The sequence below is a fragment of the Furipterus horrens genome, unplaced genomic scaffold, assembly GCF_987537825.1.
Source record: "Furipterus horrens unplaced genomic scaffold, mFurHor1.1.pri manual_scaffold_6, whole genome shotgun sequence".
Classification (NCBI taxonomy): domain Eukaryota; kingdom Metazoa; phylum Chordata; class Mammalia; order Chiroptera; family Furipteridae; genus Furipterus; species Furipterus horrens.
In genome coordinates, this window is record NW_028327176.1 from 83041878 (window position 1) to 83186056 (window position 144179).

The 144179-nt window shown below is 41.8% G+C and overlaps 3 protein-coding genes, 2 long non-coding RNA genes and 1 pseudogene across 8 annotated transcripts; 3 read left to right on the forward strand and 3 right to left on the reverse strand.

Moving 5' to 3' along the window:
* Positions 1–32625: 32625 nt before the first annotated feature.
* LOC150006646 (uncharacterized) lies at positions 32626–42504 on the reverse strand. Its single transcript, XR_016511965.1, has 3 exons — positions 42331–42504; positions 40000–40090; positions 32626–32689 (listed from the first exon to the last, which is right to left on the reverse strand). It is a non-coding gene; the product is annotated as an uncharacterized LOC150006646 (long non-coding RNA).
* On the forward strand, positions 37734–40606 carry POLR1H (RNA polymerase I subunit H). Of its 2 annotated transcripts, none has more exons than XM_090281950.1 (5): positions 37734–37872; positions 38056–38211; positions 38421–38539; positions 38733–38842; positions 40569–40606. In XM_090281950.1, the coding sequence occupies exons 2-5, from the start codon at positions 38076–38078 to the stop codon at positions 40591–40593; spliced, it is 390 nt and encodes a 129-aa protein (XP_090138076.1). In that variant the 5' UTR covers positions 37734–37872; positions 38056–38075; the 3' UTR covers positions 40594–40606. The 2 variants fall into 2 exon arrangements, with proteins under 2 accessions (XP_090138076.1, XP_090138077.1); XM_090281951.1 differs by having other exon boundaries at positions 38439–38539.
* A 101-nt stretch (positions 42505–42605) lies between the features above and the next one.
* PPP1R11 (protein phosphatase 1 regulatory inhibitor subunit 11) lies at positions 42606–44737 on the forward strand. Its single transcript, XM_090281952.1, has 3 exons — positions 42606–42895; positions 43962–44070; positions 44517–44737. Exons 1-3 carry the CDS (start codon positions 42827–42829, stop codon positions 44717–44719), a joined length of 381 nt encoding a protein of 126 aa, XP_090138078.1. The 5' UTR covers positions 42606–42826; the 3' UTR covers positions 44720–44737.
* A 961-nt stretch (positions 44738–45698) lies between these two features.
* Positions 45699–51734, reverse strand: RNF39 (ring finger protein 39). The gene is made up of 4 exons (XM_090281948.1): positions 50936–51734; positions 48797–48819; positions 48490–48581; positions 45699–47064 (listed from the first exon to the last, which is right to left on the reverse strand). The coding sequence occupies exons 1-4, from the start codon at positions 51296–51298 to the stop codon at positions 46487–46489; spliced, it is 1056 nt and encodes a 351-aa protein (XP_090138074.1). The 5' UTR covers positions 51299–51734; the 3' UTR covers positions 45699–46486.
* A 2739-nt stretch (positions 51735–54473) lies between these two features.
* LOC150006650 (uncharacterized) lies at positions 54474–106714 on the forward strand. Of its 3 annotated transcripts, none has more exons than XR_016511963.1 (3): positions 54474–54602; positions 98266–98422; positions 106485–106714. It is a non-coding gene; the product is annotated as an uncharacterized LOC150006650 (long non-coding RNA). The 3 variants fall into 3 exon arrangements; XR_016511964.1 differs by lacking the exon at positions 54474–54602 and adding an exon at positions 65107–65409; XR_016511962.1 differs by lacking the exon at positions 54474–54602 and adding an exon at positions 86742–86912.
* LOC150006651 (small ribosomal subunit protein uS2 pseudogene) lies at positions 57186–57977 on the reverse strand (annotated as a pseudogene).
* Positions 106715–144179: the final 37465 nt, after the last annotated feature.

Sequence of the window (144179 nt, forward strand, 5' to 3'; positions counted from 1 at the left end):
GTAAAGTAATAGGAGAGAGCCTAAGCAGTGCTGCTTTGGCTCCCTAGAAATGTTATAGGAAAGGAGTGAGCCAAGGTAGGGCTGTTAGTTCACTGGGAAGTGAAGATTACAGTGACAGAAGTGAGCAAGACGGGGTTGCTTTTAGCCCATTGGGAAGTGAGAAAAAAAAAAAAGAATAGGGCCTTGGAGACAGGATCAGGGGGTAAGCCTGGTTTGAGCTGCCACTGCCCTCAGCTCACCTGGCTGCAAGTCTTGTGGGAACCCTTAGGATTTAAGAGGAAGTAAAAAGTTCATGCCCTGTAAGGGGCATGGGCATGCTCTAGAGCAGCAGTTCTCAACTTGTGGGTCGTGACCCCTTTGGGAAACACATATATAATTACATATTGTTTTTGTGATTAATTATTATGTTTTAGTTATGGTTGGGGGTCACCACAACATGAGGAACTGTATTAAAAGGTCACGGCATTAGGAAGGTTGAGAACCACTGCTCTAGAGCAAGCCTGCACTGCATCTTTGTCCTGAGGGCTTTTCCTCTTTCTTCTGCAGGTGAGAATATTAGAGAGGGTTTCAGCCAAATATTTATAAGCTTTCCAGGTGCATTTTTAATATGGTGATGAGTCCAAATAAGCATATGAGGGGGGGATTGGGATTATTCTTTGATCTGCTATACTGTTTTACATTTATCTGGCTCTAATGGAGTTTTTGTTATTTGTTGCCCTGACTTCATCTGCCCTTGGTTTTAGCTGGCACAAATGGCATTAATTTGGTCTCTGTTCTCTATTTCCCAGACCAGGTCAATTTAAGCTATGTGTTCTTTGGTTAGGGAGGAGAGGTATAAACCATTTGCTCTCAAGTGTCCTTGGTAAGGGGAGACAAGGTCTTGCGATTAATCAGCTGGCTGTAAGTTGTTCAAATTGTTTGACCTTATTTCATTTTGTCTGTTTCTCCATTCCACTTGCCCAGGAATTTTCCTAGCTTTTTACTATTCTGTCACAAGGGGCATTGTCCACATCTGCTCCAGGCAGATGAACTGCAATGGATCTTTGACCACCTCTCAGAAATACCAGTGGTGCCTCACCACTGTTGACATTTTTGTAGGGGCACAGTGCTATTATTTTAGTTCAATAAGCCTACTACAGAAACTAATCTGCATCATGTTCTTGGCTCTCCAGACTTTTTGTTCTGACAATGATGACCCTTTTATTGCAAAGCCTCTTGACAATGGGCTGATAAGGTATCAATAGCTCTTTCATTCTTCCTACTATCATTCACAGGCTGAAAAAGCCTTCTTAAAAGTTGACTAGAAAGGATTTTTAACTCTTTCTCACCTCCTCCGAGCCCAGCTTAGTCACTGAATGCTGCCGTTTACCCCCACCCTTGCCCCCAGCAAAGGATCATCTCTTTGTCACTTCCTGTGTAATACGTAATTAGGATGAAAGGGATGAGAGGTTATATAAACTTATTTAGGACTTTCCCGGATATGAAACTCCTTTTTTTCCCTAAAAGCCTAACAATCCCCAGCAGGCCTGGCTGGTACATCCTCTGGGTGGGATAGCCCAACCAAAAGGGGGTGCCTAAGAAATTCAAACTTAATTCTGGCCCAGCTACGTGGACGTTCTTGTTGGATTTACTTGGTCCTAGATTATAATCACTTGATTGAGTAGTGTCGTGTCAGGGTGACCATAGCCAGGATCCCAATCTCCACATGCATATATCTTCCTAGATCATCCTTATCTAAGAGAATTTCTTAGGGCATAAATGTTACACTATCTCACAATTCTGGTTGGCCAGGTGCTACTTTCCAATTTCATATGTACAAGCGAGTCCATTGTTCAGGTGGCACGGATGCCTTGGCCCCTGTCCTCACTCACTGCCACGAGACTGAATATAGATCCTGTTGTTCCTGTCCCCACCCGCTGCCAAGAGACTGAAGGCAGATTCGATTCCTGTTCTCACCCACTGCCACAAGAATAAATTGGTATGAATTTCCTCTCCAATGCTGTACTGTAATTTTTGATTTCGCCAAATCCAGAGTAAAGCTGCTTGGAGCTGGGTTCCTGTGCTACAGTTGGCGTCACAAACAGGATTTGCCAGACCGAAACTATGGAGCAGAGGTCGGCTACAGCCATGGATGTGTGGCTCATAGTGGCGACTGTGTTGGAAGCTTGAGTGCCCACACAAGATTGGGAGGGTGTAGAATGACAACTGAGGCAATAGAGGAGGCTCTGCTGAAGCTAGGGGGCTCTCTAGAGAAGAGAAGTGTGGAGAGAGAGCAAGCATTGCAGACTGGCTATTTCTCACTGTGTTGCATGAGGCAGTTTGGGAGTCACTTGTATTGAGAGGACGGGTCCAAGAGTTGAAAGAGGACCTGAGACGGGCCAGAGTTGAGAGCTTCCTGGAAGGCATGAGAGTTATTGAGGCAGAAGAGGCCACCCTGAGTCCCCAGAATGGGTGATTCCATAAAGGGATCAGATATACAGGTCATAGAGAATGAGGAAAATAGGGACATCCAGACCCCAACCCTGTTTCAGGGATGACCTGTGGTAATGCAGAAGAATAAGACTGGGTGTTCCCAAATGGCCACATGCCAAGCCCAGCCCCCTCCACAAGTCACAGAGTACTGCACAATGCATCTGTACTTGCAAGCGGAGCTGGTGGATTTCAGGAGCTGATTCCAGCAAAAGGCGCTGGAGTCCTTAGCAGCTTGGTTGCTAAGATAATGGGATTAAAGGGTGGATGGCATTTTGCTTTCCAGCCAGGAAATGAGTAAGCTTGCATCTGTCACCACACAGCTGCACTGAGACAATGGCTCCAATGCACACCAGACTCCAGGTAATCATTTCGTGTTAGATTGGATCATGGTGGCTGCTCCATTATGTGGCCAAACCCAGATTTGCCATCCACGACCAGTAGGTGGTAGTCACGTACTGAGTTACAGTAGATGTTGTGAAAGCTGGGAACTTGTCATGATATTGATGTCATGCTGGCTTCTGACTTTCTACAGGTTTAGAAACTGCTGCACCTGTCTTGCTGAAGCATTTGCAGCAGTGAAGATGGGCAGTAAACATGAACAAGATACAAGGACCTGGTTTACTTGTGAAATTCTTGGGGGTTGTCTGGTTGGGTAAGATGAAGATAGTGCCAGAGGCAGTAATTGATCAAGTATAGACATTTCCAACCCCCAAAACAGTTAAGCAGTTACAGGAATTCTTGGGTGTGTTGGGCTATTAAAGGGTGTTTATTTCACATTTGGCACAGATTCTGAAACCTTTGTACCCCTTGGTACAGAAAGGAGTCAGGTGGGACTGGGAACAGAAGCATGAGATGGCTTTTGCTGCAGCTAAATGAACCATAAAAACAGTACAGGTCTTGAGTGTTTTAGACCCAACATGACCCGGTGAGTTGGACGTCCATATCACCCCCAAAGAGTATGGTTGGAGTCTATAGCAAACAGCAAGAATGGGTCTTGGTCACAACTTTGAAAGGACCAAATGTTCATTACTCCCTAAATGAAAAGCAGCTGGCTGTCATCTATCATGTCTTAGTAGGTACAGAGCCTATTACAGGCATTGCCCCATAAATGTGACCACAACCTATCCAATAGTAGGCTAGGTGCATGACTGGACATAATAGCCCAAAAGTGGGGTGGCACAAACACTTATATTAGCAAAGTGGGGTGCATATTTGCAACAGAAAAGTACCCTGTCTTTGAGCCCCTGAAGTGGGGAGCTGCAACAAGTCCTGGGACCTGTAGAATACCTTGAGACACAGGAGACTGAAGGACCAATGCCTGAGCTGACTGCCCTTTTGAGTCCCTATAAAGAAGGCCGACCCCCGATATCAAAGGATGAATGGTATACAGATAGGTCGAGGCAGGGACAGCCTACCAGATGGAAAGCCTTGGACTTCCATCCTAATACAGAAACTACATGGATGAAATATGGAACAGGAAACAGGACAGAGTAGTCAATGGGCAGAGTTATGAGCTGTGTGGATGCTTGTTACCAATGAACCCTCCCTTCTTATCATTTGCACTGACAGCTGGGCTGTGTCATGGTTTGACTCTCGGGTTGCTCTTGTGGCTAGAACTGGATGGATGGTGGCTTATAGGCCCTAGTGGGGCCAAACCATGTGGCAAGGCCTGTAGACATCAGGGCAGCAGAAACAGGTAACCCTGTACCATGTTACTGGACATGCTCCACTGGCCTCACCTGGAAATGTTGCAGCAGATACCCTTGCTAGAAGCTCTGGAGTCAGATGTAGCTGCCTGACTCCATAAGCTACCCTTCATGGAGGTCAATGCACTCTGTGGATGGTGGTGAAACAACGGGGATTGCCCCTGACCTTTGATGCAGTGGTACAGGCATGCCAAAAGTGTATGGTTTGCTCCAAGCGCCAACTATGGTGGGTTCCCAAGAAGGAGGTCACATAGCCCAGGGTGCGTTGCCACTGGTAAGATAGCAAGAGGATTACATTGGTCCCTTACCAATTTCAGAAGGTTTCTGATATGCTTTTACCTGTGTGGATACTGCCATAGGTTTGTTGGTGGCATTCCCCACCAGGCATGCTGATCAGCAGACCACCAAGAAGCACTTAGAAAAACTGTTTGACATCTATGGCTGCCCCCTAATTATAGAGAGCAACCAAGGAACTCATTTTACTGTAAAAAGCGGTTATAGGCCTGGATATCCAGTGGAAGTTTCACATACCATATAATACACAGGGGGCTGGCATCATTGAAAGGTATTTAACAGTCTGTTAAAAAAGGGACTTACGGCAAACAGGCTCTATGGAGGGGTGGGCCTTGCAGTTATGGACCGTGTTACACATCCTCAATAAGCAACCAAAGGAAGGAGCACTCTCCCCTATTGACTCTTTGCTCCAACTAGCTGCAGCCCCCATGCAACTGCAAGTACACACCAAAGATGATATATTGAAGGATGGTTTTGGAAGACAGAATGACTTTCTCTTGCTTACGCTGACAGTCTTGAATCCGGGTGACATGGTGCAATGGACCCTGGAATTTCACCATGTGGATCAACAATGGTTAGCATTAGTGGCCCCATGGGGCTAAGGTATTCAAGCCAATTTGATGTGTATAGCCCAGTAATAGCCACATGGCCTTGGTCATGGTGGTATACCCAAAGGGTGCAGAGGTCATGAGCATCATGCAGGGCAATTTCGTTCTTTCATTATAGCCAATGCATGCCCCTCTGATAGCCTTACATATTGACCCAACAGTAGCCCCCCTTGGGAGGGGAGTAAAAGTGTGGCATACAAAACAGGGGAGGGACTCTATAACTGCTACTGTGTTATCTCAAGATTCCTCCTTAGCATGTATCCTACTGGACAGGCAAGACTTGCCCTTGTTAGTACCACTAAAACATATTTCTATCACCCTTAAGGTTGGTCTACAGAAATGTATACATGAACTGGGCATAACCTTCACCGATGTGACAAATGTCTTGGCATGCTGGGTCTACACAGAGATACCAAGCAGCACTGTCACTTGCTTACCACAGAGAGTACAACCTGCCAACAACTCTGCATGGCAGTGGCTGTGCCACTGTGGGCCCACTGACCCTCCCTAGCCTCTGGGTTGTGTACAGTTTTAATTATAGCTCTATGCATTGTAGTTAGTATTTCCTTCTGTTGTTATAGCTTATATTGCTACCGCGAGACTTGGATACAGTACTCCAGTTTTCTTGCACAGGATCCCATGCGGAAGAATCCTGTTGCATAGATTGTAAGGTAAGAATCCTGGAGGGGTGGAGTGTTATGTCAGGGTGACCATAACCAAGATCGTCACCTCCACATGCATGTATCTTCTAGGTCACCTTTATCTAAGAGAATTTCTGAGTGTGTGTTACACTATCTCACAGTTCTGGTTGGCTGTGTGACACTTTCCAATTTCATGTATATAAGGGAGCTCCTGTTGTTCAGCTGGCACGGATGCTTTGGCCCCTGTCCTTGCCCACCACTATGAGACTGAAAGCAGATTTGATTCTTGTTCTTACTTGCTGCCATGAGAATTGAAAGGCAGATTGGATTCCTGTTCTCGCCTGCTGTCACAAGAACAAATTGGTATTAACTCCCACTCCAATGCTCCACTGCCATTTTTCAGTCTCATTGAATCCAAAGTAAACCTGCCTGGAGGTAGGCTCCTGTGCTACAAGTACACTGCTACAAGTCCCAAGACCCACACAGACCAAAGTCCAGGGTATAATGTACATTTTATAAAAATGTTCTTGGTCCCTCCTGTTGAAACAGGGAAGAACTCTAATTGTGCCATTAGGGTCACATCTTAATGATGCCAATCATTATAGCCAAGTAAATGGGGTATTAAGATTGGCTGGGGCCCTGGCTGGTGTGGTTCAGTGGATTGAGCACCGGCCTGGGAACCAAAGAGTCACCAGTTCGATTCCCGGTCAGAGCACATGCCTGGGTTGGGGGCCAGGTTCCCAGTTGGGGTAGTGTGAGAGGCAACCACACATTGATGTTTCTGTCCTTCTCTTTCTCCCTCCCTTCCCCTCTCTCTGAAAATAGATTAAATATTTAAAATAAAAATAAAAATAAAAAGATTGGCCGGGAATTGGCAAGGGGGAGTTCTCTGAAAGGAGGGCAGGATTTTGTTTACCAGAAAAAGGGACATTGGACAAGAACTACAAAAAGCAAAAAACAAAAACAAAAACATACTTACAGAACAGAGCTAAGTCTATAAAGTATAAAAGAATATCTAGACTCCCACCAATAATGTACTAAGGTTCCGTTTTCTCAATATCCTTGCCAGGACTTGTTGTTTGCTGATTTGTTAATGATGGCCTTTCTGACAAGTGTGAGGTGGTATCTCATTGCAGTTTTTTTTTTTTTTGTATGTTCTATTGATTATGCTGTTACAATTGTCTTAATTTCCTTTCCCTTTGCTCCCCTCCACCCAACAACCCCCCTCTCCTGCAGTCCCACCCCCCTAGTCCACGTCCATGGGTCGTGCATATAAGCTCTTCTCAACATTCCCTTGTTCATTCTGCACCCTCCTACTATGCTTCTTAATTCCTGCATCATTTTCCTTCCTCTGCCCCTTCCCCCCTACCAGCTGACCTTCCCCCACATGCTCTCTGTACCTATGATTCTGTTCCCACTCTGGTTGTCTGCTTAGTTTACCTTTGTTTCCATTCCCTAACTTCTATTGTTGATACTTGTGATACTGTTGTCATTTTACTGTTCATAGTTTTGATCTTCTTTTTCTTAAATAAGTCCCTTTAATATTTCATATAATAATGGCTTGGTGATGATGAACTCCTTCAGCTTTACCTTGTTTGGGAAGCACTTTCTCTGCCCTTCCATTCTAAATGATAACATTGCTGGATAGAGTAATCTTGGTTGTAGGTCCTTGCTTTTTATCACTTTGAATATTTCCTGCCAGTCCCTTCTTGCCTGGAAAGTTTCTTTTGAGAAATCAGCTGACAGTCTTATAGGTACTCCTTTGAATATAATTCTCTTCTCTCTTGCTGCTTTTAAGATTCTCTTTTTATTCTTAACCTTTGGTATTTTGATTATGATGTGTCTTGGTGTGGTCCTCCCTGCGTCTAGTTTGTTTGGGGTTCTCTGTGCTTCCTGGACCCATAATGTCCATATCTTTTCCCAAATTAGGAAAGTTTTCCTTCATTATTTTTTCACATAATTTTTAAATTTCTTGCTCCCCCTCTTCACCTTCTGGCAACCATGATTTGGATGTTGGCACATTTAAAGCTATCCCAGAGGTTTCTCAGCCTCTCTTCATTTTTTCCAATTCTCATTTCCTCCTTTTGTACTGGTTGACTAATTATTTCTTCCTTGTGTTCCAATTTGTTGATTTGAACCCTAGTTTCCTTTCCTTCACTTGTTTCACGTGGGTTTTCCTTCATTTCACCCAAAATAGCCTTCATTCTTTCCCAGTCCTGTTTAATCTTTTCTGTCAAGTCTGTGAGCATCTTTACCACCAATACCTTAAACTGTGCATCTGTTAGATTTGCTCTCTCCTCATCTATTAACTTCACTATCTGCTTGTTGCTTAGTTGTGTCACTAGGACCTTGATCTGCCTGCTGTTCTGGGCCATACTTTTCTGTCTCCTCATCTTGACAGCTTTCTGTGTTTACCTCTGTGATTTGGGTAGGGCCGTTGCACCTGTTACATTATAGGGGGCAAAGCCTTAGGTTCTCATTAGTGCTGGCGACCCATTTCACTATGTTTTGGTGCTGTATGTGGGGGAGGGGTCTGAAAGGGCACAGTGCCAGTTGCTGCCACTTTTCCAGGCACTTGTCCCCCTTCCCATACTAAGCAAGCTGCCACCTTTTCGAGTCTGGTAGCTTCTTCCTCTGCCCCAACCTCCTTTACAATCAGAAGCAATGCAGCTCTATTTTTCCTGTCGCTGGAACCACAAACTACATGGTCTGGTCTGGGGATGGGATCCATCTGGTTTGGGGCTAGGATCACTTCGCTGGTTTAAACTTTATGACTGTGTTTTTCATTATGGCTACAGTCGCTGTACTGTAGCCATGCCTTGCGCTCCCGCCAGTCACCGCTGCCTCTAGCAACACTGCCTGCCAAGTACCGCTCCCCGCAGCTGCTGCTCTGCTCCTCTTTCTCTCCATCCTGGCTCCGCCCCTCCTACCTTTCTGGATGATTATTTCTTCTTTATTTCTTTGTTGAACTTCCCTGTAGTTTCAATTTTCTGGGATTTTTTTTTTTTTTTTTTTTTTTTTTAGTTTTGAAGTGGTTGTAAATTCCTTCTTAGTTGTGAAGAGACACAGTGTGTGTATTTATGCCTCCTCTTGGCCAGGAGTGTCTCATTGCAGTTTTAATTTGCATCTCTCTGATGGCTAGTGATGTTGAGCATCCCTTCATGTCTATGGACCTTCTGTATGTCCTCCTTGGAGAAGTGTCTGTTCAGGTCCTTTGCCCATTCTTTTTAAAGTATATTTTATTGAGTATGTTGTTATAGTAGTCCCAATTTTTTCTTCCCTTTGCTCCCTCTGCCCAGTACCCCCTTCCCCCCAGCAATCCCACCCTCCTTACTTCACGTCCATGGGTCATGCATATAAGTTCTTTGGCTTCCCCCTTTCCTATATAATTCTTAACTTCACCCTGTCTATTTTGTACCAAGAAATTTTGCTTCTTAATCCCTGAACCATTTCCCCATTTCTCCCCCTTCCCCCTCCCAGCTGATAACCCTGCGAATGATTGCCATACCTATGATTCTGTTCCTATTCTGGTTTGTTTAATTGGATTTTGTTTATTTCTTAGATTCAGTTGTTGATAGTTGTGAGTTTGTTGTCATTTTAATGTTCATAACTTTGATCTTCTTTTTCTTAAGTAACTCCCTGTGACATTTTATATAATAATAGCTTGGTGATGATGAGCTTCTTTAGCTTTCCCTTGTCTGGGAAGCACTTTATCTGCCCTTCCATTCTAAATGATAGCTTTGCTGGATAGAGTAATCTTGGCTGTATAAGTCCTTGCTTTTCATCACCTTGAATACTTCTTGCCAGTTCCCTCTTGCCTGAAAAGTTTCTTTTGAGAAATCAGATGATAGTCTTATAGGCACTCCTTTGTAGGTAACTCTCTGCTTTTCTCTTGTTGCTTTTAAGATTATCTCTTTATCTTTAACCTTTGGCACTTTAATTATGATGTGCCTTGATGTGGTCCTTCTTAGGTTTAGCTTGTTTGGAAGTCTCTGTGCTTCCTGGACTTGTATGTCTATTTTCTTCACCAAATATGGGAAGTTTTTCTTCATTATTTTCTCACATAAGTTTTCAATTTCTTGCTCTTACTCTTCTCTTTCTGGCATCCCTATGGTTTGGATGTTGGCATGTTTAAAGTTGTCTCAGAGGTTTCTAAGCCTCCCCTCATTTTTTTCAATTCTTGTTTCCTCATTCTGTACTAGTTGACTGTTGCTTTCCTCCTTGTGTTACAAATCATTGATTTGAACCCTGGTTTCCTTCTCTTTACCGTTAGTTTTGTGTGGATTTTCTTTCATTTCATTTAGCATAGCCTTCACTTCTTCCCTTATGCATTTGCCATACTTAAGCATATCTGTCAAGCCTGTGAGCATCTTTATCACCGGTGTTTTGAACTCTACATCTGTTAGGTTGGCTCTCTCCTCATTTGTTAGGTTGGCTATCTCCTCATCGCTTAGTTGTCCCACTGGAACCTTGATCCATTTCCTCTTTTGGGTCATACTTCTCTGTCTCCTCATCTTGACAGGTTCCTGTGTTTGTTTGCTTCTGTGTCTTAGGTAGAGTTGTCATAGTTGTTACATTGTAAGGGGTGGAGCCTTAGGTTTCTTGTCAGTATAGGGCGACCTGTTTCACCATGTTGTGCTGCTGTATGTGGGGGAGAGGTCTGGGAGGGAACAACGTTGCTTGCTCAGCACTTGTCCCTTTTCCAGGTACTTCTCCCACTTTATATGGGACTGGCACCTCTCTAGTTGTTGCCCTGCCTGTTGTTTCCAAAGTGGGTGGGTCTGTGGATGTTCTAGGACTGTGGGGGCCCTTTAATCAAATGGATTCTGCTGAGAGACCAGCAGTTTCTTCATCTGCCCAAATCCCCACTGGTTTGCACAGTCAGAAGCAACGAGGCTTTATTTTCCCTGGCGCTGGGATTATGAGCTGTGTGGTTTGGTCTGGTGCTGAGAGTGCTCCCCAGGTGTCCTTCCCAACTTTTTAAAATGTGTGACTGCACTTTCTGTCAGCCTGCTGCTGCCACCACTGCTGCCGCCACCACACTGGGTCTTCTCCACTCCAGCTCCGCCCCTCCTCCCTGTCTGGATGAGTATTTCTTCTTTATATCTTTGTTTGTTGGACTTCCATGCAGCTCGATTTTCTGGAACTTCTGGTTGTCTCTAGTTTTTAGGTAGTTGAATTCTTTCTTAGTTGTGGAAGGAGATGCAGCATGTCTGTCTAGGCCTCCATCTTGGCCAGAAGTCTCCTTTGCCCATTTTTAATTGTATTATTCGTCTCCTTCGTGTTGAGTCATATGAGTTATTTACATATTTTGGAGGTCAAACCCTTGCCTGAGGTATCATTGGTGAATATGTTTTCCCATGTGGTTGGTTCCCTTTTCATTTTGCAGTGCAGAAGCTTTTAAATTTGACGTAGTTTCATTTCTTCATTCTTCCCTTTATATCCCTTGCCTTAGAAGATATATCAGTGAAAATATTACTGCATGGGATATCTAAAACTATTTTTCTCAGCCACTGTGGAAAACAGTATGGAATTTCCTCAAAAAACTAAAAATGGAACTGCCTTTTGATCCAGTGATCCCACTACTGGGATTATACCCTAAGAATCCTGAAACAGCAATTCAAATGTTCATAGCAGTGTTATTTACAATAGTCAAGTGCTGGAAACAGCCTAAGTACTTATCAGTAAATGAGTGGATCCAAAAGCTATTGTACATTTACACAATGGAGTACAACACAGCAGAAGGAAAGAAGGAATTCCTATCCTTTGCGACAGCATGGAAAGAACTGGAGAGTATTATATTAAGTGAAATAAGCTGGGCAGCGAAAGACAAATACCATATGATCTCACCTATAGGTGGAACCTAATGAAAAAATAAGCAAAATAGAACCAGATACATTGAAATAAGGAACAAACTAACACTGACCAGAGGGGAGAGGGGAAGGGGATAATGGGGGAAAGAAGGGGAAGGGTCTAGTCAAGGAACAAGTATAAAGGATCCATGGATATGCACAACAGTGTAGGGATTGATTGTGGGTGGGAAGGGCAGGGGAGGGCAATGGGGGAAAAATTGGGATGTGTAATTGAACAGCAATAATTTTTTTCTAATGGAGAAAGAAAGAGTATCTGGATATGTCACATTCGCATCCCAGAAAACTGTGAAATTCATGGCTAATTTTTTTTTAATCCTTCCAATAGAATTTTATGTCATATGGGAGTCCCTGGACAGTTTATTCTCAACTAAGTGAGGATATATTAATTCCCCTGGAACAAAATGTGGTGATAATTAAATGAGAAAATAAATGGTGTTTTGACACATGGCAGACACTTCCATTTTATTTTCTCCCTCTATACCTTCTTTGTGCTCTTTATTGGGTTATCAACAGAAAATATGAGTCATGACACACGAGGTACAGTTTATTCACTATATTGACAGTAGGTAACAGGTAAATTTATTTATTAATTTTAAATTATTTTAAATTTATTTTAGAAAGGGATAAACATTGATTTGTTATATCACTTATTGATGCATTCACTGATTGATTTTTTATGTTCCCTGACTGGAGATTGAACTCACAACCTTAGCATTTGGAGACAATGCTCTAACCAAGTGAGCTACACAGCCAGGGTTGGTAACAGGTGAATTTTATAAAGCCTATGCTATTATGGCAATGCCGACCTGCTCGCCGCCACCTGTCTTCAGGAATAAAATGTACTCTTGTTCAGCCTTATTATCATTTGTGATGCTAATCCAATAAAAGACTATAATTAGGTCTATTTAAAACAAAACACCAATCTTGTACACTTTATATGCTGAGGCTCAGTTTTCAAGCATTTCAACTTTCATGGCTAAAGATAATATCAGGCAGGTTTTAATGAGTTCATTCTTATATCATATACCTGATTTAGTATAAGGGTTATAGTAAGTATCTTTTGTCTCCTGTCCTTGTAACCTAATAAATGTTTCTATTTTGGGCTTTCTTAACCCTCAATAATTGGTTTAGCTCAGCCTAAGACTAAGACTTGTCCTATCCCTAGTAGAACCCAATTCAATAGTTCTATGGGCTGCTTTTATCAGCATTTCTATTCCTATTCCAGCCTTTCATCCTGAGTCCTATAATTGCTTTCTTATCTTGTTCCCTTTTTCCAGCTCCTTAAATGGGTTCCACTGGTCCCCTGCCTGATCTCCAGGCCCTCTGGACTTGATTTCCTTGCCTTCTTGTTTTCTAAGGACTGAATTCCTACCCTTGAATGTTGATCCCTCTCCCATGTTGCCTTTGCTGCCAAATGCCTGTCAAGTCTTCCGCCTGTCCTTTCTTTTTCCAGCCCACCTTAACTGTACATTGAATTTACTACATGGAACTTTCAGATGACTCAGTGAAAGGGGATTTGGTGGACAGATGAGCACTGAAGCCAGAATGCAGGCAGCTAGTACTGACTTTCTAAGATACATGACTTAAACTTGAGCATATTTATAGGTCAGTAGGAAAGATCCAGTTGAAGGGGCAGGGGGAGTTAGATACAGAAAGAGAAAGAATAGACAATAGCATGAGGTAATGAGAAAACAGAAAGGCTCCCATCTTCTCATATGAGAACAAAGAGACATAGAAAATAAGTGAGCAGAAAAAGAGAATGAGCAGATGCAAGAATAGATGCAGAAACAAGAGTTGGCAGGAGTACTCACTGCCTGGGTTCCAATCTCCCGTGAGGCACAATAATGTGAAATACCTTAAAATACTGCATACTGATTTTCCCTTTTCTTTATACTAGCCCAGGCAAGTTTCTAAGGCTTGCAAACCAGAAATTTTGACCGTAATGTTACTGCATTTCTACTCATCAAACTTTTCAACATTATATATATATATATATATATATAAAGGATTTTATTTATTTATTTTTTTAGAGACTTGGGAAGAGATGGAGAGAGAGGGAGAGAAACATTGATCAGTTGCCTCTCGTGAGCCCTGACCAGGGACAAAACCTGGCATGTGCCCTAACTGGAAATCAAACCAGTGATCTTTTGCTTTGCAGTACAACACCCAATCAGTCCGGGCTCAATGTTATTTTTAAAGGGCAGGCTCTTGAGTATATTATAAGAAATCCCAGCATTTCCAGTACATTTGGAACTCACTACTCAAGACTTGTTTTTCCTCTATCTCACCTCCTTCTTCACAAAGAAAATAAGAATCCACATGAATGAAACTCCTTCCTTCATTTTCTTAATCTTCTTAAGTTATAACCTATCAATCCATTTGATAGTTTGTAAAGCATCTTTCATTTTGGATAGGGGTTATCACTGTAAAAACACATTCAAATGGAAAATCCCAACAGTTTGCAACTACATTGTTTTTGCGCACAACCACCAAGTTTACTGCTTGGGATAGTTACCAAAATATTTGAAAATGCCAGTAATCACAAATTATTTAGCAGTGCTCTGTGCAATCACTTATAAAATCAGAAACCATTAAGCATAGGCTGCCTCAATATTTAAGCCCACCACCCTTCCTTGTTCCTCAGACAAAATATTTTAATTGAAATAAAGTTCAAATGTATGTTAAAGTTATCTCTAAGATAGCACCTCACAATGACACCAGGGTGGGGCATGTGAAGGGGACTGAATAGGCTTCTCAATTGTTGCACTTTAGATCCAGGTGAGGTGGGTTAGTGTAAGAGATATTTTGGTATATATCCCTATAACCTTTTTTTTTTTTTTTTAAGGGGGAGGGTTGTTTTAATTTTTTAAAAACTCAACTTTTTAGAACTCAATTTCCAAAAGTATTTTAATAAAGGGTTGATGTTAGTTGTATAATTACAAACACTAAATTTTGAACAAAATGGAAGATTTTCAATGCTGTGTTATTAATTCAGTAATTTTCACTTCCTTTTTTACCCACCAGTCTTGTACTCTGCACTCCCAATTGTCTGAGTCAAACTGCTGCCACAGATGACCCCATTTGTTCTGACACTGACAACTGTGTTGAGCTTCAACTACTGCCACTTCCCTAGCCCTTACTTACCCTCTGACCCAGTCACTTGAAGGTCATTTGTACCTGCTGTTCCCTGGCCTACTTCCTTTCTCATCTGCTTATCCAAAGCTTCATCCTTCAGTTCAAAAAGATGCCCACTTCTTCTTCAAAGCTTTTCCAAGAGGTTCTTTAGCTCTATTACAAAGGACTCAGCAGTCTTTCCCCATTGTTTTTGAAGCACTTAGATGTTTCCATTAATTTTTCCTTACTGTAATATATGTATCTATCTCTACTACTAGATTTTGTTCTCACAGTGAAGGGATCCTGCCTTACCTATCCTTATATTGCTGGCAATCAGCAGATTGCCTAACAGGATTTTCTATCTATGGAATAAATGAATAAATGTGCTTTATATCTAAATACAACATGTTTTCACTTCCTGGGTAATCACCTGCCATGGTCTCTATCATGCCTTCTCATCCCAGATTTTGCCTACATGGCATCCTATGCCCAGAGTTATTTCAAAACAAGTTTATATAATAAACACTTGGCAAAACTTGCTTTATTATCAGACTAAATTTTCCACTCTGCTGTTTTTCTCTGTCTACAAACTGGCCTGTTTTCATTCATATCATTTTAAATATATATATATATTTTAATAATTTCTCTTTAAGAAAGGGAAAGGGAGAGAGAAAGAGAGGGAGAGAAATATCAATGTGTTGCCTCTAGTAGGTGCCTCACAGGGGACCAAACCCACCACCCAGACATGTGCCTTGACCAGGAATCAAACTGGCAACCTTTTGCTTTGCAGGAAGACACCATACCAATGAAGCCAAACTTCTCAGGGCTCATGTCTTTCTATTTGTTTATTTATTTACTTTTAAATTTTATTAAATTTGTTGGGGTAACATTATTTTTAAAGATTATATAAGCTTCAAGTGTATAATTCCATAACACATCATCTGTGTATTGCACTATATTGCACCACCCAAGGTCTAGTCTCCTCCCATCATCATACATTTAATCTGAAACAATAAATTACATAGAAAAAAAAATAGTCCTAAACCTATGGACCTTGGTCTTAGAGAGACTTTTCTGAACTTGACACCAAAGCAAGGTAAGTAAAAGCAAAAATAAATGATGAGACTATATGAAACTAAAATGATGCTGCATGGCCAAAGAAACCATCAATAAAACAAAATGGCAACCAACTGAATGGGAGAAGACACTGGCAAACAATGCCTCCAATAAGGGGCTAATATCCAATATATATAAAGAACTCATACAACTCAACAACAACAACAACAACAACAACAAAAACAAACGAACATTCATCTTTGTTTAGTATTTAAACTATGGAGTTTCCATGCTTCTGTTTGAGTAGAAATTTATAGCACAGCATAAAAGCAGGGGTAGCAAACCAACAGCCAGACAATAATTGCGGCATTTTATGCTTTTAAAGCACTTTATTTCTTTTCTGACAGAAACAACTGGGTGAGAAAGGTTTTGTTATCCTAATTGTGATCCTAAGGGTAAGGGCTTCCTCACACCAACCAGCCAATATATGACTGTTAAAATCCAAAACAAACCTCCATATTCCAAACTCAATATTCTTTGGGGCTAAGTCATAGAATGCTTCAGCGCTGAAGCTAAGAAATTTATAGACTTTTGGTCCTGGCTGGTGTGGCTTAGTGGATTGAGTGCTGGCCTGCGAACTGGAAGGTCACTGGTTTGATTAGCAGTCAGGGCACACGCCTGGGGTTGCAGGCAAAGTTCCACAGTTGGGGGTGTGCAAGAGGCACACAATCAATGTATCTCTCACACACTGATGTTTCTCTCCTTTTCTCTCTCTCTTCCCCTCTCTCTAAAATAAATAAATAAATAAAATCTTTGAAAAAAGAAACTTAGACTTTTCTCCAGCATACATCAAGGAACTGTTACAGAGTCCTTGAATCTCCAGGGACTTTAGCATACCGCTATTAAAAGGGGACTCCCAGTACTCCTTCTCTAGGAACCCTTTTGTTAAGACTTCCGTGAAACTTTATGATGCTGCTGGGTGTCATAAGAGGACATGTGGGTGACCTTGTCAAGAAAGCAGTGAAGAAAGAGTTCTGGGCCCTGCGGGGTGGCCATTTGGTTGGGGCATCATCCCGTTCACCAAAAGGTTCTATTCCCAGTCAGGGCACATACCTAGGTTGAGGGTTTTGTCCTGTCGGGGTGCATGTGGGAGGCAACTGATCAATGTTTCTCCCTCTCTCCCTTCCTCTCTAAAATCAATAAACATATCCTCAGGTGAGAATTTAAAAAATTAAGAGAGTTCTAGACTTCTGGCCAAGATGGAGGCCTAGATAGACATGCTACATATCCCTCCATAACTAAGAAGGATACAACTACCTCAGAACTAGAGACAACCAAAAGTTCCAGAAAACTGAGCTGCATGGAAGTCCAACAAACAAAGATATAAAGAAGAAATACTCATCCAGACAGGTACTGTAACTGGTGTCACTTTTTTGAACTTATTGCAGGAATCAGCCATGCCACATATTCATGAAGAATTTCCATGATCAGGACCTTTATTTCTAACAAGATGGAGCGCCTCCACATTACCATCATGATGTGAGGGCCTATTTTAATGAGAACCTACCAAACAGAGGGGTCAGGTGAAGAGGTCCAGTAGATCACCCTGCCCATCCACCAGACCTCACACCACTACACTTTTTCCTTTAGGGTTTTCTCAAGAACAATGTTTATGCTAAAAAACCTGAAACCATTGATGAATTATGAGTAGCCATTGAAAGAGAATGTGCCCAAATACAAATGAAATGATTCTTGATGTTTGTGACTACATTGCTTCGTGTTGCCAGCAATGTCTAGATCAGAATGGTCATCAGTTTGGAAACAGGCGCTAAGTATAAAAAAGTACATTTATGTAGTTTATTGTGAACATTAAAAGGGAACTGTGTGCTAATAAATACAGACTTTATAATCATTAAAAAAAATAAGAGAGTTCTAGAGTTCTGGGAAAGAGGATAGAAAAAAAAAAACAAATCCTGAATTTATTGGAAGGGTATTAAAAAACAAATAAAATAAATATATTTTAGTACCTCAACTGAAATATAAAATAAAAAAAGACTGACTATGATTGTGCACAGACAGAAAGGTATAGTGGTATGTTATCAGCAGTTTTTGTATTTTGGTCCTGGGTCTCTTGGACACAGTCCTGTTTCCAGCAGTTAAAAAATGTTCTCCCCTGACCCCCGCCAACAAACATTTACTAAGTATAGTATGAGTGAGACTCTACAGAATAGATCTATGGGTATAAAACCATAATGGAATAAAAATTTAACAAACTCTAGGACCAAGCTCATAATAATGGATGTACCAGAACTTACATATTGAGGCTGACCTGCACCATGTTTGGGTGCCGATGAGGCGGAGTTGCCTCCAACGCCCTAGGCTCAGTTGGAAACTACTCTGTCCAGCAGAGGTTTCACAACCACAGCAGAAAAAATCTATCCAGGACACTGTATTTTGTCTAGGAGGTAAAGGAGATGGCTGTTCCCTCTAGTGGAGAAAGTGCAAGACTTCCATTCCTCATGCTTTTTATTGAGAAGGGTATACATGGGAGATACAAGGTCAAAATTTATGAATCATCATAGCTTTTAGGCGCTTGGATTAGAGTTGAAAATAACAGATTACAAGTACCAGTACAGAGGGCACAGTGACCAGTCTGTGTCAGGATCTACTAAAGATCTTAAAAAAAAAAAAAAAAAAAAAATATATATATATATATATATATATGTATATATATATATGTTTGATTATGCTGTTACAGTTGTCCCAATTTCTTTTCCCTCTGCTCCCCTCCACTCAGTGACCCCTTCCCACCCTCCAGTTGTCCCCCACCCCTTAGTCCATGCCCATTGGTTATGCATATAGTTCTTCTCAACCTCTTCCTGTCTACTCCACTCCCTCCTACTATGCTTCTTAATTCCTGTACCACCTCCCTCCCTTTCCCGCTCTCTGCTGACCTCCCCACTATATGTTTCCCATACCTATAATTCTTTTTCCACTCTTGTTGCCTACTTAGTTGGCTTTTGTTTCAATTCCCTAGCTTCTGTTGTTGGTTGTCGTGATACAGTTTTCATTTTAATGTTCATAGTTTTGATCCTCTTTCTCCTAAATAAGTCCCTTTAACATCTCATATAACAATGGTTTGGATCTAATGAACCCTGTCAGTTTTACTTTGTCCTGGAAGCACTTTCTTTGCCCTTCTATTCGGAATGACAGCTCCACTGGATAGAGTAATCATGGCTGTAAGTTTTTACTTTTCATAACTTTGAATATTTCTTGCCAGTCCCTTCTTGCCTGCAGGGTCTCCTTTGAGAAATCAGCTGATAGTCTAATTGGGACCCCTTTGTACACAATTCTCTTCTTCTCTCTTGTTGCTTTTAAGATTCTCTCTTTATCTTTAATTTTTGACATTTTGATTATAATGTGTCTTGTTCTGGTTCTCCCTGGGTCCAGTTTATTTTGAACTCTTTGTGCTTCCTGGACCTGTAAGTCTATTTCCTTCCCCAAGTTAGGGAAGTTCTGCTTCATTATTTTTTCACATAATCTTTCAATTTCTAGTTCTCCTTCATCTTCTGGCAACCCTATAATTCAGATGTTCGCTCTCTTATAGTTGTCCCAGAGGTTTCTGAGCTTCTCCTCATTTTCCTCACTTTTCATTTCCTCTTTCTGCACTGGTTGACTGTTTGTTCCTTCCCTATGTTCCAATTTGTTGATTTGATCCCTGGTTTTCCTACCCTCACCACTTGTTTCGTATGTGTTTTCATTCATTTCAGCAGGACGAGCCTTCATTCCTTCCCCATCTTGATTAAGTCCCGCTGTTATTTCTGTAAGCTGTCTTATAACTATAGCTCTGAACTGAGCCTCAAAAAGGTTATCTATCTGTTCATCCATTAATTCATTTATTTGCTTTCTGGTCAGCTGCGTGATTGGGATGTCTATCATTATTCCTGCCATCTTGGAAGTTTTTTGCTTCCTGGATGGGGCTGTCACACCTCCTACACTATAGGGGGCAGAGCGCCACGCACTCATCACTACTGGGCAACCCTTCTCACTACACTGTGGTGCTTTGTGTGGGGGCGAGGGTCCAAGATGGATTCCTGCTGTTCTCTCTCCGCTGAGGGACCGGGAACCTCCTCCTCCATCCCCACACCCTCCAGGCCTCTCAGTCCAAGTCAATGGGGGTCTGCCTCCCCCGGCATTGAAATAGTGAGATGACCGGTTTGGTCTGCAGCTAGGGGTGCTCCCAGGTGCTTCTCACCTCACTTTAAATATGGGCGTCTGTGCTTACCCTAGTCCCACCGCCTATTGCTGCAGCTGCCACTGCCAGCACAGCTTGACCTCTCACCCTGGCTTCACCCTTCCTACCTGTCCGGATGAGCACCACTTGTTTATAACTTTATACATTGGACTTCCATGTAGCTTTATTTTCTGGAACTTCTGGTTATTTCTGGTTTTGCAGTAGTTGTAGTCCTTCTTAGTTGTGGAGAAAGACAGAGCGTGTCAGTCTAGGTCTTCATCTTGGCCCAGTCTAGGTCTTCATCTTGGCCAGAAGTCCTATTAATCATCTTAACACCACACTGGCATTAGGTGCAAGGTTTCATACATTCCTTGCTAGAGATTGTTTGTACTTAACTAAGAGATAAGAAAAGCAGATCAAGTTCTAAAGCATAATAAGCATTCTTTAAACTCAATTCCCATGGAAACCCTCTAAGTGTCTTTCGGTTATGTGTTGCAGGAACACAGATCTCTGGGTAGGGGCATTCTCATGCTCCTCCACCCAGGTGTCGTCCCATGAGAGGAATGTATGAGGGTATCAAGAAGGCAACAGGCCCAATCCCCTCCAAGATCGCCCCCCTTAAGTCCAAGACAGGTGAGGTCATCACTGACCAGGAACAGCAAATGCGGCGGTGGACCGAGCACTACCTCGAGCTGTACACAACGAAGAACACCGTAACAGACACTGCTCTTAACGCCATCCCAGACCTACCAGTCATGGAGGAGCTAGACACCCCACCTACTGCGGCAGAGCTCAGCAAAGCCATCGACCGCCTCGCTTGCGGGAAAGCACCAGGAAGCGACGGAATCCCTCCAGAAATCCTAAAGAGCGGGAAACCAGTCCTGCTACAGCCGCTCCACCATCTACTCTGTCGCTGCTGGAAGGAGGGTTACATCCCCCAGGATATGAGAGATGCCAACATTATCACCATGTACAAGAACAAAGGAGACCGCAGCGACTGCAACAACTACCGGGGCATCTCTCTCCTCAGCGTCGTCGGCAAAGTATTCGCCCGGGTCGCTCTTGCCCGCCTGCAGACCCTTGCTTCCCGCGTCTACCCAGAGTCCCAGTGTGGCTTCAGAGCTGGCCGATCAATAGTGGACATGATCTTCTCCCTACGCCAGCTGCAGGAGAAGTGTCACGAGCAGCATAAACCACTCTACCTCGCCTTTATCGACCTTACGAAGGCGTTTGATCTGGTCAGTCGAAGCGGTCTCTTCAGCTTGCTACGGAAGATTGGCTGTCCACCACATCTGCTTGTTGTGGTCATGTCCTTTCACGACAACATGCACAGCACGGTGTCCTACAACGGCGCAACCTCTGAGGCCTTCCCAGTCAGCAGCGGAGTAAAGCAGGGCTGCGTCCTCGCGCCTATGCTGTTCGGAATCTTCTTCTCCATGCTCCTCCAATACGCCTTTAAGGACTGCAGCGAGGGTGTCTTCATTCACACCAGATCCGATGGCAAGCTCTACAACCTGGCCCGTCTACGAGCCAAGAACAAAGTCAAAGAGGTGCTCATCCGTGAGATGCTCTTCGCCGACGACGCAGCTTTGACATCACACTCCGAAGAGGGACTCCAGCAGCTAGTCACTTGCCTTTCCCACGCATGCAAGGAGTTCGGACTAGCCATCAGCCTGATGAAGACGAATGTTATGGCTCAAGGCACGGGGACTCCCCCATGCATCACCATCGACGGATACACCCTGGAGGTTGTCAACGACTTCACTTACCTCGGGTCCACCATCTCGAGCTCTCTGTCAGTCGACTTGGAGGTCAACCGGAGAATCGCCCGGGCAGCCACAGTTATGGCCAGACTGAACCGGCGAGCGTGGAACAATTCCAGCCTCACTGAGAAAACCAGACTGCGCATCTACCAAGCCTGCGTACTCAGCACTCTCCTCTATGGCAGCGAGACGTGGACCACCTACGCAAGGCACGAAAGGAAACTCAACAGCTTCCACATGAGGTGCCTGCGACGCGTCCTGCATGTCGCCTGGCAGGATAAGGTCCCCAACACCGAGGTGCTGAAGCGAGCCAATATGAGCAGTTTGCATGCAGTTCTTAGCGAGAGATGCCTCAGGTGGCTCGGCCATGTCAAAAGAATGGATGCAGGCCGTATCCCCAAAGACCTCCTCTACGGCGAGCTAGCAGAAGGCAAGAGGATGACAGGGTGCCCAAAACTGCGGTTCAAAGACATCTGCAAAAAGGACATGACACAATGCTCCATCAATCTCAACACATGGGAAGTTCAAGCAGACGACCGCCTAGCCTGGAGGCTCGTGGTCAGGCAAGGTACGTCACGTGCAGAGGCTGCGCGCAACGAGGAGGCGGTCCAGAAAAGATCGAGACGGAAGCAGCGTCAACAGCAGCAACAACGGCCATCTGCCTTCACCTGTAACAAGTGTGGCAGGGATTGTCACTCCCGAGTCGGACTGCACAGCCATTCTCGGCGGTGCAGATAGACTCTCAAGAAGCTACGCCATCGTCTCTCGAGTCGGACGGCTGCCGCCGCCGCCGCCGCCGACGTCCCATGACCCAGGAGATGATGAGCTAATCTTGTCTCCACCTGTGGCCTTAAGCCGTTCAGGCCGCTGAGTCATGGAATCCTTGGAACAGCGAGTTCTGTTGTGTACTCCATCTGCCTTCTTGTTAATAAAGTCTTAAAATGGAGCTGGCATTGAGGATTAGTGGGTCTGCTTTGCTTCCCTGATAGGTGCTAGCTAAACCAGGAGTTACCCTGGCTGTATTTTACATATTAATGATACTTTGTAAGAATTCTTTCACTTGTAAAATTCTTCTATTGTTGGCTGGAATGTCACACCCCCTGTTCTAGTAACTTTTGACATTCTAATAAAAGGACGGTGAGGCTTCTTGCGCTTTGCTGTTTGGACAAAAGCGAGCCACAGTCCTCCATTCGTTGCTGGCCACTCATCCTGCTTGCTGGATTTATCTCAATGTCCATGATTATAAATAACCAACACTTCAGGTATATCTCCCGCGCAGCCTTATGTTGAGACTTAAAGACAAGCACAGCCCGGGGGCTGACAGGTCAGGCTCAGGCCAGGGTTACAACTCCCTAAACCACAAGGAGTGGTTCCCCACAACATACCTTGGAGAAATGCTTGCACATGTGCTGCAGAAACATGTTAAAGGAATGTTTACAGAAGTACCGTTTGTGGAAGAAAACAAACCAAAAGCTAGAAACAATCCACATGACACCAACAGTAGGAGAGGTCATTAAGCTTTGGTATATTTGATGTCATGAAAATGACCTACACTAGAAATATACATTTGGATTAGTGGTGTATCAAGGTATAGATGATGTTAAAGCCATAAGACTCAGTGAGATTAATGAGGGACCAAGTGAAGGGAAGAGGTCTAAGACTCAGCTCTGGAGCACAATAGACCGGGAAGTTGAGAAGAAAAAATAAAATGAACGACAGTGCCATATGTTAACATGAATTAACTCAATAATATTAATGAGCAAAGGAAGTAAATCATATACAATATATTTCCATTTATATGAAGCTTATAAACAGGCAACTATTAGCAATTATATCAGTTAGGAACACAGCTGACCCATAAACAACATGGTTTTGAACTGTATGGGTCATTTTATATGTAAATTTTTTCAAAAAATACATACAGTACTATAAAATATATTTTCCTCATGATTTTAATAACATTATCTTATCTTTAGCTTACTTTATTATTTTTTTTCACTGTGTGGTTGCCTCTCACTCGTGCCACCAACTGGGGACCTGACGTGCAACCTAGTAATGTGCCCTGACTGAGAATCGAACCAGCGACACTTGGCTCCCAGGCCGATGCTCAATCCACTGAGCTAGCAGCCAGGGCTAGCTTACTTTATTATATGAATACAGTACATAATACAGATAACATACAAAATATATATTAATTGACTATTTCTGCTATTGGTAAGGTCAACAGTACACTATTAGTAGTTAAGTTTGGGGGGAGTCAAACATTATATGTGGCCTCTGACTCATGTGGCTCAGTTCGTTGGGTGTTGTCCTGCAAAGCAGAAGGTCACTGGATTGATTCCTGGTCAGGGCACATGCCTGGGTTGCAGGTTCAGTCCCAGTCAGGTGCATATGAGAGGCAACTGATTGATGTTTCTCTTCCTCTTTCTCCATCCCTTCCCCTCTCTATAAAAATAATAAAATCCTTTTTAAAAAAGGTTTTTTTAAAAAGTTATATGATTTGAGAGCTTGGGGGGGTCAGTGTCCCTAATTACTACATTGTATAAGGAACAACTGTACATTCATAGATGGTAAAAACTATTAAAAGGTGACAATTACTGCAAAATTCAGGATAGTGATTGCCTCTAGAGCTGAGGAGCGGCATGTGAATGCAGGAAGCACAGGGCTCATGGGGTGTGGTAATGTTCTACTTCTCAGCCTGAACAGTAGAAGCCTGGACATCTTTTACTGTTCTTCCAAATGCAATACACATCTTTATTTTTATATTACATGTCACAATGAAAAGAATATATATATATATAGGACAAAAGAAAAGCATTAAGTGTGACATTATTATGGCATTGTGAAAGGATAGTAAGAAGCTAGGAAAATTCCTGGGTAAGTGGAATGGAGAAACTGAGACAAGAAAATTAGACACGGCTAAGAAGTTTGAGCAACTTATAGCCAGTTGGTGAATTGCAAGACATTATCCCCTCTAACCAAGGACACTTGAGAGTAAATGGTTTATACCTCTCCTCTATAACCAGAGAATACATATCACCCTGGTTTGGGAAATAGAGAACAGAGACCCAATTAATGCCATTTGTGCCAGCTAAACCCAAGGACAGATGAAGTCAGGGGAACAAATAACAAAAACCCCATTAAAACCAGACAGACCCAAGATAAAAGCAATATAGCAGACCAAAGAATAATCCCACCCCTCTTCCATATGCTCATTTTGACTCATCAGAATATTAAAAAGGCACCTGGAAAGCTGATGAATATTCAACTTAACCCAACATTCTTGTCCCCTCAGGGGCAGGGAGAGGGCAGTGTTTAAGATAAAGAGCCCTCAAAGAGGTAGTGCAGCTAGCTCTGCTCTAAAGTACATCCCTTCGGGGCATGAACCTTTTACTTTCTCCTAAACTCTAAGGGTCCCCACAAGACTTGCAGCCAGGGGAGCAGTGGGCAGCAGCAGCTTGACCTGGGCTCACCTCCTGATCCTGTCTCCAAGGCCCACTTTTTCTCTGACTTCTCAGTGAGCAAAAAGTAACAGTAACCCTGCCTTGGCTCAGTCCAGTGCTTATGACCTTTACTTCCCAGTGAGCTAACATCAGTCCAGCCTTATCCCACTCCTCTCTTATAACATATCTAGGGAGCCAAAGAAGAGCACAGCCTAGGTTCTCTCCTGTTACTTCTACCCTAAGTCCTTCCTTTGTCTCTATGTCCCCAGCTTTAATAAACATACTCTCAAAATCACCTGCATTTGTGTTGTGAAATCTTCCCTACATGAACTTGAGAACCCACAAACTACACACTGGCCTGAGGCAGTTAGGTAACAGGACTGCCTCAGGCCAGCCTTTAGTTGGGGTCCTGCTCTGTAACAATATTGTTACAGAGCAGGGCCCCAAACATGCCCAGAGCCTGTGACTTGGGAATAGGGGAAGGGGACAGCTTTCAAGATGCCTTTGAATATCTATGGCTGGTAGCTAGTGTCTTAGTTATGCAAGTGACTTTGGTTCTTCCAAGGCCCCAAGGAGATGGGAGGGATTTTGACCAAAGGATGGTGAGGAAAGAGCATACAGGGCCTACTCAAGGTTCTGAGACTGGTCAGAACAAGTTACCCTGTCAACTACGTCACAAGACGGGTCAGGGATTTAAAAATAAGGTGGCACCCATTTGCAGAGAGATAACTATGCAGTTTGTAAGGAGGCAGGAGGGCACCATGTGGTTTTAGAATGAGAGATCCATGCAGCTTTGAAAGGGCAGAGAGAACCATGCATAATCCAGTGCAAATGTTTTCTTGGACTGTTATATAGAGGCTGATGACATTGTACCCCAGACCCTGGAGACAGCTGACAGATAAGGGATGGGGAACTTCTGGGCATGTTTTTGGCTTACAGCCTTTGGGAATCAAGGGAAATGCTGGGTCCTGTGGGAGAACAGAGCTCTGAGCAGGAATGCTCACAGCCCTCCCTAGGTTGGAGTATTGTAAATAGACTCATTTTCCTCAACATTAGTTGTTGGGTTTTACACCAAGACCCCACATGAAAGAACCCCCTTTCTCTCTGTAACAATATCATTCACACATAATACAAGGAAATGAAAAGGTAAATGTTTGTGAGGCAGAGATAATGACTTCAAGTTTGGCCAAACTGAGCCCAGACTTTTATTCTGAGTGATGAGGTGTGAAATTGCCTTGAGATCACCAGTTGTTTTTATGCTAGATTTGGAGTTGGAAGAAAGGGCAGCTGAACTCACCAATTTGTATCTCCAGCACTGAAAATCTTCATGGTAAGCAATTACTAACAGTAATGCATTCGGTTACTTTTCAGTCCACTCAACTCAAAGGGCTATTACCCTATTGATTTGAATTTCTAAGTCTCAACCTCTTGCACTTTGATGATCCATCCCTTTGAAAGGTCTAGAATCTAAACTGGGACATGGTGATGGAAGACCAGGAAACAGACACAGGCAAAAAAGTATGCATGAGGCAAATCAGATGGGTAGTAATGAGATTCTGGTATGTGTCCTGGTCAAATTTTAGAATGAGCAAAGAGCCAGTTCTTGCACCTAATTTAAGCAATTTCAGCCATCTCATTTCCACACAGAAGTCATCTACAGTGCTTTTTGAATCCCTTCAAGGAATTAGGGAACCTCTCAAATATAAAGGAAATAAAACTGATACTAATGTAAAACAAGCAATGATCTATCATACCTGCAAATATCATCAAAGACAGAAAGCTGATTGTGGGACTGAAGTCTAGAACACAGAATTTATGTTTATCTAGTGTCATACTTGCAACATGTGGCAATTTAAAATTAACTCAAATTTAAAAAAATAAAAAATTCAGTTCTACAGTTGTACTGGCCACATTTCAAATGCTCAAGAGCCACATATGTAAAATGCCTATCATAATGAAAAGCAAAAATATAATACAGTTACATCTGACATCTGAAATGTCAGAAAGTTCTGTCCAACAGTGCTGACTCAGCAACATTGTACTGAAGGGTGTCCTGCTAGTATAGAAGGGTGAGCATCAGGAATATCACAAATTAAGTATATTCCTTATCCAGCATCCAGTATCCATTTCTCTGATTCTCTACTCATTGAAAATGAACTGAACCTCTCCTCAACTTTCTGGTTATATGAAAATAAAATGAACTGAATGAAAAGCAAATTTCATTCTGCTTGATGATTAAAATTCTCATTAAATTCATAAATTTGTTTCCTGATTTATCAGAGTATAGATAAATCTGTTGACAGGGTGAGTTTGGTTACCTCTGAGTAGATTCAAACATTGGAAAGGATTTACTTAAGTGGGTGATAGAAAGTAACAATATATGGAGCTGGAAGAAAATTGAGAGACCACACTCCCTTCTCTGACCTCCCTCCTCCTCACCCTGCTCACTTAGTCCAGGTTAGGTAACCCTCTTCTGTACAGCTCCTCTACATAGCTCTACCATAACCCTTGCCACATCTCATTATCTATTTAGAGTGACCTATGCCATTAGTCGTAAGCTATTTAAGGCTCAGGACTTCTCTATTCACTACCACTAAATAACAATGCCTGGCACATAGGAAAATTGGGTTTCTCAAATAAATAAATTGCACAGTGCAAGTTAGACTTTTAGGGCATATCAATGGAAAATGAAAGACCATATACTTACATGTAACAATCTCATCAATAGAACCTGCCAGGGTTAGGAGCAGGAAGAATGGGAGAGGTAGATTAAAACAATTCCTTATTCACAATCACTGACCAACCCAGGTCTTCCCAAGTGGGGAAACTAATATTTATGAAACACCTATAAAATGTTGGTGCAAAAATAATGTCTGATTTTGAGGTCTATTTTAAAAACGAAAAAGCCCATGATTATAAAAATATTTATTCATTAACATAACCTCCTTTGCTTTCTAGAATCTCATTCCATCTGTCAACTAGCTTATAAATGCCACACTTGTAAAATTCTTTAGGTTTTGAAGCAAAATATGAACCCAACTCATTTTCAATCTCTTCTCTTGATGTCAACCTAAGACTATCAAAATGGTTCTGTAGACCCTGAAACAAGTGATAATCAGAAGGAGCAAGGTCAGGAGACTATGGAGGATGAAGCAATATTTCCCAAGCAAGCTCTTGCCAGAATTTTTGGTGACTTGAGCTGTGTGAGGACGAGCATTATCATGATGGAAAATGATACCCTTTCTGTTGACTAAGGAGGGTCGCTTTTGGTTCAAAGCTGCTTTCAAACAATGAAGTTGTTCACAGTAAAGATTAGCAGTAATTGTTTGATTGTTGTCTAACACTTTGTAATGGATAATTCCTTCCATATCCCACCATACACTCAACACGTTCTTTGGATGAAACACTCTTCCTGGTTGTTGAACTCTTCTTCCTCCTTGACTGACCCATGATCAGCAGAGTTTAATGTTATGGTAAAGGATCCACTTCTCAGCACCTGCAACAAGCCTATCTAAAAATGGTGCCTGAAAGTGTCATAAAAGCAATGATTCACAACAAGCAACACGCTGTTGCAGATTCTCTGGAGACAGTTCATGTGCGACCCATTTTCCAACTACTGAAACCTTTCTGAGCCTTTTCAGTTGGCGTAGCACAGTTGTATGGGCTATGTTAAATCGTTCTGCAAGTTCCCTAGAGGTAATGGTGGGGTTTTCTGTGACAACAGCTTCCAACACTTCGGAATCAAGTTTTTTTGGACGACCCTCTTTTGGCTCATTTTTCAAACTGAAATCCCCACTTTGGAAATGTGAAAACCACCTCCTGCAACTTCTTTCAGTCACTGCATCATCCCCATAAGTGCTATGAATACACTTTGCTGCTGTACTTGCATTGGCACCTCTATGAAACTCATAGAGTAAAACATGTCTTATGTGGTCTTTAGATCGGATGAACATGGGTGCAAATATTGTGGACAATTATGAACAATACTTTGATAATCTGAAAAAATAAGGTATAAATTAGTCACTGTAAAATCAAAAAGTTATAAGAGGAACAAATTTAATAAATACTATCTAAAACTTTCTTTTAAAAAAGTCAGACATTACTGATATATGCTAAAGCTTGACAGAAATCATAATTCACCCATAAATGCTATAAAATATTATTAATCCCACTTTACAGATGAGGAAACAAGCATCAAAAAGAATAAAAGCAACCTGAACACAAGACAACTAAAAATAGCTAAGCTAGTTTCCAAGGACAGAGCTATCTCGTATTTCTGTATCTGGTACAGATAGGACTATTCATTTAACTCTGGGGGCAGATGAGAATTAGCATAAAAAAAGATTCATTTAAGAGACATGATTTTTATCAGAAAAGCACTAACTTTACTAATCTTTTATTTTTTTTACTTGACTTCTCAAAAAAGATGGCATAGTTAAAAATTTTCTTTGATAAGGATTTTTCTTTTTTTTTTGACATTACCTGGGGGATTTTTATTTTTTAAATATGTTTTATTGATTATACTGTTACAGTGTCCCAATTTCCCTTCCCTCTACTCCCCTCCAGCCAGTGGCCCCTCTCCCTTCAGTTGTTCCCCCCTTTTAGCCCATGTCCATTGGTTGTGCATATAGTTCTTCTCAACCTCTTCCTGTCTACTCCACTCCCTCCTACTATGCTTCTTAATTCCTGTACCATCTCCCTCCCTTACCCCCTTACCCCTCCCTTCTGACCTCCCCCCAATATGTTCCCCATACCTATAGTTCTTTTCCCATTCTCATTGCCTATTTGGTATGCCTTTGTTTCAATTCCCTAGCTTCTGTTGTTGGTTGTTGTGATACAGTTTTCATTTTAGTGTTCATAGTTTTGATCCTCTTTCTCTTAAAGAAGTCCCTTTAACATCTCATATAATAGTGGTTTGGATCTAATGAACTCTTTCAGTTTTATTTTGTCCTGAAAGCACTTTCTCTGCCCTTCTATTCTGAATGACAATTTTGCTGGGTAGAGTATTCATGTTTGTAGGTTTTTGATTTTCATTACTTTGAATATTTCTTGCCAGTCCCTTCTTGCCTGTAGGGTCTCCCTTGAGAAGTCAGCTGATAGTCTAATTGGGACTTGTTTGTACATGATTCTTTTCTTCTCTCTTGCTGCTTTTAAGATTCTCTCTTTATCTTTAACTTTTGACAATTTGATTATAATGTGTCTTGGAGTGGTTCTCCCTGGGTCCAGTTTTTCTGGAACTCTCTGTGCTTCCTGGACCTGTAAGTCTATTTCCTTCCCCAAGTTTGGGAAGTTCTGCTTTATTATATCTTCACTTAATTTTTCAATTTCTAGTTCTTCTTCTTCGCCCTCTGGCAGTCCTGTAATTCTTATGTTCAATCTCTTATAGCTGTCCCAGAGGTTTCTGATCCTCTTCTCACTTTCCTGGCTTCCTGTTTCCTCTCTCCGCACTGGTTGACTGTTTGTTCCTTCTCTATGTTCCAATTTGTTGATTTGAACTCTGGGTTTTATTTCCTCACCATTTGTCTCGTATGTGTTTTTGTTCTTTTCAGTATGAGTGGTTTTCAATCCCTTCTCATCTTTTTCCAAATCTTTTGTTAATTCTGTAAGCCACCTTATAACAATGGCTCTGAACTGAGCCTCTGACAGGTTTCTTATTTGTTCATCTGTCAGATTCTTCATCTGTTGCCTGGTGAGCTGCGCCACAGGGATTTCTATAGTTGTCTGCCTCATTTTCACAGATTTGCGTTTTGCTTTCTTGGGCCAGCTATAGGGGGCAGAGGCTGTGTACTCGTCAGAACCCAGCAACCGGCAGTGATCCACAACCTTTTTCGCCGCACTGTGACTCTTTGTCGTCACTACCCCGCAACCAGTGGCAATCCGCAACCTATTTCATGGCGCTGTGGTGCTTTGTGTCGGGGCAGTGGTCCAAGATGGATTCCTTCCATTATTCTCCGCTGGGAGACCCAGATCCATCCTCCCACCCTCTGGGCCTCACCATCCGAGGCAATGTAGTGGCTGCTTTTCCCAGCATTGGGGTTGGGAGCTGCTGTGGCTCGACTGCAGCCAGGATTGTTCTCCCTGCCGCTGTCCCTGGTGCTACCGCAGACAGCACTGCCCACTTTCGCTCTTCTTACCTGCCCAACGAGCGCCACTGGTTTATAACTTCGTACGTTGGGCTTCCGTGTAGTTTTATTTTCTGGAGTTTCTAGTTATCTTTTGTTTTGAGGTAGTTGTATTCCTTTCTAGTTGTAGAGGGAGACCGAGCGTGTCAGTTTAAGCCTCCATCTTGGCCAGAAGTCCTACCTGGGGCCTTTAATAAGGTTTTATAACCGTTTTCTCTTCTTCTGTATTCAGAGACTTTTCCATAAGAATATTTACTTTAACCTGACTAGCTGGAAAAGTGGATATGCAATAACGCTTTCAAACTCTTTTATCCTTTTCTGTATTCTCTCATGTTTCTCTGCTGTAGGTGGCTGTTTCTGGCTTTTTCTCAAGAATCTTTTCTTGAGTCTTTGCTCTGTAAGTTCTCTCCCTCAAATTACACATTCCTGGTGATCTTTAATTTATATCTGTTCCCTCTCATTTACTGTTTTCTTCTCTGTGCATTCTGGATACCATGTTCTTCTGGCATCATTTTTGGGAATGTTGTCTCACTAGAGGATTATAGTAATTTTCTAAACACTTTCTTCTTAAATTCTTTGACCTGTCCTGCTCGATGTATGTGCCTCTCTATGTGCTTCCACTTCTCTCTCTCTCTCTCTCTCTCTCTCTCTCTCTCTCTCTCTCGTATCAAACAGTACCATTTCTGAATCTCTGTGCTTTGGGTTGTTTTCCCCTCCAATTTCTTCTTGATTTCATTGGCTGTCTCATTCTTTCATCATTTCCACCAATCTTTTATAATAATACCCTGCTTAGGCAAGCCAGAAGTCAGGAAAAGATCTTGCTCCCTACAGAGCATTTCATACTCTTCTTGATTTTTCTGAGTTATCAGTTGTCTTGCTACTTTTGCATGTACACCACCTACATTATATCAGAGGGACAGAATTTTATAGTGTCACCATGTTTTTTTACACTACACACTTTTAAAAAGGAGCTTACCCTGACTACTGACACCAAGAAAAGATCAGTGGTCTTTTATTTACTTTGGTGTAAGAACTGTAATTTTATTCCCATCATTCCTAGGTGAGCTCTGAAAGTTTAAGTATTTATACCAAAGTAACTAGTTTTTCTTAAAATATATAGTGTTGGGAGTTTTCAAAATACCTTGTTTTGCAAGTATGGATATAGCTAGAAAACATTTGCCAGTGTAGATACACTATTCAAGGGTGTCACTTTGGTAGAGAGATTTAAACCTAAGGTTCTTCCCCTTACTAGTTTCAAACTATATGATGCGAAGATAATTTATTTACGAATATTTTTTTCTCCAGTGAGGACTGCTGACCTGAAGCAATCATGGGGTCTTTAGATGCTTTAACCCAGGCTAATCTGAAAAATAAGAAAGCAAAGATAGATTGAAATGTTGGAGGTGCCAGAACATATCTCACATACTGACTAAACCAAAAAACCCAAGTGTCTTGGCCAAGGCCAAGGATATTTCTACTTAGAAACAGAAAACCTGCTAACAGGTAAGACTACAGCAGGGCTATTTCCCCATGGAAACCAGTGCATTCTTATGGTGGACAATAATAAAATGAATGTTTTTTAAATAAGAGCATATCATCCTTTCATATAAATTGAAAGTGTACCTGTCTTGTAAACTCAATGAAAACCATTCTGAATCTTGGGGCAGGGGAGACAGATTTCTTGGTGAAGCATTGCCCAAGCACATCTATGTCAGATTGCTCAGTTCCCCTGCCTCCACTCCCTTGAGATAATCCTAGACTAATTGTTATCAGTTCATTCTCTTTCTGTAGTTTCTTGATCTGGGTCCCCTCTGCTCTCTAATCTTTGTTCTGAAATTCTGTTCTTTCTTAGACTGCCATTCATCCTTCACCATTATGACACCATTCCCTGTTGAAACCCTTATGATGAGAATTTGTGCTTACTCTGGGTTTATTTATAGGACAGGCTGATGGCAACACAAGTGAAAACTATCAACTTTTTATGCCATCCCTGGTCTAATCTAAGTTAACTGTGAGGTCATATATAAGCCACCACAGATGCCTGGAATTTCACCTCTATGCATTTTGTTAACACTATTTATGGATAAGGAGCATGGGCTTTGAAGCCTGACAGGGCTATGCTTGAATCCTGATTTCACCACTTCCTAGGTGTGTGACACAGGGAAAGCAACTTAATCTCTTTACATCAGTTTCCACATTTATAAAATGGAGGTATAAGACAAAAATATGCCTCTTGGGATAATAAAGAACAAATGTGAGTTAAAGAAATTAGCATAATGCTTGATATATGATAAATTCTCAATAAATGCCAGTTGTCTATTCTCCACAGGTCAAGCCCCTTTCTGTGAAGTGTTTGTATAACAGTGATTTTGCTTTCTTCTGAACACTTAACATTTTTATTTCTACAACTCATTTGAAAATGCATCATGGTTTACATTGTGATATCTATATTCAAATATCACTTTTAAAGTTCTGATACTGAAATTGAAACTCATAAAGTGTGGGAATTATGAAAGATGTTTCATAGTGATGATGTTTCCATATTATCAGAAAGGATCTGATATCAAATATTGGATCTCACTGACCTCTTAGGTACATTCTTATTTCCCTTACTATGTACATCTATTTTGAGATTTAAAAAATGACTATCTTCCTTTTATTTCTCAGTACACAGCATCTAGCACAGTACTTAACATTAATCTGTGATCCCAAGTTCTCATAATTAATTATTTGTTGATCGGTGATTATCCTTATTACATAATATCTGAGCATCTTTCTCTTATGATCCCCAAAACATTGTATCCATTTTTTATTAAAACATTTCCTAGTATTCCTTGAAGTATACAGGCATATTTGTTTTATATGTCTGTCCTATGTTCTCACATTATGACCTACCAATATGCTTTCATTGTTATCTAATTAGTCATTTGTACTTTTTAAGGTTAGAGAACATAGTTTTCAACTTTGCAGCCCTAGCCTCAACTCAGAGACTGGCATAGGAGCTTAATAAATACTAACTAAACACATTGTAAGCTTTCAATGGAAAAAGGCCATGACTTACAAAATCTGTGTTCCTTTACTGCATTGAGACAGTATTCAACTCATGGTGGGCCTCCAAAAAAATGGGAAAGTTGGTGAGGGAAGAGCACTAATTTCAATTTCCATTTTCAAAGGAGAGAGACAGACAGAGAAGTGAGAATAAAAATTGCCTACCATCATGGACTCAGCAACATTTGTAAGACAGACAACATGACAACCAGGTAAGTAAAAATTATGGGGCTTGTCACTCTCTGGTAGCTTGAGCAGAGTGTAACAGGAAATAAAAACTTGATACTACTCTGACTTACCATGAACTAGAATTAGAAGAAGATGTACTAAAAAACTGATAAAAAAGAACTCACACACTGACAGTTTCTTTGTAAGCATATTGCAAGGACCAGCAGTTCCAGTTCCTGCTTGTATTCAGTACAAGAAATGGCCTTGACCACCATTTCGGTTGATGCAGACCACCGAACTGCAGGAATTTGGCTGGCACTGACCAGCTAGCTCCAGGATACTGACATTAAAGGCCCATAACATGGCCAACAAGGACACTGCCTGCTCATCCACAGCCTCTCCCCCAATCTTTGTTCTCCTTGTCCCTCTCCCTCCTTATAAAAATCACTACCTGCACTGAGATGTTAAGATGGGCTTTGGGATGAGAGTCCATCTTCCATTTTGCCAGCACCTGAATAAAACCACTTTCTTTTACATCAGTATCTGCCTTTCCAGTATTAGCTTTCGGAGTGGCAGGCAGCTGGACTTACATTCGGTTACAGGAGTTTTAACCCCCTCACTATTGCGTCTTTTCCTTATTGCAGAGAAAGGAAGCCCAGAAACCACAGATTGTCTCTTTCAGAGGAGAAAAATAGTGATGGCTCTAGAACATTTATAGGTAGGAGCTTAATATAGTTATCTGGTTGGGTGGGGATGGAAGGGTGGAAAGGGAACTACAAAACCCATTCAGAAGCTGTCCCTTCAGCACAAGTTTCTACTTTAGATTGTATTTACGGATGATTAAAAGTAGCAAGATTTTCTGAAGCTTTTGTCCTTATGTTTGATAAAAGATTTGGGAAACGTCAACTGTCCATCTAATGGATGATGATGATGATGATGCTAAGAGTTGGATGGGAGGCAAGGGAAGAGGTAAATGAAAGCCAAATTCGACCTAAGTCCTACCAAAGGATAATCCGATTGTAACAGAACCCACAGGCTGCCCTGATTGAAACAGAACTCAGACTGTTCAGTAATGAGGGGCCCCAGTGCCTCCCACCAAAACCATAACTCTACTAGAGTTTGGTGGAAAGAAAAGGGAATGTTTATTTAAAGGCTATACAGATTTAGATTAATGGCGGATTTCTGCTGTTATGTCTTATTTTCTTTAAAAGACCCACAAACACATAGTTCTGCCCCCCCCCGCCCCCCGCCAAACAAGGCTAGTTTTAGAATAGAAAAGTCAGAGGTACCATTTCCCTACTTCCCAGACACAGTTCAGTTTTACCAGCAGCTCCCAATCATTTGAGCCTGACTAGGAAGGTTTTGCCTGTGTCCTGCTGTTCTCCAGCTCTTAATTCCAAACCACGTGGAGTTCCCAGCCTCCTTGCAAACTACATGAAGTTCTCCCTTCCCGTTCAAAGCTGCATGGTTCTCTGCAAAAATGCCTGCCTGCCGCCTTATTTTTAAATCCCTGACTGCTGCCTGTGAGGCAGTGGGTAGGGTGACTAATTGCAGTCACTCATAGAATTTTATGCAAGCCCTGTAAGCTTTTCATCACCATTCTATGGTCAAAGTCCCTCCCATCTGCTTGGGGACCCGTCCCCGCTCTGTAACACCTTGACTAAAGTTAGTGTCTATGAAGAGGTGGTCTAACCTCTTCTGTTTTGCCATCTACAAAGTCCTGAGCCATATTGTTAAGAGTAGGGTCCCCAAAACTCCCCAGAGCTTAAGGTTGGGGGATGGTGGAAGGGGATAGCTTTCAAGATGCCTTTGCACATCTATGGCTGGTAGCTAGTGTCTTAGTTATGCAAATGTTTTGGTTCTTCCAAGGCCCCAAGGAGATGGGAGGGGTTTTGACCATAGAATGGTGAGGAAAGAGCATAAGGGGCCTGCCCACTGCGTCACAGCCCAAGGTCAGGGATTTAAAAATAAGGCAGCAGGGAGAGCACCATGCAGTTTTAGAAGGAAAGGCTTTGAAAGGGTGGAGGGAGATCCATGTGGTTTTGAAAGGGAAAAGGGAGAACCATGTGGTTCTGAAAGGGAAAAGAGAACCATACAGCTTAGAAGGGAAAGGCAGGAGAGAACCATGCATGATCCAGTGCAATACAGCACATTTTCCTGTACTGTTATACAGAGGCTGATTATATCGTACCCCAGATCCTGAAGGAGAGAGAGGACAGATAAGGGATAGGGAACTATTGGGCTTGGTTTGGGTTTATAACCCTTTGGGGAGCAAGGGAAGTACTGGGTCCGGTGGGAGAACAGGGCTCTGAGTAGGAATGCTTACAGCCCTCCCCAGGTTGGAATATTATAAATAAAGACCTGTTTTCCTAAACACTAATTGTTGGGTTTTACACCAAGGCACCACGTGAAAGAACCCCCTTTTGCTCCGTAACAATATCCCATATCATTTGTTTCCTTTCATTCCTCTGTTTTCACCCTCACCACTTCCTGTCCTTTAATAAGCTGAACCACCCCTTCCAGAGGCCTGGAATAGCCCCCAAAGCACAGGAGCCAGGTTGGACTCTGCAGAAAGCCCTTATTTGGCCTGGTGCGCCCAAGGAGTGCTAAAACTCTTAACTCCCCAAAAGCTTAGCTTTCTTCTTTTTTTTAAATTTTATTTACTAATTTATTTGTTTATTTATTTATAGAGAGGGGAAAGGAGAAAGAGAAGGAGAGAAACATCACTGTGTGGTTGCCTCTCACTCGCGCCCCCTTTGGGGACCTGACATGCAACCTAGTCATGTGCCCTGACTGGGAATTGAACCAGCGACATTTGGTTCACAGGCCAAAGCTCAATCCACTTGAGCCACAGCAGCCAGGGCAGCCTTATTCATTTTTAAACCACCGCGCAGCCCCAAAAGGGAAATAGACTAAAGAACAGCAGGAGTTGTAGTTCTCTATTGCTAAAAAATTAGTACTTGGTAAGGTTAGTACGGACCAGGTCCCTGTAAAATGCAAGACCAAGAAAATAAACGTCCCAGGTTTGGGTTCAGAGAGGAAAAAGCAGCAGAGCGCGCATCAGTTACCCGCTTTCTTATATGAAGTCTCAGAACAAACATTACCACGACACTCCTACTTCCCTTCAGAGAGGCGCCACTCCCCCTCCAAGGTTCTCCGAATCCCGCTTGCGCTTACTTATGACGTAACAGCTCAATCGTGAGCCGGAACGTGTTGGCGCTCTAGTCCGCCTCCTGCTTTCTGCCCTGCTACCCTCACTAGACAGGGCGCTCTAGCCCGCGGAGTTAGCTGGCGTCTTTCGACTGCCCCAGGAAAGCCCCAAGTCTGGCGGTACCCGAAGGAGGGGCTGGGAATTGTGGACTATGGGGCTCTGTGGTCGCAGGGGCCCGGAGCGTGCGTGGGAGGGGGCTCGAGTTACGTTTGCTTAGGTCCAGATACAGAATAGAAATGATCCCTGTATAGGTAGGGACTACTCTCTCTCCGTTGTTAATAACCTTCTCATTCCGTTCTCAGCCATCGACCACCTATCCGTCATGGACCTCGCGCGCACCTGCTCCAGCTTCCAGTCCGACCTGGATTTCTGTCCTGATTGCGGTTCAGTCCTGCCTCTGCCAGGGACTCAGGATACAGTTACCTGTACCCGCTGTGGCTTCTCCATCAACGTGCGAGGTGAGGGCCTCCTAGGCAGCGGCCCCACCTGAGGGCCCAGAGAGGAAGGATCGGAGGCTTTGGGACCTCCAGAGCGGTTCGATTGGAATGGGACACTAAAGCAGGAGATCAGGCACACTTGTTTCCGATAGAAACGTGAAGGGAAGGATGTAGGCCTAACCGAGAGGGAGTTCCATGCGTCAGCTCCCTCCGTGTGTTTGTACAATCAGTTCTTCTTGCCTGCGCAGACTTCGAAGGGAAGGTTGTGAAGACCTCAGTTGTGTTCCATAAACTGGGGACAGCCATACCTATGTCGATGGAGGAAGGACCTGAATTCCAGGGGCCCGTGGTAAGTTAATGACATCAAGGACGGGTCCCACAGGGAGGGTGGGAAAGAAACGGAGATCTGGAGAGTTTTGTACCCAATTCCAAGACAGAAGAGGGGCCATTAGAGCAGTAGTGTCCTGGGAGTGTATCAGCTGCTTCCTGTGACAAGTAGGGGGCTATGACTATGCCTCCCTAACCCATCAGTTGCTTCCCAGGTTGACAGGCGCTGCTCTCGCTGTGGTCATGAGGGAATGGCATACCACACCAGACAGATGCGCTCAGCTGATGAAGGGCAGACTGTCTTCTACACCTGTACCAACTGCAAGTGCGTACCCTTTCCCTTGCCTCTGCCTGTTCTCAAGTTAACAAATCTAGTGATTTACTTTTTGTATGGAATAAACAATTCTTTCTTTTGGTCCCATTCATGTTTTCTACAGTTCTGATAATAGGGAGATTTGTGGTCGTTTTATGTTTTAAAATTACACTTTTCTTACCCTTTTAACACAAGTGAACTAAACATTTTAACATACTTAAAAGGAAATGAAAAATATAGAAGACAAGTATTGCTTAGTGGTCTGCATGTTATATTGGAATCTTCCACTATATTCAAGGAAGTTGTACTTTAGTGAGAATTAGTCATGCATGATTTAAGTAACACAGGCTCTTTAAATGGCTTTAAGAACTCCTCTTTGTAGTGTTCTGCAGTTTTACTACAATATATCAAGATGTGGCTTTTAAAAATTTATTTTTGGGGAATTTGTTGGATTTCGATACCGAGGCTTGATCTTTCTTTTTTTCCCTATCAGCTTTGGAAAACTATCAATCATTACCTCATTGAATATTACTTTTTACCATGTTTTCAATTCTCACATGCTGGAGAATGTTTATTATTAGACTGTCTATCCTCTCTCTGTCTTTCATATTTTCCATCTCTTTCTATGCTGCTTCTAGATAATTTCTTCAGGTCTCTCTTCCAGGTCACTGATTCTGTCTTCAGTTTATTTCAATTATTACATTAAAAACTTTTTTGAGTTCTACTTCATTATTTTAGTAATTTCCTCAATCATTTTTAATAACTTCCAATTCCTTAGTCATATTTTTAATTGCTCCTTTTGTTCTTAATATATGTATTACATTTAAGTACATTAAACATGGCTATTTATATTGCCTCATAATTCCGATACCCACAGTTTTTGTGGGTCTGATGCTGAACTGGGAATTCTTTGAGGTGTAAGGGTAAATGATGTATTCTCAGCGATTGTGTTTCCTATTCAGGTGCCTTGAGGCACTACCAAGCCAGAATCACTTCACATAAATTCTTGGTATTAGGTTTTTTTTTGGACTAAACGGGTAGTATGAATTTGGGCTGCAAATTCATGTAAGGGCTAGTTTATAGTTAGAAAATCTCAGGGGAGATTTTTTTTCCTCTACCTAGTGACACAAATTCCCCTTCTGCAGAGTTAATTTTTTTTTCCTTGTTACCTTTACACGGAGGGGTAGCCACTTCGGGGTTCCAAATTTATGCAGAGTATCTCCTATCAGACATAGGTTTGTCTCAGGTTCTTCCATATGGCTGTCAAAACAGCAAGAAGACCATGGTAGTAGGGGTTTCAGTTTTAACTTACCTGTTTAGTTTCCTGGTCTTACATCCTTTACCCAATGTGAAGACTACCTTTACTTTCTTGCCATCTCATCAATGGATTAAAAATATTTATTGTTAGATATATCTTTTGAGACAATTTTCCCCAGTCTTACCTACTTATTTAAAAAATTTCTTGTTAGGTCTAGTTTATCCTCTAAAAAAAAATCTTTTATGCCTAGTACTTTTTGTGTCCCAAGAAATCTGCATTCTTCAAGATCGTGATTTGTTAGATATATCTTTAATCCCAACATTTTTAGTTGGCTTGAAGTTGGAGGATTGTTTAGGGAAGCTAGTCTTCCACAATGTCATAAATAAAAGTCCTTCCTTGATTATTTGAGTATTTCATCTCACACTGCTAGAACCTCTTCCTTTGACCAACATAACAAAGAAATCCTTTCTTTTCCCATAGGCTCCAGGAGAAGGAAGACTCTTGATTTTTTTTTTTTTTTTTCTGGGTGACTCAACAATCTCTTCTCTTCCTTGGAAGGTGAAGAATATTGGGTTCCTAGATCCTTGTCCATCCTCTGGTTGCAGTATTTCCTTCCAGAGGAGAAGCAGAACATCATGTGGGGATTACCATTGTCCGCAGGGTGCTCCTATTCCTAGTTGAATTTTCCTATTAAAGCTATGTTTTTCAGTAAAACCCAGACATGTGTGTTACTTATAATCTTTCTTATTCCAACTTGAATTTAAATGAGCTTAGAGATATATTTGTTCATTTAACAAATGTATCAAGTACAAAAAGATGTAAACTAGTAGATAAATTTTAAAAAGCCAAAAAAATGAAGCCAGCAATGAGGCTGACATTACAAAAGCAATTATAAGTATTTTCTTAATATCTGAATCTATTTGGTTCCCGAGTTTAGGGAAACAAAAAATGAGAGTTTGGATAGTGAGAGAGCAACATAAAATTTAACCATGCCTATTTGATATGTAAGTTTGGACAACAAAAAATATGATACTAAGGGACACCAGTCTGTAGTTACTACAGGTGAACACTTTGGAAATTATTTGGTTTATTGCTCTTGAGATAGCTGTAATATATATTGTAATGGATTCATATAAAGAAAGAAAACAGTAAAAATTAAAAGGAATCCCATTCCACAGAGATTTGTTATTTTAATGGGCTATACTATACATGCCTAATTGTATCTTGCTTTTTTCAGTTTGAACCAAAAAACTTAAAAGGGATAAAAATATATAGTCCAGGAACAGTAAACATGTTCAAATTTTAGTCTGGGAATCAGTATTCCTGCATTTCTTGGCTTAAATGGTGATCAAGGTGTGAATAATAATGATTATCTTGTAATTGTGTGACCCTTTGTATATTCAGAGATATACTGTCAGACATATGCTATGGTGTTTGGCCCCCTCAGCAACTTTGAGGGGAGGGCAGAGCAGTTTTCTGTTGACTTCCCTGCCCCACTCCTGAAATGAATGAAACAAATTTGCTCATTGTTTCTACTCTACCTTAAGCCTTTCCCTGGCCCATAACATTGACTAGATAAAATTCAAGTTTTTCAGCAAAGCATACAGGGTATCCAAACAACCAAGCCTGCCTGTCAAGCCTCACCAGCACTCCCCTTACTCCCAGCTTTGTACGTACATCCCAGCTGCACATCCTTCACACACATATGACTCTGTAAGCTACTCTTTTAAAAAAAGTCTTCCTTCAGATTCTCTTTAAACCTCTTGCTCTTTGAGAAATGTGTACATATTTTTATCATAGCATAAATTGCCCTGTATTATAATTTATGATCATTTCTCTGCTCACTCATTACCCCAGAGGGTGCTGGCTGTATGCAACTAAATTCAGTTTCACAGATGTGTTTTATGTCTACGTTAATATCTCAACGTCTTATTTTTTTGTTAGTGTTAAACACGCCAATCTTTCCCACTAGACCGGGAGCTAAAAGGAAGGGTCTCAGTGTTTCATGCGCCTCCATCTTCAAGACCTGGTGTGATCATAGGAAAATATCCAAGTTGAACATGCATTAAGTGCACCGCTCGAACACTTACAGGCACAGGTCACGTACTAGAACCCAGTTTCCTCTTTTTTCTTCTTTAGAACCCAGGTTCTTAATTGTGTTTCAAACGGCTCTTAGGTCCCCTTTCTGTAATTCTCGTACAAAACAATAAGGAAACGGAAAGGACCACTGTAAGGTCATTACCTTTGCTCCTTAGTTTCCCCGCCCTGCCACGCACCCAGTGCATGGGGGCGGCACCGGGTCTGCAGCTGCTAGCCTGGCTCTCCCTTCTGGACCGCCCACTACTGCTTGACGGGCGGTCCCCAGCTGCCCTTGATCGCTCTCCTCAACCCCTACAGTGACTTGTCTTCCGCCAAATTTGCGTCTCCTCCCTGCGGCGCCTGCGCACTGTTACATTACGGCGGAACTAGTCCGGCGACGCCTGCGCTTTGACTGCCGGGGAAGGGAAAAGGGGGGCGGACTATAGGGCGCGTCACACTCGGAAGCAGAGAGCCGGAAGTGGGGTTGGACAGGTTTTCCCCTGGGGTGGGGAAGTGGAGGCCCAGGAGGAGGGGTGTAAAAGAAGGTGGAGGATTCTGCCAGCTACTCGAATCCGATACCGATCCTCTTAGACCCCAGAGACACAGAACAAAGGAAGGGTGTCTCATCCCCCATCCTCCCTTTCTCCCTTTTCTCAGCCATGGCCGAGACAGGGGCTGGGCTGAGTGAGACCGTCACTGAGACAACGGTTACCGTGACAACCGAGCCCGTGAGAAAGGCGGGGGGCGGTGCTGTTTAGGGGTCTGGGAGATACCGTAGGGGAGGGGATAGAGCTTTGGACAGTTGCTGGAGGGGCTGGGCTTGGGGATATGGGAGGAATGGGGTTGAATATTTGGGGTTGGGAGAATCGCAAGGTCTTCCGGGTATTTGGAGCGGCAGAGATGGTGCAGAAGGCCAGTAAGTGACACGTTAGGATGTAGGTGATGCTGCTTGGGGTGGTGGAGTGTATAATTAATAAAGAATGGGAACCTGGGGATTAAGGAGCGAGAGAAATACTGGGGGGAAATGAAGGACAGTGTAAGAAAGCATGACTGGAGGCCAGCTGTAGGGGAATTTGACTGGAAGAATACTTATAAATATTTGTTGAACGGATGAATGTAAAAGGCAGCAGAGAGAATGAGGGAACAAATGAAAAGGAGTGAAGATAATAAATTTTGAAAAAACAGAGGACATGTAAATAGAGACAAAAGGTAGCACTTTTGCAAAAACAGGTTAAATTGTTTTCAATGGGAGAAGGTTGTAACAACTGCATTAAGGGAGTTTGGAATATTAGTTACCAGAGATTCCAGGATGCTAGGGAGTAGTTGGATAAGAGGTAGGGAGGGCTGGGCTTGAGGATGAGAGAGGTGAGAATGGAGTTCCTTCTTTAATGGGAAAAAGAATAGAGGATCTGGGGGGAAAAAAAGATCAGATTGGTCATTGGGACTGAAAATAATCTTCATGTATTAGTACCACTAAGGATGATTTGAGGAGGAAAATGAAGAAACAGCAAGGGCTATATTTTCCTTTGAAGATTTGCTGGGACTTTACCTAGGTTAGGAATTTTTACTTCTTTGAATACTAGTGGTTAACAAGAACAGGAAATACTACTGTATGATTTCTCAAGGAGGTCAAAGACTTGTGCTATTTCTTCTTCTTCCACCACTCAACTGTTCTGGTGCTGTCTGTGATGCTGATTGATCTGGAATAGGGCCAAGAGGAGGCCCCTGAGAAGGAGTGGGAATGATCAGTAGGAGGGGACTACATAGGTATGCCTATCTCTATTAATCTTCCAGGAGAACCGGAGTCTAACCATCAAACTTCGAAAACGGAAGCCAGAGAAAAAGGTGGAATGGACGAGTGACACTGTGGACAACGAACACATGGGGCGCCGGTCATCAAAATGTGAGTGATTGTTGGCCCACGGTAACCCTGGAGTTCTGGCTCCCATATGTATATGTTCTACTTTCTCATATGCACTGACCATCCTGAAGCCTCCAGATGCCCCAATCCTGTTGCTGCCCTGGTGCTTCTCTGGCATCAAGGAGAGGAGGTTAAAGTTAGAGAGGAAAGAAGTACAGAAGGGTTCAAAATGGGATGAGATGTGCCAAGGCTTGATGGCAAGAGGTATCGGAGGTGGGAGAAGTGGAGCTTTGGATTCCTGGCTTTCTAAAAGGATAAGGGGATTGAGTGTTTGAGTGCCAGGGGGTGGGCCTGGGAAAGCTGGATCCTGGAAGGTAGTCGGAAACTATGGTGGAAGTAGGAATTCCTACTAAGATCCAATGGGAGTGGAACTGACTCTACATCTTACTCTTTCTCCTTTTTAACTGGGCTCCTCCTTCCAAATCCAGGCTGCTGTATTTATGAGAAACCTCGGGCCTTTGGTGAGAGCTCCACGGAGAGTGATGAGGAGGAAGAGGAGGGCTGTGGTCATACACACTGTGTACGGGGCCACCGCAAAGGACGGAGTCGTGCAACCCCTGGACCGAGCCCTACCACCCATCCCCAGCCTCCTGACCCATGTCAGCCTCCTCCAGGGCCAATGCAGCACTAAATTCACTTTCCCCTACCATTCCTGTGTCTATCTGTCTCTCTGACCCTGAATATATTCATGTGGCTACTGGGGGACAAAACCCATGGACTGATCATTCTCCAGTCCCCCATTCCCTCTCCTCTGCCTGATAGAGGAAAGAAGAGGAGGGTGAACAGAGATGCTGGAATTCTGATTTGCTGCTATTCTAGAACCCAAGCTTCTTGGATTCCCAGCCCTATTTCCCTCAACCCCCTACAATATACATCCTTCTTTTTCCAGGGGTTCAGGCCTCCTGGTCCTAGTCACTCCCCTTAGTTCTCACTGCCAAATTGCCTGTCCTGGGATCCAGTTTCTTTGCCCCCTGCACTTTGTACTTGAGTCCCAAATATTGCTATTGGGTTTCCAACAGCCCCAAGCTTTCACTGCCAGGGTCCCAGACAGATTCCAGGAAATCTTGCCCCAGCTATGCTTATTAATCCTGGCTTAGAGCTATTATGCTAATGTATTTATCTAGTCTGAACTCTTAGTCCTTGCCTGTGGTATGTGAGGTGTTATAGGAGGGCTCTCAGCCATTCCACTCCCCTCCTACTCACTTCTCTCATGCCCTCAAGAGGAGTTGGGAGGAAGAAAGGTCTTTGCCATTTTCACCTTTATGGAAATTGAAAAAAGAAACAGTCGTGTCCTCTCCTCACCCTTCTCATGTGATCTAGGATTTCTGACAAAGTTGGCTTCAAGAGTGGCCACTTAGAGCCAAGTGTCTTCTCAGTTTTTGGTCTTCCAGCTTCAGAGACACATCCAACATTGTCCCAGGTAAAGGCAGCAAAAGTCAAGAAAGAGATGGGGTATGTCGCCTACATTACACTCACCCCTTCTTTCCTAGGCTTTGATGTTTGCCAGTCCAGATGTCCCTCTCCCTTGGCCCTCCCTACACCTCACTGGGGTCTGAATATCATTCTCTAGGCCTCTTGCCATGCATACTTGCAGAGATCAGTCAAATCCATACCACCACAGAGATCTCATTTATTGCCACAGATGCACAAAATAAATAACCCAACATCATAAAACGTGTTAAATACGGGCCCATTTATACATATGGTGAAAGATGTGAAGCTATATATAAGAATGCCTTCAGGTTGTATGAGACATTCCCAATTGAGGATAGGAGAGGTAGCACCATTGGTTTCTCATTGTGAGCATGTGCACGGCGTAATTTAAAGAAGGTTCTTAATGGGAAAGGACTATGAACATGGAAAGCATGGTGGAATAGAATCAGTCAAGCTTGTTTTTCAGGAGGAGAATCCTGTTTCTCTTGAGAAATTCGAGAGTGGATAGGGCAGGAAAGCCCCAGCCTTAAAGCTGTAGGGAAGGCACTGGACATTTGAGACTACCAGAGGCTGGAGTGGGAGGTAAATGAGGAGCAGGGACTGTGTGTGGTAAACATGGGCTGTTGACTAATTCCAATGGGGCAGGGCCTATTCCCCAGCTCAGGCCTAGAACTGTGTAAGATAGATGGGGAGAGCAGTTGGGAAGTACTGGGGTAGCTGTGGGAGAGGAGCATCCCAAGAGGAGGGAGTGGGAATGGATTCAGCTTTGGGAATGCATGTGGAAAATAAAGGCCAGTTGAGGTCTTACCATTTGGGAAAAAAGACAGTGTTGGGGGATGAGTGTCTATCAGTACTCTGGGCTGTGGGCATGTGGACATGCTCCCTGCATGAGTAGGGAGTTTTAAGCCCAGAAGCAGCAGCCTTGCTAAAGGCCAAGCCAGAGAGAGACTGTGGGTCAGGTTGTTTAGCCTTCTGCCGGCACAATGCGCAGCGGAGCTCGTGGGTCTCGAGTGCAGAGCAGTGGAAAGATGCGCTGCCCCAGGGGCCCCGGCGCCTGGAAGGCGAACAGCAAGTCAAGGGAACGACTGTCATAGAAGGCTACGCGGCCCCGCTCCCAGTCCAAGTCCACGCGAATTCGCCTTGGTGGGGGCCCGGCACCACCCAGCAGGGTGGGCTCCGGTGCTGTGAGTGCCCAAAGGCGGCTGCCTCGGCCCTCTAGGGCCCACACAGAGCTTGCGGGGCACAACCCTACACGGCCCTTGCGTTGCACCGACTCCCCGGCCGCACCCAAGGCATAGTGACTCTCCATGTCTTCATCCTCCCCAGAAGGATCTCTGCTTGAGGTGGTATCCGAGGTCTCCACCTCCCAGCAGTGGCGGCCAGCCCCGAAGCCCTGAGCACCCAGCACAGCAGGGAGCTGATCAAAGCGTGCTGGGCTGTCAGGGGGCTCTGGAGTCCCTGGTGGGGCCAGTCTGACGCTGCGGCGGTCAGCAGAGATGAGCAGGCCACGGTGTGCAGTGCCAGGGTCCAGAGTCAGGTCGGCTGGGAAGCGCAAGATAGGGAGAGGACCAAAGTGAGAAGGGTTTCTCAGTCAAAGGTGGGATAGGAGGGAGAATAATCAGAAGGCACTTCAAAGGCCCCACAACAGCTTCAAAGGTGGCTGTGGGACCAAAGAGGGTGAAGGCATATGAAAGGTAGTTTCTAGGCAGACCAAATATGTGCACTAATGCACCATTTCTGTAGAATTAGACTTGGAGAAGGACCTGCCTAGCTCAGGGCAGGGGACACAGTGCAGAGATGAAAAGAGAGATCGCCTGGTTTCTGGGGTGAGGAAAGAGTGAGGCTGATTTGACCCTAGGGAGGAGTGAGGACTGATATCTCAATCTGCAGTATCTGGGGCGGGGCTTGAGAGCTGGGTCAGCATGATGGGGAAGGTGGATCTGAAGAGAGAGACTGATACCACACACTGGAACCCCAAGTGTCAGAGGGGAGTGGCAAAGGGAGGAATCCTAGATATCCTGACAAACCAACCCACCCACTCACAGGAATAGGTGGGAGTGGATAGGCCTATTTCTATAGGGAGAGTGGGACCATTTGGTGATGGCCAAAGGGATCAGAAAGAAACAGTCATTGGACTGCAGTGTATGGGGTACCTTGAGAAAAGACTTTTGGATCCGGGGTACTAGGAGCAACCTGGGTTGGGCGGGATGGTGGTGACCGAGAGGGTGGAGCATCTTCTCCAGAGAACAGCCTTCAGAGTGATTGAGGAAGGAACTGCCTAAAAGCTGCAGAGAAGCCCCAGAGTCCCAGGGGCAGGGAAATGCAGAGTGCTCTGATCCTTCTGGAAAGGATTGAGGATAAGTGGTGGAAGCAGATTCCTGAGAGGCAGCTGACCTCTAGGGTTCTGCTGTGTAAGTGTTTGAAAAGGTAAGAGGAGAGAATGGCTGGGGTATGCAGAATTGAGAGTAGACATTGTTATGGGTTGAATTCTGTTTCCTCCCAAAAAGATATGTTAAAGTCTCATGGTACCTCAGAATGTGACCATATTTGGAAATAGTCTTTATAGAGGTAGTCAAGTTAAAATGAGGTCATTAGCATGGGCTCTAGTCCAATATGACTAGTGTCCTTATAAAAAGGAGAAGTTTGGACCTAGAGACAAATGTGTACAGGAAGAATACCATCTTCAGGCCAAGGTACATCAGAGGCTACCAGAAGCTAAGAGAGAGTCATGGGACAGATTGTCACAGTCCACAGAAGGAACCCAAACTGCCAACACCTTTATTTCCACTTCCAGAATTGTGAGACAATAAATTTCTGTTTAAGCCACTCAGTGTGTGATGCTTTGTTACAGCATCCCTAGGTAGCTAATTAACAGACATCAAAAAGGACTTGATTATTTTTGAGAGAGAAAAAGAAGCAAACCTAAAATAGACTCTCATTCACTTTTCTCCCTTCTGCCCTCCTTACCTGTCAGTGTGTGAAGCATGTTTTTGACCACTGGGTAATCTTCAGGGAGATTGTCCTCTGAGTTAGATGACTTGGGTGTTGGGGTATCAAATCTGGACAAGTGAGGGAGAAAGGTCAGGAAACCAGTAGATGCTCTCTTCCCTCTGTTGCCTTCTCCCCTACCTCATTCACATCTCTGGAGAAGGAAGGGGTAAGGCACACCCAGAAAACCTGCCTGTGAGTGGGTACAAAGATATGGGCCCAGTGAGAAGGTGATAGATATGGCAGCTAGTAGTGGAAAGGAAGGAACAGTAAAAATGGAACTCACCTTCTCCATGTCTTCCTCATATCCTGGGTGGGCAGAAGAAAATATGGATGTGAGCTCTAAGCTTCATAATGTTGGGAGTCCTCCCCCTCCTTCCCACTCAGGTGAGCTGAGTCTGAGCTGGTGAGGGCCCTCCCCAACTCTCAGCACATATCCTCTTGACCACTATGCTCTTTATTCCTCTGTCTCCCTCTCCTTCATGACCCTTCCTTCCTCTCCATCACCACTTATTCTCCTAACACCTCAGGCACTGTGCTCCCCTTTTCCGTTCCCCAAGGGCTCTCAGTAAACCTCATCCATACCCTTTTCTTTCTTTTTTTTTATTTTAATACTCACCTGAGGATATGTTTATTGATTTTAGAAAGAGAGGAAGGGAGAGAGAGAGAGAGAGACATCAATGTGAGAGAGAAACATCCATTGGTTGCCTCCAGTACACACCCTGACCAAGTATCAAAACTGCAACCTAGGTATGTGCCCTGACCAGCAACTGAACCAGCGATCTTTTGGTATATGCAAAGTTGCTCCAACCAACTGAGCCACCTGGCCAGGGCTTCATGCCTTTTTCTTGCCCCTCAAAGTCCTTACCTTTTTCTGCTGCCCCCACAACCCCATTCTCTATCTCTGACCCTCTCCTTATTCACCTTCCTGAGGGTGTATCCTCTTCCACCACACAGACCAAACACATACTCAGAGCCTTTGGGCTAAGGGTTAGTATATAAAAACCTTATAATAAATCTGCGTCACTTCTTGCCACATAAGGCCAGTGGCATTCATTGAGTCTTTTGCTTTGTGGTCTCTACTCTGGCCAAGGAGGCATCTGGACTTGAATGTATCCCAGGAAGGAAGCTCAACAGATCTACAGGCAACCATGGAAGCCAGGAAAGGACACTGTATACCCCACCCCAACTCCCTGTATGGGGAATTCCTCCTTCCGCCTTCCAGGTCTAGGGAGAATGACTAGGGTGGACCAGTATGATGTTGAATGGGAAAGAGGAAAGGCAATTTGCCTAATTAGGCCAATTACACCTAGACTGATTAGGTCTATGTAGACTTAAAAGGGGGTCGAGAGCCCCGGCTGGTGTGGCTTAGTGGATTGAGTGCTGGCTTGTGAACTGAAAGGTCAGTGGTTGGATTCCCCATCAGGGCACATGCCTGAGCTTCTGGCCTGGTCCCCAGTTAGGGGCATACAAGAAGCAATCCGTAGCTGTATCTATCACACATTGATGTTTCTCTCCGTCTCTTTCTCACTCCCTTCTCTAAAAATAAATAAACAAAAATCTTTTTTAAAAGGGGCGAGGGGTTGGAGTGTGGAAGCAAGGCCCAAGGGGGATTAGCTGCTGGGGGGAAGCAGGTTGAGAATCCTGAAGGCACCTGGGGGTCAGGCAAGGTAATGGGGTTGGTTGATGGCTAAGGAGCTCAAGAGGTGTGTAGCTGGTGGGTGGGTGATAAGGCTGGGAAGTACAGGAGCCAGAGGCTCCAAAGGCAGTTCGGATTTGGCCTCCAGCCCTCACTTCCCCTGCCAGGGTCTCTGGGAGGAACGAGGACAACAATAACAAATAACACTGAGCTCAGCTAGGACCCAAGACCACGATGCTGCAGGGGGTTTTAGAGATACTCGCCTCTCCCTTCCTCCCTGCTTACCTGGCGCCCTCCTTCCCTGCCCCTCCCCTGCATTTTTTTCTCTGCTCTCTTCAGACTCCCCCTCCCCTATGTTAGCTCTGACCTCCCCACCCTCTTCCCAGTCAGCTTCTCTCTCTGCCGATTCCCCTCTTTCTGGGTGTCCACGCTTCACAGGGGTCCCAGGGGGCCCTGACATTCCGTCCAGTACCCCGGCACCTTCTCTGCTCCCAGCTCTCTCACAGGACTCAGGCAAGCGCCCAGCGGTGCCTCGACCCCCTCACCCCTCATCAAAGTGTCAACTACTTCCCACTGTTTTTTCTGGCCATCTGTCACTTCACTTAGAAGACTCGTGGTCAGTACCTGCCCTTCGTCCTTTGCTTTTCTCTCCTCAATTTCATCCTTCACCTCAACTGCCATGAAGGCCCTAGCTCGGGTGGTACCATTCCCCGCTTCCCCAGGGAGCCCACGAAGCTTCCCCTTCTCCCGACCGCAGCGAACCCATGAAGCGCACTCCAGCCTCACCTCTCCAAGCGGGTCCAGGCTGCCCATGGTGGGGATGCGGCCCCCTCGGCGTCTCCCAGCACGGGTCCCGGGCTCGGCCAGCTTCTCCCTCAGTCCGCGGCTGATTCGCACCTCCACCGCCAGCCGCACATTAGATCTCAGGCTGCGCCGGGGGCACAACAAGCCGCAGCAGGGGCAGGCAGTGGGGGTCGCCTCGGTGCCTGTCGCAGTCGTGGTCCCCCAGCGGCGTGCCAGGCACGCGCGGCAGAAGCTGTGCTCACACGCCAGGAGTACTGGGTCCTCGAAGGGGCCCCCGCACAGTGGGCACGTAGCCAGCTGCTCCAGACGCTCCACCAGCCCTGGGCCCAGTACAGACGCCTCCATGGGAAGCCAGAGACTGGACGCTGTCCCTTCCACGACTGCCTGGAAGCCTTTGTGTGCGCAGATGGCGGACCACCCTTGTTGCTTGCTGAGTCGATGCCCTTCTCTCCTCCCGCATTAACTTTCTGACTCCTCTCTGTCCCCTCTCTCCTCATCCGGTCCTGGTCTTCAATCTCCCCACCACGCACGCCAGGCTTTATAGGAAGGGAGGAGGCCCCTGAGGAAGGTAAACATCAGGCCTTGCGTAACATCTCATCTGGTTCTCCAGCTTCCCAAGTAAGGTTTGGGGGAGGAGGGCGGGAGGAAAGGACACTTGGATCTCAAATCAGGAAGGTGGTCACTGGGGGAGGGCGCTCTAAGGGCAAGGTAGCTGTGTGTGGGGAGGGTAGCCCCTTCTCACCCCCTGAAGAGCCTGAATCTCACCTCCCTCTTTGGCCTGTGGTGTGCAGGTGGGCCGGGAGCCCAGGCTCGCTTTTGGCTTGTGTGCCCACATCGCTAGGGTATGAGTCATTCCAGGTGGCTGGCACACCTACATCTGGGGGCTGGTGCAGGAAGTCTGGATCCTGTTGTGTGTGGCTTTGGCAGGCCTCTGAGTGTTGGTGTGTGGATGTCATTCCAGGTGCCTCTCTCTTTCCACCTTCCTTCCTTACCTTTTAAGGACTTCAGGACACTCTGAAGCTTTAGGGTAAGGGGTGGGTAGGAGGTGCTCACACTCCTGCCTCAAAGAGTCAGGGTAGGGCTCTCTCAGCTCTACTTCTGGCTAGCTCCCAGGGCCTCTCTTTTTACTTTCTGCCTGTGTCTCTCTTTCTAATTCTTTCTTTCTATTTTTCCCTGTGTATGATTTTATTTCCACCTTTCTCTCTCTCCTTCTTTGGGATATACCCAAGAGTTATCTGTTTCAAATCTCTTGGTAAAGTGAGGTCCAGAGAGTTGGCATTGCCAAGGCCACACAGCAAAGGAATGACCAGAAGTAGAGCCATACCCACATCTTCTAACTCATGACCTTTCTGTGATTACACCAGCCTCTTTTTTTAAAATTTCAGATCCCTAGAACTCTGTTCTGTTTTCTGATATTTTTCCTGATCTTCCCTGTGCTCTTTCCTCACCTCCATCTCTCTGTCTCTTCCTTCCTTTCCCCTCCTCTACCCACCTCTCCTATCTTCCTCTCTGCTCCCTTGTCTTCCTAGATTCTCCACCTATTTCTAGCTAAGCCTTTCTGTCTGGATACCCTTGGGGGTTTGTGAATATTCATATGTCTACTACTATGATCATGCACACTGTTGTACAAATGTGCATGTGCATCCATCAATGTCTAAATGCCCAAAAGTGCATGGACTTATATACAGGTACATTTACACAATGTAAACATCACAGAGATGTCCAAAAGTGTCATACACACTGAATACCATAGGGACAAGAACTTTTATACATTAATAATGAGCTATCAGAAACAGAAACTAAGAAAACAATTCTGTATACAATTGCTTCAAAAAATACTTAGGAATAAATTATTTAGAGACAGACAGACAAAGAAAACATGCAGAGACCCTCTGTCATTAGTTTTATTGTCAATAAGAACAACAATACAACAGCAATGTGTCTTTATGGAGCTATAGCACTATATTAGGCGTCCCCTCCAGGCATCCTTCTGCCCCTACATACTAATCAGGGAGACATTCAAATATGACACCCTGATGATAAACAAAGTAACACAAATAAACACATGTACATTCATCTTTAAATGAATCTCCCAGTTCAATGCTCATAAAACACAGATACCCAAGTAAAAGGCTATAGATATGACCAAGTCTATTATGTAAAAGATGAACTTCTATGTTGTGATGGTGGAATAATGTTGCCCCAAAGATAAAGATGTTTGTGTCCTAACTTCTGGAACATGTGAATGTGACCTTACATGGCAAAGTGGAATTAAGTTTGCAGATGGAATTAAAGTTGCTAATCAGTTGAATTTAAAATAGAGAGATTATTCCAGACTATCCAAGTGGGTCTAATATAATATCAAGGGTCCTTCAAAGTGGAGGACAAAGAGAGAAGAGGACAACCAGAGCTAACATTGCTGGCTTTGAAGACTGAAGAAGAGGGTGAGAGCAAAGGAAGTGGGTGTCCTCCAGACACTCCAAAGAAAAAGGGAATGGATTCTCTACAGGAGACTCCAAAAGAACCCAGGCTCTGCTGACATCTTGATTTTAGACTGTAAGACCCATTTCAGACTTCTGATGTCCAGAACTGCAAGAAGAGAAATATGTTGTTTCACACATTTCCAACATATGTTTGTGATCATTTGTGACAGCAGTAAATACAAAACTAATGCACAAACATTCTTTCCCTTCTCTCCCACTCACTGGCTCTTGAGGACTGTCTGCACTTATTTGCCCCTTCTTATTTGTCTGATTTCTCTGAATTTCTCTGCCTCTCTTGGCTTTCTTGTCCACCCTTTGTTTTGGTCTTTTATTCTTAGTATTACTTTATTTTCTTGGCTCCATACCCACCCCAAGGTCTCTTAGACATTGTGTTCTTTTTTTTTTTTTTTCTCTGTAAAAAAAGCTTTATTGTTTCAATTTGGTTCAATGTATGGGAGTGGGCTCCCGGGTGGTTAAAAGGGTACCTAGTCGTTTCATGGAGAGGCTCATGCAAAAGGCAGATGCCAGGGAAATGCAGAGGAGCCCCTCAAAGGCCTTAGGGCCTCAAAGGCTTCCTAGTCATGCTTGAGGGTGAGTCTTTCGAAGAGATACTCACCCATTCCAGCCTGGGGGCTGGTCAGCCTGCAGATGTTAGTTAGGCGGTCGCCCATCTTCTTGAGGAGCTTCACTGCCTCATCCAGGAAATGATTCTCCAGGAAGTCACAGAGATGAGGGAGGGTCTGAGTGGGCAGAACCCAAGGCATACATATCCAAAAGGGCCTGGCTCGGGTTCTTCTCCAAGGCCAAAGCAGCTAACATGGTGTCCTGGGTTTTACCCCACTCATCTTGGGGAGGCTTCACCATGTCCTGGAAGAGAATGCAGCCACTGTGCTGGTTTTGCAGCTTTAAGAGACACTTGGCACTCTCGTGCTTCTCCTCAGCCAACTCTCAGAAGAAATGGCCCACACCCTGCAAAGCCACATCGTCTGGGTCAAAATAGAAGCCCAGAGAGAGGTAGGTGTAGGAAGCCCATAGGTGTAAGTGGCCCATAGGTGTAGGAGGCCCACAGATGCAGGTTGGCCAGGCAATTGATGGCAGCCTCCACCTTGGTGGAATAATATTGATGAATTTGGGAGCTCAAGGTTGTTTGGCAATGAAGATCTGAGGTAAAAAAAAAAAAAAAAAAATGGTGCTGGCTGGTCTCAGAGGCTAAGGGTGACTGAAGTGGTTCCAAAGGTGGTTCCAAAGGTGTTGACTAGAAAAGAGGTTGGAGGGTAGCTGGAAAGAAAGCATGACCCTAGGTGTGTTCTTTTCAAACCCTGTTGAAGCAAGAGACAGATCCCAGGACCCCAGAGGGTACTGTCAACATTAGGTTCTTTTTGGATCTGGGTCTATAGTACCGGGGAAATTCCTCTGTGTCTCTGCATGGTTTTTGTTTGTTTGTTTGTTTGAGTATGTCTATCCCTGAATAACATCCAGTGTTTGTCCGTATGATATTCAGTGTGTATGAGACTATTTGGGTGTCTCTGTGATGTTTGCATTATGTGAATGTACCTGTTTGTAAATCTGTGCACTCTTGAGCATTTAGACAATCAACCAGATTAACCACACAATCCTGATGCCTAAAGAAATGACCCAAGGGCAAAAACTAAAAATGCTCCCCTTAAGATCAAGAACAAGACAAGGATGTGCAGTTTCACCGCTTTTATTCAACATAGTACTGGAAGTCTTAGCCACAGCAATCAGACAAGAAGATATAAAAGACATTCAAATTGGAAAGGAAGAAGTAAAACTGTCATTATTTGCAGATGAAATGATGCTATATATTGAGAACCCTAAAGATTACACCAAGACGCTACATCTCCCCCCACAACTAAGAAGGAATACAACTATCTCAAAACTAGAAACAGCCAGAAGTTCCAGAAAATCAAACTGCATGGAAGTCCGACAATCAAAGATATAAAGAAGAAATACTCATCCAGACAGGTAGGAGGGGCAGAGCCAGGGTGGAGAGGATGCAGTGTGGTGGTGGCAGCAGCAGTGGCAGCAATGACAGCAGTGGCAGACTGGCAGAAAGTGCAGTCACACATTTTAAAATGTCAGAGGGACACCTGGGAAGTGTTCCCAGCTCCTCACTGGACCTTGCAGCTCATGGTCCTAGCACCAGGGAAAATCAAGCCTCATTGCCTCTGACTGTGCAGACCAGTGGGGATTGGGGTGGAGGCAGAAACTGCCAGTCTCAGCATAGTCCACTTGTTTAAAAGGCCCCCACAGTCCTAGAATGTCCACAGACCCACCCACTGTGAGAACTACGGCCAGGGCAGCAGCTAGAGGGGCTCCAGTCTGGTGTGGAAGTGGGAGAGGTGCCTGGAAAAGGGGCGAGTGCTGGGCATGTGGCATTGTTCCCTCTCAGACCCCTCCCCCATATATAGCACCACAATGTGGTGAGACAGGTTGCTCAGTACTGACAAATCCCTAAAGCTCCGCCCCTTACAACATAAAAGGAGTGTCAGCTCTACCTGGGATGCCGAGGCAAACAAACACAGAAGCTTGTCAGAATGAGGAGACAGAGAAGTATAGCCCAAAAGGGGAAAAAAATCAAGGTTCCAGTGGGACAACTAAGCGATGAGGAGATAGCCAACCTAACAAATGAGGAGATAGACAACATAACAGATGCAGAATTCAAAACACTGGTGGTAAAGATGCTCACAGGCTTGAAAGATATGCTTGAGTATGGCAAATGCATTAGAGAAGAATTGAAGGCTATGCTAAGTGAAAAAAAGGAAAATCCACACAAAACCAATGGTGAAGGGAAGAAAACCAGGGTTCAAATCAATGATTTGGAACAAAAGAAAGAAAAAAACAGTCAACCAGTGCAGAATGAGGAAGCAAGAATTGAAAAAAAAATGAGGAAAACTTCCCAAATTTTGTGAAAGAGATGGACATACAGGTCCGGGAAGCACGGAGGGTCCCAGGCGAGCTGGACCCAGAGGGGACCACACCAAGACACATCATGACTGAGAGGCCAAAGGTGAAAGATAAAGAGAGAGTCCTGGGGGCAGCAAGGGAGAGGCGGAGAGTTGCGTACAGGGAGGTGCCTATAGGACTATCAGCTGATTTCTCAGAGAACACTTTGCAGATAGGAAGGAACTGGCAAGCAGTATTCAATGTGATGAAAAGCAATCTATAACCAGGATTACTCTATCCAGCAAAGCTATCCTTTAGAATGAAAAGGTGGATGAAGTGCTTCCCAGACAAGGTAAAGCTAAAGGAGTTCATCATCACCAAGCCATTATTATATGAAATGTCAAAGGGACTTACTTAAGAAAGAGAAGATCAAAACTATGAACACTAAAATGACAACAAACTCACAACTATCAACAACTGAATCTAAAGAATAAAAAGAAAATCCAACTAAGCAAACCAGAATAGGAACAGAATCATAGGTATGGGGATCATTGGGAGGATTATCAATTGGGAGGGGGAAGGGGGAGAAATGAGGTTATGGTGCGGGGACTAAGAAGCATAATCGGTTGGTACAAAATAGACATGAGGATGTTAAGAATAGTATAGAAAAGGGTGAAGCCAAAGAACTTATATGCACAACCCATGGACATGAACTAAGTGGAGTGGGATTGCTGGAGGAAAGGGGCATACTGGGCAGAGGGGAGCAAAGGGGAAAAAAGTGGGACTACTGTAACAACATAATAAATTATACTTAAAAAAAAATAAGTTTGTGGAAGAACAGCTTAAGACCACTCAGTGTTTGTTCCTACCCATTCAGTGACCTGAGCAGTCGGGGCTGAAGACCAGTCTTCAGTGGCAGTTGAGCACCCCAGGCTTCAGTATGAAGTTACAAACTAGCCAGAAGGGCACCAGAATGCCTTCAAAACAGTCTGTAACCTCAGTTTGCACAGCAGTGAACTGGGGAGCTGGAGCAAATGCCTCCTTGGTCACAACCTTTTTAGCAGTGGCCTGCTCTTCCTTTTCAGTCTCTTTAGGATCTCTGTAGAAGTAGAGGTCAGGCAGAACTTCCCATGGGTGGTCACAGGATCTGGTGCCACCCATGCACAGAATTTCCCAGGCCAGCACCTACCATTGTAGATCCATTGAGTGATCCCCGTTGCTGTTGCCAGGGATGACAAAGTTCACATAGAGCAGAGAAGAGTCTGTGTTACACAGAGCAATGATAGGCAGGTTAACACAGGAGGCTTATGTGGGAGGCTGGTGGTCAGCCCTGGGATCAGTAACCTCCAGAATTCTGGGCTCCCAAAAGACTGTCTAGACCTGGCTATTGAAGCTTCCAGAAGTGATACACCCAGCAACAGGAGTGGCTGCAATGGCAGCAGCAAACTTCAGCACAGCTCACTGGCCAGTATTCTTGGACAGATACAAGATGTGGATGCTCTCACTTTTCCTCTTGTAGATATACTCTTCTGTTCCATTTGGAAGTCAAGGTTGGTGCCACCTAAATGCGTTCCTGCTGCAAGGACTCTGAGGACATACTCCTTCATTTTCAGGATATCAAGGGTTCAGGACATTGTGAAAGTTTCCCTCTTAAGTTACGTGAAAACTGAGAACAATGCCATGTGGTCCCCTCTCTGGGTAGTGCAAAAAGGCTATCTACCTTTTAAGTTTTCTTTTAAACACTTACTAGTGATTCTTTTGTTAAAGTTCCCTAGGCCTTCATTTTTTAAAAGTACATTTTATTGATTATGCTATTACAGCTGTCCTAATGTTTTTCCCTTTGCCCCCCTCTGCCCGGTACCCCTATTCCCTCCAGCAATCCCACCTCCCCTTAGTTCATGTCCATGGGTTGTGCATGTAAGTTCTTTAGCTTCACCCTTTCCTATATTATTAACATCCCCTATCTATTTTGTTTCTACCAATTATGCTTCTTGATCTATGCGCCATTTCTCCCTCTTCCCCCTCCCAGACTATAAACCTCCAAATGATCCCCATACCTATGATTCTGTTCATGTTCTGGTTGTTTGCTTAGTTTGTTTTTATTTTTATTTTTTAGATTCAGTTATTGATAGTTACTATCATTTTACTGTTCATAATTTTAACCTTCTTCTTAAAAAAGTCCCTTTAACATTTCATATGATAATGGCTTGGTGATGATGAACTCCTTTAGCTTTACCTTGTTTGGGAAGTATTTTATCTGCCTTTCCTCTATAAATTATAGTTTTATTGGATAAAATAATCTAAGTTGTAGGTCCTTGCTTTTCATCACTTTAAATATTTCTTGCCAGCCCCATCTTGCCTACAAAGTTTATTTTTGAAAATCATCTGATAGTCTTATGGGAACTCCTTTGTAGGTAACTATCTTCTTTTCTCTTGCTGCTTTTAAGATTCTTTTTTTGTCTTTAACCTTTGACATTTTAATTATGATGTGTCTTGGCATGGTCCTCTTCATGTTCAACTTGTTTGGGATTCTCTGTGCTTCCTGTACTGGTATGTCTATTTCCCTTGCCAAATTTGGGGAGTTTTTCTTCATTATTTTTTTTTTTTTTCAATTTCTTGCTCTTCCTTCTCCCCTTTTGGCACCCTTATGATTCAGATGTTGGTATGTTTAAAGTTGTTTCAGAGGTTTCTAATCCTCTACTTGTTTTTTCAAGTCTTGTTTCTTTTGTCCATTCTGGGTGAATGTTTATTTCTTCCTTTTGTTCCAAGTCATTGATTTGAATCCCAGCTTCCTTCCCATCACTGTTGGTTCCCTGTATATTTTTCTTTATTTCACTTTGTATTACCTTCATTTCTTCCTTTATTTTATGGCTGTAGTCAATCATTTCTCTGAGCATCCTGATCATCAGTGTTTTGAACTCTCCATCTGTTAGGTTGGCTGTCTCTGTTTTATTTAGTTCTTTTTGGGGAGTTTTGTTCTGTTCTTTCATAGGAGCCATATTTCTTTGCATCCTTAATTTGGCAGCCTCTCTATGTTTGTTTCTGTGTACTGGGTAGAGCTGTTTTGATTCCATTTCTTAGTAGCATGGCCTAATGTAGTAGGTGTCCTGTAGGGTCCAGTAGCACAGCCTCCTCTAATACCCAAGCTGGGTATTCAAAATGCACCCTTCATGTGAGATGAGCACACCCTCCTCTTGTAGTTGAGTCTTGGTTGATGTTGACAGGTCAATGGGAGGGGTTTACCCAGGCCAGTCAGTTGCAAGGACTGGCTATGACCACTGGCCACAAACCTCTGCCCTCCATGGAGGCTCAGCTGTGCAGGGGCAGGGTGGTGGTGCTTTGACATAATCTGTAGCTGTCCACTGGGTGCACTGGCCATGGGGTTTCCAGGGTGGTGCAGACCAAGGTCAGCCCCAACCTGTGTTTTGCCTGCAGCACCCTGCCTGAGCTATAAAGCAATCTGTGATGGCTGCTACTTGTGCAGGGCTTGGAGATTCCCAGCCCTGCTGGTAGTGCCAGGCTGGGAGCTCACTGAAGCCAACTGTTTCTTGTTTGATAAGATTTAGGAAGTCGTGAAGCATGAGCCAAGACTAGCCACTCAAATGAAAAAGCAGCTTGGGTGGGTCTATAGGTTGGGTGGGGCGGAGTCTCTGGGGATCTCCAAGGTGGGTCAAACAATGTTAGCTAGGTTGATGAAGTCTCAGACAAAGCACTAGCTTGCCGGCTCTGTCTCGATGGATACGGTTCCTTTAATTCTGTAGTTGTCAGTATTCCATTTCAAGTCGGTTTCTGATGGTTCTGGCTGATGGTTGTTCTATATTTTAGTTGCAATTTTAAGGTGGTTGTGCTCAGAGGGGAGCTATGTCTGCCTATGCTGCCATCTTGACTGGATCCTGCTCAGGCATCTCAAGAAATCTTCATCATGGTCTCCTTGAAACCTGCCTGTATGGATGACCTCATGGTCACCTTAGGCCTTCTTATTCCTCACTACCTTAGCAGTATTCTTTAGGAGTCATTCATTCATTCAATCAATCATTCAACAACTATTTATGAAGCACTTACCATGTCTCATGCAGTGTTCTAGAAGTTAGGGTACAGTGGTGAAAATGACAGCTGTGGTCCCTTATCCTCTGGCAATTTAGATTCTATTGGGAAATACTAACAATAAGCGGGTAAACAAATAAATTAACAAGAGAGTTATAGATGTGACAAGTGCTTTGAAGACTATAAAGGGGTTAAATGAGAGTAGTTAACTGGAGGAGTTGTGCACTACTTGTAATACAGTGTTAGAAAAAGCTTGTCTTAGGAGATAAATTTTGAGCTGAGCCCTGACTGATGAGAGGGAGTTAGCAGTGACAAGAACCAGGGGACAGCCTTCCAGGCAGTAGGAATAACAGGTGCAAAGACCCCAAAGTGAGAAAGTTCTCAATAAAGTACAAGGTGTAATGACAATATTTCAACATGAGATTGGAGAGATACTAAGGGCGAAGCTGTGCAGTCCTTTAGAAACCAGGATAAGGAGTTGAGTTTTGTCCTAAGAGCAATGGAATGCCACTGGAAAACTTAATAAGAGAATTTGCATGGTATAATTTATGTATTTAGACATTCGCTTTGTCCTACTAGTCTCATCTTTCCATATTTTTCTAACTCTTGTCTTCCTTTGCATATTTATTTTCAAGATGAGCATCTCATTTCCATGCCACTTTCCCATGGGAGAGAATGAGGCTTCCAAACAAATTGCTTTTTAACCTGTGCAATCAAATGTAGCTAATTTGATTCTGGTTCCCATCTCTATTAGTGAGTTCAAAGAATCATAGATTTATAAATATTAGGTTTGAAAGAGTTGTTGATGACGTGTAATCCAATCCTTACATTATGGATAACAAAACTGAGGCCAAAAGGGGTGACCTAGCTTCTGAAGACAACTCAAAAAATTTTTTTCCTCACCCAAGGATATGTTTATTGATTTTAGAAAGAGAGGAAGAAAGAAAAACATCAATGTGCAAGAGAAATATCAATCGGTTGTCTCTCATACATGCACCCTGACCAGGGATTGAACCTGCAACCTAGGTATGTGCCCTGACCAGGAATTGCACCTGCAACCTTGTGGTGCACAAGATGATGCTGCAACCTACTGAGCCACACAAGCAGGGCGATAACTCATATGTTAAGTGGAGGAATCTTTCTGGTCTTTAGCTATGGGCAATGCAGGAGCAGGTCGTTTCCTGTCTCTTCAGCACTTATTTCAATTTAAAAAGATATTAACTGACCACTTACTATTTGTCCAGAATCAGGGCCCAACTTCAGAAGAAATAGAGGAGCAAATGGCGAAATCCATGCACAGCAACACTGGAGTGTGCTGGTGAGCATCACAACCACTGCCCTCAAGCAACTAAAATTTTATGGGCAAGAGAGATACTGTCCAATTGCGCAGTGTACACCAATTGTGATGTGAAGGAAAGTACAGGGTGGTGAGGATTATGTCAGGTAGGCCTTAGTTCAGGAAGTAGAAATGACTCCAGATGTTTTAAACAACAAGGCACTTAATACAGAGAACCAGGTGATAAGAAAATCACTCGAAGGCTTGGAGGATTAGAAGTCAAGTGGTCCTAATAGGACTCTTGGCTTCAAGGTCAATTGTCACAGGTCAGAAATGCTGCAGCTACTCCTAGCATAACAGCTACTGCTGCCTCCCCACCAACTGTCCCACTGGCATGGACCTCTCATGTTGATGGGAGCTTGTCTACACTGTTAGAGGAAAATGGCCTCCACCTCACTTCTGCCTTTACGATCTCATACAGCCCTGACTGGGTAGCTCAGTTGGTTAGAACATTGTCCCAATACACCACGGTTGTGGATTGATCCCTGGTCATGGCACATAGAAGAAACAACCAATGAATGCATAAATAAGTGGAAAAACAAACTGATGTTTCTCTCTAAAATCAATAAATAAAAAAATCAATACTTTTATTAAAAAAATAAAAAGAAATAAAACGTCATACAAATACATCTAGTTAGCAAAACTTAATTCCTGTCCAGAACGTAGCTGCAAAATTTCTGAGAAATAGTGTCTTTTACTTTTCAGCCTCTCTAAATAAAAGAGAAATGAAGTCAATCCACTTATTTAGAGTTGCCAAATAAAATACAGATGTCCAGTTAAATTTGAATTTCAGGTAAACAATTACTTTTTTTAGTAAAAGTATCTCCCCAAAATTGTATGGAATATACGTATACTTTTTAAAAAATCATTATTTACTTAAAATTCAAAATTAAATAGGTGTCCTGTGTTTTTATTTGCTAAATCTGGCAACCCTATGAAAATTCAGCACAGAGACTAATTAATAGTAGGGTTCCCTAAGTTAGACTGGGGTAACCTGAGAGATGAATAAGAGTCCATCAGGTACAGACGAGAGGGAAGGGCATTCCAGTCAGAGGGAACATCTTTGCAAAGCCTGAGTCAAAAGCAATTTGGGCTAATTTTAAAAAGCTGGTACCTAGTGAGCTGGGGATAAAATAGGTACAAGGTGGATGAAGACTTAGGCAGGGTCTTAAGTTCTGAGTAGTGGAGTAAGGCAAGCATAAAATGGAAGAGAACCAGGGCCACCATGTGCTAATGGGCATTCCCCAGATTTATGCAAGATGGTCATCCTGAAGACAGAAAATGATTCCAGTGACTTAGGTGAGAGATAATAATGGCTTAAGTAGGGTGAGAGCTAGTGAAGCTGGAAATTAGCAGGCCTATGTGAATGAAGTATATGTGGCAGATAGAACTGACTGATGCATTGGAGTGGTCCTTAGGAGGAGAGGGAAAAGAAAATCAGAGACGAATCCCTAGTTCCTGGAATGGGTTGATGCCAAGTGCTATTACAGAAATGGGAAGAGCTCTCTTACTCAGTTTTGGGTGTTGAGATGGGATCACAGAGAGGAGGGAAGGGCAGAGTGATGAGATGTCTTGTTTCAGCTGGAAAACAGGGCACGACCACTGCCTCTCTCTGCAGAACACCTTCTGACATTTACTCACCTACTGCTTCTTCCCTTCTTCTCTCCCAGCCTTCTTTCTCCTCTGTCATTTTCACTTTCTGATTCTCTCTCTCTCTCTCCCCCTTCTTTTTGCCCCATAGTCATTCCATTTTCTGGGAAGAATCAGAGGCTTAGCCAGTGAGATAGATGGAGTGTAAGAAGCTAAGAAATGGAAATGTTTGCCATAATTCTATGGTCCACAGCTTCCCAGTGGACCTGGTAAACCATTTAGCATCTTTTTCCCAGACCCAGGGAGGAGTAGATTGGAGGAGGGAGAAAAACAGACAGAAGCAGCTGAGGAATCATCATCCTCTAGAAAAGGGGAACTCAACTGGTCCAATCTCCTCATTTTACAACTGAGAAAACTGAGGCCTTAGGCCATTCTGACTAAACAAGGCAAGACCCTGCACTGTATGAAGATCATACACCCCACTTGGAAAGAGTGGGGTTTTCAAGATTTGACTCTTGTTAATTTTGTGACTATAAAGTGGAAATAATTATACCTACATAGAAGAATTGTTTTAAGGATCAAATAAATAACATATTTATTTACTCAACAAACATTTTTTAAGCACCTACTATGTACCAGATACTGTGTTGGGAGCTGAAGACTCAGCAGAGAACAAAGCAGACAGAAATATGCCCTCATGAGAATGACATTCTAATGGGGAAAACAGATACTTAATAAATAAGTGAAATGTAGGATAGATATCATAAAGCAGTATGAAACTGTGAAGAAAGATACTGGTACTGGATAGGATGGGCAAGATCACAAATTTAGTAGGTAATATTTAGGTAAGGATTTGAAGAAGGTGAAAGAATTAACTAATTGCTTATCTGGTGGAAGAGTGGTCTAATTTGAGGGAAAGACAAGGCAAAGGCCCCAAAGGCAGAAGCTGTTAACATGTGAGATTTAACATGAAGGTCGTGTGGCTGGAGCAAAGAACAGGGGAGAGAGTTATAAGAAGTTAGAGAGGGAACAGGCTGACTGTGAAGGACCTGGAGGCCATTGTGGGACTTTCTTCTGTGCTTAGTGAGGTGAGCCTGGAGGGGATGGAGTTGGCAAGAAGAGGCTGACTTCTGGGTGGGAATTGATGGAGAGCTGGTAGGGGTTGCTGGTGGATTGGATGTGGAATGTGAGAGCAGCCAGGAAGCTCCAAGGGTTTGACTCCAGCCTCTGGGAGGACAGAGTGCCAATGACTGAGGTGTGGACGACTGTGCTAGTCGGTTTGTGTGGAAGGTCAGGAGTTAGAGCATGGGCATGTACAGCTGAGTTGCCTGTCAGATATGCAATAGCTTAGTGAACTGTGCAGCGCTCTACAAGCATACCACATAGTGAGTGGTGGCAGAACCAAAAATAACAAGAATAAGTCAGTAACTCCTCCAGCAGAATGTATATCATCATTACAGCATCATTACATGCTCCCTGGCACAAGGTCAAAGGCTGCAAGGGGCAGAGTCAAGGCTGGGACTCAAGTGCTTCTTCTCCACACACTGTTAGAACCCTGACTCCTGACTTTGTGTCAAGAGACACAAAGAGAACCAGGGACATGGCCTATGAGCCAGAGAGATCAAGTCAGAAACATTAAAAGAAGCAGGAGATGGAGAAGGGGGACCCATGAAGGAGACAACAACACAGAGTGACCTAGAAAAGCTTAATGAGCTGCAGAGCCAGCTGAGAGGAGCCCCGTGTGTCTCGCCCACAAGATAAATTGAACTTCCCTTCCTTCCTCTTCCCAGGTGACTTGTCACCAAAACATTACTGGCATGCTGCTGGCACCTAGCCTAATTCCTTCAGGAGCCTCTCCCGGTGCACTCTGAGCCTCAGATGTACTGCCCCCAGCACACTCCTCCATCCTGTCTAGCCGGCCCCGCCCTGCATCTCCGGGAGGAAAACTGGCCTTGAGACCTGCCTGATTCTCAGCTACCTTCGTCCAGCCCCTCCCCACGCAGAGCGTGGCATCTCGCGCCCTTTTATCTGCCATCTCTGAGCACCTTTGCGAGCGTCCTTGAAGCTGGTGTTGGGAAGAGGCCTCTACACCCACGGTTGGCGTCCCGTCCCACCCCCAGGGATGTGTGGCAGGCGGCTGGCAGGGAGAGGGAAGCCCAGAGGAAGCTCAACCCTTGGGAGGAGAAAGAAGGCTGCAGACAGGTGGTCATAGGAGGAGTTATGGGTGAGCAGGCAGGGCCCACAAAATTAGATGAAAGGGAAGTAAAAGTGAAACACCAGAAATAAATGGGGACAGAGATGGGGAAGAGAAAGACAGCCTCACAAAAGTGTCTGAACTTGGGGAAAGATTTTGTCACAACTAAAGTAAAGTTGGAAATGAGTTTAGAGACGGGGTAATAATAGTTTTTACATTTTAGAGCATTTTCATATATTTTAATTTATTTCACCCTTTGAAGTAGAGATGCTGACCCTGTTTTACAGACCCAGCAAGCAGAATGTGTTAGGAGAGGGGCGGGGAGGAGTTTCGAGGACAAATGAGGGTGTGAAGGGACTGGATAGACAGCAGACACATTTAATTCATGACCTATTGAAAAACACTGCATAGCTGTAGTAAGGTTGAGGTGGTATCTTACAACTATAGTGTTACAAGATAATGAGGGTGTTTTTCCCTTAGGTTGGGGTCACAGGAACTTAAGTGAAGTAAACAAACATTCATTGAGCATTCCTATGTGCCAGATAGCATGCAAAGTGTTTCCATACACTTAATGCAGTTTGATTCATGTAGCAACTGAAACTAACAAGGAAGACCTGTTTGGACAGACATGAGATCTCTAAGACCAATGGTTGAAAGAAAAAGTAAGTGCAGAGTGTTTTGAACTATGAGTTATAATCCATATTAAAGAAACACATGAGGAAAGGCTTGGTCGAAGGGAGCAGGGAGTACAGAGAGAATGAGGTGTGTCAGCAGTATGGCAGGTAGTTCACCTGGATGAGAATTCAGTGTGTGCGAAGAATGGAGGGTTTGCCTGGGCTGCATTTTTAAGTGGGAAGAAACACATTCTTATTAAACATGTTACAGAGGTGGTTCTGTCTGCAGGTGGAGAATAGATTGGAGGGGGAGGGAGACCTCAAGGGCTGCACAAGGCTGGGTGGTGGGAATGGAGAGGAAGAGAAAGGAGTGTGTGAAATGGCCTGAGGGGTGGCATGGGTAGCACATCTCCACATGGCTGATGGGGGAAAAAGAAACACAGAACAAAGATTATTTTTCAAGATTGTAATTGATGTTATGCATACCTATGAAAAGTTAAATAATTAGATGAGTTAATGAGAAAAATTAGTGATCCCACCCCCATCGTCACCACTTTCAACTCTTTTAGTTGATTTGCTTTTTTGGTGTTTGTCTCCATGCCTGTAAATACCAGGATTATATTGTTACTGCATGCTTTTACAATTTTAGGCCTTATGTAATAATTTGCTTTTATGAAAGATACCTTTTTAAACCATCAATCTCACTTGGTTCACAAACAGATAACCTCACCATCCCCACTATCCTCACTTTTTAGTTATTTCAAGAATACATATGCACACACCACATATATATTTCTCTGTACATAAATATGTACATACATGCACAGAAAAATGTCATGAAGGACCACATCAAACTAGGATTCAGGGGGACACTGGCTGAAGGAGAATTTCATTCTATCTGTCTGGTTTAAATTCTTTACAAATGAATGTATACATTAATCATCAGAGAAGGAAAACTCTGACTCCAAAAAACCTCCGCTGCCTTGCGGCATACCTCTTCAGGGGAAAGGCTAAGGGAGTAAACCCCGACAGAAAATCCGGAGCCGGAGTCCCTAAGGCGGTTTGACGTTGTAGTCAACACCGGCAACTCCTGCGGCGCACCTGAAGCCAAGCTGTATTGACTCCGTCTTTCCCTTGGACCCTTCAGCTGCGAAGAGAGGGGGGGTCTGCTGCATGGGCAACAGCAGACCCTCCATATCACCCTGCCCAGGCTCTATAGCTTCAGCTTCACTGGAGAGGACACTCCAGCGTCATCGCAAGATGTCGATTCAACACGGGAGGAGACAGATACCGTGTCACTCCCGAGTCGGACTGCACAGCCATTCTCGGCGGTGCAGATAGACTCTTAAGAAGCTACACCATCGTCTCTCGAGATGGACGGCTGCCAACGAATAGAAACAAAATGAAGCAAAGTGAATCGACACACAATACAAAAAGATAATAATCATTACCCACAGTTTACAAATGAGAAAACAGAAGTCCCAGAGACTTAAGTGATTTGTTCAATGTCTTATGGCAAGCAAATACAGCTGATAAAAATCAGATTTGAACCTAAAGGAAGAGAAAGGGCAAGCAAGTGGGGCAGGACAGAAGGAAGTGAAAAAGAAAGCCAGACATTGGAGGGTGGTGTGTGTGATGATGAGGAACCTTTAACAGGAGGTCTGCCACCTTTGGCAGAAAAGGATAAAGAAGGCAGTGGCAGAAGACAGTAACACTAGAACTGTTGATTTGAAGGAAACTTAAGGGCTCTGTGGAGGAAGGGGACTCAGTAGAAGTCAGAAGCAATGGACTGAAAGAGAAAATGTCACAGCCCCACGTCCTTAGAGAGCATCCCCAGAAAGTGCAGATGACAGACACCTGCAGTGAGTCACTGGATCCCAGAAACTGATGGCAAGAATGAGATCATCACCCCAAAAGGCCCTAGATGTCCAGGGAGCTGAACCCTTCTGGTCTGAGGACACTGTCACAAAACCAACAAAGAATTCATATCTAATAGGTTTTCCTCGGGATCCAAATGAGGAGGTATGGGAGTCACTGGGTGGCTGTGATACCAGCAGGATGACTCACAGAAACAGCCCAGTGAAGCAAGCAAGCTGCAGTCTGCCCTGAGAGAATAAGGCTGCCTGGGGAGGAGCGGGCTGGGAGAGGTCACAGACAAGGCCACCCAAGACAGCTGGTTCCTCCCTAATCACAACTCAGATGTACCAGCACTCAGGGTCACCTGTCCCCTCCCATGGCCATGGGGGTGGTGACTACTAGGACTGAAAGCCTTAGTCCTGTAACCTGAGATTATATAACTAGGTTGGCTGTTGGACACAGGTAAACTGGAGACTCTACCAATTTATCCTTTCTCTCATTGCCCACCTAAACACTGAGAAAGTGAAAAAAAAAACCAACAAAAAAGCAGCCTCGGACATTCAGAAGCTGGCCTAACACTAAAGATCTAAACCATGTCATTCTTCTATTAGGCATAAAGTACCTTTCAGAACAAAACCTCAGATAACTTTACACTGACACCATGAAAAATGAGGCAAAGTAAGTCTAGTTCATAATTCTGTGTGAACACAGACAAAAACAAGGTCACTCTGACACCCACAAAATAGAAATATCCTTTCTGTTGGCCAAAAGGAATGATTGCTACTTAAAAATAAATAAATTACAGCTTTATTCTCATTCTAGTTTTCCCTGCCTATAGATAGGATTAACTGAGATATCTAGTCAGAATGTTCTCTGCTTTCTGACCGTATTAAATCTAGAGCAAATCCCTACTTTCTTAGACTCTTCCCCAAATCACCAAACCAAAGCCCAAATCTTATAATAGGTTTTTCCCCTAACACTCTCTTACTGAAATGTCCCACAGTTCCTTGTGGTATGCATCCACTCTTGCTGCGAAGAAAAGTAAACTCAACTTGTTCAACCGCTGGTGTGTGTTTCTGGGGGTCTTTGGCTGGAGGACATTGATAACAGTGTCTGTTTGTTTTTTTGTTTGTTTGTTTGTTTTTTAATTCCTACCGTCTGGGACCTATATTGAGAGTCTGGAGCCAGGTTGTGTGGGAAAAGATAATACAAAGGCAGGAGTTGCTCTCAGAAGGGACAAAACTAGTCCCTCAACAGATATTTATTGGGCAGCCACCTGTGCCACTGATTGTTCTAGGTGCCAGTGACAATAGGCAAATAAAGCATGACCTAAGGCTATCAAGGTCTCAGTCAGCAGCAGGAATAGGTAGATACCTGAAAAGATCTGTGACTCGTGGAGGTAAGTGCAATGACTGAGCTGTGGCATCAGGGCTGTTCCATCTATACTAGTGTGGTAATGGAGGTAGCAGAGGTAGCGTATCAAGAAAGGCTTTCTGGGAAAGAGGGTACTTGAGGCCCTGCAAGCTGAGGACAATTTCGTGAGAATGGACAAGAAGAGCAGGTCAAGAAGATGATAAATGAAATGCTGAATGGAGAATTTTACATGCAATTGTGCTCTTACTAGAGTGAAAAATAGAAGGCAGGTTAGGGGAGGGGTTAGGCTGGAGGTACTTATGAATCATGATATACAGTTTAAGTGCATTATTGAAAACCTCCTGAAAGTTCAATAAGTTCTGACATGATATGTTATAAAAACTTTTTATTTTGTAATTATAGTTCACATGCAATATTATTTATATTAGTTTCAGGTGTACAGCACAGTAAATAGACATTTATGTAATTTACAATGTGATTCCCCCAATAAGTCCAGTACCCACTTGACTCCATACAGAGTCATTACAGTAGTATTGACTATATTCACTATGCTGTACTTTATATCCCCATGACTATTCTATAACTACCAACTTGTACTTCATTTTTTAAAAAATATGCTTTATTGGTTATGCTGTTACAGTTGTCCCAATTTCTTTTCCCTTTGTTCCCCTCCACCCAGTGACCCCACTCCCTCCAGTTGTCCCCCCACCCCGAGTCCATGCCCATTGGTTGTGCATATAGTACTTCTCAACATCTTCCTGTCTACTCCACTCCCTCCTACTATGCTTCTTAATTTCTGTACCATCTCCCTTGCTTTCCCCCCTTCCCCCTCCCCACTGACCTCCCCTAACATTTTTCCCAAACGTATAATTCTCTTCCCACTCTCATTGCCTACTTAGTTTGCCTTTGTTTTGATTCCATAGCTTCTGTTGTTGGTTGTTGTGATACATTTTTCATTTTAATGTTCATAGTTTTGATCCTCTTTCTTCTAAACAAGTCCCTTTAACATTTCTTATAACAGTGGTTTGGGTCTGATGAACTCCTTCAGTTTTACTTTGTCCTGGAAGCACTTCCTCTGCCCTTCTATTCTGAATGACAGCTTAGCTGGATAGAGTAATCGTGGCTGTAAGTTTTTACTTTTCATTACTTTGAATATTTCTTGCCAGTCTCTTCTTGCCTGCAGTTTCTTTTGAGAAATCAGCTGAAAGTCTTTTGGGACCCCTTTGTACATAGTTCACTTCTTCACTCTTGATGCTTTTAAGATTCTCTCTTTATCCTTCATTTTTGACATTTTGATTATAATGTGTCTTCGTGTGGTTCTCCCTGGGTCCAGTTTTTTTGGAACTCTGTGCTTCCTGGACCTGTAAGTCTATTTCTTTCCCCAAGTTAGGGAAGTTCTGCTTCATTATTTTTTCACATAATTTTTCAATTCTAGTTCTTCACCTTCTGGCAACCTATGATTCGAATGTTTGCCTGCTTATAGCTGTCCGGTAGGTTTCTGAGCCTCTCCTCATTTTCCTCACTTTTCATTTCCTCTTTCTGCACTGGTTGACTGTTTGTTCCTTCCCTATGTTCCCATTTGTTGATTTGATTCCTGGTTTTCCTTCCCCCGCCACTTGTTTCATATGTATTTTCATTCATTTCAGCAGGACTAGCCTTCATTCCTTCCCTGTCTTGTTTAAGATCCGCTGTTAGATCTATAAGCTTTCTTATAACTAGAGCTCTGAACTGTGCCTCAGGAAGATTTCCTACCTGCTGGTCTGATAGATCATGTATTTGCTGCCTGGTCAGCTCTGTGATTGGGATCTCTATCATGATCTGTGCCATCCTGATAGTTTTGTGATTACTTTTGTTTCCTGGGTTTGGCTGTCACACCTCCTATGCTATAAGGGGTGGAGCCCCATTCACTTGTCACTACCAGGAGACCTTTCTCACCACACTGTGGCGCTTTGTGTGGGGGCAGAAGTCCAAAATGGATTCCTGCTGTTCTATCTCCGCTGAGAGACCAGCAGCCTTCTCCTCCATCCCCACGCCCTCTGGGCCTCACAGTCTGAGGCAATGGGGGTCTGCCTTACCTGGCATTGGAATTGTGAGCTGACGGGTTTGGTCTGCAGCTAGGGGTGCTCCCCACGTGCTTCTCTCCTCCCCTTAAATATAGGTGTCTGTGCTTACCGTAGTCCCACTGCCCATCACTGCAGCTGCCGCTGCCAGCACAGCTTGACCTCTCCACCCTGGCTTCACCCCTCCTACCCATCAAGATGAGCACCACTTCTTTATAACTTCATATATTGGACTGCTGTGTAGGTTTATTTTCTGGAACTTCTGGTTATTTCTGGTTTTGCGGTAGTTGTATTCCTTCTTAGTTGTGAAAGGAGACAGAGCATGTTACTCTAGGCCTCCGTCTTGGCCAGAAGCCCAATTTGTACTTCACCTTTTTCATCCATTGCTCCAACCCTCCTTCCATCTGGCAACAATCAGTCTGTTCTCTGTACCTATGAGTCTGTTTTCATTTTGTTTGTTTATTTGGTCTTTAGATTCCATATATAAATTAAATCTATTGGTATTGGTCTTTCCCTGTCTGACTTATTTCACTTAGAGTAATATGCTCTGGTCCAGATGGTAAGATTCCATTCTTTTTTTATGGCTGTATAATATTTCATTGTATATCTGTACCACCTCTGCTTTATCCAAACATCTATTGCTTCCATATCTTAACTATTGTTTTTTTAGTCTAAAGATTTTATGTAGTTATTTTTAGAAAGAGGGGAAGGGAGGGAGAAAGGGAGAAAAACATCAATGTGCGAGAGAACCATTGATTGATCGCTTCTCATACATACCTTGACGGGGAACCAAACCTGCAACCCAGGTATGTGCCTTGACTGGAAATCAAACTGGAGACCTTTTGGTCTGTGGGTCGACACTGAACCACATTGGTCAGGGCCATATCTTAACCATTGTTAATAAGGCTACAATGAACATAAGGTTGCATATATATTTTCAAACTTTTGTTTTGGATTTTTTCAAATATATTCCCAGAAGTGAAATAGTTGCCTCATAAGATAGTGATATTTTTAATTTTTTAAAGATCCACCATATTGTTTTTTTACAGTGGCTGCACCAGTCTGCATTCCCACCAACAGTGCAGGAGGGTTCCTTTTTTTTTTTTCCACATCCTCACCAACATTTGTTTGTTGATATATTGATGGTAGCCATTCTAACAGGTGTGAGGTGATATCTCATTGTGGTTTTAATTTGCATTTTTCTGATATTAGTGACACTGAACATCTTTTCATATGTCTATTGGCCATCTATATGTCCCTTTTGGAGGAGTGTCTATTCAGGTCCTCTGCCCACTTTTTAAAATTGGAGTGTGTATGTGTGTATTAAGTTGTGTGAAGTTGTGTGAGTTTTTAAATAAATGTTGGATATTAACACCTTATTGAATATATCATTGGCAAATATTTTCTCCAACTAAATAGGCTGTCTTTTTGTTTTGTTGGTGATTTTCTTTGCAAAAATTTTTTACTTTGGTGCAATCCCACTTGTTTATTTATTTTTGTTTGTTTGTTTCCCTTGCCCAAGGAAATATATCAGAAAAATATTATTAAGGGCAATATCAGAGAATTTACTGCCTGTATTTTCTTCTAGAAGTTTTATGGTTTTGGGTCTCACATTGAAGTGTATACTTGCATATGGTGTAAGAAACTGGTGTAGTTTCGGTTTTTTTGCATGTATCTGTCCAATTTCCCTAACACTTTATTTATTTATTTAAAGATTAATACTAGCCCTGACTGCTGTGGCTCAGTGGATTGAGTGTCGGCCTGCAAGCCAGGTGTCACTGGTTCAATTCCCAGTCAGGGCACATTACTAAGTTGCACGTCAGGTCCCCAGTCAGGGGCACAAGTGAGAGGCAACCACACAGTGATGTTTCTCTCCTTCTCTTTCTCCTTTCCCATCGCTCTAAAAATAAAATAAACAAACAAACAAATAAACTATAAAAATAGAAATTAAAAATAAATAAATAAAGATTAATACTTTTTAATTTATTTATTGATTTCAGAGGGGAGGGAGATGAGAGAGAAACATTGATTTGTTGTTCTACTTATTTATGCATTCATTGGTTGATTCTTTTATGTGCCCTGATTGGGAATCAAAACTGTAACCTTAGCATATTGGGATGATGTTCTACCTAATTGAGCAACTGGCCAGGACTGTCTTTGTCCAATTTTAAGTTCTTGCCTCCTTTGTCAAATATTTTTTTAATCTTAAAAAAAATATTTTATTTATTTATTTTCAGAGAGAGGTGGTGGGGAGAAGGAGAGAAACATCAATGTGTGAGAGAAACATTGACTGGTTGCCTCTCACATGTCCCCAACTGGGAACCTGGCCCACAAACCAGGCATGTTCTCTGACTGGGAATCAAACTGGCGATCTTTCTGTTCACAGTCTGGCACTCAGTCCACTGAGCCACACCAGCCAGTGCTCCTTTGTCAAATATTAATTGACCATATAGACATGGGTTTATTTCTGGTCTCTCTATTCTATTTCATTGATCTATGTGTCTATTTTTATGCCAGTACTACACTGTTTTGATTACTATAATCCTGTAGGATAGTTTGATATCCAGTGGTGCGATAGCCTCAGCTTTGTTCTTCTTTCTCATGATTACTGTGGCTATTAAGAGTCTTTTGTTGTTCCATATAAATTTTAGGATTATTTATTTTATTTAGTTCTGTGATAAATGCCATTAATATTTTGACAGGACTTTCATTGAATCTACATTTTGATAACGTTAATTCTTTCTATTCATGAGCACAGTTTATGCTTCAATTTATTTGTATCTTCTATTTCTTTATTCAATGTCTTACTATTTCCCAAGTACAAATTTTTTACCTGTTTGGTTGAATTTATTTCTAGGTATTTTCTGATGCAAATGTAAATGGGATAGTTTTTAAATCTCTTTTTCTGATAGTTTGTATCGATGTATAAAAAACAACCAACTTCTGAATATTAATTTTGTACCCTGTTATATTACTGAACTTATCAGTTCTGGTAGTATTTTTGGTGTAATATTTTTTTCTTTTTTTTTATGTTTTATTGATTATGCTGTTACAGTTGTCTCAATTTCTTTTCCCTTTGCTTCTCTCCACCCAGCAACTGCCCTCCCTCCAGCAGTTCTCCACCCTTAGTCCATGTCCATGGATTGCGCATAAAGCTCTTCTCAACATCCCCCTGTCCATTCCCCACCCTCCTACTATGCTTCTTAATTCCTGCACCATTACCCTCCCTCTCCCCTCCCCCCTCCCAGCTGACCTCCCCACAACATGCTCCCCATACCTATGATTCTGTTCCCACTCTGGTTGTCTGCTTAGTTTACCTTTGTTTCCATTCTCTAGCTTCTGTTGTTGATAGTTGTGATACTGTTGTCATTTTAATGTTCATACTTTTGATCTCCTTTTTCTTAAATATGTCCCTTTAACATTTCATATAATAATGGCTTGGTGATGATGAACTCCTTTAGCTTTACTTTGTCTGGGAAGCACTCACTCTGCCCTTCCATTCTGAATGATAACTTTGCTGGAGAGAGTGATCTTGGTTGTAGGGCCTTGCTTTTCATCACTTTGAATATTTTCTACCAGTCCCTTCTTGCCTGCAAAGTTTCTTTTGAGAAATCAGCTGACAGTGTTATAGGTACCCCTTTGTAGATAATTCCCCTCTTCTTTCTTGATGCTTTTAAGATTCTCTTTTTATCCTTAACCTTTGCTATTTTGATTATGATGTGTCTTGGTGTGGTCCTCTCTAGGTCCAGCTTGTTTGGGACTCTCTGTGCTTCATGGACCTGTATGTTCATTTCCTTCCCCAAATTAGAGAAGTTTTCATTCGTTATTTTTTCACATAACTTTTCAGTTTCTTGCTCTCCCTCTTCACCTTCTGGCAACCCTATGATTCGAATGTTGGCACATTTAAAGCTATCCCAGAGGTTTCTAAGCCTCTCCTCATTTTTTAAAATTCTCATTTCCTCTTTCTGTACTGGTTGACTGTTTCTTCCTTATGTTCCAATTTGTTAATTTGAGCCCTGGTTTTTTTTCCTTCACCACTTGTTTCATATGTATTTTCCTTCATTTCAGCCAGGACAGCCTTCATTCTTTCCCCATCCTGTTTAATCTTTGCTGTCAAATCTGTGAGCACCCTAATCACCAATGCCTTAAACTGTGTATCTGTTAAGCTCTCTATCTCCTCATCCATTAGGCGTGCTACCTGCCCATTGCTTAGTTGTGTCACTGGGACCTTGACCTGTCCCCACGTCTGGGTCGTACTTCTCTGTCTCCTAATCTTTCTGTGTTTGCCTCTGTGATTTGGGCAAGGGCTGTTGCACCTCTTACATTATAGGGGGCAGAGCCTTAGGTATTCATTAGTGCTGGCAACCAGTTCACCGCGTTTTGGCGCTGTATGTGGGGGAGGAGTCTGAGAGGGAAAAGTGCCAGTTGCACAGCTTTTCCAGGCACTTCTTCCCCTTCCCATACTAAGCAAGCTGCCTCCTTTTAGAGACTGGCAGCTTCTTCTTCCACCCCAGTCCCCACTTTCTTTTACAGTCAGAAGCAATGCGACTCTCTTTTCCCAGGCTCTGGAAAAGCAAACTGTGTGGACTAGTTAGGGGCTGGGATCAGTTCTCAGGTTTAAATGGTATGATTCTGTTTTTCATCAGGGCTGCTGCTAGCCATGCCAGCCCACCGCTCTCCTGCCAGCAGTGCTGCCTCTAGCCATGCTGCCACCAAGCACCATCCCCGCAGCCGCTGTTCCACTCCTCTGTCTCTCCATCCCAGCTCCGACCCTCCTACCTTTCTGGTTGATTATTTCTTCTTTATCTCTTGCTGGACTTCCCTGTAGTATTAATTTTTTTGATTTTCTGGTTTTTTGTTCTTTTTTTTTAGTTTTGAAGTGGTTGTAAATTTCTTCTTAGATGTGAGAAGAAGCTGCGCTTGTATTTACGCCTCCATCTTGGCCGGAAGTCCTTGGTGGACTCTTTAGGGTTCTCACTTTAATTTACCACATAATCTGAAAATAATTACAGTTTTACTTTTTTTCTTTCCAATTTAGATGTTTTTCATTTATTTTTTGTATTTGATTGCTGCAGCTAGGACTTCCAATACTATGTTGAATGAAAGTGGTGAAAGTGGATAACCTTGTCTTATTCCTGATCTCAAGAAAAATGCTTTTAAATTTTCCCCATTGGATCTCTCATATGTGACATTAATTATGTTGATGTATATTTCCTCTATTCTCAGTTCGCTGAGAGTTTTTATTATAAATGGTGCCAGGATTTGTTAAATGTTCTTCTGCATCTATTGATATGATCATAATATTTACACCTTTTATTGTAAATATGTGGTGTATCACGTTAATTGATTTGCTGATACTGAACAAATCCTACATCACAGGAATAAATCCCACTTGATTGTGGGATTTATGATCTTTTTAATGTATTGCTATATTCATTTTGCTAATATTTTTTGAGGATTTTTCATCTATGTTCATCAGGGATATTGACCTATAATATTTTTGTAATGCCCTCTTTTTAAAATCAGGGTAATGCTGGCCTCATAAAATAACCTGGAGTTCCTCCTCTTGAAACTGTTTGCAATAATTTGAGAAATATAGGTGTTCATTATTCTTTGACTGTTTAGTAAAATTCACCTGTGAAGCCATCCAATCTAAAACTTCTGTTGGGAGTTTTCTTTTTTAATTATATTTTATTGATTATATTGTTACAATAGTTCCAATTCTTTCCCCTTTGCTCCCCTCTGCCCAGCACCATCCCTCCCCCAGAAATCCACCCCCCCAAGTCCATGCCCATGGGTAATACATACAAGTTCTTTGGCTTCACCCTTTCCTATATTATTCTTTTAAAAAAATTATTTTTTTTTCAATAAAAAATAGCAACCTCCTCCCATCTCAGACTTAAGACCTTTTATAATCTTATAAAGGACGATGGGCGAAGGTCTCGTGCTCCTCTAGCTGCTTCAAGCTGCACACGGTCGTCGTCCTACCTACCCTTGGGTCCAGAAGTCCCTCATAAGAATGGGGATGTGGAGGAGATGGTGGCCTTCCCACATGGTGAAGGATCTTGCAGACTCCAGGTCAGTTGGCTGTCTCTGGACAATGGCATGCTTGGTTTAACAGGCTGGCATCCTTGTTGTATTCTGGAGGCAACAGATTTGGCAACAGGGTTAAAAGACATCATTCAATCCATAACCACTAGATGACAAAAGGCAGGTATTAATTTTTCAATGTCCCACATTAGGGAGAAAAAGGAGGAAGGTGTGCCAGGCATGTCTCACCTGTCCAAAACACTTTAGCCTATTATACTTAGTTTGGGATGAGGGAAATATTTTAGGTTTCCCCCATCTCAGACCTCTGGGACCTTTCTGTCCAAGCCATTAGGATAGAAAAGAGAAACCAGTTTTAAAGTGAAGCCCACAGACCACCCCATACTTCACCAACCCAGCCACTTATCTCAGCCAAACCATTCAGTCTCAGGAGGCAGCGATGTAGACAGGATTAAGTGAGGCCTATACGTACAGACAATAACTCAGGTAATGAGATCATAGGCTTATGCCCTTTGAAAACAGAAAACACATGTTAATTTATGCAACATAACCCACAAACAAGTCTCTAAATCTGTAAGACTGTCTTATTGGAAAGACATCCAGTTGCAAGGCGTTAGACATTCTTCTTGCCTGTAAATTAAACATCTTTGATGATACCACAGACATATTTTAACTTTCAAATAACAACAAACTTTAAATGAAAAGAAACTTGAATGGCGGTTAGCTGCACTACTTTATAGTCTACCACTGAGCATTGTGATTTTTCTTGAATCACGATTTTTCTCCTTAAAATTACCCTCCTTGTCATTAAAGGGACTGCATTGAGTCCATTTTTAATTTATCCTGTTCATTTGCATGAACACAACAAGAGCAGCAAATGATCACTTATGATCTTTAATTCTGCTTTGCTGGAACTTACACCAGAAACATTTAGGGTGACCTTCAGTCTGCCCTACAGGGCACAGAAGCTGAGCCACATACCCACCATTCAGCTTTGCCTGTAATCACCTGTCTTTTCCAAGTCCTTCAGGTTTTCCATTGTGTCTTAAGGTCCCTTCTAGCCATCTTTCAGGAAACCAACCTTCATTCCTTCCCTGGAAAGATTGCCTTGAATCGCACAACCAACCAAGGTACCAGGCCTTTTTTCTCAACGACTTTTATTACCTTCAAAAGTCAATCCTAGTTCCTCAAGGCTTTTTGATAACAACCAGAGTCCAAGCATGTCTTCTTTAGACGTGACATTCCAGTCAAAATCTTGATCTACAAAACCTCTATTAACAACTGGTCTTACTAGTTTTATGCAAAGAACCTTATGTCATTACTTACTTCTTCAGAATGCCAAATTCTGGAGAGATCAGATAGAGAGAATAATATACAATGTGAAGGAAAATCTTTGTCCTTCTAATATTCATGGAAATTGTATTTCCATTCCTTATATTTTCTTTTTTTCCCCCACTAAAAATTTTTTGTTTGTTTTTCTATTGCAGTTGTCCCACTTCTTTTCTTTTTTGCTTCCCCACACCCTGCCCACCCCTTCTCCCACAGTAAGTCCCCACCCAGTTTTCCATGTCCATGGGTCATTTATACATGTTCTTTGACTAGACCCTTCCCCTTCTTACCAGCTTCTCTTCCTCCCCCCCCCCTTCTCACTGCTAGTCTATTCCTTGTTAATATACCTCTGGTTCAATTTTGCTCATTTGTTTGTGTTGTTCATTAGTCTCCTGTAATAGGTGACAGCATAAGGTATTTTTCTTTCATTGCCTGGCTTATTTCACTAAGCATAATTCTCTCTAGTTTCATCCATGTTGTTGCAAATGGTAGAATTTCCTTCTTTCTTTCTGCTACATAGTACTCCATTGTGTAAATGTACCACAGTTTTTTGATCCACTCATCTATAGATGGGCACTTAGGTTGTTTCCAGCACTTACTTGGCTATTGTAAATAGTGCTGCTATGAACATAGGGGTGCATAGGTTCTTTGAATTGGTGTTTCAGGATTTTTTTGGATATAATCCTAGCAATGGAATTGCTGGTTCAAAAGCCAGTTCCATTTTTAGTTTTTTGAGGAAATTCCAAATTGTTTTCCATAGTGGCTGCACCAGTCTGCATTCCCACCAGCAATGCACCAGGGTTCCCTTTTCTCTGCATCCTTGCCAGCACATCTTTTTTGTTGATTTGTTGATGATGGCCATTCTGACTGGTGTGAGATGGTATCTCATTGTGGTTTTTATTTGCATCTCTCTGATGACTAGTAACGTTGAGCATTCTTTCATATGTCTATGGACCCTCCGTATGTCCTTTTTGGAGAAATGTTTGTTTAGGATCTTTGCCCATTTTTTAATTGAGTTTTCTGTCTTCTTGGTGTTGAGTCATTTAAGTTCTTTATATATTTTGGAGATCAATCCCTTGTCTGAGGTATCATTGGCAAATATATTTTCCCATACGGTTGGTTACCTTTTCATCTTGCTGATGTTTTCTTTTGCTGAGCAGAAACTCTTTAGTTTGATGTAGTCCCATTTGTTTATTTTTTCCTTTATTTCCCTTGCCTTAGGAGATATATCACTGAAAATGTTGCTACGTGAGATATCTGAAAATTTCCTGCCTATGTTTTCGTCTAGGACATTTATGGTGCCACAGCTTACATTTAAGTCTTTGATCCATCTTGAGTTTATTCTGGTGTATGGTGTAAGTTGGTGGTCTAGTTTCATTTTTTTTGCATGTCCCTGTCCAGTTCTCCCAACACCATTTGTTGAAGAGGTTCTTTTCACTCCCTTTTATGTTCCTTCTCCCTTTGTGAAATATTAGTTGACCATATAGACCTGGGTTTATTTCTGGGCTCTCTATTCTGTTCCATTGATCTATATGTCTGTTCTTATACCAGTACCAGGCTGTTTTGATTACCGTGGCCTTGTAGTATAGTTTGATATCAGATATTGTGATTCCTCCTACTGTGTTCTTCTTCCTCAAGATTGCTGTGGCTATTCGAGCTCTTTTCTGGTTCCCTATAAAGTTTTGAAGTATTTCTTCTAGGTCTGTGAAATATGTCATTGATATTTTATAGGGATTGCATTAAATCTGTAAATTGCTTTGGTTAGTATGGACATTTTAATGATGCTGATTTTTCCCATCCATGAACATAGTATATGCTTCCATTTACTTGTATCTTTTTAAATTTCTTTCTTCAGTGTTATGTAGTTTTTTGAGTACAAATCTTTTACCTCCTTGGTTAAGTTTATTCCTAGGTACTTTATTTTTCTTGTTACTATGGTAATGAAATTTTTCTTTTAGCTTCTATCTCTGAAACTTTATTGTTGGTGTACAGAAATGCCTTCAATTTCTGAATATTGACTTTGTACCCTGCTATTTTTCTGAATTCACTTATTAAGTTGAGTAGGTTTTTTTTTTTTTTGTGGAGTCTATAGGGTTTTCTATGTACCTATCTTGTCATCTGCAAATAATGACAGTTTTACTTCCTCTTTTCCAATTTGGATGCCTTTTATTTCTCTTTGTTGTCTGATTGCTATGTCTAGAACTTCCAAGACTATGTTGGATAGAAGTGGAGAGAGTGGACATCCTTGTTTTGTCCTGATCTCAGGGGGAAAGCTCTCAGTTTTTGCCCATTGAGTGTGATGTTGGCTTCAGGTTTCTTGTATATGGCCTTTATTATGTTGCAGTATGCTCCCTCTATTCCCATTTTGTTGAGTGTTTTCATCATAAATGGATGTTGTACTTTATCAAATGCTTTTTCAGCATCTGTTGATATGATCATGTGGTTTTTGTCTTTCATTTTGTTTATGTGGTGTATCCCAATTCACTGACTTGCAAATATTAAACCATCCTTGCATCCCTGAAATGAATCCCACTTGATCGTGGTGTATAATCTTTCTAATGTGTTGTTGGATCCGGTTTGCCAATATTTTGTTCAGGATTTTAGCATCTATATTCATCAGCAATATTGGCCAGTAGTTTTCTTTCTTTGTTGTGTCTTGACCTGGTTTTGGAATTAGGGTTATACTGGCTTCATAGAACGAGTTAGGGAGTTTCCCTTTCCTCGGATTTTTTGGAATACTCTGAGGAGGATAGGAGTTAGTTATTTCCTAAATGTTTTGTAAAATTCACCTGTGAAGCCATCCGGTCCAAGGTTTTTGTGTGCCGGCAGATTTTTGATTACTGCTTGAATCTTACTAGTTGTTATTGGTCTGTTCAGGCTTTCTGCTTCTTCTTGATTCAGTTTTGGAAGATTATTTGTTTCCAGAAATTTGTCTATTTCATCTAGGTTTTCAAATTTCTTGCCATACAGCTGTTCATAATAATTTCTTACAATCCTTTGTATTTCTGTGGTATCGGTTGTTTTTTCTCCTCTTCCGTTTCTGATTTTAATTTTGGGGGGACTTCTTTTTTTCTTGATGAACCTGATTAAAGGCTTATCAATTTTGTTTATATTTTCAAAAAACCAGCTCCTACTTTTGTTGATCTTTGGAATTGTTTGTTTAGTCTCTATGTCATTTAATTCTGCTCCGATCTTGATGATTTCCTTCCTTCTACTCGCTCTGGGTTTTGTTGTTGTTCTTCCTCTAGTTCTTGTAGCTGTAGGGTTAAGTTTTTTATTAGAGATTCTTCTATCTTTTGTAGGTAGGCCTGTATTACTATGAACTTCCCTCTCAGGACTGCTTTTGCTGTATTCCATAGGTTTTGGATTGTTGTGTGTTCATTATCATTCATTTCCAGAAACTTCTTGATTTCTTCCTTGATGTCATTGTTAACCCATTCATTATTTAATAGCATGTTATTCATTCTCCATGATTTTGAATGTTTTTGAGTTTTTTCCTTGAGGTTGATTTCCATTTTTAAGCCATTGTGATCTGAGAAGACACGACGTAATTTCAACTTTCTCGAATTTGTTGAGGTTTGTTTTGTGTCCTACCATGTGGTCTATCTTTGAAAATATTTTATGTGCAGTTGAAAAAAATGTATATTTTGCTTCTTTGGGGTGAAACGTTCTATATATATATCAATTAAGTTCATTTGATCTAGAGTGTTGTTCAATGCCTCAATATCTTCGGTGTTTCCTTGCTTCGAAGATCTGTCCATTGTTTACAATGGGATGTTAAAGTCCCCTACTATGAGTGTGTTGCTGTCTATATTTTTCCTGAATTCTTTCAAAATTTTCTTACATATTTAGGTGCTCCTAAGTTGGGTGCATATATGTTCACAAGGGTTATATCTTCCTGATGGATTGTTTCTGTAAGTATTTGAAATGTCCTTCTTTGTCTCTTTTTATGGCCTTTGCAGTGAAATCTGTCTTGTCTGATATAAGTATTGCTACCTCAGCTTTTTTTTATGTCCATTTTCTTGAAATACTTTCAGTCTGTGTAGATCTTTTGTTCTAAGGTGGGTCTCTTGTAGACAGCATATATGTGGGTCATGCTTTCTAATTCATTCAGCTACCCTGTGTCTTTTGATTAGAGCATTTAATCCATTTACATTTAAGGTTATTACTGATAGGTACTTATTCATTGTCATTTTCCCCTTGAACTTGTGTTCCTCTTTGTCTCTGTTTCTTCATCTTCTTAAAGCAAACCCTTTAGCATCTCTTGCAATGCTGGTTTGGTGGAGATGTATTATTCTAGCCTTCTTTTGTCTTGGAAACTCTTTATTTCATCAACCATTTTGAATGAGAGCCTTGTTCGGTAGAATAGTCTTGGTTGTAGGCCTTTGATTTTCATTGCTTGGAGTATTTTTTGCCATTCCCTTCTGGCTTGTAGTATTTCTGCTGAGAAATCTGATGATAGCCTTATTGGAACTTCCTTGTATGTTATTTGCTGTTTCTCTCTTGCTGCTTTTAGGATTCTCTCTTTGTCTTTGAATGTTGTCATTTTAATTATGATGTGTCTTGAAGTGGGCCTGTTGAAGTTCATCTTCATTGGGACCCTCTGTGCTTCCTGGATTTGTATGACTCTTTCTCTCCTCATGATAGGGAAGTTTTCTGTCATTAGTTTTTCAATCAGGTTTTCTATCCCTTGTTCCTCTTCTTTTTCTTCTGGCATTCCTATGATACGGTTATTATTATGTTTCATGTTGTCCTGCAGCTGTCTTAAAACCTCTTCATTCTTGTTCAGTCTTTTTTCATTTTGTTATACTGTCTGGGAGTTTTTGTCTACATAGTCCTCCAGCTCACTGATCCAATCTTCTGCTTCCTCTAGTCTGCTTTTAATTCCTTCTACTGTGTTCTCCAATTCAGAGACTGTATTCTTCATTTCCTCCTGGCTCTTTTTGATAGCTTATATGTCCTTTTTCATGCTGGTGTAATTCTCAGTAAGTTCCTTGTAGTTTCCCTGGAGTTCTTTGTAGTTCTCCTTGAGCTCAGTGAGCTCATTGATCTTCCCCATAATCCATGTTTTGAATTCCATGTCTGATAGTTTGCTTCCCTCTATTTCATTTAGCACTCTTTCTGGGGATTTTTCTTTTCCTTTTGATGGGGAATTGTTTCTCTGTCTCCCCATTTTTGTGACTCTTATTGTTTGTTGCTGTTCTTAGATTGATCTGCATTTCCTGTATCTGCCCCTGGTGGCGTCAGATTGTGTACCAGCCTGGCCCTGGACAGCCTGTTGTAGATTACCAGGAATCTACTGCCTTTGTCTGTCTCCTTTAGTTGTTAGTCTATTCAGTCTGTTTTTAGCCATCAGGCTTAAGGACTGATGGTGTGGCAGCTTAATTCCTGTAGGCAGGGTTTTCCTTCCCTCAGGCTGATGCCACTCGAAGGAGAATGGTCTGTCTGCAGTATTGGGAATGAGTCAGCACTGGGACCCGGTTGGCTGCTCCCCCAGTTCTTTCTTCAAAGCCACCACACCAAATTCTCCCCAAGTGTCTCTAGTCCTCTTTGCCTTCCCTCTGCTTGAGCCTAGAGTAAGTGGGGGCCAAAATATTTTTGTATGTGATTTGCTTAAGAGCTCTTTTTCTCCAGCTGTTTCTCTCCAGCTAGCAAGAAACTTTATGGCTTTTCACTTTCCACAGCTGGATACTATTTTACTTTCCACTCTGTTGCTGTAGGCTGGGAAGCCCAGCTAGGGGTTTAGACCCTGCCCTTCTCAGTGGGAACCCCTGGCTGCTGAGCTGTTTCTCAGTCCCTTCAGCTGCCACCTGTGGGAGCCCAGCCAGATCTTTCACGTCTCCGCACTCCCTACCACTCACATTGTGATGTAGCAGCCTTTTCTGTCTCTCCGTGGTTATAAGACTTTTCTCCAGTTAGTGTTCAGTTGGTTATTCCAGATGATTTCTCCAAAATTAGGTTGTAAATCCAGACTGTTCCTGGGAGGAGGTCAGTGTAGCTTCCACTTACTCCTCCGCTGTCTTGGATCTCTCGGGAGTTTTTTTTTTTTTTTAATTACTAATTTGATTTTTATTACTAGTTATGGTTCTGTTAAGATTTTCTGTTTATTCTTGAAATAGTTTTGGATAATTGTATGTTTCTAGGAATATATTTATTTCTTCTAGAATGTGTAATTTAATTATAGTAGTTTCTTATAATTCTTTGTATTTCTGTGATGTAAGTTTTCATTTCTCTTTCATTTCAGATTTTATGTATTTGGACTTTTTTTTCTTGATGAGCCTGGTTAAAGGTTAATCGGTTAATCTATTTTGTTTATCTTTTCAAAGAACCAGCTCTTAATTTCATTTATCATTTGTAATATTTTTAGAGTCTATTTTGTTTATTTTCATTCTGATCTTTATTATTTCCTTTTCTGTACTCACTTTGAGCTTGCTTTGTTGTTGCTGTTTTTATACATTCTTCAGGTGTAAAGTTAGATTGTTTATTTCAGATTTTTCTTGTTTTTTGAGGTATATCTGTATTGCTAAAAGTTTCCCTCTTAGGACTGCCTTCGCCGTGTCACATAGATTTTAGGTCATTGTGTTTTTTATTTTTATTATTCTCAAGCTATCTTTTGATATCTTCCTTGATCTGATTGTTTACACATACATTGTTTATTAACTTGTTATTTAGCCTGCATGTATTTGTGTGTTTTTCAACTTTTTTCTTGTAATGGATATCTAGTTGTATACCATTGTGGTCAAAGAAGATGCTAGGTATGAATACGATTGAATAATCGTGTTAACTTCATTGGAATTTGTGTTGTGGTCTATCCTGTGGTCCCTCCTGGAACATGTTCCATGTGCACTGAAAAGAATGTATATCCTGCTGTTTTGTGATAAAATGCTCTGAAATTATCAACTAAATTCATCTGGTCTAGTGTATTACTTAAGGCCACTATTTTCTTGTTAATTTTCTGTCTAGATGATTTATCTATTGCAGTCAGCGTGGTGTTAAAGTTTCCTACTATAACTGTATTACTGACAATTTTTCCCTTTATGTTCATCAGTAGATGTTTAGGTGCTCCTGTGTTGGGTGAACAAATGTTTATCCATGTAGCTACCTTATGTCTTTTGATTGGAACATTTAATCCATTTACATTTAAAGTGATTATTGATAGGTGTGTAGTTATTCCCATTTTGTTATTTATATTTATGCTCCTTTCTCCTCTTCCTTCTCCTCCTTGAAGTCACTTTAACATTTCTTGTTATACTGGTGGTAATAAACCCCTTTAGCTTTTTCTTGTCTGGGAAGCTCTTTATGTCTCATTCAATTTTAAATAACAGACTTGCTGGGTAAAGTAATCTTGGTTGTAGGTCCTTGATTTTTCTCACTTTGAATATTCCATGCCAATTCCTTCTGGCCTGAAATGTTTCTGTTGCAAAATCAGCTGACAATCTTATGGGATCCCCCTTGAAGGTAGCCTTACTGTCATTCTCTTCTTTTGAGAATCTAGTTTTGTCTTTAACCTTTGCCATTTTAATTATGATGTATCTTTGTGTGTGCCATTTGTATTCATCTTGTTTGGGACTCTGCAATTCCTGGACTTGTGTCTTTTTTTTCCACAAGGTTAGTGAAGTTTTCAGTCATTGTTCTTTCAAATACGTTCTTGATTCTTTGCTCTCTCTCTTCCACTTCTGGTATCCCTATGATGCAAATGTTATTATGCTTGATGTTGTCTCAGAACTCTCTTAACCCTGCAGAGGTCACAGTCAAAAAAAATTACAACATAGGTCACATATATACAACAGATACATTCATTACTAGTATGTGCTGAAATGTGAAACAAATTTAAAACACTGTAAATATGCACTTATTATATTTATATAATAAAATACATGATATTTTATTTATTTTCAGTTACAATCTAGAAATTATTAAACAAAGAAATATAAAAACATAAAGAACAAATATTTTTTTCTTCCACCCAAGATGGAGGCCTAGACAGACACACTGCATCTCCCTCCACAACTAAGAATAAACTCAGCTACCCCAAAACTAGAGACAACCAGAAGTTCCAGAATATCGAGCTACATGGAAGTCCAACAAACAAAGAAATAAAGAAGAAATACTCATCCAGGCAGGTAGGAGGGGAAGAACTGGGGTGGAGAGGATGCAGTGTGGTGGCAGCAGTGGCAATGGCAGCACAGGCCAGCAGAAAGCACAGTCACACATTTTAAAAAGTAGGAAGGGACACCTGGGGAGCACTCCTAGCACCAGAACAGACCCTAGAGATCACGGTTCCAGCGCTGAGGAAAAGAAAGCCTTATCGCTTCTGACTGTGCAAACCAGTGGGGGTTAGGGCAGAGGAAGAAACTGCCAGTCCTGGAAATACAGAGAGTTTCAAACAAGCTAGACCCAAAGAGGACTACACCAAGATAAATAATAATTAATATGCCAAAGGTTCAAGATAAAGAGAGAATCTTAAAAGCAGCAAGAGAAAAGCAGAGAATTACCTACAAAGGGATGCCTATAAGACTTTCAGCTGATTTATCAAAAGAAATTTTGCAGGCAAGAAGGGACCAGCAAGAAGTATTCAATGTGATGAAAAGCAAGGCCCTATAACCAAGATCACTCTCTCCAGCAAAGCTTTCATTTAGAATGAAAGGGCAGATAAAGTACTTCCCAGACAAGGTAAAGTTAAAGGAGTTCATCTTCACCAAGCCATTATATGAAATGTTAAAGGGACTTATTTAAGAAAAATAAGATCAAAACTATGAACTTTAAAGTGGCAACAAACACAATTATCAACAACTGATTCTAAAAAATAAAGAAATCCAACTAAGCAAACTAGAATAGGAACAGAATTATAATCATGGGGATCATTTCGAGGGTTATCAGCTGGGAATGGGAAAGGGAAGAAATGGGGAAATGGTTCAGGGATTAAGAAGAATAATTGGAGATTTCCAGCCAAGATGGAGGCCTAGATGGACATGCTCTGTCTCCCTCCACAACTATGAAGGACTACAACTACCACAAAACCAGAAATAGCCAGATGTTCCAGAAAATAAATCTACATGGAAGTCCAACGTATGAAGTTATAAAGAAGTGGTGCTTGTCCGGATGGGTGCGAGGGGCGAAGCTGGGGCAGAGAGGTCAAGCTGCGCTAGCAGTGGTGGCAGCGGCGACCGGCAGTGGAACTGCAGTAGGCACAGACACCCATATTTAAGGGGAGGCGAGAAGCACGTAGGGAGCACCCCTAGCTGTAGACCAAATCTGTCAGCTTATGATTCCAACGCTGAGTAAGGCAGACCCCCATTGCCTCGGACTGTGAGGCCCAGAGGGCTTGGGGATGAAGGAGGAGGCTCCCAGTCTCTCAGTGGAGAGAGAACAGCAGGAATCCATCTTGGACCCCACCCCCATGCAAAGCACCACAGTGTAGTGAGAAGGGTCGCCTGGTAGTGACAAGTGCATGAGGCTCTGCCCCCTATAATGTAGGAGGTGTGACAGCCCCACCCAGGAAGCAAAAAACTGCCAGGATAGCAGAAATAATGATAGAGATCCCAATAATGCAGCTGACCAGAAAGCATATACATAAATTAATGAATGAACAGATAGATACCCTTTCTGAGGCTCAATACAGAGCTATAGTTATAAGACAGCTTACAGAAATAACAGTGGGACTTTATCAAGATGGGAAAGGAATGAAGACTAGTGCTGCTGAAATGAATGAAAACATACAAAACAAGTGGTGAGGGAAAGAAAACCAGGGATCAAATCAATAAATTGGAACATAGGGAAGGAACAAACAATCAGTGCAGAAAGAGGAAACCAAAAGTGATGAAAATGAGGAGAAACTCAGAAACTTCTGGGACAACTATAAGAAAGCGAATATCTGAATTATAGGGTTTCCAGAAGGTGAAGAAGAACTAGAAATTGAAAAATTATGTGAAAAAATAATGAAGCAGAACTTCCCTAACTTGGGGAAAGAAATAGATATACAGGTCCAGGCAGCACAGAGAGTTCCAAATAAACTGAACCCAGGGAGAACCACACCAAGACACATTATAATCAAAATGTTAAAAATGAAGAATAAACAGAAAATCTTAAAAGCAGCAAGAGAGAAGAAGAGAATTATGTACAAAGGGGTCTCAATTAAACTATCAGCTGATTTCTCAAAGGAGACTCTGCAGGCAAGAAGGGACTGGCAAGAAATATTCAAAGTAATGAAAAGTAAAAACCTACAGCCACGATTACTCTATCCAGCGAAGCTGTCATTCAGAATAGAAGGGCAGAGAAAATGCTTCCAGGACAAAGTAAAACTGAAGGAGTTCATCAGATCCAAACCATTGTTATATGAAATGTTAAAGGGATTTGTTTAGAAGAAGGAGAATCAAAACTATGAACATCAAAATGAAAACTGTATTACAACAACCAACAACAGGAGCTAGGGAATTGAAACAAAGGCCAACTAAGTAGGCAACGAGAATGGAAAAAGAATTACAGGTATGGGGAACATATTGAGGGGAGGTCAGTGGGGAGGGAGAAGGGGGAAAAAGAATGGAGATGATGCAGGAATTAAGAAGCATAGTAGGAAGGAGTAGACAGGAAGATGTTGAGAAGGACTATAATGTACAACCAATGGGCATGAACTAAGGTGTGGGGGACAACTGGAGGGAAAAGGGTCACTGGGTGGAGGGGAGCAGAGGGAAAAGAAATTGGGACAACTTTAACAGCATAATCAATAAAACATATTATTTTTAAAAAGAAGCATAATTGGTTGGTACAAAATAGGGGGAAGTTAAGAATAATATAGGAAAGGGTGAAGCCAAAGAACTTAAATGCATGACCCATGGATATATAGTATTTCCTCACTTATCGCAGGTATTATGTTTCAGACACCCCCGCGAAGTAGGAACCTTAGATTTATTCTATACTCTTAAACCTATGTAACTTTATTTTTAAAATAATTAATTTGTTTGTTTATTTATTTTTAGAGAGAGGGGGAAGAGAAAGAGAGGGAGAGAAACATCACTGTGTGGTTGCCTCTCACTTGTGCCCCGAACTGGGGACTTGACATGCAACCTAGTCATGTGTCCTGACTGGGAATCGAACCAGCGATACTTGGCTTGCAGGCCAACACTCAATCCACTGAGCCACAGCAACCAGGGCCAACCTATGTAACTTTAGCAACATACGCATACAAGTACCACAAAATCCTGCGATATAGTGAAAATCCACGATAAATAATTAAATATAATATTTTAAAAATTCCCTCCATACAGAGAGGCCATGATAAGTGAACCACAATATAGCGAGGGACTACTGTAAACTAAGGAAGGTGGGATTGCTGGAGGGAAGGAGGGTACTTGGTGGAGAGGAACAAAGGGAAAAGAAATTGGGACTACTGTAATAACATAATCAATAAAATATACTTTTTAAAAAATAATTTTTTCTTTTCAAATAAGAAAACATGGATATTGCTAAAAAATACAACAAAAATGGCTTTGATATTTGTTAATCAGAATCTTTAATAGTTGGCTTTGCAAAACGTTTGTAACAGTCATCACAAACAATATTGCTATGCTCAAGGCATATATACTTTTCACAACACTTGCATGATATTCGATATTTTGATAAGTGATTCAAGTAGCATTCGCTGAAGTTCTTCAACATCTCTTTGATTATCAAATCAATATATTTTTCCAGCCATTTTCAATAGTAAAAAAACAACAACAACAACCCACAACACTGACTTTGAAGTTTGCAAAAAAACCCGACTACACCAACACTGACTTCAGAGTTTGTGGTATCTTTCAGATACAATTTAATATCAAATGTCACACACCCTTATGGAACGTGTTATAATCAAACTGATGGCTTAAACATTATGCCTTAACATTACTCACATACAAATACGCAGCTAGTCATAAACTTAAACATATGCACCTGATATATGTAACAATATTTAGGAAACAAATTTGTATCTGTCAGATCAGTGATGACCCCCACAGGATTAAACTATCTTTATTTTCAATATTTTCTTTTTGCTGCTTTGATTGTGTTTTCTACTACCTTGTTCACCAAATTGCTGATTCATCTAATCTACTGTTGATTCTTTCTAGTGTTCTTTTTTTTTTTTTTTTTTTTTTTAGTGTATTGGTTTTGTGTGTACATCAATGGCCAGACAACTATACAGTTTACACAGTGCTCCCCTAGATATCTCCAGCACCCCCATCAGCACCACACATACCCATTACCACATTATTGATCACATTTCCCATGCTTTACTTAACCATGACACTATAAAAGTTCCAATCTGTGCCTCTTAGTCGCTTCACCTCTTTCATCCAGTGCTCCAACTGCCCGTTACCTCTGTTAACCATCAGTGCTCTCTCTGAATCTATGAGTCTGTTTCAATTCTGTTTGTTCATTTATTTAGTTCTTTAGATTTCACATAAAATGAAATCATATGATGTTTGTATTTGTCTGACTGACTTATTTCACCGAGCATAATACATTCTAGGTCCAGCCATACTGTCAGAAATGGTAAGATTTTTTTATGGCTAATATTCCATTGTATACTTGTACCAGTTTTTATAATCCACTTGTCTATTGATGGGCATTTACATTGCTTCCATATTAGTGGTTCTAAATAATGCTGCAATGAACATAGGGGTGCATATATTCTTTCAAATTAGTGTTTTGGGCTTCTTCAGTTATACATCCAGAACTGGATAAGTGAGTCCTAAAACAGGTCAATTTTTAATCTTTGAGGAAGCTCTATACTGTTTTTCATAGTGGCCACACCAATCTTCATTCCCACCAACAATGTACAGGGTTTCCTGTTCTCCACATCCTTGCCAACACATGTAATTTGTGAATTTATTGATGATAGTCATTCTGAGAGGTGTGAAGTGTGAAGTGACATCTCATTGTAATTTTAATTTGCATTTCTCTGACAATTAGTGACATTGAGCATCTTTTCATATGTCCATTGGCAATCTGTATGTCCTTTTTAGAGAAGTGCTTATTCAGCTTCTTTCCCGATTTTTAATTGAATTGTTTTGTTGTTGTTGTTTGGTTTTTTGATGCTGAGTAGTATGAGTTCTTTATGCATTTTGGATATTAACCTCTTCTCAAATGTATCATTGGCAAATATGTTCTCCCATTTAATAGGTTGTCTTTCATTTTTTTGATGGTTTCTTTTGCTGTGCAAAAACTTTTTAATTTGATGTAATCCCATTTGTTTATTTTCTTTTCTTCTTTGACCTAGGAAATATAACAGGAAAAAAATATTGCTACAAGAAATGTCAGAGATGTTTCTTTCTATGTTTTCTTCTAGAATTTTTATGGCTTCTAGTATTATATTTAAGCCTTTAATCCATTTTGAATTTATGCTCATATATGGTGTTAAGAGGTGATCTAGTTTTATTTTCTTTCATGTATATATCCAATTTTCCAAGCACCATTTCTTGAATAGACTGTCTTTATCCCATTGTATGTTTTTGCCTCATTTGTTAAATATTAAATGACCATAGAGACTTGGGTTTATGTCTGGAATCTCTGTTTTGTTCCTTTTATCTATGTGTCTGTTTTTATGCTAGTACCATGATGTTTTGATTAGTATGGGCTTATTGTATAGTTTGCTATTTGGTAGTGTGATAACTCCAAATTTGTTCTTTTTCTCAATATTGCTGAGGCCATTCATTTGTGTGTGTGTGTGTGTGTGTGTGTGTGTGTGTGTGTGTGTGTGGCTCCATATAAATTTTTGGATTATTTGTTCTAGTTCTGCAAAAATGTCATTGGTATCCTAATAGAAATTGCATTAAATCTATAGATTGCTTTGTGTAGTATGGACATTTTAATGATGCTAATGCTTTCTATCCATGAACACTCATTTGTATGTTCTTTGATTTCTGTTTCAGTATCTTATAATTTCTCAAATACAGTCCTCTTACATTCTTGGTTAAATATATCGCTAGGTACTTTTTGAAACAGTTGTGAGATTGTTTTCTTAGTTTCCCTTTCTGATGGTTCATTATTGGCATATAAAAATGCAACTCGTTTTGGATGTTTGTTTTGTATGCTACATTACTGAATTTATCAGCTCTAGAAGTTTTTGTTGTTGTTGTTTGGTGTTATTTTTTGTTTGTTTTTGGTGCAGTCCTTAGGGTTCTCTATACAGAGTATTATGTCATCTCAGATGATGAGAACTTTACCTCTTGCTTTCCAATCTGGATGCCTTTTGTTTCTTTCTCTTGTTGATAGCTATGGCTAAGACTTCTAGTACTATGTTGAGCAAGAGTGGTGAAATTGGACAACGCTGTCTTGCTCCTGATCTTAAGGGAAATGCTTTTAGTTTTTCCCCATTGAGTATGATGTTAGCTATAGGTTTATTATATTGAGGTATGTTCCCTCTATTCCCACTCTGTTGAGAGGTTCGTTTATCTTTTAATCCTAAATGGTGCTAGATTTTATCAAATGCTTAACCTCCATCTATTGATATGATCGTGTGATTTTTTTTATTCTTCACTTTGTTTATGTGGTATATCTCATTTATTAATGTGCAAATATTGTACCAACCTGTATGCCAGGAGTAAATCCCACTGGATCATGGCACATGATCTTCTCAATGTATTGCTGAAGCTGGTTTCTTAATATTTTTTTGGGAGAATTTTAGCATGTATGTTCATCAAGGATAGAGGTCTATAATTTTCTTATTTTCATTATCTTTGTCTGATTTTGGAATGAGGATAATGCTGACCTTATAAAATGAACATGGTATTCCCTTCTCTTAAATTTTAAAAATTGTTTGAGCAGGATAAATATTGGTTATTCTTTGAATGTTTGATGAAATTCACCTGTGAAGCTATCTGGTCCAAAACTTTTGTTTTCTGGGATTTTTTTCATTACCACTTCGATTTCATTTGTAATCATTCTGTTCATATTTTCTGATTCTTCCTAATTCAGTTTTGGAAGACTATATGTTTATAGAAATTTATCCGTTTTATCCAGGTTGTCCAAATTGTTGTCATATAGTTGTACATAATATTTTCATAATGTATTTCTGTGGTGTCAGTTATCACTTTGTTACCATAGACAGTCAGTTGGAACTCCAGAGAGTCTCCGCCATTGGCCAAGATGGTGGCAGGGGGAGGTTCTTGCATTGAGCCCACCAAAAGCTTGACAAATGAATGGATAGAGTCCCAAGTATGCCAAGAGCTAGAAAGATAACTGGGTAGGAAAAAAACCTTCCCCTCCCTATCCCTATAAGAACCTTGGGCTTGAGCAGAAAGATGAGATGGTCTTTGAGATGGAGTCCATCATTTTCCCAGGTCATGTGGCACCTGAATAAAACCTTTTTCCTTTTGCACCAGCATCTGCCTCATGAGCTTGGCTTCTGGGGTGGCAGGCAGCCAAACCTCTGTTCTGTTTGGCTACAACTTCTTTTTCATTTCTGATTTTATTTATTTGGGTTCTCTCTCTTTTTTCCTTTATGAGTCTGGTTAGAGGTGTTTTTTTTATTTTATTTATTTTATTTCTCTTTACTGGATTTATTTGAGGGGCATTGGTTAATAAAATTATATAGGTTTCAGGGGTATAATTTTATAACATAATATCTGTACATTGCATTGTGTGTTCACCACCCTGAGTCAAGTCTTATTTCAATACCATTTATCCCCTCTCTATCCCCTCCTAATTCCCTCCACCCTCTTTTTTCTCTGGTAATCACCATACTCTTATCTGTGAGGTTTTTTTAAATAAATGCCTTATTTATTTATTTTTAGGGAGAAGGGGAGGGAGGGAGAAAAAGAGGGAAGAAACATTGATGTGCGAGAGACGTATGCATCAATACATTGCCTCTTGCATGCTTCCAACTGAGATCCAGCCTGCAACCAGGGCATGTGCCCTGACTGGGAATTAACCAGCAACCTTTTAGTTCTCAGGCTGGAACTCACTCCACTGAGCCACATCAGCCAGGGCAGGTTTTCTTTTTCTTATCTTGTCTATGTTTTCAAATGACTAGTTCTTGGCTTCATTGATCTTTTGTATTGTTTTTAGTTTCTATATCATTTATTTTTACTTTTATCTTTATTATTTCCTCCTTTCTATTCACTTCAGGCTTTGTTTGTTGTTCTTTTTCTAGTCCCTTTAGGTATAAGCTTAGGTCGTTTATCTTAAAATTCTCTTGTTTCTTTAAGTAGTCCTGTATTGCTATGAATTTTCTTTTTAGTGTCAGGTAGCCTTTCTCTGAGAAATCACTCAGAGACGATTCTAGGATTAAAAAATGGGTTTAATTGAAGGAAGAGTGGGAAGAGAGTTGGTGAAAAGAGAAAACTCCTAGACCAATTCAAGGGCTCATAAGAGCAAGGGAAATGCGGTAAAGGTAACTCCCAATCCACCTAGCGGGGCCTGTTGTAGCAAGTGGAAAGAGGAAAGGAGGGGAGAGTGAAGACTCCCAGTCACCCACGGAGGCCCGCAGGAATAATCTCCCTCTGTGCTTGCAGGTGCCATTGCCACAATTTGCCAAACACATATTTCAGTTAGGGTGAGTTTGCCCATTAACACATTCAGCAGGTTATTTACATCTCCCTGCTTTCCCCTCACCAGTCCAGTCAATATATGGTGCTATGTCCATTAACCTTTCTTCTGGGAATGAGCAAAGTCGATTTTTATTTCCTGTGGGAGAGGCTGGGACCAGGTTAATTTGCATATGGCTCATTTGCATACATCAAAAGTCCAAGCAGGCAGTCAAGCTGCCTCCATGTTTTGACACTTAGGACTGCTTTCACTGTGTCCCATAGGTTTTGGGTGATTGTTCATTTTCATTTCTCTTAAGGTAACCTTTGATTTGTTCCTTGACCTCATTGTTGACCCATTCATTGTTTAGTAACATGTTATTTAGCCTTCTTATGTTTGTGTGTTTTTCTTGTAGTTGATTTGTAGTTCCATTGTATTTAGAGAAAATGCTTATATTTTAATCTTCTTAAATTTACTGAGACTTGTCTTGTGTTCTAACAGGTGGTTTATCCTAGAAAATGTTCAATTAACACTTACAAATGTATATTTTTCTGCTTTGAGATGAAATGCTCTGAAGATACCATTTAAATCCATCTGATCTACTGTGTCATTTATGGCTGTTTCTTTGATGATTTTCTGTCTGGGTTATTTACCCATTTATGTCAATGGTTTGTTAAAATCACCTACTGTGACTATATTACTTTCCATTTCTCTCTTTATGTTCATCAACAATTGCTTTATATATTTATGTACTCCTATGTTGGGTGCATGAATGTTTATAACATTTAAGGTAATTAATGATAGATATATATTTACTGCCATTTTATTCTTTTTTCTTTTTCTTTTTTCTTTTTATTTAAATATGTTTTATTGATTATGCTGTTGCAGTTTTCCCAATTTCTTTTCCTCCTGCTCCTCTCCACCCTGTGACCCTCCTCCCTCCAGTTGTCCCCCCTTTTTGTCCATGTCCATTGGTTGTGCATATAGTTCTTCTCTACATCTTCCTGTCTACTCCATTCCCTCCTATTTTGCTTAATTCTTGCATCATCTCCCTCCCTTTTCCCCTTTGCCCCTCTCCACTGACCTTCCCCCAATATGTTCCCCATACCTATAATTCTTTTTCCACCGTTGTTGGCTACTTAGTTGGCGTTTGTTTCAATTCCCTAGTTTCTGTTGTTGGTCGCTGTGATACAGTTTTCATTTTAATGTTCATAGTTTTGATCCTCCTTCTTCTAAATAAGTCCCTTTAACATCTCATATAACAGTGGTTTGGATCTAATGAACTCCTTCAGTTCATTTTCTCTGCCCTTCTATTCTGAATGACAGCTTCACTGGACAGAGTAATCGTGGCTGTAGGTTTTTACTTTTCATTACTTTGAATATTTCTTGCCAGTCCCTTCTTGCTTGCAGAGTCTCCTTTGAGAAATTGGCTGATAGTCTAATTGGGACCCCTTTGTACACAATTCTTTTCTTCTCTCTTGTTGCTTTTAAGATTCTCTCTTTATCTTTAATTTTTGACATTTTGATTATAATATAGCTTGAAGTGGTTCTCCCTGGGTCCAGTTTTTATGGAACTCTCTGTGTTTCCTGGACCTGTAAGTCTATTTCATTCCCCAAATTAGGGAAGTTCTGCATCATTATTTTTTTACATAATTTTTCAATTTCTAGTTCTTCTTCTTTACCTTCTGGCAATCCTATAATTTTAATGTTTGTTTGCTTATAGCTGTCCCAGAGGTTTCTGAGTCTTTCCTCATTTTCCTCACTTTTTGTTTCCTCTTTCTGCACTGGCTAACTATTTGTTCCTTCCCTATGTTTTGATTTGTTGATTTGATCTCTGGTTTTTGTTTCCTCACCGCTTGTCTAGTATGTGTTTTCATTCATTTCAGCAGGGCTAGCCTTCATTCCTTCCCCATTATGTTCAATATCTTTTGTTAATTCTGTAAGCTGCCTTATGACTATAGCTCTGAACTGAGCCTCAGAAAGTTTTTCTATTTGTTCATTGGTTAATTCTTTTATCTGTTTTTTGGTTAGCTTCCTGACTGGTATTTCAATCATTCATTATTCCTGTCATTCTGACCTATTTTGTTTACTTTTCCTTCTTGGGCGGGGCTGTCACACCTCTTACGCTATCGGGTGCAGCATCCTGAGCACTCGTCACAACCCAGCAACATTTTTCACCACACTGTGGTGCTTTGTGTAGGTGCAGAGGTCCAAGATGGATTCCTGCCATTACTCTCTGTGGAGAGACCAGGAGCCTCTTCCTCCCCACGGCCTCTGGGCCTCAGAGTCCAAGGCAATGGGGGTCTGCCTTCCCCAGTGTTAGAATCGTGAACTGACAGGTCTCGACTGCCACTGGGACTGCTCCCCTGGCATTTCTCGCAGTCCTGCCACTATTCCCGCTGCTACCAGGGACAGCACAGCCCGACCTTTCCGTCCTGGTTTCGCCCCTCCTACCCATCCAGACGAGCACCACTGGTTTATAACTTTATACTTGGACTCCCATGTAGTTTTATTTTCTGGAATTTCTGGTTATTTTTGGTTTTGAGGTAGTTGTATTCCTTCTTAGTTGTGGAGGGAGACGGAGAGTGTCAGTCTAAGCCTCCATCTTGGCTGGAAGTCTCCTGTTTTGTTCTTTATAACTATGTTCCTTTCTCCTTTTTTCCCTTACTTTTCTTAAAGAAAACCCTTTAAATTTTCTTGTAATACTGGTTTGATGTTAACGAATCCTTTAGTTTCTTCTTATCTAGGAAGATCTTTATTTCACCTTTAATTTTGAATAATAGCCTTGCTGAGCATAGTAGTTTTGGTTGTAGGTCTTGTTTTTTATAATTTTGAATATTTTATGACAATTTCTTCTCACCTAAAATGTTTCTGTTGATAAATCCACTAATAGTTTTATGGGAGCCCCCTTGTAGGTAACTAATCATCTTTCTCTTGCTGCTTTATTTGAATTATTTATTTATTTATATTTAGAGAGAGGGGAAGGGAGGAAGAAAAAGAAGAAGAGAAACATTAATGTGAGAAAGAACACCAATTGGTTACCTCCCGCACACCACCAAATGGGGATCCGGCCGACAACCCAGGCATGTACCCCAACCAGGAATTGAACCAGCAACCCTTCAGTTTGCAGGTTGGTGCTCAATCCACTGAGCCAAACTTGTTAGGGATCTCTTCCTGCTTTTAAGGATTTTTTTTGTGCGTTTACCCTTTGCCACTTTAATAATTATGATGTTTTGGTGTGGGCCTCTTTGGGTTCATTTTGTTTGGGATTCTATGCACTCCCTTGACTTTGTATCTTTTTCTTTCACAAGGTTAAGGACATTTCAGTCATTATTTCTTCAAATATGTTCTTGATTCCTTGCTCTCTCTCTTCTCCTTCTGGTACCCCTGTAATATGAATGTTGTTATGCTTAGTGTTGTCCCCAAAGTCTTAGTATAATATACTCATTTAAATGTTTTTCTTTTCCTGCTCTGATTGTATGTTTTATGCTACCTTGTCTTCTAAATTACTGGCTTGATTTTCTGTTTCACCCAATATACTGTTTATTTTTCTTTATTTTAGTTATTATAATCTTTATTTCTGTTTTTTTTCCATGCTTAGTATTCCTTTGTTGAAGTTCTCACTAAGTTCATTGAACATTGTTATAATCAGTGCTTTGAACTCTGCATGTGATAGATTGCTTGCCTTTATTTCATTTAGTCCTTTTTCTGAAGATGGCTCCTGTTCTTTCATTTGGGGCATGTTCCTTTGTCTCTGCCTTTTGGCTGCCTCTCTTTTTTGTTTCTGTGTATTAGGAAGATCTTCTATGTTTCTCAGTCTTAGCAGGGTGGCCTTATGTAGTAGGTGTACTGTGGCACAGTGGCACAGTCTTTCCAAATCAACTGAGCCAGACACTCAGGAGTATCCCTAGTGTGGGTGTGTGTGCCTGCCTGTTGTAGCTGAGCCTTGGTTGCTGTTGGCACATCAGTGGGTGGAACTGTACCTCAGGCTGATTGGCTATAAGGATTGACCACAGCCACAGCATACAGGCTGCTGTGTGGCAGCTGATTCCACAGAACATGATTAGCCTCAGAAGTTTCTGGTGCCTGCTGAGACCATTCTTTGGGTGTTCCACTTGTGCAGCTCATGGGGTGGTGCTCTTTTCTGTTCTGAAGCCGGCTACCATGTGTGTTGGTTCTGGGATGTTTTGGTTGAGGCTCGATGCAGATCAATGTCAGACGCTGCCTGTGACCAGTTCCACACTACCTGGTAATTCACACTACAAGGCAATTCACTGCTGGTAGCTGCCTGTGCTACACATGGATGAGTGTGTAAGAGTCACACAGTGAACCAAGACTTCCATTAGTATCAGGCCTGGGGCAAGTCAGCAAAAGACTTAGGGGACACTGAGGCCTGCTGCTTGCCAGCTGCTTGCAATGCTCAGCCACTGAAAGAGCCTCAGACAGGGGTCTCGGGGTGAGGTAAGTGGTGACTCAGATCTGATGCCAGTGCTGAGTCTGAGGCTATTCAGTAAAAGTCCTGAGGCCTATGGCCCTTTGCTGTGTGGTGCTTTTTCAAGGACAATCAGGGTGGAATGAGTAGAATTCACCAGGCTAATGCAGATTCATATTTGGTCTTGTGGGGGAGGACTCAACACAGGGACAATGGTGGCCATTCCTCCAGCCCTCATCCTGAAGTCACACAACTGAGTTTCTCCCTGTGTGTCTTTGGCACACCCTGAGCTGCTGTCCCTCCCCCAGAGCCCAGAGTGAGTGCCTGTGAGTGAGAGTCTGTGTGTGGGCATTTTAAAAGAATGCCTGGGTTTCCAAAAGCCTTGTGTCTTAGAGGGACAGAGTCCCACTGATTTTCACAGCCATATGTATTGTGGGCTCCAATCACATTATATATTTTAAAATAATTTGAATATCTGTAACTGACTTGAAAATGCATAAAATTATAAGATGGGGTCATGCATGAATAAAGGGAAAGATAGATGAGAACGTTTGATAAAGCAATTATAGTAAAATGCAAATAATAGAATCTAGGTGGTATTTAGATGCTTGCTATAAAGTTCTTTCTTCTTTTCTAAAAAATTTCATAATAAAATTTTGAAAAAGTTTAGCTTCAGTCATGGAAGATGGACTGGACAGGATAAATCTAGAGTCAGGGAAATGAGGCAGGCAGCTGTCATCATAATTCAGATGAGGTTGACAAAACAAAAACACAAACTACTAAATGGGAAAAGATATTTGCTAATGATATAGCTGATAAAGGGTTAATATGCAAAATGCATAAGAAACTCATACACTTAACACTAGTTATACAAACAATCCAATTAAAGAATTGGCAAAGGGCCTAAATAGACAATTCTCTAAAAAGGGCATGTAGATAGCCAAGACATACAAAAAAATGCTCAATGTCACTAATCATCAGGGAAATAAAAATTAAAACCACAATGAAGTGTCACTTCACACTGGTCAGAATGGCTACCATCAATAAGCCAACAAAGAATTATTGTCAAGGATGTGGAGAAAAGTGAACATTTATACACTGTTGGTGAGAATGCAGATTGATATAGCAGCTATGGAAAACAGTATTGAGGTGTCTCAAAAATTAAAAATAGAACTACTGTATGAGTCAGCAATTCCACTTTGGGGTATTTATTAAAAGAAATCCAAAATACTAATTTGAAAAGACATACATTCCTGTGTTCATTGCAGCATTATTTACAATAGCTAAGATATGGAAGCAACTCAAATGTTCACTGATAGACAAATGAATAAAGAGGATGTGGTACATACATACAATAGAATATTACTCAACCACAAAAAGAATATAATCTTACCATTTGCAATTACAGAGATGAAACTACAATGTGTTATGCTCAGTGAAATAAGTCAGCCAGAGAAAGACAAATACTATATGATTTCACTTATATATGGAATCCCAAAAACAAAATAAATGAAGAAAAAAACAAAAACAGACTCATAGATACAGAGAATATTTTGATGGTTTCTAGATGGGTTGGGGATTTGGGGATGCATGAAAAAAGGGAAGGGGTTAAGAAGTACAAATTGACAGTTTAGTCAAGTTTAGTGAAGTACAGCATCAGAAATAAAGTTAATATTAAAATAAGTATGTATGCTGTCAGATGGGTACTAAACTTATCGCGTTGATCACTTAGTAAATCTAATCACTATGTTGTACACCTGAAACTAATATTACATTGTATGTCTACTATAATTGAACATTTTTTAAATTAAAAACTGAGATAACTTTAAAAAACAAAGAAACAGAAAAAATCCAGATGAGAGCTGATGGCCTAATCTAGGCCTCTAGAGGATGGAGAAAAGTGTGGAGTCCTGAGGTAGGACCTAGCATCAAGAGGGTCGACATTTGAAAGAATGTGAGAGTAAGGAAGAAGAAGGCGTTGAGGATAACACCCAGGTGAGAACAACTGGATGGGGGATGGTGGCAACAAATGAGTAAAGAACAGGGCAGTGGGAACAGATCCAGAGATGGAGAGAAGATAACTTCAGGATCTTGAAGTGTCTGCTGGAACATGCTTTGGGACACAGATTCCTGACCCCTGAAGGAGGCCTTGTTGGTACTGGAAGTGGGACTCAGCACTGTGGGTCTCCTTCTCTTGACACTTACCCCAGTTGTTGCTGGACTTCCTTAAAGATGGGGGGGGGTAGCTCATGCTCACTATCCCTCTCTAGGGAACAGCACTCCTACCCTCCTAAGTGCCTCAGCTTCCACTACACTGTTTCCTCTTCTGCCTTTTGAATTCTGTCTTTCTCCTTCCTCCAGTCCCCCAAATGCCCAAACTTGACTCCTCCTGGAGACTACATTCTCTATCCCCCACTTCCTCCTTTCTCCTATCTTCCTTTCTCCTTATCATAGCTTCCCACAAATCCTGTCCTTGATGCTCTTTCCCAATGTCATTATCTTTCTCTTCTTTATATCCATGCTTCCCAGTGGGTGACAGGTAGAGTTATAGGTTGAATTGTGTCTGCCTGACAATTTTGTTGAAGGCTTAACCCCTGGTACCTATAAATGTAACATTATTTGGAAGTGGGTGCTTTTCAGATGTAATCAAATTTAAATGAGATCTTACTAGATTATAGTGGACTGGATACCTAGTCCAATATGACTGCTGTCCCTATAAGAAAAAAATTTGGATGCAGACATGGGGAAAGAAAGCCATGTGAAGATAGAGGCAGAGGACTGAATTGATGTGTCCACAAACCAAGGAGCACCAAGCATTGCCTACAAACACCAGAAACTAGAAGAAGCAAGAAAGAATTCTTCCCTAGATCCTTCTGGGAGCACAGCCCTGTCAATAACTTGATTGCACACATCTAGATTCCAAAACTGTGAAAGGTTAAGTTTATCTTGTTTTCAGTCACCCAGTTTGTGGCAATTTGTTATAGCAGTCCTAAGAAACTAATACAGCTAAGGGAGTCAAGGTAGAAGGCGATACCATGGAAGATTATTATTTGTTATAACCACACTGTAGTATGTTTTATGGGATTTAGATTTTCAAGATGGCTTCATATGTGCTTTGGGTTAAAAGACCTGAGTTTAAGGAGAAACAAGATGGTGGAGGAGTAAGTGGAAGCTACACTAACCTCCTCCCAGAACTAGTCTGGATTTACAACTTAATTTTGGAGAAATCATCTGGAATAACCAACCGAACACTAGCTGGAGAGAAGTCTTATAACCACGGAGAGACAGGAAAGGCCGCTACATCACAACGTGACCAGTAGGGAGTGTAGAGACGCGGAAGGGCTGGCTGGGCTCACATGGGTGGCAGCCGAAGGGACTGAGAAACAGCTCAGCAGCCAGGGATTCCCCCTGAGAAGGGCAGGGTCTAAACCCCCAGCTGGGCTTCCCAGCCTACAGCAACAGAGTGGAAAGTAAAATAGTATCCAGCTGAGAAAAGCAAAAAGCCACAGGGTTTCTTGCTAGCCGGAGAGAAACAGCTGGAGAAAAAGAGCTCTTAAGCGGATCACATACGAAAATATTTTGGCCCCCACTTACCCTGGGCTCGAGTGGAGAGAAGGCAGAGAGGACTGGAGACCCTTGGGGAGAGTTCGGTGTGGTGGCTTTGAGGGAAGAACTAGGGGAGCAGCCGACCGGGTCCCAGTGCTGACTCATCCCCACACTGCAAGCAGACCATTCCCCCCACTCCAAGTGGTGTCAGCCTGAGGGGAAGCAAAAGCCCTGCCTACAGGAATTAAGCTGCCACACCCACGGTCCTTAAGCCTGATGGCTAATCACAGATTGAATAGATTAACAACTAAAGAAGCCAGACAAAAGCAGTAGATCCCTGGAAGTCTCCAACAGGCTGCTTAGGCCCAGACTGGTACAGGATCTGATGCCACCAGGGGCAGATCCAGAAAGTGCAGATTATTCTAAAAAGCACCAACAAACAATAGGAGTCACAAAAATGGGGAGACAGAGAAACAGACCCCCATCAAAAGGAAAGGTAGAATCCCCAGAAAGAGTGCTAAATGAAATAGAGGGGAGCAAACTATCAGATATGGAATTCGAAACATGGATTATGGAGAAGCTCAATGAGCTCAGTGGAAACTACAAAGAACTCCAGAAAAACTACAAGGAACTTACTGAGAATTACACCAGCATGAAAAAGGACATGGAAGCTATCAATAAGAGCCAGGAGGAAATGAAGAATATAATCTCTGAATTGAAGAACACAGTAGAAGGAATTAAAAGCAGGCTAGAGGAAGCAGAAGGTCGGATCAGCGAGCTGGAGGACAACTTAGACAAAAACTGCCAGACAGTGCAACAAAATGAAAAAAGACTGAACAAGACTGAAGAGGCTCTAAGACAGCTGCAGGATAACATGAAATGTAATAATATCTGTATCATAGGAATTCCAGAAGGAGAAGAAGAAGAGCAAGGGATAGAAAACCTCTTTGAAAAACTAATGACAGAAAACTTCCCTAACATGAGGAGAGAAAGAGTCACGAAAGTCCAGAAAGCACAGAGGGTCCCAATGAAGATGAACCCAAACAGACCCACTTCAAGACACATCATAATTAAAATGGCAACATTCAAAGACAAAGAGAGAATCCTAAAAGCAGCAAGAGAGAAACAACTAATAACATACAAGGGCACTCCAGTAAGGCTCTCATCAGATTTCTCAGCAGAAACACTATAAGCCAGAAGGGAATGGCAAAAAATATTCCAAGCAATGAAAAACAAAGGCCTACAACCAAGAATACTCTACCCAGCAAGGCTCTCATTCAAAATGGAAGGTGAAATAAGGAGTTTCCCAGACAAAAGAAGGCTAAAAGAATACATCTTCACCAAACCAGCATTGCAAGAGATGCTAAAGGGTCTGCTTTAAGAAGATGAAGAAACAGAGAGGAACACGAGTACAAAGGGGGAAAATGACAATGAATAAGTACTGAAAGAAAGAAGGAACTTCTACCATTTGCAACAACATGGATGGAACTAGAGAGAATTATGCTTAGCAAAATAAGCCAGGCAACGAAAGAAAAATACCTTATGCTATCACCTGTTACGGGAAACTAATGAACAACACAAACAAATGAGCAAAATTGAACCAGAGGTATGTAAACAAGGAATAGACTAACAGTAACAAAGGGGTAGATGGGAGGGAGAAAAGGGGGTAAGAAGGGGGAGGGTCTAGTCAAAGAACATGTATAAATGACCCATGGACATGGACAACTGGGTGGGGACTGAATGTGGGAGAAGGGGTGGGCAGGGTGCAGGAATGCAAGAGGGGGGAAAAAGTTGGGCAATTGTAATGGAAAAACAAACAAAAAATTATTAGTGGGGAAAAAAATGAAAATATAAAGAATGGAAATGCAAGTTCAGTGAATATTAGAAGGACAAGGATTTTCCTTCACACTGTATATTTTTCTCCCTATCTGATCCCTCCAGAGTTTGTCATTCTAGAAAAGTAAGTAATGACAAAGGTTTCTTTGCATAAAACTAATAAGACCAGTTGTTAATAGAGGTTTTTTTGTTTTTTTTTTAACTAAGACTTTGACTGGAATGTCATGCCTGAAGGAGACATGCTTGGGCTTTGGTTGTTACCAAAAAGCCCTGAGGAACTGAGATTGACTTTCAAAGGTAATAAAAGTCCACGAGATAAAAGGCCTGGTACCTTGGATGGATGCGCGGTTCATGGCAATCTTTCCAGGGAAGGAATGAAGGTTGTTTTCCTGAAAGATAGCTAGATGGGACCTTAAGGCACAATGGAAAACCAGAAGGACTTGGAAAAGACAGGTGTTTACAGGCAAGGCTGAATGCCAGGTATGTGGTTCTGCTTCTGGGTCTTGAAGGGCAGAGTGAAGGTCACCCTAAATGTTCCTTGCGTAAGTTCCAGCAAAGTGGAACTAAAGATCATAAGTGATCATTTTCTGCTCTTGTTGTGTTTATGCAAATGAACAGGATAAATTAAAAGTGGACTTAATGCAGTCCCTTTAATGACAAGGAAGGTAATCCTAGGGAGAAAAATCGTGATTCAAGGAAAATCACAATGCTCAGTGGTGGACTGTAAAGTAGTGCAGCTAACCATCTTTAAGGTTTCTTTTCATTTAAAATTTGTTTTCATTTGAAAGTTAAACTATGTCTGTGGCATTATCAAGGATGTTTAATTTATAGGCAAGAAGAATGTCAGGTGCCTTACAACTGGATGTCTTTCCAATAAGACAGTCCTACAGATTTAGAGACTTGTATGTGGGTTATGTTACATAAATTAACATGTGTTTTCTGTTTTCAAAGGGCATAAGCCTACGATCTCATTGCCTGAGTAATTGTCTGTACATATAGGCCTCACTTAATCCTGTCTGCATCGCTGCCTCCTGAGACTCAATGGTTTGACTGAACTAAGTGGCTGAGTTGGTGAAGTATGGGGTGGTCTGTGGGCTTCACTTTAAAACTGGTTTCTCTTTTCTGTCCTAAAGGCTTGGACAGAAAGAGCCCAGAGGCCTGAGATGGGGGAAACCTAAAATATTTCCCTCAGCCCAAACTAAGTATAATGGGCAAAAGAGTTTTGGACAGGTGAGATGTACCTGGCACACCTTCCTCCAAAGAAGCCCTTCTTTTCCCTAATGTGGGACATTGAAAAATTAATACCTGTCTTTTGTCACCTAGTGGTTATGGATTGAATGATGTCCTTTAACCCTTTTGCCAAATCTTTTGCCTCCAGAATACAACAAGGATGCCAGCCTGTTAAACCAAGCACGCCGTTGACCAGAGACAGCCAACTGACCTGGAGTCTGCACAATCCTTCCCCATATGGGAAGGCCAACCTCCCCTCCACACCCCCACTCTTATTAGGGATTTCTGGACCCAAGGGTAGGTAGGACAACGACCATGTCCAGCTTGAAGCAGCTAGAGGAGCTTGAGACCTTCGCCCATTGTCCTTTATAAGGTTATAAAAGGTCTTAAGTCTGAGAGGGAGGGATTGTTATTTTTTATTGCTAAATTAATTAATTAATTAATTAATTAATTTTAAAAAAAGAAGAAGAAGAATATATGAAAGGGAGAGGCAGGAGAGCTTGTATGTATGACCCATGGGCATGGACTAGGGGGGAGATTGTTGTGAGAGGGGGGTGCTGGGCGGAGGAGAGCAAAGGGGAAAGAATTGGAACTATTGTAACAATATAATCAATAAAATATACTTAAAAAAAAAAAGACCTGAGTTTGAGCATCAGTATCACATCTGGACTATGGAGATGTAACAATACTTTAATTCAAGAGGTCGTAAGGAGTAAATGGAATGCCTATGAAGCTATTTAGTAAACTGTTAAGGTGTGCAAACAAGTTGTTATTAGTACTATTATAACCCTGTGGAGGAGCAGAAAACCCAGGACCAGAGAATGGAAATCTAGGTCCTCGGTCTTAGTAACTTGATTTCCCAGAGATATCACTGTATGAATGGCCAGAACCCTCTTCAGGTGTATCAGCTTCTGAAAAGTTCAAAAGTGCTGCTCCAGGGACAGAAGCAGGAGTAGTCACAATTCAAAAAGGACCAGGTGGGAAGACCTCCCCAGATATCTTGCTGCAAAGTATCCCTTCATTCACTAAAACCAACAAGGGGGGAAGGAAAGTGAAACCAAGGTGATTAAGAAGTTGCTTCTGCCTTCAAGTAGTTCACAGTCTACTGCAGTCCATGCTGTGATGGGGTCAAAGGCCTTGGGAATGTGCACATTTCCCACAGGATGCGCTAAGAACCCCGCTTGTGAAAGGTGTCCTGGAGGAGGCAGGTGAGGTTGGTCTACCAAAATGGAGAGGGAAAGAGGAATTAGAAGATACATATTTATTAATCAACTACCCCATTCTTGGGTCTGTCTGTGCTCAGTGTCAGGGGCTAGAAGAGGGAGAGAGAAAGTATTAAATCAACATAATTCTGTCTGGGAGGAGAATCTCTCTAGTAAGAAGTGAAATCTGCATACAATTAAAGGAAAACTATAAATTGTGTCACGTCAATAACTAGGGCTTTGAGTACTGGAAATAGGGAATCTGGAGCTCTGTCGGTGATTCTGAACAAATCTGCCTTGGGATTGGGGGGGGGGGGGCGGTATCTTGCAGGTCCTAGTCCGTGTGTCCCAAGTCCATGGTTGTCACCTGACAGGTGAGGGCTGTTTATATAATTCACGGTGCCTCGCAGGCGGCCTGCGAAACTGGATGGGGAAACCTGGCCAGAGCTGACTGCGAGCTCCTGGAATCCACGCGGGCGTTACCTCAGTCCCCCCCGCCCACCCCCGCCCGCCGGATACCTGCGTCCGCCCGTCCTCCGGCCGTGGAGATCCGCCGCAGCGGTGGTCAGTGGGTGACTCCCCATGCCTCCTGTAATCCTGCCATCTTGAAATTGGAACCAAGGGTGGTAAATACCCGGGAGCCCCCCTAGCGCCCCTACCTGCTTACCCCGTATAACCCGCCACCGCCTGGCTGAAGGGAGTCCAGGAAGAGGGAACCCGTACTAATCCTGGCTCTTGTTCTTCTTACGTCATTTCGCCATCCCGTTGGCTCTGAGTTTACAAGCCCCTCTCCCCTTTATTTTTTCAGTATCACCATAGAGACAGGGGCAGTCCTCCTCTGAGGTAAACTTTATTTCTCGCATGGCAAGACCATAAATGATAAAGATTTTTGTTGCGGGTGGTAGTGGTGAAATTCAAGGAGAGGATGCATCTCTTCCAGAGATGGTTTCTGAGTAAGGAAATAGCGAAGGCAGATGGATTTGTCTTTGAAACAGAAACTACATCCACTCCCACTCCAGTCTCTAGTGAGACTCAAAATCTTTTCAGCACCTTTGAAAGGATGTCTGGATGTGAACGGTTGGGAGATGGAGGATGTGGGAATGTGAGGAAGAGGAGAGAGAGTGCTCCGGTTCGTGGCGATGGATTAAGCGGATTGTGTGGCTCAGTCAGGCCTTACTTTTCTCTAGATCCCACGCCTAGCTGAATAACTGCATTAGTAAATACTAGTTTAAAAAAAAAAAAAAAAAAAGAAGTGAAACAAAGGTGTGAGCTACAGGGACTTCCTTTATCCACTGGGGGTCACTACAGACAAAGCAAGAAGAAGAAAACAAAAGTGGGGTGGGAGCGCTGGGCGTCCCAGGCGGTCTTTCCCCCTTTCTTGCTCAAGAACACCCGCATCCCTTCTCCAAGTCTTCACGACCCCCATCCCCACCCCACCCTGGCGTCCTTATCAGTAACAGGGCCTCTCCTGCAGGCTCGACCCTTGGCTGCTCCCTGTCTACTCAGCGCCAGGGCTCCTCCCAGGGTTTTCAGAGCTGCTTTGGTCTAGGGACACTTCAACAAGAGGTCCCAAGTTGGGCCAGGAGCAGTGCTAGAGGAACGGTTTTCCTTGAAAAGCAGTCCCGGAATTAGGAGGTGAAGTGGAGTTGAGGGGTGGAGATTTGGTGGCGCTGGTGTCATTGTTCTGTCAGCTTTGGGAGAGGAATAAAGGAGAAAAAGAGAGATCAGTGGGGTCAATAATCCTCAGCTGGCAGAAAGAGCTGCTAAACTCTAAACATAGCAAGAGGGATACAGGTTAGACTCAAGAAAATACACCTAAACAAGTTAGGAGTGAGTTGATCAGGGAGTGTATTATTTCTCGGGGAAGGCATAGCTTGGGAAGGAGTATATATGGATGAGACGCCTCCTATCTCCATACCCTATATCTGCTGGTGTCATCTTAGCACCTCCAGTCTTCAAGAACTGTAGATTCCACAGACCTTCCTTTCCCTCTCCCAATTCCCACACTCTTTTACAGTCTCTCTGAATCCCTTTCTCTTTTGTCCCTATTCCCTTCCGTCACTGGATGGATGGAAAGATGCCACTCATCCCCACCTACCTCTACTTGGAGAGGGTGATCCTGTATGTTAGGGACATCTTCCTGCAGACTGGTATCGCTCCCCTCAGTGTCAGTTCAGCTCATTCTGGGCTGTGCTTTGGGAGAAAAGAACACTTGGACCCCCGTGGACTTAAGGGTCCCCTCACTACACCACAGGAAGCCTCCTACCTACCTTGAGAGGGTGGCTCAGGCTCTGAGGTTTTGTTCGCTTGGGAATTATTTTTCTTTGACAAGTACCCTAGGAATTGGGAAGAGAAAAACAGTTTTGGTCTTGATAACCAGAAGCTGCAAATTAAAAACAAAAACAAACACCCTGGCACTATCAATAACAACAACAGTCAGTGGTTCTCCTGAGCTCTGCCTTTGCTCTGGGAAGTGTGGAAATCTTCAAGTTGTCTCAGTGACAGAGGCCTGGAATGGGAAATTGTCAACAGGAGACAGGGCAGTGAGCACATAGAGAAATGCTGAAGTAGATTCCCTAAATCCTGTTCTCTGCCTCTGGAATGTATTGTGTCGTTACTGGCTTCAGCAAAATGAGTTCTAAGTCTATCTCTTCTACTTCATAGTCACATGACCTGGGAGACTTCCCTCACTTCCCTGTGGTTGCAGGGACCTTACTTATCTATAATTTGCAGATATTTTGTATTAGTTATGGGCTTTTGAAATACTGAATGTGGGGAGCTTCACACACAGAAGGTTCTTTAAGAAATGTTACTTCTAGTGTTACCTTCTCAGGTGGCAGAACCATCTCTGATGACTTTGCCATTGGTTGCTGTTACATGGAGTCTCAGTCCCCTGAAGTGTCCTGACCTCACACACAGGGACGTTTTCCTAGAAACCCAGCATGTGGCAGAGGGCAGCTAATAGCAGAGGGATTGAATTGCCTCCACTTCCTCCTTGTCCCAACTTTTCCTCCTTTACTTTGAGGGATGAAGAAATAAATGTGTAATATTCTATTATTTCTGAATACTTTAAAATTTGGGATTAGTCACTCACTGTTTTGTGAGTTACTTGAATTTCAAATAATAAAACATATCCATACATCTGTTCTCCTCAATTGACTGAAGAAAGGACATCCACCCATATCTGGTCTGCCTGTGATCATAGAGACAGAATTTTTCCCCTTTGATTTTCTCACTTTCTCCAAATGGCAGAAACAACCATTAGTCCTCACAGCTCTTTATGTAGTTTTCATTTATGCCTTTAAAAAATCTGCTTTTATCTTTCTTCCTATCAGTTGTCTGTGGGAGAAAATGAAATGAGATAGAAAGAGTCCAGAGAGGTTAAGCTAAAAACCCAAGACCGCACAGCAAGACACTGATTTGAAATACTTTGGAGAAATGGAAGTGGGATTTGTCTCTCATTTCCTTAGTGGAACAGGAAGCTATTAAACACTGTGAGGTGCCCCCTCTACTCCACTGAGGTGGCTATCTAGCTTAGGACTGTCCACAGAGATATAATCTGAGCCACAAATGTCATTTAAAATTTTCTAGTAATCACAGTAACAAAAAGTAAAAAGAAACTGGTGAAGTTAAACTTAATTATATATTTTATTTAACTTAATTTTTTAAAATATTGTCATTTCACCCCTGGCTGTTGTGGTTCAGTGGATTGAGCGTCGACCTGCAAACCAAGTGTCGTTGGTTTGATTCCCAGTCAGGGCACATGACTAGGTTGCACGTCAGGTCCCCAGTTGGGGGCACAAGTGAGAGGCAACCACACAGTGATCTTTCTCTCCCTTTCTTTCTCCTTTCCCCTCTCTCTAAAAAGAAATAAGTAAGTAAACAAACAAATAATAAATAAATAAATAAATTATTTTTAAAAATATTGTCATTTCAACAAGTACTATAAGAAATCATTGCTGTATTTTACATTCTATTTTCATACTAGGCCTTTGAAATCCAATATGTGCTCTTTACTAACAGCATACTTGATTTTGGGCAAGCCACCTTTCAAGTGCCCAATAGTACATGTGGACAGTAAGTGTCTAGCTCCATCCTCACTAGGGACCAAAGGTGTTTGTGGCCTCATCATTTAGCTTCAAAAGGTGCTCTACTGTGCTGCCATCCTCCAGAAGTAGGTGTGCCTATAAGGTAATCTCACCCTCCCTACAAGAGGGCCTGAGGGGGAAAGGAGACAGAGGTCCTCAAACCTGCTTCATGCCCCTTCTCTTCCAGTACAGACTTGCAGGTCTGTCGACCTGCTTGTGCCTGCCAGAATTAGGGGCAGGAATGAAAGACTTTGTGCAGTTGGCAGATGAGCCTAAAAGCTGGGACAATGACCTGGATTTCCTGCAGTGGTGCTGGACTGGGTGAAGATCTACAGAGTGCAGCCACTAGATAGGAGCTGCCTCTGGGCCCTGGGCCCTTTTAGTGCCCTGTCATTCTGAGCAAGCCACCAGCTGGGCCATGGGGAACACTCAGCAACCTTCTTTTTTTTTTTTTTTTTTTTAAGTATATTTTATTGATTATGCTGTTACAGTTGTCCCAATTTCTTTTCCCTTTGCTCCTCTCAGCCCAGTATCCCCCTTCCCTTTAGCAATCCCACCCCCTTAGTTCATGTCCATGGGTCATGCATATAAGTTCTTTGGCTTCACCCTTTCTTATGTTATTCTAAACTTCCCCATCTATTTTGTGTCAAACAATTATGCTTCTTAGTCCCCACACCATTTCCCTATTTCTCCCCCTCCCCACTACCAGCTGACAACCCTCCAAATGATCCCCATACCTATGATTCTGTTCCTATTCTGGTTGTTTGCTTAGTTTGTTTTTATTTACTTTTTAGGTTCTGTTGTTCATAGTTGTGAGTTTGTTATCATTAATTTTTTATTTGTTTTACTTTGTACTTTAAAAAAAATTTTTCCTATTACAGTTGTCCCATTTCCCCCCCCCATTGCTGTCCCCTGCCTCGCCCACCTCCCTCCTCTCCCACATTCAATCTCCACCCTGTTGTTCATGTCCATGGATCATTTATACCAGTTCCTTGACTAGACCTTTCTCCACCCCACCCCACCCCCCTTTCCTCCTTCTCCTCCCCTCTGGTCACTGTCAGTATGTTTTTTGTTTACATGCCCCTGGTTCTATTTTGCTCATTTGTTTGTTTTGTTCATTAGTTTTGTATATTAGGTATTTGTCTTTCACCACCTGGCTTATTTCACTAAGCATAATACTCTCTAGTTCCATCCATGGAAGTTCTGGTTGTTTTTAGTTTTGAGGTAGTTATATTCCTTCTTATGGTTGTGGAGGGAGGTGAAGCATGTCTACCTACACCTCCATCATGGCCAGAAGTCTACCTGCTGGGCATTTGTATGTCTTCTTTGGGAAAATATCTATTCAGCTTATTCATGATTTTTTTACTGTTGAGTTGTATAAATTCCTTATATATTTTGGATATTAACCCCTTATCAGATATATGATTTGTGAATATTTTATTAATTCTATAGTTTTCTTTTTCATATTATTGATTTTACTTTTGCTTAACAAACACTTTTTTGTTTGATTTTTGCTTTTGTTGCCATAAAAAATGAAAATCTTGCCCATACAACAACATGGATGGACTTTAAGGGCATTATGCTAAATGAAATATCAGGCAGAGAAAGACAAATGCTATATGATATCACTTATAAGTGGAATCTAAAAACATGGAACTTATAGAAACAGAGAAAAGAGTGGTTGCCTGGGGCTAGGGGTGGGGGAAATAGGGAGCTGTTGGTCAAAGGGTACAAATTTCTAGTTATAAGATGAATGAGTTCTGGGATCTATGTACAGAATGGTGACTGTATTTGACAATATTGTATTGCATACTTCAAAGTTGCTATGAGAATAAATCTTTAATGTTTTTACCATGCCAAATAACAGAAAGGTAGTTTGGTGAATGATGTGTTAACTAATATTTGTAGGGGGGATAGGTGTTATGGAAAATAACATCACAGGGTGATCTGATTATAAATTCCTAAGTAGACAGGTCATCGTAGGTAGTAACACCCAGGCATATAACCATTTTAGTAAAAAGCTTATCTTTGCCTAAGCCATCCCTGTCCATTTTTTCTTTGCATCTAGGTTAACACACTTTTGAAATGTCTCTTTTCAGACCTCTCCTCCTGACACCTCAACACCCTTTCAAACCTTTCTTTCTAAAGTGTGAGAGCACATAATCTTAACTATTTGTTATCCAATCCCCCTTTTGCTTTCTCCACCTTCATGTAATCTTTATGCTCCCTCCTTAATTCAAAGTGCATAAAAGAAGCTGCAAACTGGCATTCTAAGAAATGTTTTTCTCATTCTGTTGATATTTTGCTTCAGGCATATCCTGTTTGGCTCAAATAAATTTTTATAAAATCTCTCTACAGTTTTGAACATTCCTACATTGACACAAAGAATGGGCATGGAGACACCAGAGTATTGAAGATGGGGGGTGGTGGTTTAAAACCCAAAACAGGACAGACTGCTACAAGCACTATGGGGAAGTAAAATATCCACCAGTGTCAAAAACAATTTACAGAAATAGAGAACAACTTTTCAGAAAGGCAGTTTCTTGCTTCTCCCATTGTTCTAGCTATCTTCCTGTGAGAAGAATGGGTTGCTTCTGATAACTGGAAATTCTCTGAGGTGGGTGATTACATCTGTCACATTTTTCACAAAACTTCAAAGTGTGGATCTGAAACCAGAAAAGTTGGTGTTGGTGCTGCCTATCACTACCAGAACCAATAAATAGAGACAAGGATTGAATCTTTATGAATGATTTATTCAGATGGCCACTGATCTGAGAAGACAACAAGTTATGTACTTTCACAACATTTTAACATCTCATTTCAAGATGACTTTTTATAAGGAAAAGAAAAGGTAGGTAAGGGGTTTGGAAAAAAGGTTAACTAGATATATACCAGTTGCAGTCCAGCAGTGATTTTCCTAGAACTTCTTTATCTGCATCACAGGTTCCCTCCCTGGAATACAATGGCTCAGATGTAGTCTCCATTGCTCACAAACCCACTGGGGCACAAAGACTGAGTTGCTTGTGGACTTCCTAAAGTCATGTGGTCAGGTATTTCAGTTATTGAAATCACCTCTTTCCACATGCATTAATCACTTAAGCCTATCAACTAAGGCTAAAATCTTTAACTCTTGAGTTCCCCTATCATTCCCTTCCTGTTTTTAATTACCTTATTTCTACAAGATTAGTTTACAAACTAAAACAATGTAAAACAAGTAAGAGTATTTAAAAATCATTTTGCTGTTGAATAAACAGTCTTTCCACAAATTACAAACCATCTTGCAGGCCATTTGACATGATTAAAGGCATAAGATACATTAGTGGTGGTGTTGCAATTCATCTAAAACAATTTTTAGTACAGTTGACAGAAGTTACACATTTTTCAGCTGTAGATACATTAGCAGTTTTAAAGAAAACATTTCCCTGTCATTTTGAGTTACCACAATCTCCCAGTTATCTTTCCAGGAAAGTACAAACACCTACAAGACATGAAATGAAAGTTTGTTCAACATAGGTTCTAGTCACTTTTGATTCTAGTTGACTTTCTGGAGCTCCTGTCTTCCAAGTCTTGAGTCGCACCATATCGCCAGGCTCAAAGGAATGTATCAAACCTGTGGGGGAGAGATCTTTAATACAGCTAAGGTCTGATTTAAATGTTGTGTATAGTTCTTTACCTTCACTTCTTGAACTACATACATATCTCCCATCCCAATCATAGCCTGAAATGGTTGCCCATACACAATTTCTTAGGGACTCCATTGAATCCCTTATCCTGAGCAGGGCAGTAGTTAAAACTTGATCCCAATGGAGATGAATTTTTTTACTTTCCCATAAGTCTGAGGTCTCCATGCCAGGCGGAGTCTCCACTTGATTCCTAAAAATGTACTAACCTTCTGTGTAATTTCTGAAACAAAGGCAGCTCCACTATTGCTCTGGATGCTCCTGGGTAGGCCAAAATGAGGAATTATTTCCCTCAGTTGGGCATTTATTGCCTCTGAGGATTTTTCAGTTCTGGTAGGATAGGCCCCTACCCATCCTGACAGGGTATCAACAAAGACTAGCAAATGTTTCCACTCTCAGACTCTCAGCACCTGGGCAAAGTCTATTTGCTAGTCCTCAAATGAGCACTGTCCTTGGTAGTGTTTCCCTTCTTTTTTCTGATGGAGGTCTATCTTGGAATTGTTCTACTGGCACACAACACTTCAAGCTATTGTTTTCTGTATGGCTTTAGAAATTCCAGGACCCATGAGCCATGATTTAATACAGGTGGTTAGTGAATCCCTTCCATAGTGAGTGGCCTCATGCAAATATTCATAACTGGTTCTACTAAATGTTCAGGAAGGAGTATAACTCCTTTCTTATTCTTTCTCCATTTACCATTAGGGCCTTCTTCATCAAAACCCCAGCTCTTAACTTTCTCTAAGTCTGCAGTCAAATATTCAGGGTCAAATTGTGACAAGTCTAGAACAGGTACCAAACACATTATGAATGTTCCTTTAGCAGTCTCTTTTGCTGTTTGATTGGCCAGGTTATTTCCTCTAGCCACTTCAGTGTCCTCTTTCTGAAGCCCAGGCAGTGTATAGCTTTAACCAGTAAAGGTACCTGGACAGCTTCTAATAATTTTATATGAATAGTCCTCTTCCAGATTGAACCATGTGCATGAAAATCTAGGAAAGCACACCTCAAGTTGGTATATACATTCTCTCTCTCTTTTGTGTGACAATTCCAGTGCCCTTGTCAATGCAGTTAGTTTAGCTTTCTAAGAAGAATTTCCCAGCAGTAAGGCCTGGGCCTCTACTAGTCTTTCAAGAGTCACAACTGCATACCCAGACTTTCTGTTTTCTTTGTCCATATAACTGCTTCCACCTGCATATAGAATTCAGTCTGCCTCTTCTAGAGGATGGCCCTGTAAGTCAATTCTGCTATAATAAACTTCATCAATCATTTTGGTACAGTCATGCATTAGTGTGGCTGAGTCAGGCTCTGGAAGGAGGGAGGCAAATTTAACTCACAGTTTTGAGGGATATATTGGGATTGTCAAGAGAATTGCTTGGTACTTTCCCATTCTTCCAGCAGTGAGACACAAATTTCCCTTTTGCTCCAGCAGGCTTAACACCTGGTGGAATGCATAAATGGTGACAGGCTGTCCCAAGGAAAACCTTTTAGATTCCTGTAAAAGCTTGCAGGTGGATGCCCTCACTTTTCAAGCAGGCTGGCTGCCCTTGGAGAGTGTAATCTAGTTTCTTTGACAAGCCCAGTAAGACTCCTTCTGCCAGGTTCAAGCAGGTACCCAAGAAACCTTATTGCTTATTGGAAGATTTGGGCCTTCTGTGCTGATACTTTATAGCCACAAGGTGTCAAATGGTTCAAGGTAGCTATAGTATTAGTTAAATGATGCATCTACATATTGTAACAGAGTTACTCCTTCTAGTGTTAGATATTTTGAGTCCTGGGCTCAGCGTATCCTCAAAAATCATGGAGGAGTTATTGAACCCTTTGGTATGACTGTCCAGAAGTACTGAGTCTTGACCTGAGATTCCAGATCCTGCCATTCAAAAGCAAACAGTTGAGAGTCTTAGTCAAGTGGAATGCAAAAGAAAGCATCTAAGTCCAATACTGAATACCAGAGGCTGTCCCAGGGTATACTGTTCTGTACAGTGTCATTTGTGATCCTTCAATGTTACATTGTACAGGAATCTAAAGGGCTGAATGAGTCCATATTCCTGCAACTTCTGGATTAGTGTGCATATTCTTCCTAGGGTCTCCTTTTGCAAGGGGTACTGCCTCTTATTGGGAGTTCCCCACCCCTGATTTGAGGTCAGCTTTAATAGTGGAGGCTCTCTTAGAAAGCAGCCCACACAATGAGGTTTACCTGATTCTCAATTTCTTCTGGCCAGGGTTGCTTTCCTCCTTCCCATAGCTTCATAAGAAACTGCTGGGCATCCTCTGGAGGGACCTGACCTATAGGTGGAAAAAATGATTTGAGCATGGAGTTTCAAAAACAAATCCCTTCCCAGAAGAGAAAAGTTATATCTACCACAGCACATTCTAAAGGCATTTTTTTTTAAAATGGCTTTCAGGGCTTCCAGAAATTCCGGTTACAATTCAGCTAGAGGTCTATTGACCACAAAATATGTAACTCTTGTATCAATTTTAAAAAAGGTCTACAATTTTTTTCCCCGCTGTTAGTTTTACCTGAGTTCTCAGACTCTGACTTCCTTTTCCCTCACTTGGGTCACTCATTTTTCCAGTGCTCCTTTCCCTTGCAGTATTATTGCTCTGCCCCAGTAGGGGCTTGTCATCCACTAAATTTGGTTTCCTGACAGGTTTGGGATGGAGAGAACAGTTTAGGCTTTCCCTCTTTGGCTCCCTCAGCTAAGTAAGAAAGAGGATCCTGCAGGGATGGAAGGGCCATGGGAGCTCTGACCATGCTTGCAGCAGCCATCCTGATTTTCCTGGTCCCTCTCTTTTGAGCTTCTTCTATCTGCCACAGAAAAATTCTTTTTTTTCCTCTTGACCATTTCTTATTTCCCTGATCTTTGACAAAACAACTCTAATTGCAGTATACTACAGTAATTTAAAGACCCATTGAGGAACCAGAGTTCTCCTGAGTCCAGATTATATATAAGCATAGGTTCATAAGCATAGACCAACCAATCGGCCAGAATTTGCCCCAAAGGGCTCCTTCCCAGAATGGAATCTCCTCCATTTTACCAGAGAGAGCTCTGTAAAATCACATAAATCAGAAGGCACCTTAATTTCTGATGATCAATCTAAGTCATAACCTGGGATAAAATTCTCCCAGACAGAGCTCTGTAAACCAGAAGGCATCTTAATTAACTCAGGACTGCAATCCCAAACTAGAAAGTGCAGTGATTTAATCAAAAGTGAAGGTGACAGGGAATACCAAGAATTGGAGAAGGAGAATCACCAAGTAAAATTGCTGGGCAACTACTAGGGAGTTTCCAAATCTGCACCCTGCCACGCCCCCCACCCCCCAGTCCAGGAAGCCAATGGGACTCCCTGCTAAATACATAGAATATTTGAAGGTGTCCCACCACAGTCACCAGAATGTGAAACTGGAAGTTTGTGGGAGTTCTTTGATTACACAAAGCACCTCCAAATATTAGTGATAATATTATAGTTATAATTTATGATATTTCTTTCCTATAGGTCACTTAGGCTCTAGATTTCTCCCTTTTCATCATATCCTTACCCCCAACTTGAACAGCAAAGGGGCCTCTATTGATAATTACAGGAGAATTTACCTGGTGAGTCTCACCCACCATTCTTACAGATTAGGAGGGCATTAAGAGTTGAGAGAACTCCAGGCACAAATTCCCCAAACAACTTTCTCCTTACAGGGGCACATTCCATAGCAAATAGAGGTCTTACAGCAAAAGGAGGCCATAATACAAGTGAAGGCCCAAGGCAAAGAGAGAATCCATGTCTTCAAGGTAAGAAAGAACTCAGATGTGCATCTCTCTGTGCCATCAGCTCAGAAACAGAAAAGTTGTCTCTGTGAAAGCTCCTAGAATTGCTTATACACTGACATCTCAGACTGAGAGGGATAGAAAGACCTGTGGCATTGTAGATCAGGGTGTGCTCATGCCTTCTCCTCCTTCAGTGCTTGACTTGCCATGTGGTGCACCTTCCGTGTCCAGCCTTGTATTATTGGATCATGTTGGCTGCTTTTGTTTCCTCCACTTGGGGACAGGTAGTGGAAAGAAAACCAGAACTGGTCTTAGAACCAGAAATACCAGTTTTAAGATCCAGCACTGCCCCTCACAGTCTAACTAACTGAATTACTTTCACAGTTAGAAAATGAGGACAACTTTCAGCCAAGATGAAGGTGTAGGTAGACATACTTTGCCTCCTCACACAACCATAAGGATCATAACTAATCTCAAAACAAAAAATAAAAAGAACTGCCTGAAAATTGAACTTTATGGAAGTCTGACAATCAACAATTTAAAGAATAAATATTCATCCAGATGGGTAGGAGGAGTAGAGGCAAGGAGCTTGGGTGGAGAGGAAGTGGTGTGGTGGAGGCAAGGTGGGGGAAGCAAGGCAGCAAGACAATGGCAGCAGCTGGTGGAATGGTCCATTCCACATTCATGTGTAGTGGATAAAAGCTGAGAGAGACACTTGGGGAGTGATTCCAGCCCCAGGCCAGATCATGCAGCCCAGAGTTCCAGCACCAGGAAAATAAAGCCTCATAGATTCTGGCTGTGAAAACTAGTGGGGGGTGGGGCAGCAGAATAAACTGCCTGTCTCTCAAGAGAGTCCATTTAGAGGGCCCCCATGGTCCTAGAATGTGTGCAAGCCCACCCATTCTGGGAACCACCACCAGGGCAACAGCCAGGGGGATGGCAGTCACATGTGGGAAATGGGTGGAGTAATTGTAAAACGGGTCAGTGCAGAGAAAGCGGCATTGTTCTCTATCTGACCTCCCCCATTCAGCACCACAAAGCAATGAAACAGATTGCCCTGCACTGATGAATCCTAAAGGCTCCTCCCCTTACATTATAACGGGTGCTCCCAGAGAAGGAGTCAAGGCAGCTCTACCCAATATACAGAAACAAACACAGAGAAGCTACCAGATTGAAGAGACAAAGGAATATGGCCCAAATGAAAGAACATATCAAAACTCCAGAAAAAGAACAAAGTGAAATGGAGATAGCAGATAGCCAGCCTACCAGATGTGGAGTTCAAAACAATGGTGATAAGAATACTTAGAGACTTCCAGCCAAGATGGAGATGTAGACAGATGCTGCGCCTCCCTCCACACCTAAGAAGGAATACAACCACCTCAAAACTAGAGACAACCAGAAGTTCCAGAAAATCGAGCTGCATGGAAGTCCAACAAACAAAGAAATAAAGAACAAATACTCATCCAGACAGGTAGGAGGGGTGGAGCTTGGGTGGACAGAACGTGGTGTGCTGGTGGCAGCAGATGAGGCAGCTGAAGGCCGGTGGAAGATGCAGTCACACATTTTTAAAAGTTGGGAAGGACACCTGGAGAGTGTTCCCAGCACCAGACCAGGCCATGCAACTCAGGGTCCCAGTGCTGGGGAAAATAGAGCCTCATTGCTTCTGACTATTCAGGCCAGTGGGGGTTGGGGTGGAGGAGAATGCCGGTCTATCAGCAGAGTTCGCTTTTTTGAAGGGCCCCCACAACCCTAGAACGTCCACAGACCCACCCACTCTGGGTACGATGGCCAGGGCAACAGCTAGAGAGGCGCCAGTCCCATACGCAGGTGGGAGAGGTGCCTGGAAGAAGGGTGAGTGCTGAGTGGGCAGCATTGTTCCCTCTCAGACCTCTTCCCCCACACACAGTGCCACAGCGTGGTGAAACGGGTCATTCTGTACTGACGAATACCTAAGGCTTCACCCCTTACAATGTAATAGGAGTGACAGCTCTAACTAAGACACAGAGGCAAACAAACACAGGAGCCTGTCAAGATGAGGAGACAGAGACGTATGGCCCAAAATGGGGAATGGATCAAGGTTCCAGTAGGAGAACTAAGCAATGAAGAGAAAGCCAACCTAACACAGGAGGAGATAGCCAACCTAACAGATGCAGAGTTTAAAACACTGGTGATAAAGATGCTCACAGGCTTGACAGATATGTTTGAGTATGGCAGGCGCATAAGGGAAGAAGCGAAGGCTATGCTAAATGCAACAAAGAAAAGTCCACACAAAACCAGTGCTGAAGGGAAGGAAACTGGGATTCAAATCAATGATTTGGAAAATTAGGAAGAAATAAACAGTCAACCAGTACAGAATGAGGAAACAAGAATTGAAAAAAATGAGGGGAGGCTTAGAAACCTCTGGGACAACTTTATATGTGCCAACATTCGAACCATATGGGGTGCCAGAAAGAGAAGAGGAAGAGCGAGAAATTGAAAGCTTATGTGAAAAAATAATGAAGGAAAACTCCCAAAATTTGGCGAAGGAAATAGACATACAAGTCCAGGAAGCACAGAGAGTCCCAAACAAGCTAGACACAAACAGGACCACACCAAGACACATCATAATTAAAATGCCAAAGATTCAAGATAAAGAGAGAATCTTTAAAAGCAGCAAGAGAAAAGCAGAGAGTTACCTACAAAGGGGTGCCTATAAGATTATCAGCTGATTTCTCAAAAGAAACTTTGCAGGCAAGATGGGACTGGCAAGAAGTATTCAATGTGATGAAAATCAAGGACCTACAACCAAGACTACTCTATCCAGCAAAGCTATCATTTAGAATGGCAGGGCAGATAAAGTACTTCCCAGACAAGGTAAAGTTAAAAGAGTTCATCATCACCAAGCCATTTATTATATGAAATGTCAAGGAGACTTTAGAAAAAGAAGATCAAAACTGTGAGCACTAAAATGACAACAAACACAACTTTCAACAACTGAATCTAAAAAAATAAAAGCAAAATCCAACTAAGCAAACCAGAATAGGAACAGAATCATAGGTATGGGGATCAATTGGAGGGTTATCAGCTGGGAGTGGGGAGGGGGAGAAATGGGGAAATGGTGCAGGGATTAAAAAGCATAATTGGTTAGTACAAAATAGACAGGGGTATGTTAATAATAATATAGGAAAGGGTGAAGCCAAAGAACTTATATTCACGACCCATGGACATGAACTAAGGGGAGGTGGGATTGCTGGAGGGAATGGGGGGTACTGGAAAGAGGGGAGCAAAGAGAAAAGAAATTGGGACTACTGTAACAGCATAATCAATAAAATATACTTTTAAAAAATGAATACTTAGAGAACACACTGAGTACAACAAATACATCAGGGAAGAAATGAAGGCTACACTAAGTGAAATACAGAAAAATCCACAGAGAACCAATAGTGAAGGGAAGGAAGCCAGGGTTCAAAACAATGGATTTGAACATAAGGAAGAAATAGTCAACCAGTACAGAATGAAGAAACAGAATTTTTTTAAAAATGAGGAGAGAATACGATGACTCTGGGACATATCCAAAAGTGCCAACATCCAAATCATAGAGGTAACAGAAGGAGAAGAGGAAGAGCAAGAAATTAAAAAAATTATTTGAAAAAATAATGAAAGAAATCTTTCCTAATTTGGCAAAGGAAATAGACATACAAGTCCCAGAAGCACAGAGAGTCCCAAATAGGACCACACCAAGAAACATTATAATTAACATGTCAAAGGTTAAAAATAGAGAGACTCTTAAAAGCAGCAAAGAAGAGAGCTACTGCAAAGGAGTTCCCATAAGATTATCAGGAGGAGGGTAGGAATATGGCAGATGAGTGAGGAGAGGCTGCCCTTGCTTGTTCCCAAGACTGGTCTATAGTTTCAGCTAAATGTGGACAGAGCATCTGTTAACATCTGGATACTGATGGGAGTTGAGCCTCGGCGCTGCTGGCAGCGGAGGAGGCTGCCTCTAAGCGACCCCTCTGGTGAGGTTCTCGGAGGAGATACAGGAGAGAGGCTCAAGTTCTGGCTGGCTTGGCTCCCCAGGCAGTGACCAGCAGAACACAAAGTTTTCTCAATGCCCTGGGTCTCCCCTGAGAGAAGTCGGAGGTGGAAATCAAGGCTGAGCCCGCTGACAGAGCCAGGAGTTGGCCAGCTGATCTCTGGCTCTGGGAAGCTGGGAGCAGCATTCTTTTGCGAGTGTATGTGTGTGTTTAATTTTTAAATTTTATTTTATTGGTTGTTTTTTGCAGATCAGGGAGGAAAGGCTAGGGGTGGGTCAAGATCCTTGAGGAGCTCACACGTAGAAGCCCACTCACAGGAGTCCACTCAGCCCCCACACCCACTGCCACTGGCCAAGCGCCTGCCTGGCACAGGGGAATGCCCCCACCAGCCAGCACAGGGGAGTGCCCCCAGCCCAGCCACCCCCTGGAGCAGGGGAATGGTCCTGGCCTGCTCACCCGCTGGTGCAGGAGAATGTCACCGGCCCGTGTGGCTCCAGCCTGCACGGGGTAACATCCCCACCTGCCCACGAGCATAGAGGAACACCCGCAGCCCACCCATCAGCCCAGAGGAATGCCCTCGGCCTGCGTGCCAGCACAGGGGAATACACCCTGGCCCTCCTGCCAGCTGGCGGGAAAAACCACACTTGCAATGCTCGACCTGAGCTGCAGCTGAAAGAGGGTGAAATGAACTAGAGGATCTTTGGAAAACTTTGGACACTGGTTCTGGAGAAAAAGCTGGGGGAGAAACACCAGATCCCAGCGCAGACTCAACCTCAGTACTATGAGTAAAATCTCATAGCAGACTACTCCCCTCCAAGAGGCATCAGCCAGAGGCAGCTCAACAACTGTCAGAAGTGGGCAGAGTGACTCTCAGTCAGATAATTTAAGGGAAGGACCCACCAAAGGGCAACACAACAACCAAAACAAAAATACTACTAGAGAGTCCAAATAAAAGGCATAAAGGGCATCTCAAGAGCATCAGGTTAAGGAGATCAAGGAGTCTTCACCACTGAATTACACAGATTCCTACCACAAAGGCAGAAAATAAAATCAGATCAATCTAAGAAGCAGAAACAAACAAGAACAGCCACCCCAAATGGGAAGGCAGAACAATACCACACCAAACAGGAACAACACCCCACCAAAAGGAAAGAAGGAATTCCCAAAAGGAGGGATTGATGAAATAGAGGCAAGCAAACTATCAGACATGGAATTGAAAACAATGGTAATGAGGAAGCTCAATGAACTCAACAAACTCAAACAAAACTACAATGAACTCCAGGAGAACTACAAAGAACTCCAGAGAAACTACAAAGAACTCCAGGGAAGTTCCAAGGAACTTACTGAGAACTACACAGGCATGAAAAAGGACATAGAAACTATCAAAAAGAGCCAAGAGGAAATGAAGAATACAATTTCTGAACTGAAGAACACAGTAGAAGCAATCAAAAGCAGGCTAAATGAAGTAGCAGGTTAAATCAGTGAGTTAGAGGACAACGTAGGAAAAAAAAATACCAGACAATGCAACAAAATGAAAAAAGAAAAAAGAAAAAGAATGAAGAGGGTTTAAGAGAACTTCAGGACAACATGAAATGAAACAATATCCATACCATAGAGATACCAAAAGGAGAAGAAGAGGACCAAGGAATAGAAAACTTGATTGAAAAAGTAATGACAGAAAATTTCCCTAACTTGATGAGAGAAAAAGTCATGCAAGTCCAGGAAGCACAGAGGGTACCAATGAAGATGAACCCAAAAAGGCCCACTCCAAGGCACATCATAATTAAAATGGCAACATTCAAAGACAAAGAGAGAATCCTAAAAGCAGCAAGAGGAAAACAGCAAATAACATACAAGGGAGCTCCGATAAGGCTATCAACTGATTTCTCAACAAAAACACTACAAACCAGAGGGTATGGCAAAAAATATTTCAAACAACGAAAAACAAAGGTCTACAACCAAGACTACTGTACCCATCAAGGTTCTCTTTCAAAATGGAAGGTGAAATGAGGAGTTTCCCAGACAAAAAAAAGATAAAAGAATACCTCTCCACTGAGCCAGCATTGCAAGAGATGCTAAAAGGAATGCTTTAGAAAAAAAAAAGAAAGAAAAAGAGAGTGGGGGAAGAACATAGGTAAAAAGGGAAATGAATAAATATCTGTCAACTTCTGGCCAAGATCGAGGTGTTGACAGACATGCTGCATCTCCCTCTACAACTAAGAAGGAATACAACTACCTCAAAACTAGAAACAACCAGAAGTTCCAGAAAATAAAAGTGCATGGAAGTCCAGCAAACAAAGATATAAAGAAGAAATACTCATCCAGACAGGCAGGAGGGGCAGAGCCAGGGCAGAGATGACACGGTGTGGTGGTGGCAGCAGCAGCAACATAAGCAGGCCAGCGGAAAGTGCAGTTACACATTTTAAAAAGTCAAGAGGGACACCTGGGGAGTGTTCCCAGCTCCTCACCAGACCCCGCAGCTCACGGTCTCAGCACCAGGGAAAATCAAGCCTCATTGCTTTTGACTCTACAAACCAGTGGGGGTTGGGATGAAGGCAGAAACTGCCAGTCTCTCAGCAGAGTCCACTTGTTTAAAGGACCCCCATGGACCTAGAAAATCCACAGACCCACCCACTCTGAGAACGATGGACAGGACAGCAGCTAGAGGGGTGCCAGTTCGGTGCGGAGGTGGGAGAAGTGCCTGGAAAAGGGACGAGTGCTGGACAAGCGGCATTGTTCCTTCTCAGACCCCTCCCCCACATACAGCGCAACAACGTGGTGAAATGAGTCACTTGTTACTGACAAATACCTAAGGCTCCGCCCCTTACAACGTAGTAGGAGCGACAGCTCTCCCTGGGACATAGAAGCAAACAAACACAGGTGACTTCCAGCCAAGATGGAGGCCCAGACTGACACACTCCATCTCCCTCCACAACTAAGAAGGAATGAAACTACTGCAAAACCAGAAATAACGAGAAGTTTCAGAAAATAAATGGACGTCCAATGTATGAAGTTATAAAGAAGTGGTGCTCATCTGGACAGGTAGGATGGGTGAAGTCGGAGAGGAGAGTTCAAGCTGTGCTGTCCGCGGCAGCAGCAGTGACAGAGGCAGGACAGAGGTAAGTACAGACACCCATATTTAGGGGTAGGCAAGAAGCACCTGGGGAGCACCCCCAGCTGAAAACCAGAACTGTCAGCTTGCGATTTCAAAGCCAGGGAAGACAGACCTTCATTGCCTTGGATTGTGAGGCCTATAGGCGGTGGGGACAGAGGAGGATGCTCCCAATCTCAACAGAGAATGAACAGCAGGAATGCATCTTGGACTCCCACCCCTGCAGAAAATGTCACAGCTTGGTGAGACGAGTCGCCCAGTTGTGACCAGTGCACAGGGCTCTGCCCCCTATAGCATAGGAGGTGTGATAGCCCTGCCCAGGAAGCAAAGGTAAAAAAAATGGTCAAGATGGCACAGATCATGATAGAGATCCTGGTGACTCAGCTGACCAGACAGCAAATTTCTAATCTAATGAAGCAGCAGATAGGAAATCTTTCTGAGGCACAGTTGAGAGCTTTGGTTATAAGAATGCTTACAGATCTGACAACAGATCTTAAACAAGACAGGAAAGGAATGAAGGCTAGTCCTGCTGAAACAAACAAAAACACATACAAAACTAGTGGTGAAGGAGAGAAAACGAGGCATCAAATTAACAAATTGGAACATAGGGAAGGAACAGTCAACCAGTGCAGAAAGAGGAAACAAGAAGTGAGGAAAATGTGGAGAGGCTCAGAAACTTATTGGACAGCTATAAGCGGGCCAACATCCAAATTATAGGGCTGCCAGAGGTGAAGAAGAAGAACTAGAAATTGGAAAATTATGTGAAAAAACAATGAAGCAGAACTTCCCTAACTTGGGGAAGGAAATAGACTTACAGGTCTGGAAGCGCAGAGAGTTCCAAAAAATCGGACCCAGGGAGAACCACACCAAGACACATAATAATCAAAATGTCAAAAATGAAGGATAAAGAGAGAATCGTAAAAGCAGCAAGAGAGAAGAAGAGAATTATGTACAAAGGGGTTCCAATAAGTCAATCAGCTGATTTCTCAAAAGAAACTCTGCAGGTAAGAAGGGACTGGCAAGAAATATTCAAAGTAATGAAAATCAAAAACCTACAGCCACGATTACTCTATCCAGTGAAGCTGTCATTCAGAATAGAAGGGCAGAGAACATGCTTCCAGGACAAAGCAAAACTGAAGGAGTTCATCAGATCCAAACCACTGTTATATGAAATGTTAAAGGAACTTGTTTAGGAGAAGGAGGATGAAAACTATGAATATTAAAATGAAAACTATATCACAACAACCAACAACAGAAGCTAGGGAATTGAAACAAAGGCAGATTAAGTAGGCAATGAGAGTGGAAAAAAAATTATAGGTATGGGGAACATATTGGAGGGAGGTCAGTAGGGAGGGGGAAGGGGGAAAGGGAGGAAGATAGTACAGGAATTAAGAAGCATAGTAGGAGGGAGTGGAGTAGACAGAAAGATGTTGAGAAGAACTATATGCACAACCACTGGGCATGGACTAAGGGGGGGGACAGTGGAAGGAGTGGGGTCACTGGGTGGAGGGGAATAAAGGGAAAATAAATTGGGACAACTGTGACAGCATAAACAATAAAGCATATTAAATAAATAAATAAATACCTGTCATTTATAACCTTAAAAGTAAATGGATTAAATGATTCAATCAAAAGACATAGGGTAATGGAATGGATATGAAAACATGACCCACATATATGCTGTCTACAAGAAACACACCTTAGAACAAAAGATTTACACAAACTGAAAGTGAATAAATGAAAAAATTTATTCCAAGCAAATGGAAATTTAAAAAAAAACCTGGGGTACCAATACTTATATCACACAAAAGAGATTTCACAGCAAAGGCCATAAAAAGAGACAAAGAAGGAGATTTCATAATACTTAAGGGAACAATCCATTAAGAAGATATAACCCTTGTAAACATATATGCGCCCAACATAGGAGCACCCAAATATATAAGGAAAATTTTGGAAGACTATGAGAAGGTTATCAATAACAACTTACTCATAGTAGGGGACTTTCACACCCCATTGTCAACAATGGGCAGATCTTTGAAGCAAAGAAACACCAAGGATATTGAGGCATTGAACAACACTTTAGATCAAATGAACTTAACTGATATATATAGAACCTTTCACCCAAAACAAGCAAAATATACATTATTTTCAAGTGCACATGGACTATTTTCAAAGATAGACCACAGGGGAGGACACAAAACAAGCCTCAATAAATTCAAGAAAATTGAAATTATATCAAGCATCTTCTCAGGTCACAATGCCTTGAACCTAGAAGTCACCCTCAAGGAAAAAACTCAAAAACATTCAAACTCATGGAGAATGAATACGTGCTATTAAATAATGAATGGGTTAACAATGACATCAAGAAAGAAATCAAGAATTTTCTGCAAAGAAATGATAATGAACACACAACAGCCCAAAACCTATGGGACACAGCAAAAGCAGTCCCGAGAGGAAAGTTCATAGCAATACAGGCCTACCTAAAAAGAATAGAAGAATCTCAAATAAAAAATTTAACCCTATATCTACAAGAAGTAGAACAACAACAAACAAAGCCCAGAGCGAGTAGAAGGAAAGAAATCATCAAGATCAGAGCAGAATTAAATTACATAGACTAAACAAACAATTTAAAGATCAATAAAACTAGGAGCTAGTTCTTTGAAAAGATAAACAAAATCAACAGGCTCATCAAGAAAAAAAGAGAGAGGGACTTCCGGCCAAGATGGAGGCATGAATACATGCACTGCATCTCCTCACAACCAAGAAGAAATATACAACCACTTCAAAACTAAAAATACTCAGAAAACCCCCAAAATCGAAAATACAGGGAAGTCCAGCAAAAAAAAATAAAGAAGAAATAATCAACCTGAAAGGTAGAAGGGGTGGAGTTAGGATGGAGAGAAAGAGGAGCAGAGCAGCGGCTGAGGGAGGTGGTGCTTGACAGCAGCATGGCTAGAGATGGCAGGGCTCACAGCAGCCATGATGAAAAACACAGTCATACCATTTAAACCAGAGAAACGATCACAGCCCAAAACCAGCCCATGTAGCTTGCAGTTCCAAAGCCTGGGAAAACAGAGTCACATTGCTTCTGACTGTGAAAGCAAGTGGGGGCTGGGGCAGAGGAAGAAGCTGCCAGTCTCGAAAAGGAGGCAGCTTGCTAAATACAGTAAGGGGAAGAAGTGCCTGGAAAAGTGATGGCAACCGGCACTTTCCCCTCTCAGACCCCTCACCCACATACAGCACCAAAACGTGGTGAAACGGTCTTTGCCCCCTATAATGTAAGAGGTGCGACAGTCCTTGCCCAAATCACAGAGGTAAACATAGAAAGATGAGGAGCCAGAGAAGTATGACCCAGAAGCGGGGGCAGATCAAAGTACCCGTGACAGAACTAAGCAACGAGCACATAGCAAACCTAACGGATGAGGACATAGAGAGCTTAACAGATGCACAGCTTAAGGCATTGGTGATTAGGATGCTCACAGATTGGACAGCAAAGATGAAACAGGACTGGGAAAGAATGAAGGCTATCCTGGCTGAAATGAAGAAAAATCCATAAGAAACAAGTGGTGAAGGAAAGGAAACCAGGGTTCAAATCAACAAATTGGAACATAAGGAAGAAACAAACAGTCAACCAGTACAGAAGGAGGAAATGAAAATTTTTTAAAAGGAGGAGAGGCTGAGAAACCGCAAGGATAATGGAAGGGCAGATAAAGTGCTTCCCAGACACGGTAAAGCTGAGGAAGTTCATTATCACCAGCCCATTATTATATGAAATGTTAAAGGGAGTTATATAAGAAAAAGAAGATAAAAAAATATGAACATTAAAATGAAAACAGCATCACAACTATCAATAACAGAAGCTAGGGAAGGGAAACAAAAGAAAACTAAACAGACAGCCAGAGTGGGGACAGAATGATAGGTATGGGGAGCATGTTGGGAGAGTTCAACTGGGCAGGGGATTGGGGGAGAGGGGACAGAAACGATGCAGGAATTAAGAAGCATAGTAGGAGAGTGGGGAATGGAAAGGGGGATGTTGAGAAGAGCTTTATGCACAACCCATGGGCATGGACTAAAGGGGGAGGACTGCTGGAGGGATGGGGGTTGCTGGGTAGAGAGGAGCAAAGGGAAAAGAAATTGGGACAACTGTAACAGCATAATCAATAAAACGTGCAACAAAAGAAAGAAAAGAGAGAACCCAAATGAACAAAATCAGAAATGCAAGAGGAGAAATCACAACCGACATCACAGACATAAAAGGATTGTAGGAAATTACTACAAACAACAGTATGGCAAGAAACTTGACAACCTAGATGAAATGGACAAATTTCTAGAAACATGATTTTCCAAAACTGAACCAAGAAGAAGCAAAAGCCTGAACAGACTAATAACAAAGAGTGAAATTGAAGCAGTCATTGAAAAACTCCCGGTACACAAAAGCTGTGGAATGGATGACTTCACAGGTGAATTTTACAAAATATTTAGGGAAGAGCTAACGTCCACCCTTCTCAAACTATTCCAAAAAATCCAAGAAGAGGGAAGACTCCAAAACTCTTTCTATGAAGCCACTATTACCCTAATTCCAAACCCAGGTCAAGACACAACAAAGAAGGAAAACTATAAGCCAATATCGCTGATGAACATAGATGCTAAAATCCTCAACAAAATAGTGGCAAACTAAATCCAGCAACACATTAAAAAGATTATATACCACAATCAAGTGGGATTCATCCCAGGGATGCAAGGATGGTTTAATATTTGCAAATCAATAAACGTAATACACCACATAAACAAAATGAAAGATAAAAATCACATGATTATATCAACAGATGCTGAAAAAGCATTTGATAAAGTACAACACCCATTTATGAAGAAAACATTCAACAAAATGGGAATAGAGGGAGCATACCTCAACATAATAAAAACCATATATGAGAAACCTGAAGCCAACATCATACTCAATGGACAAAAACTGAAAGCATTCCCCCTGAAATCAGGAAAAGACAAGGATGTCCACTCTCTCCACTCCTATTCAACATAGTCTTGGAAGTTCTAGCCACAGCAATGAGACAAGAAAAAGAAATAAAAGGCACCGAAATTGGAAAAGAGGAAGTAAAACTGTCATAATTTGCAGGTGACATGATAGTGTACATAGAAAACCCTATAGATTCCACTAAAAAACTACTAGACATAATAAGTGAATTTGGCAAAATAGAAGGGTACAAAGTCAATATTCAGAAATGGAAGACATTTCTGTACACCAACAATAAAATATCAGCGATAGAAACTAGAAAAAAAATCCCATTTACTATAACAACAAGAAAAATATAGTACCTAGGTATAAAGTTAACCAAAGAGATAAAAGACCTGTTCTCAGAAAACTACATAACACTGAAGAAAGAAGTTAATGAAGATACAATAAATGGAAGCACATACTATGTTCATGGGTGGGAAGACTCAACATATTTGAAATGTTTATACTACCCAAAGCAATTTATAGATTCAACGCAATCTATTAAAATGCCAGTGACATGTTTCACAGACCTAGAACAAATACTTCAAAAATTTATACGGAACCAAAAAAGACCCTGAAATGCCACAGCAATCTTGAGACAGAAGAACAAAGTAGGAGGAATCACAATACCTAATATCAAACTATACTATAAAGCCACTATAATCAAAACAGTCTGGTACTGACATAAGAACAGACATATAGATCAATTGAACAGAATAGAGAGCCCAGTAATAAACTCAGGTCTAATGGTCAACTAATATTCAACAAAGGGGGAAGGAACATAAAATGGGGTGAGAAGAGCCTCTTCAACAAATGGTGTGGGAGAACTGGACAGGGATGTTCAGAAAGATGAAACTAGACCACCAACTTATACCACCCAGCAGAATAAACTCAAGGTGGATCAAAGACTTAAATGTAAGCTGTCACACCATAAAAGTCCTACAGGGGAACTTAAGGAGGAAATTTTCAGATATCCCACGGAGCAGTATTTTCACTGATATGTCTCCTAAGGCAAGGAAAATAAAGGAAAGAATAAAAAAATGGAACTACATCAAATTGAAACATTTCTGCTCAGAAAAAGAAAATTTCAGCAAGATGAAAAGGGAACCAACCATATAGGAAAACATATTTGGCAATGACACCTCAGACAAAGGATTGATCTCCAAAATATATGAAGAATTTATATGTCTCAACACCAAGAAGACAGATAGCTCAATTAAAAAATGGGCAAAGGAACTAAATAAATACTTCTCCAAACAGGACATACAGAGGATTCATAGGCATATGAAAGAATTCTCAATATCACTAGCTGTTGCGGACCTCTGACCAGCACAGTCCACGGCATTGTGAATGAGGGAATAAATGCACAGCGATTGCAAGAATCCTGTGGAGAGGAGGGTACAGAACTGGCCACTTTCTAAAGGACAAAGTGCAGTTTGTCCCTGCCTTAACAGGCCTTTATTGATTTCTTAAGTGGATTACATCCAATAAAATTGTGAATCATTGTGCTAATCATTGCCTTACATGATTATTACTTTTACATATAAGAGAAAAGAATATTACACATGCATGGATGATAACTTGTTTAGCCACATCCTGTTCTTAGAAATTGGCCCAGAATAGGACCTAAGAAACTGCTTCAAGGTTAGACGCTGAACATCTGTTGTTCTCATCCCAGGATGAGGGAGTCCTTTAGCAGAAAGCAAGCTTTTTAACAATTATAGAAATGCAGGCCTGCTTCCCCACAGGAAAACCAGTGTGGAGTGGGTCCTGCATGCCACCACGCTCCCAGTGGTTTTCCACTCTGAGGCTTAGCTACATTTGCCATCACCAAGCACCCTGGCTTCCCATAACTAGCCATCAGAGAGATGCAAATAAAAACCACAATGAGATACCACTTTACACCAGTCAGAATGGCCATCATTAAAAAATTGACAAACAATATGTGCTGATGAGGATGTGGAGAAAATGTAACCCTAGTGCACTGTTGGTGGGAATGCAGACTAGAGCAGTCACTATGGAAAACAGAATGAAATTTCCGAAAAACTAAAAATGGAACTGCCTTTTGAATCAGCGATTCCATTGCTAGGATTATACCTGAAGATCCTGAAACTTCAATTCAAAAGAACTTATGCACCCCTATGTACATAGCAGCACTATTTACAATAGCCAAGTGCTAGAAACAGCCTAAGTGCCCATCTGTAGATGGGTGGATCAAAAAACCGTGGTACAATTACACAATGGAATACTATGCAGTAGAGAGAAAGAAGGAACTCCTGCCATTTGCAATAACATGGATGGAACTAGAGAGAATTATGCTTAGCAAAATAAGCCAGGCAATGAAAGAAAAATTCCGTATGATATCACCTAATACAGGAACAAATGAACAACACACACAAATGAGCAAAATTGAACCAGAGGCATGTAAATAAGGAACAGACCAACAATTACCAGGGGAAAGAGGGGAGGGAGAGAAGGGGTGTAAGTAGGAGAAGGGTTTAGTAAAAGAACTAGTATAAATAACCCATGGACATGTACAACAAGGTGGGGATTGACTGTGGGAGAAGGGGTGGGCTGGGTGAGGGGGGATCAATGGGGGAAAAAGTGGGACAACTGTAGTAGAAAAACAATAAATTAAAAAAAAATTTTTTTTAAAGACTATCGGCTGATTTCTCTAAAGAAACTTTGCAGACAAGGGACTGGCAAGAAGTATTCAAAGGAATGAAAAGCAAGGACCTACAACCAAAATTACTCTATTCAGGAAAGCTATCATTTAAAATGGAAGGGCAGATAAAATAACCCCCAGACAAAGTAAAGCTAGAGTCCATCATCACCAAGCCCTTATTATATGAAATGTTAAAGGGACTTATTTGAGAAAAAGAATATCAAGCCCTGTTTGGTGTGGCTCAGTGGATTGAGTGCCAGCCTGTGAACCAAAGGATCACTGGTTTGATTCCCAGCCAGGGCATGTGCCTGGGTTGTAGGTGAGGTCCCCAGTTAGGGGAGTGCAAGAGGCAACCAATCTGTGTTTCTCTCACACATCGATGTGTCTCTCCCTTCCTCCCTTTCCTTCTCTCTAAAAAGAAATAAGATCTTTTTTAAAAAGATCAAAACCATGAACAGTAAAATGACAACAAACTCACAACTATCAACAACTGAATCTAAAAAAGAAAAACAAAACCCAACTTATGAAACCAGAACAGGAACAGAAACAGGTATGGGGATCATTTGGAGGGTTATCAGCCAGGAGTGGGTAGGGGGAGAAATAGGGAAATGATGTAGGGATTAAGAAGCATAATTGGTTGGTACAAAATAGACAGGGGGAAGTTAAGAATAATATAGGGAAGGGTGAAGCCAAAGAACTTATATGCATGACCCATGGACATGAACTAAGGGGGGTGGGATTGCTGGAGGGAAAGAGGGTACGGGGAAGAGAGGAGCAAAGGGAAAAGAAATGGGAACAACTGTAACAACATAATCAATAAAATATACTAATATATATATATATATATATATATATATATATATATGTAATAGTATCTTTAAAAAATTTTTGGAACCTAATCTTACTTTTTGTACTAGTTCTTTGTTTTGTATAACATGAATTCACATAACATGACATTTGTGTCATTGGTGGTTACCTATAAACAGAACCTTGCACCCCAAAGAAACAAAAAATACATTCTTTTCAAATGCACATAGACCATTTTCAAAGATAGACCACACAGTAAGACACAGAACAAGCCTCAACAAATTCAGGAAAATTGAAATTATATCAAGCATCTTCTCAGATCACGATGGCTTGAAACTAGAAACAAACATCTACGAAAAAACTCAAAAATATTCAAATTCATGGAGACTGAATAACATGCTATTAAATAATGAATGGGTGAACAATGACAGCAAAAAAGAAGTCAAAAAGTTTCTGGAAACAAATGAAAATAAACACACAATAGGCCCAAGCCTGTGGGACTCAGCAAAGGTAGTCCTGAGAGGGAATTTGATAGCAATACAGGCCTCCTTAAAAAGGATAGAAGAATCTCAAATAAACAACTTAACCCTACATCTACAAGAACTAAAGGAACAAGAACAAACAAAGCCCAGAGCAAGTAAAAGGCTGGAAATAATCAAGATCAGAGCAGAATTAAATGATATAGAGACTAAAAGAACAATTCAAAGAATTGGTAAAACCAGGAGCTGGTTCTTTAAAAAGATAAATAAAATCAACAAGCCTTTAACCAGGCTCATCAAGAAAAAGTGAGAGATGACCCTAATGAATAAAATCAGAAATGAAAGAGGAGAAATCACAACTGATACCACAGAAATACGAAGGATTGTAAGAAATTACTATGAATAACTACATGACAAGAAATGTGACAACCTGGGTGAAATGGATGAATATCTGGAAACATATAATCTTCCAAAATGAATCAAGAAGCAGCAGAAAATCTGAATAAACAGATAACAACTAGTGAAATTGAAGCAGTAATAAAAAAAACTCCCAGCACACAAAAGCCCTGGACCGGATGGCTTTACAGGTGAATTTCACAAAACATTTAGGAAAGAACTAACTCCTATCCTTCTTAAACTATTCCAAAAATTCAAGAAGAGGGAAGACCCCAAAACTCTTTCTATGAGGGCAGTGTTATCTTGACTCCAAAACCAGATCAAGACAAAACAGAAACCTACAGGCCAATATGGCTGATGAACATAGATGCTAAAATCCTCAACAAAATATCACACTGGATCCAGCAATACATGGAAAAGATCATATACCATGATCAAATGGGATTCATCCCAGAAATGCAAGGATAGTATAATATTCGCAAATCAATAAAAGTAATACCCACATAAACAAAATGAAAGATAAAAATCACATGATCATATCAATAGACACCGAAAAAGTATTTTATAAAGTTCAGAACCCATTTATGATTAAAAAAAACACTCAGGAACTGGGAATAGAGGGAACATACCTCAACATAATAAAGGCCATACATGAGAAACCTGCAGCCAACATCATATTCAATAGGCAAAATCTAAAAGCTTTCCCCCTAAGATCAGGAAGAAGACAAGGATGTCCACTCTCTCCACTCCTATTCAACATAGTCTTGGAAGTTCTAGCCACAGCAATCAAGCAAGAAAAAAGAAAAAAGGGATTCTAAAATGAAAAGGAGGAAGTAAAGCTGTCATTATTTGCAGATGACATGATATTGTACATAGAAAATTCTATAGACTCCACCAGAAATATTTAGCTTAATAAGTGAACTGGGAAAAACAGTGGGAAACAAAGTCAATATTCAGAAATAGAAGGCATTTTTATACACCAACAATGAAATAATAGAGATAGAAACTAGAAGAAAAATCCCATTTACTATAGCAACAAGAAAAATAAAGTACTTAGGAATAAACTTAACCAAGGAGGTAAAAAAAAACTGTACTTGGAAAACTACAGAACACTGAAGAAAGAAATTAGGAGAGATACAAATAAATGAAAGTATATACCATGTTCATGGTTTGGAACAATTAACATCATTAAAATGACCATGCTACCCAAAGTAATTTATATATTCAACTCAATCCCTGTTAAAATACCAATGACATATTACACAGAGCTAGAACAAATATTTTAAAGTTTTATATGGAGCTAGAAATGACCCCGAATAGCCTCAGAAATTTTGAGAAGAGCAAAGTAGGAAGAATCACAATACCTGATATCAAACTACATTACAAGGCCACTGTAATCAAAACAGTCTGGTATTGGCATAAGAACAGAGAAACAAATCAATGAAACAGAATAGAGAGTCCAGAAATAAACCCAGATCTCTATGGTCAATTAATATTTGACAAAGTGGCAAGAGCACAAAACAGAGTAAAAATGGCTTCTTCAACAAATAGTGTTGGGAGAACTGGACAGAGACATGCAAAAAAATAAAACTAGAGTATCAACTTACACTGTACACTAGAAAAAATTCAAGGTGGAGAAAAGACTTAAATGTAACCCATGACACCATAAAAGTCCTAGAGGAAAACATAAGCAGGAAAATTCAGATATCCCATGCAGTAATATTTTTGCCGATATATGTCCTAGGGAAGAGAAATAAAGGAAAGGATAAACAAATGGGACTACATCAAACTAAAAAGTTTCTGCTCAGCAAAAGAAAACATCAACAAGATGAAAAGGGAATCAACCATATGGGAAAACATATTTACCAATGATACTTCAGACAAGGGTTTGATCTCCAGAATATATAAAGAACTTACACAACTCAACACCAAGAAGACAGACAATTCAATTAAAAAATGGGCAAAGGACCTGAACAAACACTTCTCTGAAGAGGACATACAGAAGGTCCATAGGCACATGAAAAAATGCTCAACATCATTGGCCATCATCAACACAACATGGATGGAACTAGAGAGAATTATGCTTAGTGAAATAAGCCAGGCAAAGAAAGCAAAATACCATATGATATCACCCAATACAGGAAACTAAAGAGCAACACAAACAAACGAACTAAATAGGCAAAGACTAGAATAGTAGTCAGTAGGGGGGAGTGGGGAGGCAGGGAAGGGGGATAGTAAAGGAAGGGTCTAGTTAAGGAATGTATATAAATGACTCATGGACATGGACAATGGGGAGGGATATAATTGTGGGAGAAGGGATGGGCTGGGAGGGGGGAACAATGGGGAAAAAATGGGACAACTGTAATTGAATAACCAAAAAATAAAAATAAAAAAATGGGCAAAGGACCTGGACTGACACTTCTCCAAGGAGGACATACAGAGGGCCCGTAGGCATATGAAAGAATGCTCAACATCACTAGGCATCAGAGAGGTGCAAATTAAAATCACAATGAGATACCACCCCCATCTGGTCAGAATGGCCATCGTAAACAAATCAACAAACAAGTGCTGGCAAGTATGTGGAGAAAAGGGAACCCTAGTGCACTGTTAGGGGGAGTGGGGCAGCCACTATGGAAAACAGTATGGAATTTCCTCAAAAAAATAAAAATGGAACTGCCCTTGGCTCCAGTGATTCCACTGCTAGGATTATACTCAAAGAATCTTGAATATAATTAATTCATATATTAATTTCATTCTGTTATTTTGGAGCAAACTCGTTTTAGGGCTTTTGCTAAATGAGTCGGTAGGGGGTGACTTGAAGGACTGAGAGTTCTGCAGGGCTGGACCTGTGTGGTAGGAAGTCAAGTGTTCTTCACAGGGTCACTTAAACAGTGCTTGCTTTTGGTTCTCGGGGGTCTTTGAACCTCGGTTTCTCCATCTGTAGAATGTAGATGGCACTCTGCTTGAGGTTCCGGGCGCACAGGATCAAAGTGGGATACTGGTGCCCTGAAGTCAGCAGGTAAAGAAGGGCCAAAAGGAGGCAGCAGGATTCAAGAGCTATTGGGGAGAGGGTTAGTGGTTGCTAGCTGCGGCTCAGCACACAGAGGCTGGGCCTGGGGTGCCGAGTGCGGCCTTTGGGGACCGTTAGAGTGGTTGGCGCAGGGACCCTGTGAGCGCGCTCAGGAATGAGCATGGCGTGCCAGGCCAAAGTAACTGTCTGAGGTTTAAAAAGCAATCAATTAGGGGTAATCCTGATTACTGTATATTGACCCGCTTTCATTTGGGTGGTATTCTGTGTTTTGCGTGCGTATGTTCGGGAGATTGGGCTGGAAACGCATGAGGGCCCACGCTGTGCTGATGAAGGTTTTCTGCAAACCACAGGTACAAGCCTGGTCTGCAAGGCCGGAGTTGCCGCAAAGGCAGGGACACAGCCTGAGAGCGTGGACCGCAGCCCTGGGACGTTGAGGAACGCTGGACAGAGACTCCTGAGTGGCCGCTGGGCATGCTAGGCCAGGTCCGCTCTGTTTCTCACCTGTCACACATCCGTTGAACCTCACCAGCCAGCGCTCTCAAGCAACCTCTTTTCCTGTCAACTGTCCCTTAAAGCTTCCTGGTGAAAAACTGTCCCCTCTGTGGCCCATCTGCGGCACACTTGAATGGCCCTAGACTGTCCTGGGTGGGGCTGTAGGAGTAGATGGTCCAGGTTGTGGGGCTTGAAGCTCACATTTTGGGGAGCTCTTCAAGAAAAAAAGGATACAGAATTAGAAATATTAAATTAAGAACCAAAGTTAATAGTTACTTGCAATGACAACAAATTACAATTTTTTAAAAAGATTTTATTTATTTGTTTTTAGAGAGTAGAACGGGGAGAGAAACATCAATGTGTGACTGCTCTCAGGTGCCCTCAACTGGGGACCTGGTGCGCAAACCGGGCATGTGCCCTGACTGGGAATCAAACCAGCGACACTTAGTTCACAGGCTGGTGCTCAATCCACTGAGCCACAGCAGTCAGGGCAACAAATTACAAATTTTACAAAGCTGACCACGAACTCTAAAAATCCAGAAATATGATTTAAATTGACTGCCTGACCTTGGCTATATTTTCCCTGTATTTTTATCTTTATACATTTTTATTCCCTCTTTGGCAGTTTTATACATTTTCTCTGGTGAGAATGAATAATTCTTTATTTCATCTAACATGGCTAACACAAACTTTTTAATTGAAAGTTTTAAAAAGTTAATTTCAATTTCATAATCATTGGTAATAATGTCAATTCTTGGGATCATTTACTTTGGGGAAATGTCTGTTAAGAGTTTCTTATGATATCTCTAAGATTTCAGGATATTTCAAGTTTTCTTGGGCTGTGACTAACCTTAAGTTGCCAAAGGTCATTGATGTGTTTATTGTTAATTCCTGGTTGTAAAAATGTATTATAAGTTCTAGATGCCAATATGCATGCAAAATCAACAAGAAGTTTTAAAAAGTTTCACTGTGTTTATAGGTTCATTCCTTTTCATCAATTGATTATCATAAAAATCTAGGCGTCTATGCTTCTACTTAAATTTTCTCTCTTCTCCTCAATTACTGAGTTTGACTTGATCTGAAATTTTTTTCTTCCAATTCACTTTTTAATTTCATATAAAAATATGTAAAAATTATTTTATGATGTAGAATAATTGTATATGTTGCAGTGTTAAACATATTCCTGAAGAACAGAACTCCCATTTTGACTACATATTGGTGACACTGAATCCCACATACTTAAATTTTCTACATGTAAGGATTGGGAGGACTTATTTGCTTCACTGGCCACAGATTTTTGATGCTTCATGTCACAAGACATGTTCTTATCATGGACATGTTCTATGACACTGCACTTTAGTTTCCAATGTCAGGAGAGTTGTTTAAGTGGTCAATAGAAGTGTTGTTGGAAGACATTTCTACACCAAGATACCTAGCAATAACTTATGAACCCATATTCTACTAAATCCAAACAATGAAAGCCAAACTTAATTTCTTCTTTGCTAGATCTCTCCCCAGAGTGCCACCTGATGCAAGGGAAAGTATGACAGAGAGGGACATTGTCCGCAATCTGGAACGATTGGGATGAGACAACAATCTTAACTGTGGTTAAAATATATTACTTTTGTGAATTTTACAAAATAGTATGACTACATGAACACATTGCTAGGGCCCATTCCAGAGCCTTCAAAAAGATCAGTGCAAGTGAAGAGCTTCATGGTCGACCCTTTTCTGTATACCACACCATTGTAGCAAGATTGTCTCTGATGTCTTCTGTCTGCTAGAGGCCCCCTTCCTGTAAGCCCTCACTCTCTACCTCACCTCACATCACTCTCTGCACTTGCTGGGTCCTTTCGATTCTTCTCCATGGGTTTGGAATTAAAGTTCATAAATTTCCCTATTACAAGAAAGTGGCTAATTGTGTAGCCCTAACCTTTTTTTGAAACGTGTCCAACCAAGTACTGACAGTAAGTCAGCCATGGATACACATTGCACTCAGGGTGGATGCAGCCATTCATATACCCTTTGCATCCAGCACACACATACAGGTCCATCCAGCTGTGCTTCTCAGGAGCAGCTATTCTGCAGGGCTCAAAACAAGGATGGTTATCAACCTGGCCAATGACTAACAGCCTCAATACATTTCAAGCCGTTTCCTCAATGCCTTTGGGGGTGGAATTCAGGAGCATCCACCAAGAACTTGTCACTATTTCAAGGATTTAGTTGGAGACATTTGAAAGAGTCACTTAGATGCTCAGCTCTGGGTTAACCATCAGAGGGTATGCAAATAGGGGAAGAGGGAAGACATAGTCCCATCCCCATGGAGCTAAGCATGAGGCAAAGTCAGGAAGGTTGGCAAAAATTAAATGGTGGTTCATGTAAGGAAGAGATGCATATAGACTCACAAGCCCCTCTGACACCTTAGTGTAAATTAGAATGGGCCCCCCAAACACCACCCCTTCCTTCCTGTCAGCACTGCTCAGTGCCAGGGTCTCAGCACTGACTCATCCCCTCTGCTGGCTGCTCTTGTGCAGTGAACAACCTGCCCATCTGTACATGGAGACCTTGGAAGAATGCAGACTAGTTGTTAGGAAGTTTTTGTGCAGGACATGAGCTGGGTTTAAACTGATGCCAAGAGTTTAGAATGACTGCAAGGAAGAAGTAGGAGTCCTTCTCTGCTGAAAACTGGAACAGCAGAGGCAGGAAAGACGTGATAAAAATGAAAGATGTGAATCACATGACTCTTGGCATCACTGTTTTAAAGTAGGTAAAATTAGGAAAGATCACTCATTCAAGGAATTATTGAGCACCTGCCATGTACAAGGAGCTAACCCCTGACAACTGTGTGTCAGGATGTTTGATTCACCTTCCTAGGAAGGAGGCTGGGGTTGTGGCTGTCCCTCCAAATCTCTAGAAATGGACCATAATCCTTCTCTTTTGACTAGTTCAGAATTCCTTTCATTCTAGATCCTGATTCTTCCTCTTAAACACTTACAAATTTAAGTAATTGTTTAAATTATTTATATACTTACTTGGTTCCAAATTTAAAAAGCACTATGGGAACACAGGGCACTGTCTCTCATCCCTGTTCTCTAGCCATTCGGACATCTAATTTCAGTGCTCTCTGAATTTGCATTTCCTTTATGTGAGTGAGAGTGAGCATCTTTCCATGTGTTAGAGATATTTTGTATTTTTTTTCCTGTGAAGGGTCTGTTGATTTCTTCTCACCAATTTTCTACTTGGTAGTTCATAATTTCTTATTTGTAAGAGCTCCCAGTGCATTCAGGAAATTAGCTCTTTCATTTTTATGGTAGTTGTATGTTTTCTTTTAACATTTTCATTTACTCAATTGTCTATTGGCATTGCTTTGTAGCTTTTTTTCCCGTGAAGATCTTTTTAAATGTGCTTGAACTTATCTGTCTTTCCTTTTATGACTTCTATACTTAATATAGTGTTGAATACAGTGGGTCCCTGCCTTCATGTTGCTTAATAAGCCAATAGGAAAACCAAGAACAATACTTAATAACTGTAGTATGTTACTGTGTCGTCAGTACCTTAAGGTGGTACAAAGTGTGATTTCTTCACCTGTCTCTCCAGAACCCAATTACTGATACTTATAACCACCTATTTACCAAGCATTTACTGAACTCTTTCTAGGAGACAACTGACATCTTGTGGTGATGAGGTATGTACGCCAGTATGACAGACATACAAATCTGAATTCTGGTTTTTTCCTTAACCTTCTGTGACCTTGGGCAGCTTATTTCATCTCTCTATATTTTTGTTTCTCATGTTGTCCCATGATATGTGGCAGAAATTTTAAATGTGGAGCGGTCAAGGGCTAGAGATTAAAGAACAGATGTGGTGTGTGGCTTGGGAGAGAGCTGTAAGACAAATCCAGTGCCTGGATTTGTGATTCCAGGTAGCGAAATCTGAATTCACTAGGGTGGCGGCAAAAGTAAAGGTCAATGGGTTGAGTCAGTTAAGGTGCTGAAGGGCCTCTGTGTTGGATGTCTTCTACATAGTCTTTGAAATAACCCAGGATGATGGCAGGACATGGGGTAAGGACAAGTCTATGGGCCTCATGCACAAGTTCTCAATAAATCAGGAAAATGGCTCTGTAGAGGGCAGCAAGGAGGAGTGTGAACAACCGGAGCTTCACAAGCAAGTATTTTCATGTGGCTCTAGGGAAGTCATGCTCAGGTGATTGTGGAATGGGGTAGAGAAGATGTCCACCCCATCTGTGACCCTGAAATTTGAGGGGGCATCTCTTTTGAGGAGAAGAAGGCCAAGTGACTTTTGGGAAAGTAAGTTTTTAGTAGCAACCCACAGCAGACAGTGGCCAAATAGGGTTATGGAGTGGGGTTTAAACAACAATCTCATATCTTTAAAAGTCTCAACTGGCAACCCTTATTAACAGACCCCCAGTAGACCCTTTCCAATGTCAAGGATGAGAACAAAGGATGAAAGCTGGAGGACTGTGGAGTGGCCAGTGTTGGGGGTAGATGCTATAGTTCTGTGACACTTGGTTCCTGAGATACCATAAACTGGGTTTCTGAGGAACAGGTAATCATTTTGTAGTTGACTCTCAGTTTGTGTCATTACATTGAAAGCTCCAAGACTTTCTTCTTCCCCATGAGCAAACAAGCCACACCTTGCACCAGCCAAATCCATCTCACCTTTCAGCTACCCCAGGTCAGTCACTCAAACTTGGGGAATTTCGTTTTCCTGGAAATTCAGTGTTTCCAGAAGAGGATGGGCCTCTTCACTTCTACCCCAGCTTTACTGACATATGAACATATATAATTGACATGGTTTAAAGAACCATTCACCTACTGGCCATCTCCTCAGATCTGGAGGCTGAGAAAATGACCTGAATTTATTGCAGGAAAAATTGAGGTAGGATACTAAGAAAGCTTTTCAGGAGGAGAGGTAGGGAAAAAGATGGGAATGAGGGAATGAGAGTGAATACCCATTGTTTAAGGGAAGTAGTGATGGAGGAGTTCTTCCTTCTTTGAGTCATCTTTGGAGATGAATTAGAAGGAAGGAAAAGATATCTGCAAGCATTACACAGGTCTCTGGGCTCCTCTAAGTCTTGTTCTCTTCTCTTTCATT

Coding starts and splice junctions, on each gene's coding strand:
- POLR1H (XM_090281950.1), top strand. CDS start 38,076: ATGGACCTCGCGCGCACCTGCTCCAGCTTCCAGTCCGACCTGGATTTC. Junction 38,540..38,732: donor CTGAATTCCAGGGGCCCGTG/GTAAGTTAATGA, acceptor GTTGCTTCCCAG/GTTGACAGGCGCTGCTCTCG. Junction 38,843..40,568: donor TACACCTGTACCAACTGCAA/GTGCGTACCCTT, acceptor CTTTTCCCATAG/GCTCCAGGAGAAGGAAGACT.
- PPP1R11 (XM_090281952.1), top strand. CDS start 42,827: ATGGCCGAGACAGGGGCTGGGCTGAGTGAGACCGTCACTGAGACAACG. Junction 42,896..43,961: donor TTACCGTGACAACCGAGCCC/GTGAGAAAGGCG, acceptor TTAATCTTCCAG/GAGAACCGGAGTCTAACCAT. Junction 44,071..44,516: donor GGGGCGCCGGTCATCAAAAT/GTGAGTGATTGT, acceptor TTCCAAATCCAG/GCTGCTGTATTTATGAGAAA.
- RNF39 (XM_090281948.1), bottom strand. CDS start 51,298: ATGGAGGCGTCTGTACTGGGCCCAGGGCTGGTGGAGCGTCTGGAGCAG. Junction 48,820..50,935: donor GCCTGGACCCGCTTGGAGAG/GTGAGGCTGGAG, acceptor CTGCCCACCCAG/GATATGAGGAAGACATGGAG. Junction 48,582..48,796: donor ATGAGGAAGACATGGAGAAG/GTGAGTTCCATT, acceptor TCACTTGTCCAG/ATTTGATACCCCAACACCCA.